This window comes from Pempheris klunzingeri, chromosome 2 (assembly GCF_042242105.1).
Source record: "Pempheris klunzingeri isolate RE-2024b chromosome 2, fPemKlu1.hap1, whole genome shotgun sequence".
NCBI lineage: Eukaryota > Metazoa > Chordata > Actinopteri > Acropomatiformes > Pempheridae > Pempheris > Pempheris klunzingeri.
In genome coordinates, this window is record NC_092013.1 from 16,834,260 (window position 1) to 16,977,040 (window position 142,781).

The 142,781-nt window shown below is 41.1% G+C and overlaps 8 protein-coding genes and 1 long non-coding RNA gene across 11 annotated transcripts in view; 7 read left to right on the forward strand and 2 right to left on the reverse strand.

Annotated features, from left to right (window-relative positions):
* Positions 1-885: 885 nt before the first annotated feature.
* Positions 886-4,191, reverse strand: LOC139209850 (tubulin beta-6 chain). Its single transcript, XM_070839726.1, has 4 exons — positions 4,108-4,191; positions 3,311-3,419; positions 2,995-3,105; positions 886-2,461 (listed from the first exon to the last, which is right to left on the reverse strand). Exons 1-4 carry the CDS (start codon positions 4,162-4,164, stop codon positions 1,317-1,319), a joined length of 1,422 nt encoding a protein of 473 aa, XP_070695827.1. The 5' UTR covers positions 4,165-4,191; the 3' UTR covers positions 886-1,316.
* A 110-nt stretch (positions 4,192-4,301) lies between these two features.
* LOC139219847 (uncharacterized) lies at positions 4,302-8,472 on the forward strand. The gene is made up of 3 exons (XR_011585745.1): positions 4,302-4,343; positions 7,222-7,334; positions 8,000-8,472. It is a non-coding gene; the product is annotated as an uncharacterized lncRNA (long non-coding RNA).
* Positions 8,473-10,431: 1,959 nt separating this feature from the next.
* Positions 10,432-45,965, forward strand: LOC139211865 (guanine nucleotide-binding protein G(s) subunit alpha-like). The gene is made up of 12 exons (XM_070842288.1): positions 10,432-12,076; positions 14,155-14,227; positions 18,724-18,778; positions 19,235-19,354; positions 24,804-24,901; positions 37,869-37,923; positions 38,451-38,524; positions 38,626-38,684; positions 38,925-39,045; positions 40,204-40,334; positions 40,872-40,939; positions 43,390-45,965. Exons 1-12 carry the CDS (start codon positions 11,938-11,940, stop codon positions 43,534-43,536), a joined length of 1,140 nt encoding a protein of 379 aa, XP_070698389.1. The 5' UTR covers positions 10,432-11,937; the 3' UTR covers positions 43,537-45,965.
* Positions 45,966-48,529: 2,564 nt separating this feature from the next.
* ipo9 (importin 9) lies at positions 48,530-63,189 on the forward strand. Its single transcript, XM_070846528.1, has 24 exons — positions 48,530-48,786; positions 51,110-51,171; positions 51,356-51,442; positions 51,597-51,798; positions 52,668-52,756; positions 52,994-53,080; positions 53,337-53,456; positions 53,764-53,864; positions 54,313-54,371; positions 54,518-54,669; positions 54,783-54,881; positions 56,206-56,312; positions 56,494-56,633; positions 57,002-57,164; positions 57,912-58,138; positions 58,356-58,504; positions 58,691-58,819; positions 58,911-59,186; positions 59,349-59,515; positions 60,155-60,288; positions 60,431-60,550; positions 60,892-61,005; positions 61,129-61,205; positions 62,327-63,189. The coding sequence occupies exons 1-24, from the start codon at positions 48,627-48,629 to the stop codon at positions 62,435-62,437; spliced, it is 3,132 nt and encodes a 1,043-aa protein (XP_070702629.1). The 5' UTR covers positions 48,530-48,626; the 3' UTR covers positions 62,438-63,189.
* A 2,863-nt stretch (positions 63,190-66,052) lies between these two features.
* Positions 66,053-74,002, forward strand: shisa4 (shisa family member 4). The gene is made up of 5 exons (XM_070845435.1): positions 66,053-66,276; positions 68,093-68,270; positions 70,184-70,320; positions 70,413-70,604; positions 71,404-74,002. The coding sequence occupies exons 1-5, from the start codon at positions 66,198-66,200 to the stop codon at positions 71,442-71,444; spliced, it is 627 nt and encodes a 208-aa protein (XP_070701536.1). The 5' UTR covers positions 66,053-66,197; the 3' UTR covers positions 71,445-74,002.
* A 1,021-nt stretch (positions 74,003-75,023) lies between these two features.
* On the forward strand, positions 75,024-79,768 carry lmod1b (leiomodin 1b (smooth muscle)). Its single transcript, XM_070845393.1, has 3 exons — positions 75,024-75,589; positions 76,782-78,545; positions 78,621-79,768. Exons 1-3 carry the CDS (start codon positions 75,302-75,304, stop codon positions 78,645-78,647), a joined length of 2,079 nt encoding a protein of 692 aa, XP_070701494.1. The 5' UTR covers positions 75,024-75,301; the 3' UTR covers positions 78,648-79,768.
* A 1,367-nt stretch (positions 79,769-81,135) lies between these two features.
* timm17a (translocase of inner mitochondrial membrane 17 homolog A (yeast)) lies at positions 81,136-86,848 on the forward strand. Its single transcript, XM_070842638.1, has 6 exons — positions 81,136-81,190; positions 82,393-82,492; positions 83,261-83,324; positions 84,420-84,548; positions 85,645-85,755; positions 85,931-86,848. The coding sequence occupies exons 1-6, from the start codon at positions 81,165-81,167 to the stop codon at positions 86,005-86,007; spliced, it is 507 nt and encodes a 168-aa protein (XP_070698739.1). The 5' UTR covers positions 81,136-81,164; the 3' UTR covers positions 86,008-86,848.
* A 1,683-nt stretch (positions 86,849-88,531) lies between these two features.
* On the forward strand, positions 88,532-108,784 carry LOC139209720 (ras-related protein Rap-1A-like). 3 transcript variants are annotated; one of them, XM_070839548.1, is made up of 8 exons: positions 88,532-88,639; positions 94,807-94,895; positions 95,850-95,918; positions 96,229-96,285; positions 96,845-96,985; positions 101,167-101,310; positions 101,723-101,855; positions 107,761-108,784. In XM_070839548.1, exons 2-7 carry the CDS (start codon positions 94,839-94,841, stop codon positions 101,810-101,812), a joined length of 558 nt encoding a protein of 185 aa, XP_070695649.1. In that variant the 5' UTR covers positions 88,532-88,639; positions 94,807-94,838; the 3' UTR covers positions 101,813-101,855; positions 107,761-108,784. The 3 variants fall into 3 exon arrangements, with proteins under 3 accessions (XP_070695649.1, XP_070695658.1, XP_070695667.1); XM_070839557.1 differs by having other exon boundaries at positions 88,546-88,639; positions 94,802-94,895; XM_070839566.1 differs by lacking the exon at positions 88,532-88,639 and adding an exon at positions 91,223-91,323.
* A 33,934-nt stretch (positions 108,785-142,718) lies between these two features.
* inka2 (inka box actin regulator 2) overlaps positions 142,719-142,781 on the reverse strand; it is a 12,137-nt gene continuing 12,074 nt past the window's right edge. Inside the window, exon 2 of the mRNA XM_070851141.1 lies at positions 142,719-142,781. This exon is cut by the window's right edge and continues 1,194 nt beyond it. Within this exon, the coding sequence (XP_070707242.1) occupies positions 142,731-142,781 (51 nt within the window). The 3' untranslated portion in view covers positions 142,719-142,730.

Sequence of the window (142,781 nt, forward strand, 5' to 3'; positions counted from 1 at the left end):
CTGACGCACCAGAATCAGTGGTCTTTAGGCAGAGCTGATCGGTAATGCTATAAAACATATCTGTGGGATATTTAAGTGCAATATTTCACTGGGGTTTTATTTTTACTCCGCAGCTAGTGCCACCCGCTAGAGGAGAGTATTATGCTTAACACACACGTTTGATGAGTTTCAGACTGCAGGACAGATCAGGACCCTTTGAACCTGAGAGGTCTTGAGATGATAACAAGGGAAGGACAGCAGAAAAAACTAATCTAAAGAAAGCTATACTTATTTTCCCAGACTTCCTTTTTGTCCTTGAGAATAAGCTCATTTGTTGTTACTTCTTTTGGGACTCCACAATTTTTTTTTTTAATGAAACATGAGGAAAGCACTCTGGTGGAGTGGTTGAACTTCACAATCAAAAGTCACATGTTGACATTTCTGCATTTTAAGGTTAAGGTTTGGTCCTCTGAAAGCTGATTGTTGAGTGCAGGCTTCTTGACCTCATTACCACCTTTAGACAGCCTGGCCTCAGTGAGGTATTATTGCGTTCGTCACCGTAACCTGTATTCACATGTGGGTTACATGCAGTATTGTGGCCTTTATCCCTGTCAATGTGTCTGGTCGACTTCATTGCAACAGTGCAGGGGCATTTCTGGGTCATGTGTGCTTATCTCAGAGTGCAGACACGCTGGCCAAGTTGAATGTAATCTCTATGTCCCAGACTCGTGACAGTGGGAGGAAACTGTGACAGCCTTGAACGGTATCATTGAGCTGTCAGAGAACTGTCCATCACTGCGGCTGAGTTTACTTAATTTTAGTGCAGTTTAACTTGAAATGGTAAGACTGAATGAAAAGGGAAAGTATTTGTTTTAGTGTAGTAATAATGAATGTACACTCACGCTATTAGAAATCATCACTCTTTAATTTTACTGTATGAGATTACCGTCATAATTTAGATACAAAACACTCAATGCAACATTTACTGTGGGTTTAAAAAAAACAGACAGCGCTAACATCACAATTTAATTTTTAAGGCCGTGGGTTATATAGAACTGGCATAACATAACATCTTTCATATATACATGCAAACATTTTCCTGTTTCAATCCTTAAAAACAAATATACAAGCTTAGAAATAATTTGAATACATGAAAGACATTGAGCATTATTGTTTCAATGTCACAGCACCTTTCATCAAGTAAACGCTATCTAAATCAACCATAAATTAACCAACAAAGTAAGAGTTCCTTTTCAAGCCAACGATCCCACATATGTTTTCCACAACCTTTAAACAAGGTGCCAAACCTACACACCACACTGCATGCCCTCCGTCTTCTACTCATCTACAGTGTCTTTGCTCATTTCAGTCACTGTTTCCAGTTTGACTTCCACCCGAGACTCAACCTTTGTTGTCGCTAGTGACGAGGGTCCCTCCTCTTCTTCATCCTCTACTTCCGAATCTAGATCAGCAGTGGCGTCTTGGTACTGCTGGTACTCTGACACCAGGTCGTTGAGGTTGCTCTCTGCCTCAGTGAACTCCATTTCATCCATACCCTCCCCTGTGTACCAGTGGAGAAAAGCCTTTCGTCTGAACATCAGGGAGAACTGCTCACCCACACGGCGGAATATCTCCTGAATGGCCGTGTTATTGCCGATGAAGGTGGAGGCCATTTTGAGGCCTCGGGGAGGGATGTCGCACACAGCAACCTTGACGTTATGGGGGATCCAGTCCACAAAGTGGTTGCTGTTTTTCTGCTGGATTGCAAGCATCTGTTCGTCCACCTCTTTGGTGGACATCCGCCCACGGAAGATGCCGGCAACAGTGAGGTAGCGCCCTCGCCTTGGGTCGCACGCTGTCATCATGTTGCGGGCGTCAAACATCTGCTGGGTGAGCTCAGGCACCGTGAGGGCTCTATACTGCTGGCTGCCGCGAGCCGTCAGGGGAGCAAAGCCTGGCATGAAGAAGTGGAGTCGAGGGAAAGGCACCATGTTGACGGCCAGCTTCCTGAGGTCTGCGTTGAGCTGTCCGGGGAATCTCAGAGAGGTCGTGACCCCGCTCATGGTCATGCAGACCAAGTGGTTGAGGTCCCCGTAAGTCGGCGTGGTCAGTTTCAGCGTGCGGAAACAGATGTCGTAGAGGGCCTCGTTGTCGATGCAGTAGGTCTCGTCTGTGTTCTCCAGGAGTTGGTGGACTGACAGGGTGGCGTTGTAGGGCTCCACCACCGTGTCAGAGACTTTAGGGGAGGGCATGACGCTGAAGGTGTTCATGATACGGTCAGGGTACTCCTCTCGGATCTTGTTGATGATGAGGGTTCCCATGCCGGACCCGGTGCCGCCCCCCAATGAGTGAACCAGCTGGAAGCCCTGCAGGCAATCACAGCTTTCACTCTCGTTCCTCACTCTGTCAATCACCTGCTCCACCAGCTCCGCTCCCTCTGTGTAATGGCCCTTCGCCCAGTTATTCCCCGCTCCAGAGTTCCCTGTAACACCACAATAAAGGTGCGCAGATTAGTCTAAGTCTACCACCAGTCAATATTATTAATGGAAGGAAACATACAAAATCTATTGCAATAATGAAAACATAAAATATAAACATAGAACACAAAAGTTGTGCCGCTTCTTTATAGATCGAACGCTGCATTGCATTAAGATTGCCAAACCTATGTCGCCACTGAATATGTTTTTCCATTTTTCTGTGGTTTGCAACTCCAATTTAATTCAATAACATGTTCCTCTACCAGTTAAAATTATTCTCCACTGTTTCGGATTTATGAAACACTTTCAATGCCAATGAAAAATGCAAGACTGATTTTCATTATGGAACACGTTGAAATTTTATAAGGATGTAATTTTCACCCAACACTGACATGCTACAATTTAGATGTAGGGTTTATTTATGCAGCAGTTGGCAGGAATTTGTTTCCAAAGCACCAGATATTGGCAGTAAAAACTGCTCTCATGTATGCACATAAACGTTTATTCTCCAGTATGACTGTACTGTTATTTGTCTCACCGTGGATGAAGTTGTCCGGCCTAAAAAGGGCCCCGATGCGACTTCCTCTTACACTGTCCATTGTACCAGGCTCCAGGTCAACCAGTAGGGCCCTGGGGACATATTTACCACCTGCAAACAAAATGTATCACCAATACAGGAATAGGTATTCTGCTCTTAAATATGTCCTCACTTTTTGTCAAAGTTTTAGAACAGTAATATTTAAAAAGAACAATTGGGCACTAAGTAAACAACCATGAGACAAACTGCATTAGAAAGAAAAGTGCAGCTATTAAATGACCAATTATTAATCTCTGTTGAGCAACCTCTTCATTACCATGTGCCTCATTGAAGTAGACATTGACCCGCTCCAGTTGGAGGTCGCTGTCTCCCTCATACAGGCCTTGGGCATCGAGCCCATGTTCTTCACTGATCACTTCCCAAAACTAGAAGGACAAGTCAGACAAGGAAATCGTCACCAAAAGTTTGTTGTTGCCAAAATGCAAAAGTTTAGCTGTTTAAAGAGATGAAAGATCTACCCAGAAAATTAACACTCAGACAATATTTTCATGTTCATGTGTGCACTTCATCTCTGCTTGTAGCTGAAACACGTAGCCTCATGGCACCTTATGATCTTATCTTGTGCAGACCAGAGAAAGATTCCCTGCTCTACGCAAGAAAATGATAAAGATATTTAACAGAATAATAACTGAGGTAACTCTGCTCTTAGACTGCCATGTTCTCTGTTACTTGAGCTGTATTATCTCGTAGTTCCTCTCTCTTGTTTTGTGTTAGCCATGATAAAAATGTCCCGCCCATGCCAGTCTCGCTTTGGTTCTTATCTTTTCCCTGAACGCCTCACAGGGAACACCCTGTGTCACTCTCAACTGTTTGTGGCTACATGCAAAAGAACAGCAGGCCTCATGTCACAATATGCATCATGTAATTATTGCTTTAAGTAAAATAATCAAAGTAAAAAAGTACTAAATCTTACAGATGCCACCTAAATATTTAAGGCAAAACATTTCCTCGTTTTATCCCTATCATGTGTAATGGAGTCTCAACGTTTTCAACAAAACCAGGCCTAATACACATTCTAACTCTAACAGTGGAAACAGGGTTTTATTTTATTACCTTTGAGCCGATCTGGTTGCCACATTGTCCAATTTGCAGATGTACAATTTCACGCATGATGATCGGGCTACAGTACACAGAGCAGCTGGGGGTCTCTGATAGGTGTCAGTCCTCTAACTAGTCCTTTATACGGGACCAGAAATGATGTCATCAGTGATGTCAGGAAGTCACCCCAGACGATATTATTCGAGCGGCCCGTGGTCCACAATGAAAGCCCTTAGCAGACTCATCAACAGGTATGAATTCATTTTTATATGAGGGAGTTTGCCATACTTTTATACTCTTTAGGCAGGCCTACTATGTCCTCCAATATGCTGCTTTATGGTTTGTTGTTTATTCTGTATTAAATGTAAATATTGAAATGAATGATTCAACTCAAAGGAATTCTTAATGGAAAAGGCTTATAGTAATTCCTAGTGTGTAAAACAATGTAAACTTGGTTAACCAGAACTTGTTAACATATCCTTCGTTAATATCATAGATTAATGAATAGCCAAGAGTTGCAGAAGAAAACAGTTTGTGCAGTGATGCACCAAAAGAACAACTTTATCACATTGGTGCTATACGGCTAAAACACATCCGTTAGCTGTACCGCCAACTGAAAAAAGAAAAAAAGGGTGGAAAAGATGAATAAAAGTAATGTGCATCTCTGGCCAGTGTCTGATAAGACCTATTTGCATAACTACGTTAGTATGATTACACACACACACACACACACACCAAGCATGTTGTTCCAATGTCTGACAGGAGGAAATAGTTTTAAATGACAAACTCACAGAAGCATTTGTTTAAAAGATTATATTTATATTGTTTAAAGTATGACAATCTGCTGCCTTTTCACCAGTGGTGTTTTCACGTGTGTGATATTTATTACTGGAGTGAAACGTGCAGCAGTTGTTAGATTATGTCTCAGAGATGCTACCATCTAGAGGGCTGTCACAGGCATAACATCGTATCATTAGAGCAGTTATTACCTTCTAGGTGAGGAAGTTGCTTTAATTTGTACAATTTAGCGTCTTCACACGTCAGGATTTATCAGCAGATTCAGACACAATTTTTTTTCTTCTTCTAAATCCAACATCTTTATTTCCATCATTATTTTTCTACTATTGCTTATTTTTTCTTTTTGCTGCTGTAACGTGAATTTCCCCCAGTGGGGGATCAATAAATTCCATCTCATCTCATCTGGATACAAGGACTGATGGGACCTGTGTGATAATTGCATTAGTGCTTCAGCATGTGGCCCAAACTCTTATGTTTTCAATCAGATAATAAGAGAAAGAATACAACTGAAGCACAATGATTAGATAAATGAGGATTGGGCTCATTCTGTAAGCAGAGTTGTTATTCTTATATCTGATATCTGATTTTTGACAGGACCGGTGTGAATAATGCAATTAATGATGGCTGAATTCCATTTGGCTGCTTCAGTGTCAGGGTCCTGGTGTTGTTTACACTTGGTTATCTTTCTGTTGAAGTCTGTTACCATAACAATGTTGTCACATTATCTGCTGATATCAGAGAAACCTAAATACATAACCCTAATCCTAAAATAATTTTTTAAGAAAAGACTAACAAACGAATGAATACATGCTTTCTGTGTTTCTGTGTGAACTCTCGTAGAATCTGTCACCACTCTGTTTTACCCAACCTGTCTTATCGGTTTTATTATTACTGATATAATTCACATCTTTATTATTGTGCATTTTATTCTTTTACTTTGTGTCTGTTTTGATTCCCCTCATGTCCTGAAATCATTTTAACCATATAAAGCATGTGCTAACTTTGTTTTGGAAAAGTGCTGTATAATTATATGACTGTGTATATTGGATGTATATAATAATAATAAGAAGAAGAAGAGGAAGAATTTACAATATTTTGAGATTTATTATTATTATTGTTGTTGTTATCACATGCTCTTCATCTGTGTGTGTGTGTGTGTGTGTGTGTGTGTGTGTGTGTAATGTAGTTAACCATTTAATATGCAGTTCACAAACTCACCAGTCTAAACCTGACAAAGTGTTACTATACTAAGCAAAGAATGATGATTATGATGAAGGATGAAAACTCTCTATTACACACACATACTTAAATACATCACATTTCTTGCTGTGGTTGATTCTTGTATTTTCCACCACCAACCTCTCCGATAGTTAGGAAGCACATGCACAAAGGTTCAGTGTTCACAGGTACACTGTTGAAATTGTTTTGGGTATTAACAGATTACCAGAAGACTAACTTCCTGATCTAAGTGCACACAGTTTATAAAGTAGAAACACCACAGAGGTTTAAGATGTGGGGTCACAGGACAGGACGACTGTTTGCTGCTCTGAGAAAACTGGATATTGTCTTTAACGTGCTTCAGAGATTTCAGTCTTCTGCAGCTGTCTGCTGGGGTTCATTAGAGAGCCACAGTAGCATTTAGTTGTCATTGATGACCTTTACGTGTTTTGCCCTGAGCTTCTTTCCCTTGCCTTTTGACGTATTTGGTGAGGGAGGTGGTATTGTGCGTGCGTGTGTGTGTGATATGTGATGTACAGTGCATGCATGCATGTGAGAGCTAAAGTGGAAAAAAGCCAGGGAGCCGTTCAAACCCTCAGATCACCATGAGGTGGGAGGAGCAGGCAGGACATCTGGGTTGTATTCTGAGTGCTTCTCAAACTGTATCGATCAGTGTAAATAATGCTGAAAAAGTCCAGTCATGGGGTTTAAAAGGAGTTCATGGAGAGTCTCCACTGTGTCAAACCCCAATTAAAGGAAAAACCATCACATAGCATGAGTTCCTTTGCACTGACTCTCTCACATGGTTGTTGTCGTTGTGTTGTAATCGACTGTGCAGGCCATAGCAAATGATTAGCATCAGCTTAGTGTGCATCAAACCATTTCTCCACAGCATGTTTCCTGTGTCATCTGCGCTTGTTTTGTATCTCTGCTGATGTATTTTAATGTGTTACCTGTCTATCCAAACCACCAGTGTGGCTTTTCCCTTCAAAGTTTATTAAGCCAGATTCCAGCATGACTTCACAACTCAACTATTTTCCTTTGATTTATATCATTTGATATCACTTTTGCCTTTTTCTAAATTTCTTGTTTGTTGTTTTTTTTTTAATCCAGGCACCAGAAGTGAGCCACATGACTTGGACCCAAGTCAAACTTGAGTTTATGAATTGGATTACTCTCAGCCTCGACTTGACAGAATCAACAAAGACTTGCGACTCAGTCTTGAGGTAAACACCAATAACTTCTGGCTTCATCCTCTTGACTTGGAAAGACGTGACAGCCTCCCTGAGATTAAATATCAAAACGAATGTTATAAACAAGTTTCGGTGCTCGCATTTTTAACTTTGTGCTTCTAATCTTCAAAGCTGGAGACAAAATTGATTCAATGAGGGATTCAAAATTAGATTCGGATTTGATGAAATGCTTTCCAACCCCAACCAGAAATAACACACCAAAGCACATGTAATCAATCTGCTTTTAAATATTCTACAAGGCATTTAAAAATAATACACAAAGCATTTAAAACGTTTCATTATTTCTGTAAAAGCATTATAGCCAACTGTTTGAAATAGCGTCAAAGAGTGTGTCATGGTGTTTGGGCTTGAAATGCAAAGTTTAGGAGCTGGGACTTGTTGGTCCTGACGTGGGACTTGGACACTTCAATTGCAAAGACTTGAGACTCATTGTGAGTTGGAGGGAAAATTACTTTGTCCCTCCTCTGCCAGGCCCTCATGTCCTGCATGGAACAACTTGACTGAAGGAGGTTGAGTACAAACAAAGTATCCTTCACTTTTTATTATCATTAGTGGCGTCACTGCTGATGAATGTTGGCTATGTTACTGTTTGTTGGGATCAATGAGGATGTTTGATGTGACTGGTTGGTGCCTTTTAGGTGGAAAGGTGGATAATGATTTTGCTTCAAAGAGGGCGCCTCTCCCCTTCAGTCCCTCTGCTTCATGACGCTCCGGGCAATCATGTGATCTGACCGTGCTTCATTCCAGAAGCGTCAAGCGGAAGCAAGGAGGAAACCGGAAAGAGTTTACTCTGAACTTCAAAGTAAAAGTACAACATTTCACCAGAAAAGATCTGTGAAGATTTGTTGTTTCGTTTGCTTTTGCCTTGAAGTGTGAATAACCGATGTGTTATTGATTCACGGATGTGTAAGTGTACAGAGTGACAGGGACATTATTGAAAAAGATGTTTGCAATGAAAGTAGGCCACAATAATATTTATTTTCTGATTATTGCTTCGTGTCATAACGTGGTCTTGGTTTGCAATGTGTTACTCAGGAGCAGGCAACTCACAGAACAATGTAATCATATGAGTTTGATTATAACGTTTGTGAATATTATAAATATATGTGTAATTCATTATAATTATAATCTGAAATAATAATTACTTAATAGCATCAGCAACAATACATATTTTCAATCAACTTTCATGAATAATTTAGATTTTTATTGTGCAAAATCTATCCTGACATTACTTTTTACTTCAAAACAAATAAAGTTATTTTGGTGGGGAATCCCACCAAATCTCCATCTCCATTACAATTATCAGCACTAGTCATTTTTCAGAACTTATATAAAATAATGAAGCAAAAGATTATAAAAGTCAATATATTGATCAAGGTGAAATCCATGATTCCCAACTTTTTTGGCTTGTGACCTGTTAGGATTAGTCAACAATGATAAAAAACAGTATAATTCAGACACCAAATGTATTGCTTACATTTAAAAAAGTTTTCGCCCCAAAAGAAGAATTAAATAATTAAAACTTCAGTTTAGTCGATGTCTCGTCAGTGTTGCACGACAGGGGAGAACACTGTTGGAACCATTTTTTCTCCCAAATATCCTTTGATTTTGAATTTGTTTTCCAGTCCAGAAGAGTTAAGTAACTCTGGATTATTACTCTAAATATCTCTGCAGCCTGGTTAGACTGAATAGCTTTAAAATCTGATTGGTCAGTCCATTGTATTTTCAGCTGGTACTTCATGATCTAACAAACCCTCTATTAACCTTCAATTTCTATATCAAAGTTTTAAGAATAGCGTTGCCAAAGTGCATTTAAATTGCAGTTTGTTATGGGCATTATTGTGCACTTGACACTGGATGAAGAACGTGTTCCTATTCAAATCTGCACAGATTTTACTGCCATGCTTCCAAGTTCTTTTATCAGTGACTGCTGATTTCTTATTGAACTGTTGCACTGAGGCATCTTCGTGTCTCTTTCTGCCCCATTGTGCAGTGTTTTATTCTCCATGTACAAAACATAACTTTTTTTGCAAACCCTTCATACAAAATTAAATCTATTTGTAAAGAGAATTTTCTACAACCTAAAAGCATGACAGACTATTTAAAAATATAGTGGAGTCCTCTCTGCCACCTGACCGTATCAAATCAAGCTTTTGTTGCAGGCGATACTTTTAGTGTCAGTAAGGATACATTTTTGCTTAGTGTGTAATAATGACACTGTGATACAGTCACAGGAGTCATCTCTTTTCCCGTAGAACCATTTTACTTTTGATACTGTGGGTCCACTTTGCTGAAAATGCTTCTTGGTAATCTAATTTTAAAAGTGAGATCAAAAGTTCATTTGAAATGTTTTGCAATTGAGTCAGTACTAATAGTCGCAAAAGAAACTTCTTCCCAGTCTCTATTCATTGTGGAAAAAGAATATGTTGTAAAATAGGGCTGCAGCTAACCCTTACTTTCAGTATTGATAAATCTGCTGATTACTGCCTCAGTTAATAGTTGTCAGAAAATAGTGAAAAAACTCAAAGATGTTTATTTTATTATCATAAAAAAACAGATGACATTCACATTTGAGAAGTTGGAACCGGTAAATTTTGCACATTTTTGCTCAAATAAACGACTTAAGCCATTTCTTAAATTGTTAATTCCAGTTGCTGCTATTTTATTTTCTGCTAATAGATCAATCAATAAATAATTTCAACAGCAGTTGTCTTAAATTTTCCTCTTTGGTGAGTTCATCCCAAAACACTGCAGCAGTATACAATCACCTCAACAAGACTCAACTTTATCCCTGAATAATCATCCTTGAATAATCCTTCTGTACTTCTATTCGAGTATAATTGTGAATGCAGGACTGCAGAGTTTTACATTCTTATATTAGTTTCCCCTTAAATTAAGTATTCGGCCACTGTCGGCAAGCCCTAAACTTTTATCTGTATTAAAAGTATACTTTTCTTAATAGACACCAGACTCCTTGGCTCCAACCAGTCGGGCTTTTATTGTGAAAGTTCCAACCGGAAGTCGTAGTTGCGGCCGCGCGCAGCTTGACCACCGTCCGTCGTTCCCAGGGTTCCGTGAGAGCCGTTTGCCCCACCCCACCTCTCCAGCGCTATCTATCTCAATGTTCAACCCTCAGAGAGAAAAGGGGGCAAAAATAATTCACAGTATCACCGCAAAGGAGCCGTTCCCACCTCCCCGGACGCTTCTTCGGAGCAGACGAGGCCTCTCGGCGGCGAACAGAGAGGCGTCTCGCCGCTGGACCGGTGACTGAACCCACCGCGGTACGTTCATGTATCATGCACATGTAACCATAATCTACCACACGGATTCAAAGGGAATACAAAAAGCCGAGGGACTTGACAGCGAGCTGTACCTGCGCCAAACGGGAAAATAACGGAGGATTTCCGCGAATATCACCTGGACGTCGCCTTTTATATTCAAGGACACCCAGCCGCCAAAAACCGCCTTTCGCTCCCGCGGAGAGGCTTTCCGATGTGAGGAGAAACACAAATTAACGCTACGGAGAGAGAAAAAGGACGGAGAAGGGGCCTTTTTTTGGGTCTGGTCAACCCCTCCGAAAAAAAAGCAAGCACCAGCATCTGTTGACGGGGAGAGGAAATAATTTTGACATCGGCTAAAAACAGGATATTATCGATAAGGTTGCTAACATCCACGACGACGACCCTGAAAAGACGCGTATAATGTGACGGATTTGAAAGACGGCGGTGGTAGAGAAAGAAGCCCCGGTGTAGCCTGATGATTCACATGCCGTCATTTTAAGAGGAAATATTTATTTTTTATTTTTTTCCCCACCCGCCCTCTGATGTGCTTTGGTTAGGCGGAGAACGGATTGCAAAGAGCCCTTAAAAATACTCACTGAAAATATATATATTTAAAGGGGGGGGGGAAAGGTCGAGAAAAAATAGGGCTTTGGTTGTGAGTGGAAATGAATTGAATGGCAGTGTGAGATATCTGCCGAAGATGGGCTCCGGAGGAGACATTTGCTAAGAAAATCAAACATAATAGCGTGAATATAGATATTTTTGAAAAAGCCAGCGTTTGAATTTAAATCCCCTGTAAGGAAACGGGACCACCGTCGTTCATTCATGTACATTGCAAGGCTGGAAATTCCACATCCACTCTCCTATCAATGTTGATGACTTCATTGCGGATTTACAGTGAAAAACACAAGAATCAAGCGTCTGAGAGGGCGGCATCGTGGCTCTGCTCCCTGCTTTTTGTTTTTTTTTTTTGTTTTTTTTTGAGTGATCACTTGTTGATAAATTGCCAGTAAATAGCCACATCCATCCATCCATCCATCCATACTGTGCCAAAGCCTGGTGGAGCCCACGGTCTGCTACCAGACAGGTTTTACATCTGTTTCATCATCAGCATCTGGCTACATAAATGTCACCCATTTTGAGCCAGGTGTTCCTCTGTTGGGCCAGTCTAGGAATTTAGGATTGATTGATTTTTCTTCTGATCAACACCCTCCCTCCTTCCTCCCTCCCTGCACCCACCCAACCAGCCACCCACCCTGCCTCCCCCCTGAACCTATCACTGGGGTTTTGGGAAGATGGGCTGTCTTGGCAATAGTAAGACCGAAGACCAGCGAAATGAGGAGAAGGCACAGAGGGAGGCCAACAAAAAGATAGAGAAGCAGCTCCAAAAAGACAAACAGATATACCGGGCGACTCACCGGCTACTACTATTAGGTAGGTTTGGGAGAATTTATCATTTGTGTGTGTGTGTGTGTGTTTGTGTGTGTGTGCGCGCTCAGTTTAGGCCTGAAGGTCCATTTTGTACTGAATAGTCGCACCCTCAAAAACAATACAAGTGTATTTTCACCTGTTTGTAGAAATGTAATAGCCGTTGTTTCAGCCTTAAAGCGTGAAGCATCAACAAATGATGCAATGACATGATGTCACTACACCAGCGGCTCTCCGGCGTCTTGACACAGGACAGTTGAATAGCAGGCCTGTCTCCTGCATTCATGGGTTATTATGGAGCATGATCGCAGAACATGTGAGAGACGCTGGACTGACTGACAGGCAGGCAGACAGACAGACAGACACACAGACACCATTTGTGTGAAGACGGCATGCGGAGGCTGGGCCACCAATAGGCGTTTTGCATGCCTGTGTCTTGTCACCACACACAACGAACGGGACAACACACAATTTGTGATGTGCTCTGTGTGTGTGTGTGTGTGTGTGGATCCCTGGTGCCTTCACCTTGGGTTATTTAGACCTGCAGACTCCACGCTCACCTGATCGTGCTAATCCTCTCCACACCAGCCTCTCTGGAAATGGATATTCTCTAATCGCTCGTTAAAAATGGTACTATTTTTAATTTGATAAAGCTATCTCTGGCTTCATCATCTAGGCCTCCATGTCATGATACAGTCTGAACCTCAAGGCCACGGCTAGTATCCCGCTAAGCCTCTTGGAGTACGGAGAGCAAATTAGGATTACTATTAGGATTACTAGCTTCCCTTGAATGACTGTCTTGTTCATTCTAATCTGAAATTGATCCCAGATTTGTACACTTACGCTCTAAACAGCAGGCCTGTAGCATAACCTCCCAGTGTCCAGGTTAGGAGACGTTGCGGCTTATTTTTATTCATTTTCAGGGTGCTACAGCACATGTAGGACAAACATCTCTTGTCCCTCTTGAACTTTGGAGAATGACATTTTCTTAATTTTTAGTATGCCATAAATAAAGTACGGCCTAACAAAAAAACACTCAACACAACACACCTAAATTAAAGTGCAGACACACATCAGTAAGATGTACTTAAAGTATTGAAAGCAAAAGTACTGTTACTGGAGAAAAGAATTGTACAGTTTTATATTGTTTATACTAACACAACAATGCGCAAGTAGCATTTTACTGTTGTGGCTGGACGAGATGGAGCTACTTTTCATTTTTGCCATTTTATTTGTTTTTTTAAAATACGGGATAATTTTAACTCAAGTTATTTAATGAAACTGTCTTAACTGTTTTAGAAGTTTAGCGGGGAAGCACATTTTTGGTGGAACTGCTGACAAGTCACAGACATATTAAATGTGAAGAGGGAACCCAACTAGACAATGTCGCTGTTTTTATGTCGGCTGAAAAGGTTGGGAATTAACTGCTTTAATCTTTAACAATGCTTTGTATCTTGTAAGATTACGAGGTGAAATCGTAATCTGAAAAGTAACTAATAGCTGCAGCAGGAACAATATCAAACTCTGAAATGTTGTGTAGGAGAACTACTGAAGTAGCACAATATGGAAGCACTCAGGTGAAGCTCAAGAACCTCAGAACTAAACTTAAATGACAGTACTTCAGTACCTAAGGCTACTTGGCTACCTTCCTGCACTAATAAGAACAGGCTAGATGGTTTCAGCCTCACCTGACCCCTTCGTCGGCTAGTTTGAGGTCTCGTCGGCACGCTCGTGGTTTTGCCTTTGTTTAACGGACAGCACAATGAAGAAATGAAGAGAATAGCTACTGCACAAGTAGTTAAGGCAGTGCAGAGAAACAAATCCCTGAAGTTGAAATAATTTATGGATAAAATCTCTAGCATTAAGTTTGTAGGTCTTTCACTTTGTCTTCAACAGGCCCGATCATCCACCAAGACACCGAATACCTTCCTGGATCCAGTGTCCAATGACAAGCGTTAGACCATCATCCACTAGTTTCAGATGGAGCTGCATTCTGGGTGTTTTGGCCCTTGCCTTTTTGGGAGTTTTGTACAACTCAAAGAAACACTTTCTGACTTCTTTCCCTTTTCTCTTTCTGCTTTCAGGGGCCGGTGAATCTGGGAAAAGCACGATAGTCAAACAGATGCGAATATTGCACGTTAATGGCTTCAACGCAGAGTAAGTGTTGGTTTCCTTCATGTTTTATTCTTTATTTCCGGTCTTTATCACACTCGCCTACTGCACATTTCACCCCTAAAGCACCACAGACGGTTTTGGTGGTTTTATCAATAGAAAATACATGGGGGGGGGGGGACCGAATGGTTAGGATTGAGTGATACTGACAGGATCAATTATGAAAGCATTTGTTGACCAAATACCTTGATAATGTGATGATGTTTTGGGAATGGCTATTGGTGCGTTCACAAAGGATAAGCAGTAATACTAATGCAGGCAAGACTAAGCTTGTGAAAGACAAATTCTACTGATGTGCATAAATCATTATTTAAGCTACATCACACCAGAGCTAGAACAATTACTTACAACTGCTTTGATGATTAATATATAATTTGTATCATTTCATAAGAAAAAGGTCTCTGCTTCTCTAATGTGAGAAATTTGCTTTGTTTGTTTTTATTGTGCTTATATATCATATTTGTTCGGTTGATATTACAGCCTTTTGTCTATTTTCCATCATTTTATTGACTAAATGATTAATCGATAAATCTAGAAAATAATCAGCAGATTGATCAATAATGGAAGTAATCCTTATTGTCATCACCTAGGACAGTTTGGTCTGTGCAATATAAACTAGCAACTGTCCTCCTCAGACAAAAAGAAGGGAAAAGTAGCTTTTTCCTCTTATTTTGTAGCGAGACACTGATTTATATATATAATTGTACTTTTTATTAGAAGGAAAATGGAGGAACTTCTGGACATGAAGGGATCATACTCAGTTGAGAGTGACTGCCTGCCCAGTATAGAAATACTGTGCTTATTTTTCCCATTTACACTGGAAATGAGGAATACGCGCTTGTCAAAAACAAAAAACAGTCCAATATGGTCTAATGAAGAAGATGAAGTCAAATGTTTTGGGCAGATTTTTGTAATGTTTTGGAGTAAATATTCAAAGTTTATGTGACACAAGAAGAATGCTTTATCTGTTTAAAGTTTTCATGGAAACATTGCCCTGGGTGTTTTCAAGCCACCCTGTCTTGTGAATTTCCTAAAACTCAATCCCATATTGATGCAATGGAAACAAAAGTCACATTTTTCTATTCTTAATCATCTGTTTCCTAGAAAAGGGTTTTGGGGTAGGAGCATCATCATGTGCTTATTTTTGGGTCATGTCGAACAGATGCTCCGCACAGACCCAGACACTCTGGTGTAATGACAAATCCAGTCGGACGTCACTCCCGAGTCGCGCTGAGCTCCCTGAGTTTGTTGATCTCTTTGGGCCGGAGGGTTTCACCTTGTCGGGTTTCCCCTGCGGGCGCAGGGTAGTGCCAGCCAGCACAAGGTGCTGCTTCGAGGATGTGGACAGGAGGAGATGAAGGGGAGTGACACAGTAATGCAGGAGGGGGGTAAGAGGGGCAGTGTAGCGGCGTAGAGAAGAGATTGGTGTGGTAGTCCATTTCAAAGAGGGTCTTCTCTTTTTTTTTGTTTTGTGGACGTTCAAACATCTATGTCCTTTGAGGAAATAATTAGATTGATGATGTTTCTGAGCATTGTTGTTTGGTAATCAAATTTTTAAAGTGGTATCACAAGCTTGTCTGAGTTTGAGATGTTCTGCAGTTGAGTCAGTACTAATAACCTCTATTGTCTTGGAGCATCTCTATTTAGTGTGGGAAAAATATATGTTGTAAAATAGGGCTGCAGCTAACACTTACTTTTAGTATTAATAAATCTGCTGATTATTGCCTCAGTTAATATTTTGGGTTGTAAAATGTCAGAAAATAGTGGAAAAAACCCAAAGATGTTCTCCTTGTTATCATAAAAAACAGATGATATTCACATTTGAGAGGTTGGAACCAGTGAATCTTGCACATTAAACCATTAATTAAATAGTTAATTCCAGTTGTTGCTATTTTATTTTCTGTCGAGTCCACTAATAGATCAATCAATAAATCATTTCAGGAGCAGTTGTTTTAAAATTTTCCTTTCTAGAGAGTTTATCCCAAAACACTGTATAATCAGTGCAACAAGTGTATTCCTTTATCCCTGGATAATCATCCTTGAATAATCCCGTGTCATAATTTTTTCCAACTCAGTTTTGGTGTTAATCTCCATGTTAGCTGACTGAACTTGATGTGGTAAAAACAGGGTCGTAATCACCTATTTAACATCGGGGGGAGCATTTTCAATATACGCTCTCTGCAACCCAGCCCTCCTCAGAGGTCTGGGTGGGATTCCTCCATCAGTTTGTAAGTTTTTAGTAACATGACTGCTAAACTGACCATTTCAAAACATTTTAAAACAAAAATCTTAAAGTTATGTCACATGAAAAGTTAATCTGTTATCACATATAGACTGATCAATGTGTAATGTGCTTCTCTGAGCTGTGAACACAACATTATATGTGGTTAACGATGGCCAACATTAGCTGCACAGCTGTACAGTGCGTACTGTACATCATACCATACATCAGTCAGCATGTGATTATTTGGTAAGCTCTTGCATTCTTTTCATATTTGTTTATATTTTAACGGCCTGTTTCTACGTGATTACATGACGGACAGCTGTAGATGAATGTAGGCGTTAAGTTGATCCTCTCCTTTTGTAACTTCATGCCTTCTCTGCTGATATTCTCTCGCTCCTTTCTCCTTTTCTTTTGCCTGATTACAACAAAGTCAACATGCCATAGGAGGAACAGCATTTTGTTGATATATATATATATATATATATATATATATATATATGTATATATATATATAAAAAACTTCAATAGAAATGCAGCTTTTGGTTTTCCAAAGAAAAACCTAATGTCACTGTTCCTTTTCCTGGTTATTGCTGTGACGTCAAACACGTGGTTGTGGCTAGAGAGGATACCACGGCTGGAGCGTTGTCCTCTATGTATTGCGGTTCGACAAAAACTGCGATTAGACATTATGATTTATTACTTCTATTAACAGAGTGTAGACCCTGCTCATCCCAGCATCACTTCACTATTTACCTTTAAAATATTACAAAAATAATTGTCCTGCCGGCAAAAGTCTGATTGTATGAATCGCTTTATTTCAACCTGGAAGACGGCTGTCAATTAGCACAACACCAGAAGTTTTTGAATCCCTGAAAAAAAAATCTGAGATGTGGGTTTATTCAGGCTTATTTTCTACGCATATGTAATTATGTTTTACTTAGTTTTTACTAAGTTTTAGTCATCATATCCTCTCTGTAAATATCTTCTGAAAGCACCAAGAGCCATCCTGGAAACATTGTTACATGGTTGATATGAGGGTATGATGTTATAAATATTGTGATATTCCCAATGTGTCAGTGTCACCCAATAATAGTAATAGACAATTTAAAATGTTCACTAATACAAAGAGAATTATCCAAAACAAATATAGACACCAATTCATGGCTGAAACTTTGTTTTCCACCTCAACATCCTCAGTCAGAGTTTCGATTACAGCAGCATGTAGTGACGCTGGTGGTGCTACTTTTTCTCCAAAGTCACTAAAACAGAGAACATTCATTACCAAAAAACATCCATCCGTGCTTTTCCCTCTGCTCAACATGAGTATTACAGGCTTGATTCAGTGGTCTTTGACGGGACCCTCTGCTGCTCTAAAGTCGACAAAATATACTGCACACTGCGCTCGAATGTGACACACATGGTTACTTGCTTCGTATCGCTCTGATATACCGAGATATTTCACCATGGGTCATTCGCAAGAAATCACACCATGCAGGTACCCGGTTGTGCAAGCAGCCCAAAGATTGTTTCATTTGGGGAATTTCAGTATCAAATCTGACTTTCAATTGTCAAACATTGGAAAGAATTGAACACTGACACTGGCAGCCCAGGTTTCTGAAAGACTTTTGTGACGTTAGACCTTTACTACTGGTATCAGCGAAGCTCACAGATTGCATAAACCCAGTGCTGTGCTGTGATGCTGAAACCCTGTTATTGTCTTTACAACAATAAATGGACAAAATATGGAGCATACCATTGCATTTGCTAATACTTTGGATTCTGCTTTGTGCTTGTGGAAGGTTCTAGTTGAAATTGGCCTCAAAATCAGTACAATAACAGTTTGTGTTGTCCTCCACAGCCGCACCCCCACTCTGCTGTTGTCTACTTAATAAATGTCATTGCCAAAATTAAGACAAGTTCTGCTGTTCTCATTTGGTATCAGCAAGTACACAAAATTCACGAGTGGCACTTGGTCAGCAGAAATGAAGGTATCAGTGCATGAGGAGCAGCAGTAATACGGATGTCTGATGTAATTTACCTCCAGACTGACAAAGAGATCCTGAACAAGTTTATGTTACACAGCAAAGTCCTACCAAAACCCACTGAAACTAACACAGCGGAAACTAAACATTACATACACCATTATTTTGGAAATAATCAACTTTTGTTTTATGACTCAAGTTGATCATTCTTAATTCTTGCAATGTATGCTTTTGTGTAAAGGAAATAAACTTTAGCCCTTCTTTGTCCTTCACAGGGAGAAAAAGCAGAAAATTCACGATATTAAAAACAACATTAAAGAAGCTATAGAGGTAAGAATTTGACCCTTTTTGAATGATACAATGTGAAGTCTGGGATCCATGAACAATTTGTAGCACTTTTCTTACCGTATTATTGGGAGCAGTGATGAGAGACTTACTAATGTTTTAGGACTTGACACGAAATAGACAAAACCAGTCTGTTTGCCTGTGAAAGTGTGTGTGTCCTGTCAAAATTACTCTATAAAATATCTGAGCATAAAAGTCATTACTGGCCTTGTTTAACAGCTTACAACATTTTCTGAGTGCTTAAAAAATATTATGTAATGAACTTGAGGCAACACTTTTCCTTCAAAATGAACGTCGTACATTAAAATGAATTTAAAGGAGCTTCAACACAACGTTAACTAAAAAGTTTGTTTTTTTTTAACTCTGTTGTACTGTCAGTGTTGGTATGTTTATCTAACGAATTATTGTATTAAGTTTTCCTCCTCTGTTCTCTCCACCCAGACGATCGTGTCCGCCATGACTACCCTCACACCGCCATGCAAGTTAGCCTGTCCTGCAAACCAATGCCGAATCGACTATGTCCTGCACCAAGTTAACCAGAAGGATTTTGAGTTTCCTTCGGTAAGTTTTTGTTTCCTTCATTCAACTGCAAGTCCCATTTTATACCTTTAAACTTTTATTCTGATGCCATCTGGAGGTCCATGATAGTGTTATTATCATCACAGTATTACAGCTTACTTCCCCTGGCACTTCATAATGCATCTACCCACTGTATACAGTATATACAGTTGCCACAATTTGTGCACAATTGAATCTAAAAATCGAACGGTGGGATGGCAAAATCTGCAGCGAACCTTTCTTTTCATTTAGCTTAATTAGAGCTTAAACAATTAGTTGATTGCTGACAGAAAAGTGTTCCGCAACAGGTTTGATAATCAACTAATTATTTCAGTAATATTTTTAAGACAAAAATGCCAAAATGTCCCTGGTTACAGCTTCTTAAGTGTGAATATATGCTATATACTTATTATTACTCAATACTTACTGTATGTACTTGATATTTACGTCTTGGTTTTGGACTTCTGTTCAGACAAAACAAGACCTGTAAATATGTAAACTTGGACTCACAACTTTTAGACATTCAAGTTTTTTTAAAATCAAGACTTAAAACGGCTGCAAATCTTAATATTTACTTACTGCTTTGTTGTGAAATTGATTTCAAACTAGCGTATTAAATCTGGCTTGCTGAATCCAGCAGGTCCCCTGACTAGGTGAGCTGTAGGTGAGTTAGGTACTTCACACGGCAGCCTGGCGTGTTTGCGCAGCGAGTCAGTAATTAGCAGGTGTGCTTCCGCTCGGGACGCTGTCAATTGAATGAGCCTCTCACCTGAGAGATCCACACCGCCTATTAACGCTGATTGTCTGTAATAGTCCTAAATGTGTCCAGAGGGACCCGTCCTCCAGAAACACAGGCACTCAGAGGGATTTCCCCCTGAGCCGTCGGCTGCTCCCAGCGGCCGGTCAGAGACTCACTGCAGGTCTCCTGACTGGACCACTTTATTCATTTATTTATGTCTTCTTTGTCTGTTTTTCGTGTTTAAAACTGATGTTGCATATTAGCTTATCAAAGAAAGTTCATTGTGTCTTTGACTGTTTTCATGAGAGACTAGTCTGGATTCTGACGTGGCCCGTCTCTGTAGCGGAGTGAAAATATATTAGTCACTACTCAAGGAGGTCCAGTATACTAAAGAGTAAAGTATCGCCGTAAATGATAAACCAGTTAATAGAGAAAAGAATCTGCAGATGAATTGATCATTAGTTGCAGCTCTATTTTTCAAATCTAAAACATTTTCAGTGTATCAATAAAACATAATGCATTTGATTTATTGCTTAATCAAAGGCTACGCTGATATTTTTAATCTCTTGAACCCCACATATCCATTGTCTTTTAAACTCAAACATCTTTAGATGTAAATTAACTCAATAGTTTGATTTATGTTCACAAAGACATATTGTTTGATTTACTGGAAAATTTGTATAAAATCATGCAAAGTGCGTGTGGGTTTTTTTTTTGGTAGAATATTACGGTGTGACATATGGCTTTAATCAATCAGGGGAACAAACATGTAGCAATAAACTGTGAAAAATCATGAATCTAACTTTGAAGTTACGATGTCATATTCAGTTTGCTGAAAGAGCATTTCAGCTGTTTTCTAATGTGGGAAAGGTTGCGTATAGAGGAAGAAGAACAGCGCGTCTCCCCTGGTTTTTTCCATCAGGACAGCCTTATTGTTTAACTGGCCGTTTCCACAGCATAGATTTGTACACAGCAGCTGAATTTCCAGTGAAGAGTGTGTGTATTTGTGTGTAAGCAAAAGGAAGTCTCCTGATATTGTCTCTGTTACTTCATGGCATATTTATGATGCGGGCCTGTCTTGAGCTGACCCTTCCCTCGGGCTGTCAGTCAGTCACAAGACTTCCACTGAAGACCTGCAGGGTCTCAATGGAGGGAGAGACCAGCACTCACGCTTTGCTCTGATACTGGCTTTAGTCTTCATCTGGGGTGTGGAGGGTTAGAGCATGAACGTGGTGTTAATGCTGTTGGAGTTGTCGAAGTCCAGTTATTTTAAGTAGTGATTCCAGCACAATGATCGCTGGTTACCTAAAGCAACGTTTAATTCAAGCATCAGTAGCCGGAAACAAAAAGTTTGGCTGATTCTGCCTGTTGAAGTGAATGGGTGATTGTTCAGCAAAAAGAATACAGTAGAAAACTATCTGCCTCTCCTCCAACTACTCGACCGCCTCCACCTCCTCCTCCTCCTCAGCCCGCTCCCCCTCGCTTGCCCTTAGGGCCTACTGGAAACCAGTTGGACTGGTTGACGCTGCCTTTAGCAGAGGAGGAAGAGAGAGAAAATAAGCACAAGGCCTGGACTGAATCTCCATAGTCTTGCCTTGATTTCCTTTCAAGCTTTGTTTCCAATCAATAATCCTCGCAGTTATTATTCACAAAAAAATATTTTTTCTCTCACAGACTTACTAATAAAATGGACCACGCCTTTATGCAAGATAAATAGATTGTTACTGAGGTTATTTACTCAGGCCTTTTTAATTCCTTGCAGACCGATTGCTGCCATGCCCACCCGCCCAGAGCCTCCTTGCTCCCAGCGAAGCACAGTAAAGTGACAAGTCATCGTAGTCAAGTTAGTCAAGTCAATTTTATTTACTGTAAATAGCTCGAAATCACAAGTGACAAATTTGCCTCACAGGGCCTTACAGTTCTTCTACCATAGGACACCCACTGGTCTAAAAAGTCTCAGTTTGGATGTGGGGAAGCAAAGGAGGGATCCCTCCTTCAGACTGACTGACTTGAAGTAGATGTTTGTCTTAACGGAGAAATCTCACGTCATACTTCTGTTTTAAAGTATCAGACATCGCTTTCAGTTGATTGTGGAAGATTTGCAGAACATTTCTAAATGCATTTCCTAGGTCTGAAAGAGTTGACAAGAGGTGAGATTTGCCCCCCAAATGTTTGAAATCTGAGAAAAATATCTAAATATTTTAAATTTCCATATGTTCCCTACACACAATATAAGTAATATCATACCTGTAATATGTCTGTAGGGTATTCCGAATACATTTTCCTGAGCTTGATTTCAATAAATGCAGTTTAATTCAAAGCAATTCCTGTAATTTTGCAGCATTTCTTGGGAGCGCGCTCTGTTTTCACACATGATTTTAAAGTAGGTCTGTGCTCGGGTCATTCCTATTCTTAAAACTCTTCACTGAGCTGCACAACCGCTGTAAGAGGCATCATGAAATTGCTTTTTTCTTCTTCTTTTTCTGTGAAATTAACATAAAGCCACGAATGAACTTTATGATGGAAAAACACTTCTTTGTAAATTGAGGGGGTCACAAAGAGAGATGGAAAAGCCTGAAGTTGACCTCTGCTACTTCAATATTCACCAGCGACTGTGTGAAAAAGAAAATCTCAAGCGTGTCTACGGTCACTCGCTAGTTTTAAAAATTACAGATTTAAAGCCCGTCACTTACTGGCCGTTGTAATTTGTTTGCTGTGGTTTTGAGAACATCTTTGTTCTCGATTCTTATTTTATATTTTGTTGACATGTCTTGAACAAAAAAAAGCTGCACATGAAGCATTCACAGCTCATTTAGCCTCACAGAACTATTATTATTATTATTTTCTTTGGCGGTAAACTGATGTGAGCTGATTTAAATTAGTTGTAATTTTTTTTTTTTTTTTGACAAATCCATTAACTGTGTAAAATGCGGGCGCACAGGGTGGCCCAAGCAACTTTCATCGCTTTTAGCTTCTCACTGGTGTTGATTCGATACTTTTCTGTGTCTTAAGGAATTTTAACCTGAAACCTGAATTTTTTCAGGGCTTTTGTTTATTCGTCAGACAAAGGAAGCATTTTGAAGATGGCACCTTGGGCTTAAGGAAACTATGATGAACGTTTTTCATTATCTTCTGGCATCTTCTTTTGTTTGATTAAACTCTGAATTGATCAGTTGGAAAAAAAATTGATAAAAATAATTGTCAATTGCAGCCTAAATATAATAGTTCTCACAGACTTAAGTCTTTTTCTCATTTAGTGCTAATCTTTTTGTCTTTTTGTCTATAGTTCTGTTCGTCTTTACAGTATAAAGACAAATCTGTAAACCAAACTGTGTTCCCATAAGTATTTGTAAGGGTATACTGTATAACTCTATGGCTCATAATGGCTTATTTGTGCTTGTATGTGACCAACTAAAGATTGTAGTGAAGAGATAGGCCCCTGTGTAGCGACAGCCAAGTCTTGTGTCAGTACAAAGCTCTCCATTTCTTCATGAACTCAGTGAACTGCTCTGCTTCCTGCCTCTGTCAGAGCCCGCTCATCTGCTGCCTTAAACTACAAACTAAGCTAGGGAGTATCACTGCCTCCCTCCATCTGTCCGTAAAGGTTTTCACCCTCCGCGACTCAGACGAGAAATACGGTCTAAAGCGAGGAACACAAATATCATCCAACGATACCAACTTTTTCTCATATTAACATCTTATGCTCATTAAAAACTTTTTTAACTCCTCCTCTCAGGGGCTGCAGTTAATGATTTTCTCTATCAATAAATCTGCTGATTGTTTTCTTGATTGATCTCTTGGTAAACTATCAGGAAATAGTGACCACAGCTCAAGGTGATGTCTTCAAATGTCTGGTTTTGACCAACTAACAGTACAAAAGCCAAAAATATTGGAACCAGAAAATGTTTGGCATTTTTACTTAAAAATTACTAAAAGGATTGTTCCATCATCCAGATAGTTGCTGAGTCATTTTCTGTTGATTGATTAAACCCGCTGGAAGATTTGCCTCCGTCCCCTCTTGCTGGTCGCTGTGTGAACAAGCTAGAAAGTAGCTTGCTTAATTAGCAAACATGGTGTAAATAAGCAACCTGCACTTTTTCCGACAATTGACGTGACACTGTGCCAAGCAGTGCTTCGTTTTTGTTTGCATCTGTAATCTTGGAGACCTGGGACATAAGTGATATGTAGTGATCCCAGAAAGTACCATAATGGTCTTCTCTTCCGTTGACATGTATCCATAGCAGATGAAGACTGAACTTCACCGCATTGTGTTTTTGTTGTTATTTTTTCTATAAAATGCTGCATAGCCACCAGGTTAATTTCCCCCTCATTTAGATAAAGTGGGGATTTTTAAAAAACTTTTGGCCCCTTTTGGCCCCCCTACAGTAGTCCTGTCCTATAGAAAATGAATGAACTTTGTCTCAGGTTTAGTAGGTCATCACTATAACAGCTCTACTAGTCTTATAAAATAAGAACAGTGAAATATGTAAATAATGAGAATTACATTGTTTTTTGGATGTCATGCTTGGATTCTCATCTGCTATTTCTTATAAAGAAATTGTCGGTTCTTTTACTCACACACACACACGCTTTTCTTTTAGCCCTTTTTGTGATATCATATCTTTATTTTAGGGATCCTAAAACAAGAGCCTGACATGCGGTTATTTCTAGTTGTGGTATGTTGTTGATCCAGGCCCGTCTTTCTCTTTCCAGGAGTATTATGACCATGCAAAGATCCTCTGGCAGGATGAGGGTGTCCGGGCCTGCTGGGAAAGGTCTAACGAATATCAACTCATCGACTGTGCACAGTAGTAAGTCTCTTTTCTGTTTTTGGTCAACTTTCCTTTTTCCTTCAGCTACATACCAGGGATTCAGACTCACTGTTTTCACCACCGTCCTAGAAGCGCCCCCACCCTCAAAAAATGTAACCGTCCCAAAGTGAATGTAAACCGTTCCAAAATCCAAATGTTGTTTCTTTGCTTTATTATCATCTATAGTTATTGGTGTAGCATGATAAATGAAAATATTAAAACATTGATATTAAAGTAGGGGCAGCATGGTGGTACTGTGGTTAGCACTGTTGCCTCACAGCAAGAAGGTCCCAGGTTCAAATCCCGGTTTGAACCCAGGGTCTCTCTGTGTGGAGTTTGCATGTTCTCCCCATGCTGTTCTCTCCGGGTACTCCGGCTTCCTTCCACAATCCAAAGACATGCACATTAGGTTAGAGACATTAGGTCTGTCTCTGTATGTGGCCCTGCGATTGGCTGGCGACCAGTCCAGGGTGTACCCCGCCTCTTGCCCAATGTCAGCTGGGATAGGCTCCAGCTCCCCCGCAACCCTGACGGATAAGCGGTATAGAAAATGAGATGAGATGAGATATTAAAGTACAAGTATCTCAGCAGCAACATACTACAGTATAGAACTGGAATAATTGTATCTGGTTACCTGACAGAAGTTTGGCAAAATATAAACACTTAATGTGTCTAACTCCAATCTCAAAGTACTTTCACCTCTGAACTGTACTCGGCTGAAGAACTTCAGTACATTTATTTACTGTAAACTTGTTATGTTGTCACATGAAACTCTACCAAACAGAAACTCTGCTGTGTGCTTAGCTCCGTTAGCTCTATTAGCTCCATTAGCTGTTAGCGCTGTTAGCTCCATTAAATGTCAGCTCTTTCAGCTCCCTTAGCTGTTAGCTCTGTTAGCCCTATTAGCTGTATCAGCTCCATTTTCTGTTAGCAGCGTTAGCTCCTTTAACTTTTCTAAGGGATCTTGCGAGTGCAGCCAGACACATAGACAAGCCTCCCTTTTCTCTGGCTCTGTAGTTCGCACGTATGCTCATCAAAACATTCAGCTTGCACACCATGGGGTGTTTCGTTGTTTTGCCATGTGGTAAGTGTAAGTTCAAATTGGCAGGGTTCATGAGGTGACAATTAATATTGTTTATAGCTTTGTTATCGTTTCAAAAAGGCTAAATGATAAAACAGCTTGCCAGTGTATCTTTTAGCAAACTTTACTCAAACATCACTAGATATCGCAGGTTTAGTGCGTAGTGAGTATTTACAGCAGCAGGATGGTGAAGTGGGTTTTACTAAGACTAGAATAGTGTCCATGTTCGTGGTAAAGCAGAAACATGTAACACAGTGCAACAATGTGGCTCTTTGATGTGTTTTTAATGTGTTGTAACAGATCTTTAGATGAAATTTCGTACAGACGTCAGGTTGAATCCTAATGGCTCACATTTTTGACTTTGACTAAAATGTCTCAACAATTATGTGGATTTCCATTATATTTGGTACATAGGTTCAAGTTTTCATCAGGATGAATTGTAATAACTTTGGTCATCCACTGAATCTTCATTAGATCACATGTCAGAATTGTATAATACTTTGGATTACTTTGGTTAATCAGCTATACTCTGTGTTTAGAGCTAATCTTAGCATGCTAACACACTAAACTAAGATGGTGACAATGATAAACATTGAACTTGAAGTATGTTAACATTGTCACTGTAAGCATGTTATCATGCCGAAATTAGCATTTGGCCAAACGCACCACTGTGCTCAAGACCAGTGTCATGGAGCTGTTTCACTGGCAGGCTGTAGACTCCTCGTCGTGTTGGTCAACAATGAAGGTCTATGACACAGAGAAAACCATATCAGGCTTTGGCTACACAGGTGATACTTGTTAGTAGAATCAACATATCTGTGCCATTATCTGTGTTGGATACAGATAATCACCAGACTTGTCCTTTAAGATTTTGTGGTGCTTGATTGCAGATTGTCCTGCTGTGTATGGAGCATTTGCAAAATTACACTATTTCACTTTTTTATTTTCCACAAATGCTGAGACATGGTATTTTTTTGCCCCCCAAAATACTCAGCTTGCTGTGCCTCCCTCGGACCGGCTCTCTCTCCTCTGTTTCAAACTCTTCCCCTCTCTCTCTCTCTTTCATTCTTTTCTGGCATTTTTTTCCTTATCCGCCTTTCAATCTCGGTCAGGCCTGCCTCTGTTACAAGGCATGCAGTGGTCACATGAAGCCAGAGCTCTTTGAGGGCGGAGGCTTGACGACTCTCTACCATGTCTACGTGTGTGTATGTGTGTGGTTGTGTGTGATGGTGCATCGACATGCATGTGTGAGGTAGGTTGTTTTTTCTTGTACATGTAACTTCATGCAGTAGTTAAAGAAATGCTGCGATCCATTACAAGTAAAAGTTATAGCCTAAAACTCCTACCTTATGAAAATTCATAAATATTAATGGCAACATTTACATAGAACTAAAACTAGTAAAACCACTCATTCTGCAGAAAAATGCACCCCGTGACTGACATATTATCACGTTATGAAATTCTAATACTGATCTATCAATTTCTAAGTAACATTACACTATTATAGGTGGTTGAGGTAGAGCTAGTTTTAACTACAGTACTTGATATAAAGTAATGAGGTTTAGTCCAGTTGTTCTCAAACTAGAGGTGAGAACCATTTAAAGGGTCACAAAATAAACCTGAGGGCTGTGAGATGATTGATGAGAGTTGGAAAAAAAGAACTAAGTTCAGTTGGCTCAGTTTTCATGTTTTGCACATTTGTGGTATTTGTTTTTTTGTGAAATATTGGCCATGACCTCTTTGAGCCTTGAACAATAATTTAAATGAGGTCTCAAGTTAAAAAGATTGTGGACCACTTTAACGTATAACAATATATTGCATTTTATAATCGTATAGTATTTTCTTTTAACGTAAAACAATTCATCTGAAAAGTAGCTAGTAACTACAGCTTTGAAATGATTGGAAATAAATGCTGGATATTACCCTCGAAAATGTAGTGGAGTTATAGTGTAAACAAGCAAAACATAGAATTAGTGAGTACCTGAAATTGTAACTTGAGTTAAAGCACTCAGTTACTTCACACCACTGTCTTATGTGTGTGTGCGTGTCATTGTGGGTTAGTCGGTGTGTCACTTAAACTGCATGGCCACAGGTGCTCGTGTGTGTGTGTGGGGCTGTATGTTGCTTTGTGGGGAGACGGTGTGTCAGTAGCGGAAAGATGATCATGGCACACCTTCCTTGTAAGAAATGTGACTGTAGACAGGGAAAGGTGCAAGTTAATGGAGAGACAGAATGACTGGAAAAAAAGAAGAAAGGATTGAAGAGACAGGTTGAAACGGAGAAAGAGAGGGCTTCCCTGCATTGCGGGATCTCTCCTCTCCTCGCCTCTCCTCTCCTCTCCTCGCCTCTCCTCTCCCCCACACCCAGCAGCCCCAGTGTTATGGATCAGATGCTGGGCTGGGTGGCCAGACCGGAAGTGCTCCCCTCCCCCCTCTGTGTGCTTATGTAAACGGAGAAGCAGAGAAAGAGAGAGGAGAGAGCTATTTTTAACCCAGGCAGGCTGCAGAAGGAGAAAGAATGAGCGAGTGTGTTAGGAGAGAGACAACTTCAGCATTATTGATGAGGGTTGTTCGCATTAAATGAAAATGTCAACCCTGGATCAGCGCGGGAAAAGTCAGGCCCACCCCAACACACCTCCGCCTCTATCTTTCAAAAAAAGCAAAGAATCATATCATCCAATTCATGTCATGATAGAAATAAAAAAAGGGAAGAAGAAGTTGATGGGGTGGTGATGCCTTTTTGTTTGACGAGAAGGAAGTCACCGAAGCTTCCCTTACTGTGTTTTTGCTCTGTCATGCTGCTCCTTGGTGTGCTTTTGTTGTTTTATATCAACACTTCCTGACTCATTATATGGTCACATGCTTTGCTTGCAAGAATGCTGTTGTCTTTGATTATATGTGGATGTGTTGTGTTCACTTGCCGTTGTTAAGGTTTTTGTAATTGGAGGCAGCTCACCTACAAAGTCCAAACTATGGGACTGTGTGCCCTGACAGGACCAAGGCGCAGGGTTTGTTTTGTCTCGGAAGATGAGGCCTTTGTGTCACGTTTCTAGTGTTTCATCCATACAGTGATCATAAAGTTGTAAACTTCATCCTGAAATATTCTTTCCCCTGATTCTAAATCACAGAGGAAGTGGTGTCTTTTTAAGAAATGATTGAGAAAATGATTTTGAAAACATTTACATTGAAGTAAATTGAAGTCTTATTAACTTTTCTTTTTGTGATTTTAGTGTGTTTTAGATATTTGATTAAATGTCATTAAATGCACAACTAAACTATAAAAGTGCATGAAGCACACCTAACCCCAAAGGAGGAGAGCACTGTTACGGGAAACACTATCTGATGGGGAACAGACAAAAACTGTTAACACTGGCTCCCTTATGATCAAGATTGTGGTGAAGACAACAGAAAGTTGGATTTATTCGTGTTGTGTCGTGTGTAACTTGAATGGATCATAACATATCGGGTATGGAATTAATCTGCAGATGCTGCGGTTCAAAAGGATACCAAACTTTTCTATGGATGTCAGTGTTTGAGCCATGACAAAAGGTCAAAAATATGGTCTGCAGCATACTAGCTAAGGCCTGTTTGTAGCCTAGCTGGATGCCTTTTTTCACTGTGATGTCGATCTGAAGCCATTGATCACTTGGCACCTGCCGGCTGTATAAAACAGTCAATAAAAATAGCTTTTTCATGAATTGTGAATCAACCACAAGAGGTTGTTCAGCAAAAAGACATAATGTGCACAAAAAATATCAGGCTGATGGGTCCAGTAGTTGGAGAGATTAGCCGCGGACAGACTTACACATGAATGCACACACACATGATTCCCTCCAGGTTTACGTCTGTAGAAGATAACAGCTGTTTTCAGTAATTGGGATAACAAAGATTTCTAAAATTGCAAAAAAAAAAAAGAATTGGTTATTGCATATTTAACATGAAAACACTGATGGCTCTGGTACTGCTGTGGAGTGATGTAAAAGATTCTGACCTTTTTGACATGATTTTATATAATTTTCAATAATTTGTTGACATGCAATTAAAAGCCCTATTAACTAAAATTAATAAATGAAATAAAAATATATATTAGCTTTTATAAAGCTTTTATGATAAATTGTAGAGCTAAAATGTATTGATGGGGGGAAAAAAAAGAACTGGCAACTATTTCGATGATCGCTTAACGTCCTTGAGTCTTGTTGTCATTGTGAGGTTGCCTGGCAACCAGCAGAGACATCAGGAAGTTACAGCTCTCAGGCACAAGCTAGCCTCCCGTAAAACCATAACTTTTCTTTTTTACACTTTGGATTTTGTAAGAATTAAACAAACAACATATAATGTGTCAACTCGTTGGCTTTAGAGGTACTGGTGGGTAGATATTGTTATCTTTGGGCAAAGCCGTGCTAGCTGTTTCCCACAGTTTTCAGTCTTTATGCTAAGCGAAGCTAAGTGCTGCCTATAGCTTCATATTTACCATACAGACATGAGAGTGGCATAGATCATCACGTCTACAACTCTGCAAGGAAGCTAACAAATGCATTTCCCCAAATGCCAAACCATTCTTTAAATGAGAGGAGGGAAGACAGTTGTGGCTGGACTGTGGCATAAACAAAGAAAGTAAATGCAAACACTCATGAGACATAGCTGACCAGTTGCAGACGATTGTTTATTTTTAGAAGTGAACAAATCGGTATGAAAGGAGCCTGTTCACAAAGCTGTGATAGAAACAAATGCAATGTTGAACTTTCTGTCGCGTGGCGTGCTTTTGAAAATGCAGTTAACAGTTACACATACTATGTCAAGTATACATATAACATTTAAGGTCAGAGCAGTTTATTGTTTCATTTGATTATATGATAAAAGACCTGTCATGAGTTGGTAGTGCCACTAGCATGTTTTATGGCTTTGTAACAAGTGCCATGTTTAATAATTTTATGTTAACAGTGGATGTAATGTAAAATGTTAATGCTGTGCTGAAATGTTTAGAAATTTGACCGCTTTGAGGTGAGAGTCACAGAAAAGAAATCCTCCATCATGGTATAGGCTTTGTAATGTCAGTCTCAATATGTAGTAAAGTTTCTTGAAAATCTATTGAGTGAACTGTAAGTGGTTAAAAAAAACAACAACTGAGAAGACGATGTATTTTTTTGGCTAATGCAGTAAGCACTGTAGTTAACACATCAAGGTGCTTCATCACTGTGATGCCAAAATCATATAAAATCATATAAAAGTTCTGGTCATAGATGTGTAACACTGCATACACTAGTCTAGTATACCCCAAAAAAAGGAACGACAGCACAAATAAGTGATTTATATCTCATGTTATATATTTATATACTCTATCGCCTAAATCTACAGTTGATAAATCACAAAAGTCATTTATCAAGCCAAAATGCCAAACATTCATCTTTTCTCTGTTTTGTTTGGATCCCAAACCCAAATACACACTGTTGGTTTTGTTGTTTGGACAAAATAAGTTGTTTAAAGACCGTGTTAAGATCACCCAGGGCTCTAGAAAATTGTTTTGGACATTTTACATTATATTGTGATCTTTGATAGAGTACATCATTAGTCAGTTAATTGAAAAAAATAAATGATCATTTACAAATAACCAATAATTGTTACTAGTAGTTATTTGTCTTCTTTGGAAACGAGCTGTGATTGCAGGCCTTACACCAACTTTTTAAACGGAAACGGCGTGGACGTGCGAGGAGGAATGTGACTGAACATCTCCATACGTCCAGTATCTGTGTCTGTTTGCGTTCTGTGTCGCCTGGCTGTGATACCAGCCGAGCGTTACCGCCGCGTTTATTATCTGTCCATTCTCTGAAATCTTGTCCCAGCGATAATGTGCCGTCATGTGTCGGAGTCCCCCTGATTTACTTCCCCGGCATCGTCCCCTGAGCCTCTCCTGTCTCCCCCCCTCTCCTTCCTCCCCCTTTCTTTCCCTCTCTGTGTGTGATGTGTAGTGGTGTTTCTGCAGGGACAGAAAATGGCTCAGATTGAGCCTCTGACTCATCGCGAGGAGAGAGGGAGCGAGAGGGGGAGAGAGAGAGAGAGGGGGGAGAACGAGGGACGGGCAAACACAAACAGATTTTTTTTGGGGGGTGGGTGTTGTGGTGTCAGTACTTTGTGTGTGGCGTGATTCTGAATCGAATGTTTAGATGTGTTTAACAGAAATGTGCAGGCTGTGCTGATGTGTAGCATGAGTCAAGTGTAAAGACGAGCTCACTGGGAGACTGCTGCTGCAGTCTGACTGTATTGTGACTTAGTGAATGCTGTGTGTATTCAGTGATTGTGCTGCTGTTGTACAGCCCAGTGGTCCCAGTACAAGGTTTACTCTCTTCTCTCTTTCTTTGCTTTTCTGTTCTGTTTCCTTATTTGTCTCTTTTTCTGTCAATATTTGCCATTTTTTCATTCCTGTCTTTATTTCATAACTTCTACCCTTTATTTTTTTGGTCTTGTGGTCTCTTTTTTGTTCTTTCATTCTTAATCTGAGTGTTTTTTTTTTTTTTATTTCTCTTCTGTTTTATGGTTTTATCTTCTTCCTGTTTTGTCTTTCTGTCTCTTTATTGCTTTTAGTTCATTTTTTCTTTCTCTTGGTCTTGTCATCTTTGGTCTTTTGGTAATTTGAAAGTTCTTAATTAGCCACTTTTTGTTTCTTCTCTTTCTTTTTTCCAAATTTGCTCTTGGCCTTCAATTCTTTAATTCTTGACTTTTTTTTAATCTGTTCCTTCTTTCTTGTTTCTTTTCTGTTTGGTGTTGTGTCCTTTCTTCCTTTCTTTCTGAGTTTTCTTTTAAGTCTTTCATTTTCACTTTGTTTGTTTTTGTATTCCCCTTTCTTTTCCTGTCATGTTCTGTCCTGTTATGTCCTAACTTCTTTAATTTCTTTGTTCTTTTTTCCCCTTCTTTCTTGCACTTCTTCCTCCGCTCTCTCTCTAACCCACTCCATTCCCTGCATTTCTGTCTCTCTGTATCTCTTTGTTGCTCGCTCTGTTCTCTCCTCCTCCTCCACCATTCTTTCTTCCTTTCCTCTTCTATCTGTCATTTCTCTCTCCCTCTTTTCCTTTCTTTTTCTTCTCTCTCCCCGTCTGTCTCTCCCTCTTTCTGGCCTCACTCCAGTCGCACAAGATTTGGAGCCGATTGTCTATTTATAGCGCCTGTGGTTCTGTCGCCATGACAACCAAGCTGGAGGCCAGGGCGCCAGGGAGCTATTTTTGGAGCAGCGCTGTAATGTCAGACACAGCCTTCTCTCTCTTTTCTTTCCTCCTCTTTCTCTCTCTCTCTCTCTCTCTCTCTCTGGATGTGGTGTGTGTGTCTGTGTGTGTGTTTGATTAAGGATCGGCTGGTGAAGCCTTTGGTTTGGTCGGCCTGCAATGTGAAGCGTTAGTGTACAAAGAAGCAGTAAGCCCCTCGAACCGTTCCGCTTGGCGGGCCGTGCACGATCTTTTCCCCCCTTGAGGAAGTGCCAAAGACCATTTTCTGACTTTAGTTGTTGTTTTGGAGGCTTGTGAAGCTTCACTTTTCTCTTGTGCGGTTTCTCTTCTGTTTCTTGTTCAGACTGATTTCAGTGTCCTGAAATGACAAATTCAAGTTTTTTAGAAGTCAGTGTTTGCTCTCAGTTTTGCTTTGAATTTCCAAATTGTGCAATTTAGCTTGAATACTTCACAATAGTGGCACCATTTAACTGTGAATTGTGGGAAAGACTGAGTGAAAGCGGCTCTTTTTACTGCATTTTGTTGCTTTTTTCTTCAATATGTATGTTTTGTTAGTTATAGTCCTAACAAGGGTAAGGGTTATATTAAATATTTGTATAGTGTGCCTACATTTTAATTCCATATTAAGTATCCTTCTTTAAGGAATACTAGTAAGATTAATAGTAAACTATTTTTAGTTTAATAGTGACTCATAGCATCATATCTAAGAATATTCTTTCTCTATATTTGAACCCTCCTACCTGTTGCTGAGATTTGTTTATGTAACACAAACAATTTCACTTTTTAATGTGGAGCTTTTTAGTCAATTTTACTGGTTTGTCACTTTGACAGAAATATCAAATTAGTTTTTGTCTATGAACGAGTCTTTGTTCAAGATGATTTTAGTTTTCCTTTGAAAGGAGATGATGTGAACATGAAAATAAATTGCTGAGTAAACTCTTGAAAATCTGTGAGACTTAAATGGATTTTGGCAGATATGGAAAGAGGCATTTTTTAGGGACGTGTTCCTGCCGACCTGCTTGTGTGTGTGTGTGTCACACAGCCGATCAGCCGAATTGCTCAGATGCAGGACAAAGGTCCCCAGATGTTGTGTGAATGTATCACATATACACAATAGCCATAAACCATAAACCCTGTCAAGAAACATACTTAAAGTAAATGTTGTTTCATTTGTTATTCCAGTTAATTTCTTGTTAAATGATTTTTTTTAAAGAGGACAAACATTGCCAAACTCTTTTAATATGAAGTGAATTTTAAATGATCACAGTTTAAAAATTTTACCACAAATGTTAATTTGGTCATTTTAATTCTGTAACTTTAAACTTAAAACCCGCTCATGTCGTCTTATTTATAAAAATTATGTTTTTTCCCCAAGTAAATGAAGCAAACAATTCAGCATATTTTCCAGCTGTACGTGTGCAGGCCAGACAAGTCAACAGCTCAGAGTAGCCTAGTCCCGTACAGAGTTGAATATTTACTGTATACTAGCTCATAATCTGGGTAATCCGTTGTCCTAATACTACCACTTTAACAAGATGAATGCGTTATGGGAGCGTTATCAGTGTTGTTGGGCCAGTACACTGCCGTTCATGCTGTTGCCTCTCATGTCCCTCCAGCACGGGAAGATCTCAGTTTGATTGTACATATTTTGCAGTGTTTTTGTTGAGATGCAGACTACTTGTTTCACGACAAAAAATCCTCTTTTAAATTTGATTTTGAGAGTGCAAAATGGATATAGTTTAAACATGTTGCTGCCTGTAGAAATATTTCACACTATTCTAAGAAGAACATTTTTTATATATTTCAATAAAAAGGAATGTGAAGAAGAAAATTACAAAAGTACATTTTTGCATTTATATTTTTAGAAATCTGAATTTTGACTTAAGATTAATTTAAACACATTTTCTTAAAGTTTAAACTGGTGTATTTGGTTTTTTTTTACAAAAATGCTATTGAAAAGTGTAAAGGCTTGTGTTATGTTTACATAGCAATAAAATAAATGTAATTATGTTACAGAAAAAATAAGTACAAAAATAATAAGAATAATAATAATAATTATAACCTTTGATTATCCTACAATAAATCTCAATTGTTGTATCTGCAAACCCAGCAAAAGTGACACCAAAGTAGAAAAGTGCAGTAAGGAGTTAAAAATGTGCTTTATCTTTTCTTGTAAATACTGAGTTATTTTCAATCACCAGACAAGTGTCCTGTGTGTATTTCCAGAGTTTAAGTCAGCCTGTCTGCCACCCCAGAATAACCCTGACAGGTTATACATAAGACCGCAGACCTCTCTGTTACTGGGGCAGCCACTATTATTTAGTTCAACTTACTAGGCACAGTTATTATTGGCACTTCTCCTATTAATAGGCAGAACTGCTAAAAATTGAGCCTTGTGTTTGTCCAGGGCGTGTCGACACCTCAGACCAGAGCTGTAGATACACAAGAGTTTGGCCTCGGCAGATGTCGGTGGCAGCCATGCTAACTCTGTCATCATTAGAGCTGCAGCTTTTAGATTCTCTCACATCCAGGTTATTTATGTGTTTGGGAGATCAGCTTGGGGCCGTTACGGCAGGGTGGAGTTAGACGCTCGCCGGGCCAGAGCTGTGGATACGGGGCAGGAACAGGCAGCTTGGCTGAACAGTTGTCCACTGAGGGCTCTGGGTGTGCTGGCACAGCAGAGGCGCTGTGGTGTGGGAACAGCTGAGCCACTCGGCTCCTGCAGAGAGCCGATGGTACCAGACTGGTTGGCTGCTTAATTGCCTCTGTGTGTGTTTTTATATGAATATGTGTGTCCGTGTGCATTTGTGCACAGATATGCACATGAGCGTCTCTTTGTTCCCCAAACTGTTTGTCCTTTTCTGTTTCTCTCTTTTCGTACTGACTCTCTCCTCTCCCCGGCTCACTGTCTCTTCCCTCTCTGTCTGTCCGTCCAGTCCTGTAGCTTCCGCAGACCCAGCCCCCTGTTCCTCGCAGTGTGTTACCTGCAGCCCTCCTGTCACATTTCACCCCTGCCTGCCACATTCCTAGTTATCTCAGAGGGGGTTACATACCTTTGGCCGGAGAGACAGCTACTAGCAAACGTCTTGTCTCTGTAGTAGTAAGAACGGCGGGCTGATGATCAGTCAAAACAGGCAGCCGTGCAGGAATCAAACAGAGAGGGGGGGGGGGGATTAATACGTTTGTCTATGTTAGCAGCCACTTTAGCAGGTAACCATCCGTCACTCTGGAACAGTGGTTCCAGACCTTTTTAGTTTGTAAACCTTTAACAGCATTTACCCAGGAAATAAATTATTAGTGGAGCTGGTATCAGCTGTCCTGGTGCATCTTGTGTTGTTTAGGTAGTGGTTCACCACATAAAATTTCTTTTCTTTCAATAAATACATGTCTACATGCCTGTTAGCACCTCTGCTTGGTTTCCATGAGGCCAAACATTAAAATCTTACACTTAATAATAAGTATAATTAATAACTATAGTGTGAGATTAATAAATAAAGGTAGCTGATCCACCATGGCCTCCCAGTCTCCACCTTACTGATGTCTACTGTAGTTTATTTTCACTGTGGACGTGTGGTTACTTCACATTTAAGAGGCATTGTTGTGGGAAAACGTGCAGTACTTGTGTCTGATGTATGCAGGCTAGTGGGACACTTTAGGACGCTGTAGCTTAAAGATAATCATTAAATTCCTCCCAGTGTAGCCGCATTGAGTTCAACCCACTCCTCTTTCTACTGTCGGAGCGGAGCAGCTCCTGCTCTCCTTCCTACATACTGTTTCTTCTAGTCGTCTAAAAGTACTGTCAGGGTGTCAGGGATGTTAAAAACTCTCCTTCTTGCTTGTTTTTATCTGTTAGTCAGTTTATTTTCTGTTTGACACAGACTCTTCTTCGGCCTGAGTAATGTGAGAGACGGTTCATCTTGTTTCCTTGACAGATGCTCATGTAAAAGTATCAGAAGTCTTTCTTTTGGCCCGTTTGGAGTCCTGACTCGTCGCAGCAGGTGACCCTGATACAGTCAACATGAAAACATCAGGGCCGCTCACACACCTCGAAAGGCAGCAGTAATGTAGGCCAGTTCATCGGAACAATTAACATGCATATGGGTAGGCGCTCTGCAAATCTGAAATCACCATAGGCCTGCATACCCGCCCACGCACACTGCCACGGCTCACAGATGTGCACACACACACACACACACACACACACACACACACACACCTCTCCTCCTGTGCAAGTACTACTACAGCAGCTCCATTGACAAGGCTTCTCTGGTCTGACAGAGCAAAGGGCTGCTGGTGACTCAGACCGACTCTGATCTCGCTGTGAATTAAAACAAACGCCCCCTGGTGGCCGTTCCGGGACCACCGTCCTCCATCTTTCTCTTGCTCCCACTAATGTACTGGGATGTACTGGAGTGTGTGAGCGTTTGCTGGCATACTGTGCAGCACTGAAGGATTTTTTTTTAAATAGTCCAGTTTTGCATTGTCAACTGATAAATGCATTGCAAAGTTGCATTTATTTTGATGATTGCTGAAAGTGTCCCGGGGAAATGTTGACATGTTTTACTCGTGTTATTGTATATATGTGATATATTATTGCTTTATAGTGTTTTTACATTGTTATTATATTATGTTATCAAGATCTAACCGGCAGCATTTTTCTGTTCTTTTTGCAGCTTCTTAGACAGGATTGAGGTGGTCAGGCAGAATGACTACACACCCACTGATCAGGTGAGAGGTCCAACACACAAACTCTATTACATTGAAGCACTTTGTCTGCATTTGTGCTGTGTAGCACTAAAACAGGCAGTCAACTGTGTAGTTGACAGACAGAAAAGGATATGTGAAAAATGTTTAACGTATTTAATGAGAAAAAATACCAAACATAGGTCTTTTTAATAGAGGACATTTTGGCATTAAATGTAAATAATCAAGATAATGATGGGTGAAGTCCATTTAGCTGTTTCATCTTCAAGGTTCTGGTGTTGTGCCTCATTAATTGTGTCTGCGTTGTTCTTGCTGTCCATGAGTTTGTTTCCTCCATATTCTTCCTCTCCTCCTCTGTAACAAACCCTCCTTTAATACCTTGTTATCCTTTTATCCTCCTCTTTTGACACTTTCATTTCCATCTTCCTGATACCACACAGCACACTCTCCTCTAAATCTTCTGTATCGATATTGAAATATACATCTATATTTCAGTGTATTTTCTTAAATGGTTTCTTAAAACACCCTCCTGCTCCTTCTCTGTTTTTTAGGACCTGTTGAGATGCAGAGTACTGACATCCGGGATCTTCGAAACAAGATTTCAAATAGACAAAGTCAATTTCCAGTGAGTTATTGCACAGTCGGGTGATAAAGAAGCTGCAAAAAGACTGAATTTTTCCCTCATATTTCCAGTAATCTCGAACTTTTAATGTCCTTTTTTCACAGTATGTTCGATGTCGGCGGTCAGAGGGATGAGCGTCGAAAATGGATCCAGTGTTTTAATGGTAGGATGTTCGTTGCTCGACTGCTTTATTGTATTTATGAAGTGCTGAAAAATAACCAGCGACAAGCAGTCATATTTATTTGTGTCCAGACATTTGCTTTCTATTTTTGCCCGATGCATGTCTGTGTGTTTATTTAAATCTCAAGGTAAGCAAGGGTGCCCGAGTGTTTGATGGTTTTCTCCATCTCTGGTGTGTTAATCTTGGCGTGTGTGTGCGTGCGTGTCTGTGTGTGTGAGACAGATGTGACAGCCATCATCTTTGTGGTGGCGAGCAGCAGCTACAACATGGTGATCAGAGAAGACAATCAGACCAACAGACTACAGGAAGCCCTCAACCTTTTCAAGAACATCTGGAACAACAGGTCAGCATCGACAGTTCATTCAATTCAGTTTTTCTCTCTGGATCTAATAATGAAAGCACGAGACTAGTACTCACTTTCTTCTTTTTCGTGACTGGTTTCAATACACATATCTCAAGGTGGGGTGATGAAAAGGGAGAAATTGAAGGCATACAGAAAATATTTATGGCATAAAAGAGAGCCTGTAGTACAGACACTCTTATCAGTACACAAGCAAATGTGCATGTTGTGCCCTGAAGTTTAACTGGATGAAACAAAATATTCTTTTAATTTTCAACACCAATACAATTCCACTGTGTCCATATAACCAAATGGCTGCAAAAGAACATAAAGATCAAGCAGGTTATAAAAATGATGTAACAGGGTCTCCTGCTAGTAAATCAAAGATAAAACTCGAGAGTAATTGATGTTTTTTTGGTGTTTATAAAGCTCATGATGATATACATACACATAAACCCTTACACATACAGTACATTCACAACTACATGCGTGTTTGGTTATTTAATTTACAGGAAGGTTTTCAGCGTCTGCCACAGACACTAAACCAGAGGATGTTTGTACCGATGGTTCAATCTGTTGCAAAAACAGGAAACTGGTTCAGTGTTAAAGACAGAATTACTGTCAGTTTGCTTTTGATGATTTGGATGGTTTGTTTTATTATTTTATTTTTGCCTCGGTCTTCGTATGTTTAATACAGACGGTGAGGAGGAATAACACCGCAACATTCCCGCCTTAAAAAGGTAGCAGAAAAATGGCGGCTGTTTATGACAGACCCAAGTGGGTTTTCTGATTTTGACAGGAAGACAAATGTGTGGCAGCATGTGATTGGCACAGCTAAAGTCTTCATACCACTGCCACCGTTAAAACCAGATATACAAACTCCTTACCAACACTGTGCTCAGACTGGTTGCAGATGCAGAGTCCTTCCTTGACTCTCCCTGTGGGAGCATATGAACAGTTTATGGCAGGAGCTCTAAGACAATTTCAGCCCAGAACACCAGAGAGTAAATGACTCCTCGGCTCTCCAGCCAAACCCAATTAAAATATAATGCCACTTGAAAAGTGCGGACACTCCAGCAACAGACCTGTAACATGTTTTTGGCCATAAACAAAAGCCCAAAGAGGTCTGGCTCTTAACTGGTTCTTCATTTCCCTCCACAGGTGGCTACGGACCATTTCAGTTATCCTCTTCCTGAACAAACAGGACCTGCTTGCTGAGAAGGTCCTGGCAGGGAAATCTAAAATAGAGGAGTACTTCCCGGAGTTTGCACGCTACACTACACCTGATGATGGTAAGAGCTTGACACTGATAATCTGTGGGTGTCCAATATGTAACACACACGTCCATTTTTCTGTGGTTGACGCATACAAATAGTTGAAAGTGTAGATGATGAACCCTGCTGAGTCAGAATACAACAATCTAGATAAAAATAGGCTGAGGATTAAACAACATTTAGCTTTTTCTTAACCAAAAGACTCGGAAAACTCACACTTATACAGTAGTTTTAAAGGATAATTCTGGTATATTACAACTAAACATCTGTCAGTTTAATTTTGACCCACTGTAATTGCTGTAGCTGTGCAACATAGTTTTCCTTTGCAATGAGGAGTTATTACTGACTTTTGTGTGCACCTACAAATGAATTGTTTTAGATATTCTGCTTAAACTTCTGCCTTGTTTACAACATGTGTGATCGTCAAACAGTTTTGGTCTAATTGTCATCCTTGCTGGGTTTACCATGTGTAGCTCCTCAGGTTGTGGCCTGTTCAGCAGCAGGACACAGGTCAGAAATGACCTCATTGTGACTGGATTTATTTTTCTCCAACAGCAATACCAGAGCCAGGTGAAGATCCCCGTGTCACAAGGGCGAAGTACTTCATTCGGGATGAGTTTCTGGTAAGATCCTGTTTTACCTGTTTGAATTTGATCATTTACCATGTAAGTTTTATATGTTTTTATATCTTTTTTAATCTTTTGATTGTTATTTTTCCATTATACATAACCTGTTTATCTTCTATCCACCACAGAGCAATCTTACACAAATCGTAGATAAAAATATGTTACATTCTCATGTAAATAGCTTTTACATATTGCCACCTGTATCACTTGTTGTTAATACTGCATAACTCAGTGAAGTGGATGTAGTTTGACATTTTTTTTATGTTAACTACTCTTAAAATCTGATGTACACTCCCCTCCATAAGTATTGGAACAGTGAGGCCAGTTCCTTTATTTTTGCTGTAGACTGAAAACATTTGGGTTTGACATCAAAAGATGAATATGAGACAAGAGATCAACATTTCAGCTTTTATTTCCAGGTATTTACATCTGGATCTGATACACAACTTAGAAGTTAGCACCTTTTGTTTGAACCCACCCATTTTTCATGTGAGCAAAAGTATTGGAACATGTGACTGACAGGTGTGTTTTGTTGCCCTGGTGTGTCCTGTTACATTAATTATTCAAACAATAAATCGCGCTGAATGTCTACGTTCAGTTTCAGATTTAGGTTTTGCCTGTGCAGACTGCATTTATAGTTAGAGGCGTAACCAACAAGAAAACCAGAGAGCTGTCCATGGGTGAAAAACAAGCAATTGTGAAGCTGAGAGAAGATGGAAAATCAATCAGAGTCATTGCACAAACATTGGCCATAGCCAGTACAACCATTTGGAATGTCCTGAAGAAGAAAGAAACCACTGGTGTACTAAGTAACAGACGTCGAACAGGTAGACCAAGGAAAACAGCAGCAGGTGATGACAGAAACATTGTGAGAGCTGTAAAGAAAGACCCTAAAACAACTGTTAGTGACATAAGTATCAACCTCCAGAGAGCAGGAGAGAAGGTGTCACAGTCTACTGTTCGCAGAAGACTTCATGAACAAAAGTACAGAGGCCACACCAGAAGATGCAAACCACTCATTAGCAAGAAGAATAGGAAGGCCAGGCTGGAATTTGCCAAAAACTCCAGAGACAAGCCTAAAAATTCTGGGACAAAGTTTTATGGACTGATGAGACAAAGATGAACCTTTACCAAAGTGATGGAAAGGCTAAAGTTTGGAGGAAGAGAGGATCTGCTCATGATCCCAAACATACAAGCTCATCTGTGAAACACAGTGGAGGTAATGTCATGGCTTCTTCTGGGATGGGCTCATTCATCTTCATTGATGATGTAACACATGATGGCAGCAGCAAAATGAACTCAGAAGTCTACAGAAACATTTTGTCTGCCTATTTAAAGAAAGATGCAACCAAACTGATTGGGAGATCCTTCGTGGTGCAGCAAGATAATGATTCAAAACACACTGCCAGGAGTTCATCAGGGGCAAGAAGTGGGAGGTTTTAGACTGGCCAAGTCAATCTCCAGACTTCAACCCTATAGAGCATGCATTTTACCTGCTAAAGAGCAGACTGAAGGGAGAAACCCCCCAAAACAAACCACAACTGAAAGAGGCTGCGGTGAAAGCCTGGAAAAGCATCACAAAAGCAGAATGCAAAGGTTTGGTGATGTCAATGGGTCACAGGCTTAATGCAGTTATTACAAGTAAAGGATTTGCAACTAAATATTAAGTCTTTTCACGTTAATCTATTTTAAGTCTATCTGTTCCAATACTTTTGCTCGCCTAAAAATGTAGTGTTCCGTCACAAATAATGCTATCTTCTAAGTTGTGTATCAGATCCAGATGTAAATACCTGGAAATAAAAGCTGAAATGTTGATCTCTTGTCTCATATTCATCTTTTGATGTCAAACCCAAATGTTTTCAGTCTACAGCAAAAATAAAGGAACTGGCCTCACTGTTCCAATACTTTTGGAGGGGAGTGTAGATGAAGAAGACGTTTACATCCAGAAGCAGCAACAGCAGTGAACAGAAAATCCAAAGTAAAAGACATCACAGTTTCAACCAAACTGTGTGATTGGCAAATGTTTTTCTTGGACGCACCGCTTAACACCAAAGATGTCACAAAAATCTTGCAAAACACAAAATCTTGCAGATGGCCACTTTAATGTTGCACCAAGTTACTGTGTGCAGAGGATATTTTCCTACAAGACATTCTCAGTAGATTTCAGCTGTAGTTGTCGTCTCAGCATGTCCTGTAATAATGACTCCCAACAATGGAGTACGTATATATTCCTCAGGGGATACTAATGGATAAATAGTTGAAATATTTAGCCAAAATAAAATGGGTGAAATGTCCAGCACTGACACTTGAAGGGGAATGACGGTGACTTAGAGTAAAATATTCTTACAATATCGATTAGGGGGGGTACATGAGTTCATCATACAACAACAGGCTGGGAACCACTAATCTACGACGCTAACTTGTCTGTACTGTTGTGTCTTCTGCAGAGGATCAGCACAGCCAGCGGGGACGGACGACATTACTGCTACCCCCACTTCACCTGCGCCGTCGACACAGAAAACATCCGCCGCGTCTTCAATGACTGTCGCGACATCATACAGAGGATGCACCTACGGCAGTACGAGCTCTTGTGATGGGCAGCGGCGTCCGGCCTACTTATCTACCTACCAACCTACCTATCTACCCCCCACGACCAGTTAGCCAAACACCCCCTACACTTCCACCAACTTCACCAAACGAACGAACGAGCGAGCGACTGACTGCCGGCCCTCCCCGCCATCCCAAAACAACTCCTACTTCTCCCAGTAACACGATTTCAGAAAAACAGAACAGTGGAAAGGCTTTTTTTTTTTTTTTTAAGTAAAGAAACACAATTACAGATACACCAACAACAGTTTGATCAGCTATTAGCCAGGACTGACTGCTGTACTCAGCTACACTTTGACCCAGGAAAGAGGGTCAGGACTGGAATCCCTCAGTGCAGGCTACCCCTCCTTTTAGCTCTCTTTCTCTCTCTCAGATATATGAACACACACACACACACATAGGTACACACCCCCCACAGCATAAGAGATTCAGAACCCTTAGATAGGTTTTAATGTCTCATATCGCAGTCACACACACACACACAGACCCTTTGAAAACCAAGTCCTCCTGCTTTTAACAGTTGGCAGAGGCTGAATTGAATAATGCATTCTGAGAGAGAGGAGTTTATTCACCGCGTGCTGAAGACGGCGACGGAGGAGGAGACGAGAACGATGGACACGGAGGGTGGCAAACTGATACTGAGGAGGGCTGTGAGCCTTTTGTGCCCGAACAGACGGACTAATTGATTAACGGCTGCCTGTGGACGTGAGCGTGACTTGAACATGAGACCGCACGGCTCACATGACCTGCTCTTCAAGAAACCAGTCGAGGAGGGATGGCAGAAAACAACAAAAAAAGGAAAAAAAAAAACAAGAAAAATACCATACAGTGCATAAATTCATGCATACCAGTGAACTTCATGCAGTGCAAAAAATCCAAGCTATATATATATATAGATATTTATATATGTGTGTATATAAATATGTATATATATAAATATAAATATTATATATTCCTGTAATAACACAATTCAACTTTTAAGTTTTTGTTAGTTTTTACCCCATGTTGTGTGTTGGTGTACACTGTGTGTGTGATCTGCCTTTGTGCACCATTTAAACCCCCTCCACACACACACACACACACACACACACACACACACATATACATACATACAAATATATATATATATGCACACATGTACACACACATGTACATCCTTGCCCGCCTGCCCCTGCTGCTATTTGACAACTATTCAACATATGGAAATAAAGGAGAGGTTTTTATCTAAAAAGGAAAAAAAACGCAAAAGGAAAGCATGAAGTAAAAGAAAATGACTTAAGAAGACTGAACGCGACATTTTTACCCGGGAACACACACGCACACACACACACACACACACACACACACACTAATACATACACAGACACACGCTCCAGTCCTCATCGGTCCCCTCCCTCTCCACACAACGTCCTCCCCCCACCTTTCGTCTTATTCTCTCACCTGTCCCAGTCCCACTTCCTCCCCCCTTCTGGCTTTAAGTACGTCTGTCTTTATTTTACTGCTGGACTATTATTCTTGTACAGACTGTAAAATGTATTATTTTGTACAACTTTATTGAAGAAAAAAAATAACTTGTAGAAGATCCCTGTGCCTTGATCACGACTGTACGTGTAAAAATGAGCTAATATGTAAGTTATGTTTCACTGCGCTGTACAGCTGGACGGGTCTGTCCCACCTCGTCCGTGCTAGCTCACCCCTCCGCTGGAGGCCGGGGGCAGGGGCGTCGGATCGGGGCGGAGGCCTTTTGTCTGTTGCTTAGTTTCCATTTTTTCCCACGTTTGTTTGATCGCTGATTCATTTGTTTTGCTTTGACTCTCCTCTGGTTTATATAATAGGATTTGAGAAAAAAAAAAGGTAATCGGACACACCACCTTAATGCTGTGTAGTGAAAGATACTGAACCCTAACACAATTTAATATATATAAAATATATTTCAGATTTTATATTTTATATATATGTACTGTACACTTATATCTATCTCCCTTGTGAGCTGTCCCCAGGTTTCCTTTGCTTTCTGTCAGTAACATCTGCATACATTGTTTTCAGAAAGTGGCGATTCTGGGTGCAGTGGGATGGGAATTCATTTCTTTCTTTTTTTAAATTTTTTTTTTATTTTAGCTTTAACTCTTGAAGGAGAGGGAAATATCCAGTTGCAAAACATTGCTTGTTTCTACATAAACCAAATTCTTTTTGCTTAAACAAGGAGAAAAGGTTGTATTAGTGTTTGGTTCATTCACAGGCTGAGTCCACATTCCATGCACTCTGTGACCAGTTTATTAGGTACGCCACGGTGTCTAAAGTGCATCCAAATGCAACCGCTGCAATAACCCCTCACTCCATGAAGGTCTTAATGTTCTATGGTGGAGAGGTTTCTTATATTTTTCTGTTTCGGTTCATGTCAGTGAGGGTACACAGAATACTAGACACCTCTCAGTAAAATGATACAATTTATAATAAAGTTTATTTATATAGCATCTGTCAAACCCCTTACCCAGTGTCAGAAGTGATCTAAAATACAGTACTGATTCTTCAGATCTGAATTGAATCTACGCCTCTCTCTAAAGCAGTTTCAACAAAAACTGAACATCATAACCTTCATGAAAGTAGGATGTATTGCAGGACTATTAGACTGCATTAGTCTTAGCCAGGTGTGCCCATAAACTGGCATCCGAGTGTAAGATCTTCCCTTGAGAGTCGCATCTTACACAACACACATTTCACGAAACATGGGATGTATTGTTTTTGGAGTGTACAGAAGCAGTTGGGGCAGAGATGTGCACAGTTATCCATCCTGCTCTCTGAACTGAAAATACTTTTATTAAGGAATTTTTTTTTTGTCAAAGCTACAAATACAGTCTCCACCATGGCCTTGTACAGAGGACATCAGGGCCTTATTTTTCAAGTCTGTCAAAGTTGGATCATTTAGGATTATACACTCATTAGTCATTACTAGTCAGAGACAAAACTAAGTTCACGTATTGTAGTTCTTGATACACCAAAGACACCAGCCAGAGAGAGGGGTCATAATCAAAAGAATTGCATCCAAAAAAGTAGGATTTCAGACAAGTGGATACACAAGGTTATAGACCATGAACATGCTATCATTGCAATATTCAAGTATATAATTATTTGACTTCTTTACAGAGGGATTTGAGTCCCCACGTTTACTCCTCCGGCTTAATCCTTCAGATCTGCAGCAGCGATAACGTGAGAGAAGAGATTACATTCGCTGTTTATTTTTATGTCAACACCTCTTCACCTGTGTTCTCCTTAATGCCACACAGGCTGCAGCAATAGGCGAGTTTAATTTTAGCTCCGATAGAAGATATCCCATCTGGATTTTTTTCTGTTTTAGCAGAAAATCTTTTCAGTATTTTAAGATAAGATCAACTTTATTAATCCCGAAGGAAATTATTTGCTTATTTTATGCTTTTCCATGTGTATAAAGTTTCTTAAATTTGAGCATGGACAAGGAAAAACAACACAGGCACATGCATATCAGGACATATGTTTTTAGGTACAGTTGAATCTATAATTGCTGCAGTCATGTTGCTCATTGGTGTGTTTAAGATATCAAACAAAAGTCTCAATGCAGCCAGGGCTGTACATGCCAGACTTACTGCTGATGGCAAGCAGTGAATTGCAAAAGGAGAAACATGATGTAAAACGTTTCCCAAAAGCCATCCAAACTATACCATGGTCCACAGATCGGCTCGAGACAGGCTCCTGAATGGAGAAATGTAGCACCTGAGAAGACTGGAGCTCATCCTCGCAACATTAAAATGCGAGGAATTGAGCTACTTGCAGCAGACAGGACAGACTGTGTCCATCCAGAGAAGGCCTAATCATGGAGGATCAAGAGGAGACAAATGGCGTGTCACATGCTCATCTCACACTCATGGAAATCTCACTGATACCCCATCTGTTTCCTTGTTGGAGCAACAGGATTATGAGGTGAAGCTGGTAATTTTTCCTTCAGTAACAAGATCTACAGGCACATCCAGAGTTGCACAGAACAGACTGTCTGTCGGGCCTCATAAAGAACTGCCCTGTTGTTTCACTCCACAGTGGCTTAATGTTACTTCTATCTATGTATAGAATGGAGAAGTGAGAAGTCTGTAGAGCTCAGGTGAGACTACACCTGTTAACAGAGGATGCAGGCAAGTTTCACAGACGGGGCCTGTTTCCACTAGTTATCTGCATAGTATTACACCGCCCACTGTGTCCAGTAGTTACTGGGTAGACTCTTCCAGTTTAAACCATTTAAGTGCTGTTAAATGGTAAACCAGTGTCACTGCACTGTTTTCTGCTGATCGAAGCTTTCAAATGCATTACATGGCCAAAAATATGAGGACAGCTGAACAAAATCATAGCAGCCTCCACTTGTCTGGGAATTAGCTTTGGTCTGCTGATGCTCGACACGTCTCTACATTTTGCGGTGAAATGCTTTCTTGCCCCATCCAGTACTGTTCTTTAAGTATTAAATATTAAATACAACACATATGACACAAAATATATACAACAAAGGTGGGAATTATTATATTAGATAGATAGATAGAAAGTTAGTGATAAAGCTGAGCTGAGGTTTGGGCTCTGTGCAGACTAGACTAGAGTGTCCACACCAAATTGGGAAAAGCATTTCTACACTTAAGCACATTTCTCCTGTGCTTTGTCCACACAATAAAAATTAGCCCAAAATTACACCAAAGTATGTGAACAGGGATGTCAGTTACGTGGTTTAGTTTGAATAACATTAATTTGAATTTATATTAAAGTTAAGTTCAAAAATGGGATCAAATGATGTGCTCTCCCAGTGATCCACTGACCAGTGGCAGCAGTGGAGGACACCTTTCCCCCGCTCCACAAGAGGGAGCCAGAGGTTAAAAACAAAAACAGACCTTAAGAAACACACGTGGGCCGAACCGGACGACAAAGTGCGCTTCCTCCCGCTAAACCCCGCCTCCACGCTTCCATGCATTGGCGCGCTTCGCGTCTGCGGCCGCGGCTCTCTGCTCCTCCCCGGGTGGTGGTGGACTGACTGACTCTGTAGCGGGCTGCGGGTGAAAACAAGGCAGGCATGAGTGCGGCGGGTAGTGCTCGGTCTGGTTCGGCCGCCGGCCCGGTCCAGCAGGGACTGAAAGAGGCTCTGATAGAGACGCTGACGGCCATCCTGTCCCCGGTCCAAGAAGTACGCGCCGCCGCGGAGGAGCAGATCAAAGTGCTGGAAGTGACAGAGGGTGAGTGGTAGCCGGCTTTCAAACGTGAGTTTGAGGGAGGAAACGATGGCTAGCGACCCGGTGCTCTCACTCATTAACGGCGTGGGCCTCTGCAGACATGAGCCCCATGCGGACAGCTGTCTGCTGCTGGTACCAGAGCTAACTATGTGCTGGGGACGCAGCTAACAGCCTCACGTTTGTCGGCTGCTGACTGACTGGGCTCCCTGTAGCTAACGTTAGGCCACATTTCCAGAAGTTACATGAAGACGTGTTATTCTTACCTCTGCTCGTGGGGTAGATTGTCTTACCTTGCTCAACCCGGAGTGACCAGACGAGCCACGGCTAACCATGCCAGAAGTAGCGTTATAATTATTAACGCTAGCTAGTAAGTAAGTTATATTAAGCACATGGGGGAGTGTGTGGACCCCTGCCTCAGTAGCACAGCAACAGGGTGGACAATGGTTCATCCTCTGCCTCAGTAAAAACGTCCATTTAGCGATAAGTTGCGTTTTTCTTGTCCATTAAGTGCGACAAGCTAGCTAAAATAAATCTGAAGCTATGGCAACACACGCATGCACACTTTTCCGGTCTCGAGCGCACTGGAATCAAATAACGTCACTTGGAAACGAGGGGACGACAGCAACGGATCCAGAAACGTCCACAGCTTTTAGCCTCACGAGCCCGCTGTTGTTGAAGCGTCTATATCTCTGAGGAGCGAAATAATTTCTAAAGAGTCAGCCCAGCTCCTGTGGTGACTGAAGTAACGTTACACCTTAAATTAATTTATTACTCATTCTCGGTCGCTATGGTAACCACCGAAAGCCCGGTGACGGACTTTCCCGCGAAGATGTCCCCCCCCAGAGGCATCTCACCGAGGCTGCCAGCTTCCTGTATCATCAGTACCACCAGGACATGAGGGAGGGACACACAGAGAGGGCTAGCAGTCCAAAGGTTTTCTTTGTTGTCACTGGAGAGCAAAGAAAAAAGTAACCACAGATTTTGAGACATGATGCAGATCATCTGTCCATGCACATACATAAAGTACTTATTACTGAATGGGAAGCATTCTTACATTAATGTACATGTATGCCACTGCAGTAACCACTTCTTGCTCTTAAAGTTAATGTTTCCATCTTTATGGATAATGCATAAAATGTTACGTGAAAGGACACCAGCATAGTGGGATCTTGTCTCTCGGGTTTATGATTATTTTAAAGCAGTTAGTGTTGAGAAGCTGTCTGAAAGCCCTGAAAACATCTTCAGGCTTGCTTTTCCTGATTTATTAGCACTCTTTTTGGCTTCAAAATTAGCCAAATGAAGTACTGTATCCTCTAGTTGGAAAGTAAACAGTTGAACAAGCAGTTTTGATGTTCTGTTTTTATAATTGCATTGACAGAATCTGTCTAAAATACTCACTAAAAGTATCAAACTATAGGCTAATTGATGGAATTTAAAAGGTGACATAAACTCGCCAATTTACATTGTGCTAACAACTGGAGACAGTTTACGAATTGGCTAATTGGCTGATACCCAGAACAAACCATTGTATTTTGTTATGATAAAGAACTCAAATGGGACAGACAGATACAGTACCCAATGGCTGTAGCTTATAATTCACTAGACTTTCCATTGTCTGTTTTGCAATTGTCGTGCCCCTGGTGAAAGGCTAATTGTGCTCACTGTCTGTCGGCTGTACGGCAGCGTCGCAGCGAGGCCGACCCTTTCCGCTGGCCCCCCTCTAAGGCAGCCACTTTGTAGGATTGTCAGCACTAACATTGTCTTCTGGCGCCTGATGTCACTCTTAGTAAAACCCAGTGAGAGAGAGCGGGTTCAGAGCAGAGGTTGATGCTGATCCTGAACTGTGTGTTAATCTCTCAACACTCTGCATGGCCTGTCAGGGCAGGTTCACACCAGTGTGCTCTGTTGGCTTCATAGCTCATGGGATGTTGCAATGATTTCATCCCTGGAACGAAATTATCTCAGTATTTTGTACTGCACATTTGTCATATTTAGCTATGTCATGGCTTTCTTGTATCTTTTTGTTTTTTTTTCTCATCGCATCACATGTTGCAGCAGCCATTTCAGCTCCCCAGTTGAATCCCTGGACAAAAGATAGTTTCAAGTAGGCAGCTTTGAGTTTGTGTGCAAGCTTTGCATATCATGATGCATACAAAAGCCTTTTATCAGTCATTTTTTTAAATTCCTGCTCTCATCACTTGATATGATTCCCCCAAATAGCTTACTGCCATAGGCGACGCTCTGAGCCTGCTCTTACTGTATTGTGTATGTTTAGAGCTCTAATTTGTCTATTTTATTTGTCCTTGCTGACATGTTCATGTTGTAGAGTTTGGTGTCCACTTGGCAGAACTCACAGTTGATCCTCAGGGAGCGCTCGCAATCCGTCAGGTGAGATTAAAATAAGAATGTCCAGCCCACATACATGCATATCAAATTAAAGACTCAGCTATTCTCACATAATGGCTCATGATCTACTTATATAATGTCCTGATTGTGACTCGCTGTATCACTTGTTCAGCTCTACAAATATCATGCTCATTCCTCGTGGATGTCCTGTTGTCTGTGTTTGCAGTTAGCGTCAGTCATCCTGAAGCAGTATGTGGAGACTCACTGGTGTTCCCAGTCAGAGAAATTCAGGCCTCCTGAAACTACAGATCAGGTTAGCCATTTTTCATTCTTCTTAAATACATTTCCTTTGTCTGCTCCTGGCAGAAGTTGTAGCTTTCAAAAGTATTCTTGCGCACAATTTTAATTTGACCTCAAAGGGCTTTTTTTTAGCCTAATGTTGCCAAACTCCTGTTGTCCCCCTCCAGGCTAAAGCCGCCATCAGGGAGCTGCTGCCAAGCGGTCTGCGGGAGGCGATCAGTAAAGTCCGCTCCAGTGTAGCGTATGCTGTGTCGGCCATCGCCCACTGGGACTGGCCCGAGGCTTGGCCGCAGCTGTTCACCCTGCTGATGGAGATGCTGGTCAGTGGAGACGTCAATGCTGTGCACGGGGCCATGAGGGTCCTCACAGGTATGTAATGAGACACACAAAAGCTTTACATGTACGTCCTTTTCGAACATGATGCCAAACCCCTAAAACAAAATGGCCTAAATAAGCTTTAGCTAAGATCACAATTAAAACTTTTAAAACGGCTGTATTAGTGGAGCTTCCATGAGAATGTAAGTTAACATTAGTTGCATCCATTTTTTTTCTTAATATCTCTTCCTGTCTGCTGTAATGTTGTAAATGTCCACACCGTGGAACTAATAAAGGAATATCTTATCTTATCCATTTTATACTGGCATTGTTACAGTTTCAGAGCTCTAACTCTATTACACAAACACAAGACTCCAGTCTTAATGGTGATTTGAATTTATCTTTTAAACTGTTTTTCCCTGTATTACCTGATCTTATCTGGTGCTAAATTGTTATAAAAGTGTAACAACAGAATTTTTAAAAACTTTGCACAGCCTAAAACCAATGTTGGTAAATTTACATTACAGTTACAGTGAAGCGACCTGTAACTAATGATCCCAATCAGTTTGACAGTCAGGGAGTTTAAACTGAAAGGTAAATGGTGTTGGATCAGTAGTGAGCATCAACCAATACCCTGAGTTAAGGTATCGGTGGAGAAAGCACGGGATCAGTGCATCTATTATTCAGCGCGCTGAGTTTGACAAATACACGTGTCACTACTGGATGTAACTTTAGAGAAGAAACACCAAACTGTCATGTTTTCTGCCGTGATATTGCTTTTTCAAACCCGTCCTATGTGTTTTTGAATCTCTTATGAAGTGAACACTTGAGGTACTCCCTTGGAAATAATGACTTGAAAGAAAACATGCATATTTTAAGTGTGTTTTTTGTTTATTTAACGACTTGTTGTCTGTTACATGCAGAGTTTACCCGGGAGGTGACAGATACACAGATGCCGCTGGTGGCTCCAGTCATCTTACCTGAAATGTACAAAATTTTCACCATGGCAGAGGTACTGCTTCAACTCTTGATCTCTACTGGTCAACATTCATTTAGTTACAATGCAGTGTTTCACTGTTTTAAAAAAATGCATCCTTTTGTATGTTCCCTGCCTAAAAATGAATACATTATATTTTCTGAATTTTATGTTTTTTCTAGATGCACAGGTTTTGACAACAGCCAGTAGCGTAATTGTTCTGCGCTGTGTTTGACACATATCTACCTTTTTAATGCTCCTGAACTGTTGCAGGTGTACAGTATCCGTACCCGATCCAGGGCAGTGGAGATTTTCACCACCTGTGCCAACCTCATCTGTGCTATTGAAGAGCTTGAGAAGGTGAGGCGGTCACAGCATTGATCATGTTCTGTCTGATATTATATGAATGATTATATAACAGATTTAGCTTGAATTAATTATGATAGAACATGCTTACCTTTGATTACACTTCTTTCTCCATGGAAAAAGTTTGATCTTATTCACTTACAGCTGATAATTGAATTTTTTTTAAAGTGGATGAATAACACAAGACAATAATACTGTAATGTACTCTGTATATGTGTGTGTGTGTGTGTGTGTGTGTGTGTGTTTGTAGGGTGCAGCCAAAGCGTTGATCTTCCCTGTGGTGCAGCAGTTTACAGAAGCGTTTGTGCAGGCTCTGCAGATGCCTGATGGACCCTCGTCTGATAGCGGTCTCAAGATGGAAGTCCTCAAGGTGAGACAGACATTTATGGACCAGAGTCATCAACTGGTTGCGTAGCGTGACCTGCGGACTCTTTAAATCATGTATGTGTTCAGCTGTGGAGGACGGGACTAGACAAACTGTAGTTACAAATAGTAGTATTTGTACTTTTTTTTTGTTTGGAACCGTATGGTAATTTTGGCATGTAGCAGTTCTTAGTCATATTTATTTACTCAAGAAACAAGACAACAGAAGTGATTCGATATTTATTTGAAAAACTGAACTTGTATATAACAGCTAAGGGTTTAATTCTTCATTCTTCTTTTTTGTTCTCTTCCAGGCAGTCACAGCGTTGGTGAAGAACTTCCCCAAACCCATGGTGTCCTCCATGCAGCAGATATTACCCATCGTATGGAATACACTGACTGAAAGTGCAGCTTTATATCCTTTACAAATCAAACTGCGATTTGGCTCATTTCCTGCTGGGATAACTGCTGTGCTGTGTCGTCTGTGCTTATTAAAGCATTTTTTAGACCAGTGAGTAAAATTAGCTTTCATTTGAGGTGAGAAAAAAATAACATGATATAGCCAGAGGTTTTACTTCCTTTTGTGCATTTATGTCAAGCACTTGCGAGGTTGGAGCTTGTGGCCTTGTGGTTGCAGAACATCCTCCCTAAACCACTAATGTACTTTACTGTAGAGGCTCATTCTGTTACATGGCAGTCAACTGTTTACTCGGCAAGAGAAAATGGCTGGAAAATGTTGACTTTTATGTAGACTTAATTAGTTTTGTCTGACTGAATGAACTGAATAATTGATATTTTTAGCAATAAAATTACATTTCTTAGTCAAATGTTTTTATTCAAGTGTTCCTTAACCAAATGTTCACTTATGTGAGAACAGAAGTCAACTACACAGAGGAAGTGGATGACCCCATAGACTCAGATGGTGAGCAGAATTCACATCATCCTAACAGCGGCTTTTCTTTCCCTCTTCTTCTTCTGCTTTCACTGCTATGTGACACTTGGGTTTCATCGTTTTTATTGCTAGAAACACCATCTAAATTTTCTGGTATTACTGGGTCATTTTTGCAGGAGAGGTTTTAGGTTTCGAGAATCTAGTGTTCAGCATCTTCGAGTTTGTCCACACGCTGCTGGAGAACAACAAGTTCAAGAGCACAGTGAAGAAAGCCCTGCCCGAACTCATCTACTACATCATCCTGTACATGCAGATCACTGAGGACCAGGTGAGAAATTACCTTAAGACAAATCACCTGTTGATGGAGGGGGGGGAAATAGAAAAAGTACAGTATATATGTTTTTAGTGATTCACTGATCGTTTGCCCTCCTGTTTCTTCAGATCAAAGTGTGGACGGCTAACCCCCAGCAGTTCGTAGAGGATGAGGATGATGACACCTTCTCCTACTCTGTCAGGATCTCTGCTCAGGACCTGCTGCTGGTGAGACAAAAACTCACTACTCTTAAAAATATTCCCAACAAATCTGTGTGAAATGGAATGGGGGGGGGGGAAATAGGACATTTTTAAAACTCAAATTCAAATGACACCATTATTACAACTCGTCCTCTTCATTTTGTTATGAAATCCCCTCTTGTGTAACTGAGATTTTTTTTTTTTTTTTTTTTTTACACCAAACCTGTTTGGTTCGATTCAGTTGAGCTCTGGTGTGTTTGCCTGTTTATTTTTGCTGGTGTGAACACTGTCAATCAAAAGAGGGGGGCCTCTGCCTGCTCCCAGACTCGCTCCCAGTAACGACTATGGGACAGTAAGATGTTAGAACTGTGATTTATTAACATGAATTAGAAATAGAAAGACAGAATAATGTTGAACTTGTGTCCTCCATGTATTGAGACTGTTCTGTAATAAGAATGGAAGGAAACAAGGTAAATGTCACACCACACAGGTCCTCCTCTGTAATATTAGGGTACCAAATGCCTCTTTGTCTGTTTCAGTTTTTTTTTTTTCCACTGTTTATGATAAACAAGGTTCAGTTACAAGCAGTAATGGCCATAATCCGTTATGTCTTTGTGACACCAGAGAATCCACAGTAACGTGCTACATGACTGCCGTCGGTCACCGATGCTGCAGTCGCTAAAACTGTCCATTGGATTCTGTGTCATTCAATAAGACTTCACACTCACACCTCTTGGTCTCTTTGTTAACAGAAATGAAGTCAGAACTAAAAGGCAGCGTTGCGTCATTTCATGCCTTCATTCACAAGCACACTCGATCTCAGCCCGTCAAAGCTGGAGTATCTTTACGTCTCATATCCATAATCGCGTCTCACATAGTTTATATCATATTATCATGAGATCAACTGAATTGATCATTTTTGAGGAACTTGGTAAAATGTAAAATCTTTATAGTTCACATCTGCAGATGATGGGAGGACATTCATGTCCGCTAGTCAACTGTTTCCACATGATGTCCTGGAGAAACACGCCTTCCTGCTCTCCTGCTTTTTTCTTCTCCTACACACACATGCTTCGCAAACACCGGAGGCATCTGTTAAACCATGTTGCCCTAGTCCTTGAAAAGGACTGGAAGTGGTTGTTTACTTATCAACAGTGTTTTTTTTTTTTTTTTTTTCTTCTTTCTGTGCAGTGTTGAATCATGCTGAGCAGTGCAGTCTCGTGTAAAAGGGGTCAGAAATGTCCAGCATTTACAAGTTTGCAGTGGTTTCCTAGCAGCTCTTTGCTCATCAGCTCAGTGGTCCGCCCCAAGAGTGTGTATAATGATGGTAACCTTTGACCTCTGCTTGCAGGCTGTTGCTGCAGAGTTTCAGAATGAGAGCGCAGCAGCACTGGCGGCGGCAGCAACCAGACACCTCCAGGAGGCAGAGCAGGCCAAAAACAGTGGCAATGAGCACTGGTGAGGAGAGACTGGACAGTAACACTTCCCTCTGACTCTATGTGACTTCACCACAGTGTCTGGTCTTAGAGCTTTGTTGAACTTCCCACATTCCTGCTGTAATTGAGGACAAAACCAAGTCTTACCATGTTTGTCAGGACCTGTGCTTTAAAGTCAGGAAACTTCCTTTTTTTTTTACCAGGTGGAAGATCCACGAGGCCTGTATGTTGGCCCTCGGCTCGGTCAAAACCATCATCACAGAGAACGTGAAGAACGGTCGGATCCAGTTTGACATGCACGGTTTCCTGGCCAGTGTTATCCTCGCTGATCTCAACCTGGCAGGTGAGTCCTGAGCTGACCCATGGAGTTTTATAGAAGTGATCAACAACACATCTAGAAAGGCCTCTAAACCCAGAAGCACTGCCTCTCTGAAGTGTGTGTTTATCCGTTCCCATCAATATACAATGCCATTTTCTGAGGCACTTACAGTGTTATTAAGTATTTCTACAATAATAAGTTATATAATATATAATAATAATTACTCCTAAGTGCCATAAGTCCTCCGTAAACATCACATTGCTCCGAATAATTCAAACAAATGTAATTATTGAATTAAAATGGCACAAAATGAAATTGTTGTGCAAACTAAACGCTTCATTTCTGATTTTTACTTGTCTTCTCATGCCTTGTTTTTGTTTTGTCCTGACCAGCGGCGTCTCCGTTCCTCCTCGGCCGAGCTCTGTGGGCGGCCAGTCGCTTCACCGCAGCCATGTCTCCTGAGCTCATCCAGCAGTTCCTCCAGGCCACCGTCAGCGGCCTCCACGACAGCCAGCCGCCCTCCGTCCGCATCTCCGCGGTCAGGGCCATCTGGGGGTGAGCAAACAGTGTTTTGTAGCTCTTTTGTTGTTATGTTATTTTTGTGATCTAACGTAGCAAACGTGAACAACTTCATCTCAAAGCCAGAAACCACAGTGCAGGCAGTAGTCAGGCCCAGTCTGTATTAGACCATCAGCACACTGATTACTGATTATTTTCATTCATATTTTCATTCATCGTTCGTTTAAAATCTTAAGCTGTAGCCAATTAGCTTAGCACAAAGGCTGGAAACAGTCAGACTGGCTCTGTCCAAATGTAACAAAATATGCCGGCACTTTTAAAACTCATTAATTATCACATCCAATCTTATTCATATTTCTTGGCCTCGCACATTGACTTTCTGGTGTCTTGTTGTCACTATGAGGTTGCCAGGCAACCTTTTACAACTCTAGGAAGTCACTGTACTCGCGTAATAAATAGTCCGGCACAAAACTCCAGACTTTATGCTATGCTAAGCTAACGGCTGTATTTCCCAAAATGTCTGACTATTGCTTAAAATGGGCAGTGTAGATGTGTTTATATTTTCTTTGGTTTTTTTTTTTTCATCTAGAGGGGGAGTTTGATATTTTTTTCTGTTAACCTCAGGCTTAGTTCATGGAAACATTTTTAGGTCTCAAATAACATCACAGATTCAAAAGATTCTTAACTCCCAGTACGGAGTTTAAGAGTCTCTAAATGATCATAAAGATATAAAAATGTAGGGTGGATGCTGCATGTTCATTGACGCCTGCTATCCATCTCCAGGTATTGTGATCAGTTGAAGCTGTCAGAGAGCACCCACGTCCTTCAGCCCTTCCTGCCCAGTATCCTGGAGGGACTGGTCCAACTGGCCGCCCAGTTCAGTTCAGAGGTCCTCACCCTCGTCATGGAGACCCTGTGCATCGTCTGCACCGTCGACCCAGCCTTCACCACCAGTGCCGAGAACAAGATCTGCCCCCTCACCATTGCTATTTTCCTTAAATATAACAATGGTACTGCTATAGTGCTGATGACCACATCCCCTGTTAGACTGTAATTCTACACTCATACCGTATTTCTTAGCTTGTCCCGATGACTTTGACATGGATAAGCTGGAATGAGTGAAGAAAACACAAATTTCTCTTAGCAAAGTCCAACAACAATCACAGAAGACGTTGACATGATAAGTTAAGAGAGACAGATTTGATTTGCCTCCTCTCTTCTCCTCAGACCCTGTGGTGGCATCCCTGGCTCAGGACATCTTTAAGGAACTGGCACAGATCGAAGGCTGCCAGGGCCCCATGCAGATGCGTTTGATCCCCACGCTGGTCAGCATCATGCAGGCTCCCCCCGACAAGATCCCCACTGGACTCTGTGCTGTAAGTAGATAATGGCTCAAAAAAGACAAAGATGTGTAAGACGTCGCACCTTTCAGAAGGAGCAGATGTCGACGTTTGTTGCCCCACTAGATTGTGTCTGAAAATGTTACAGGACAAAACAGATAATTTTTTTCTAGTATTACATAAACAAATCTGAGCACTTTGCTTGCCCTCTTTGTACCGCAGACGTCGATAGACATCCTGACCACAGTTGTCCGAAACACCAAATCCCCTCTCTCAGAGATGCTGGTGTGCCAGGCCTTCCCTGTGGTTGCACAGTGCACCTTACGCACTGATGACAACACGATAATGCAGGTAAAATTCAACTTTTTGGCACGTCATCCAAGCACATTTCATTCCTCTTCCACCACTCTCCTTTTACTTTATCCTTTCCCCCGCTCTCCAGAATGGTGGTGAGTGTCTCCGAGCGTACGTCTCCGTCGCCCTGGAGCAGATCGCTCAGTGGAGGGACGAGCAGGGGAACAGTGGCCTCTGGTACGTCATGCAGGTGGTCAACCAGCTGCTGGACCCACGGACGTCTGAGTTCACGGCTGCCTTCGTGGGCAGGTTGGTGTCCACTCTGATCTCCCGGGCAGGAACTCAGCTCGGGGAGCAGCTGGATCAGATCCTGCGAGCAATTCTGAGCAAGATGCAGCAAGCGGAGACTTTGAGTGTCATGCAGGTAGAGGGACATAAAGTTAGAAATAAAGTAGATGTTTGGCTGAGCTATCAAACCTGTTCCTGATGTGTTTGATAACCTGGTCTTTATTTGTCGATGGTGCAGTTACTGTCCCTATCTGATAATTTTCTCTCTACCTCTTTTCCCTCCTTCCTCTGTGTGTAGTCTCTGATCATGGTGTTTGCCCACCTGGTTCACTCCCAGCTGGAGCCTCTGTTGGAGTTTCTGTGCAGTCTGCCCGGCCCAACGGGGAAACCTGCCCTGGAGTTCGTCATGACTGAGTGGATGAGCAGGCAGCACCTCTTCTACGGACAGTACGAGGGTAAAGTCAGGTCAGACAAAATAATAATTTTACAAAATTTTAAAATGTGAAACCAGAGCAGGTGTCACAATTTGCAGTCATTTTTTTTTCCCCCGTTGCCTGTAGATGGCAACATCAACATGTCTTTGTCTGCTACTGATATTTGGGACAGTTTAGGCTGCATGCAAAGTGCTTTCCTATACAGTATAAAAGAGGTCTGTGTCATCATTCATGATCATCATTCATCATTCTTTTTTTTCTTTCTTTTTTTTAGCTCTCCAAAACTGAACTTGTCTCTCTGACTCCCTTTTCATTTGTTAAACAACTATTTCCATCACTTGTGTTATGAAGAAACAAACACAAACCTTCTAGGAGACACTGTCTGACAATGTGCACCTCCATCCCCAAATTTGAATAATCATCTCGTCTCCCCGTCTTAATCGCAGACGGTTTTTCAGTGCAGATTTTAGGAACAGCTGTAAACACTTTTTCTTCCTGACGTGGTCGGACAAACCATCACACAAACTAGTTCCTTTTGAGCATAACTCAGCCCTTAGACTGAAGCTGCTGACAGCAGTTTTGTTTTTGATTAGTTTCATCCTCCACAGGCATTCTCCACCCTCGTCACATATCTCAAATTTTTGTCATCTTTCTTAATTTCTTCCTGCAGCACGGTTGCTCTCTGTAAGCTGCTGCAGCACGGTCTCAACACTGACGACAAGCGTCTCCAGGACATCGTGGTGAAGGGAGAGGAGATCTACAGCCCTGAAGACGGCATCCGCACACGTTCCAAAGCTGCCAAGAGTGAGGCACTACATCACCTTCAGATACTTGAATCTGCAAACTATAAATACCTATTAAATACATATTTTTAACAAGGCTGCTCAAGTTGCAACACTGTCACTGTGACTAATGCTGTTAACACTGAGGTCTATGTCCTCCACAGACCCAGAGCGGTGGACCAACATTCCTTTGCTAGTGAAGATCTTTAAATTGATCATCAACGAGCTGTCGACGGTAGTGGAGGCAAACGCCAGCAGAGCAAACGCAGCAGACTGGAGCCAAGGTGAATCAAAATAATGCACATGCTTCTCTTCAGCTTGTGAACACTACTGACGAGATCCAACTTGTCCACCTAGTGGAACCTCTGATTGTTCGTTGTAGTGGATTAGTGAAAAAGTCAAGTCTGAAAGCCCTCATTTATTTTTGGCAGTGCATTCTCAAGGTTTGGTGTCACTCTCACCCAAATATAACGTGGTGATTAGCAATTTGCTTGTCAGCTTGGTGCAACTATCAACCAGCGATTTTTATCATCACGGGCTCAGAGTTCTCACGGTGAGCAGCATTAACTGCTGTTTATTGAAAGCAGGCTAGAGCAGACATCTCACCAGCTGCTGTTTGTCCCAGATTCCAGTGGCATGTGGGAGGACCATGAGCAGGAAGAGGCGGAGGATGATGAGGAGGAAGATGAAGGGCTCGCAGGGCAGCTGCTTTCCGATCTCATTGCTTCCAACAAATATGGTACTAGTATCTCCCCGGTGCCTCAGCTATTCCTGGAGTTTCTCTTCAGTCCCACGGGCCTCTTGCTTAAAATGCTACTGCAGACCTTTGTTTCAGGGCACTAAGTCTGCTCCTGCCTTACAGATGACGATTATTACGAGGATGATGAGGAGGACGATCCAGATGCCTTGAAAGACCCCATATATCAGATTGATCTGCAGGTACACTAAACGTTTATTCCCACACAACATTACAAAAATGTTTCCATCAGTGAGGTAGCAGTGGGGGGGGGGGTTAATGAGTCGGGGGACCATCCTGCAGCTGGAAGAGCCTAGCTGACATATTTATTGTGCTAGCAGGAGTAGGTGTTCATGTTGAAAAATCATAGATCAAAAATGCACCATGAAATAGTCAATATCCTAGACAGTCAATTCAGAAACTAAAAAATGGAAATAAAGTAACTACATATGAATGTCTGTGGCTAATCCTGCTAATACCTGATAAATCAAGGCACTTAATCACTTTAAACTAGAACTCCAGTGCTGCCATAAAGGAGTCCTGCTGAAAGTACTTGCAGTGTTGCCCACTGAGGCCTTATACACCCAGAGATATTAAAGCTATAAGCACCATGGTGATAAACCTTAAACCTTGGCAAAATCTCTGAATGTAGAAAAATGTTAATATTGTCATATTGCAAGAATGTAAAGCCTTTTGGCCTGTTGTGTTCATACAAATGCATGTTAATCTCTATCTATAAATATAGTAAATAGCAGGGATGTCAAATGAAATGTGTCCTATACGGCTCTTATGTTACTGTGAGATAAATGCTTTCCGGGAAGAGCCGGCCCTCCAGAATGGCCGCGGCCACCCCTGCAAGATGCAACCTTCGTCGCCAGTGTAAGAGAGTGCTTTCTGTGTCACATCGGATCAGGAGATGCTCCAGTTATAGAGAGGCCTCACAGTGAAACAGGGCCGGCTTTGTTGGATTAGTCTTTAAGGATGAAGCGCGCAATTTTCAACAAAAGGCAAAACTGCGTGTATCCAGCTCAGCAAACTTGAGTGCAAAAACCACGATTCAGTAACCCACAGGAGAGGGAATGGGAAGGGCTGTTTGTGCGTCCTGACACGACATCAGGCTGATGTCTGCAGACGGCTGCTAGCGAGCGTCAGCGACCCGGCAGGTAGAGGCAGACTGCGGAAACACGCTGATCAGTCAACTCTTCCCTGGCTTCAAACAAACAACAAGCATTCGTCTCGCTGTTCCTCCTACATGTGACAGGTGAGATCAGGTCGTCGCTTTGTGACGGCGATATCATTAAAATCAACTTGGTTCTTTTCCCAGGCTTACCTGACAGACTTCCTGACACAGTTCGCCCAGCAGCCGTGTTACAGCATGTTCTCAGGCCACCTCAACAACACCGAGAGACAAACCCTGCAGTCCATCGGCCTCTAGCCCCGCCGTGTGCCCGTTCCGACATACCTTCTTCCATCTACAGCGCCCGAAAACTCTCCTCTGTCGCCCCATCACTTACGCACTTACAACACAGCGAAGAAAAAGGAGGAAAGAACTTGGGAAGATGGTTCTGGCGGAGGAAGGGAACAGGGTTAAAAGACAAGCACTTACCCATAACTGGGATGAAGGACATTTGCAGATGTTAAACTGAGGAAGATGAGGAGGTGAGCCTGCTCAGGTCTGTTCCAGACGAGGTCGGAGGACTCACCATTTTAAGAGTAATTACAGAGCGGACGAGAGGGTTGAATAAAGAGGTCGAGGCTTCACGGTGGGACAGGTGAACCATGAAATATAAACGGACTATTTTGCCATGTCCTATTTGTAACCTAGCCCCTTATTTTTGTGTTTCTGTATAAACAGAGTAAAATGCAACATGGAAAACACTTCCAAGAGACTTTACATTGATTAAAACAAAGTTTAAAAAAAAAACAAACAAAAAAAAGACACCATCCCGATCTTTGGAGAGGGACAGAAACATTTGGCGGCCTTATATTCCAGAAAACGTCGACTGTTTCTGACAGGAAATGAAAAGCTCTTCGACCAGCTGTCGTGTCTCGGGGTACGGTGGGTATTTGGGAATTCACACTGTTGCCATGGTGATCCACAGCCCTGTCATTTCCTTGTACCCATTGAAATTTGGGATGGAAACATTTCTAAATAAAAGTCCTGACAGGACAACATTTCCAGATTGATTTCCAGATTCCTCTCTTGTCTCCCCGAGCTGGGAATTGTATACGAACTTCATCCCATTCAACCACATTTTTATGAAATCCAAATCTGAAAAGTACTTACTGTCTCCACTCTTCATGCTGCGTCAGACTGGCATCTCTTACTGAGCCGCAGACATTTTTTAGCCTATTTATGGAAAATTAAAACAAAATGTGTTGGTTTACAGATTTGTGCTCACTATAAATTCACTGTACAATGGAAGTGGTTGAAGTTTTGACATTTTTATCAGTAATCTAGAATATTTTCACAGGATTAAAATGATGTGGATCAAAAATAAATTCATTCTGAAAAAGTAATGATCAATATGTTCAACATAGAGACGGAAATGACCAGTTTGGTGTGTAAAACAACATGAACATAAATTCATTCCAACATGTGGGCAACATCTTACTTCATTTCTCCCACTTAGTATTTATAAACGTTGTAAAAGAATATTAGTTTTTATTATTGTACAGTAATTGTTCGTAAGTATAACCACTATTAAGGCATTTTATTTTCCGACGGTACTTTAATAGATTGTCACTTAGATGTTTGTACAGCAGCCTCCACCTCTGGTGCCCACAGCAGGAGTTTGTCCTTGGAACAGATAATCACACACGATAAAAGTATTTATCTCGGGGTTGAATGATAAAACTGATAAAAATGATCCCTCAGAGTAGAATATGTTGCAGTTTTTTCTATTTTATGCTACCTTAGTGTCTAAATCTGCTTTAACCCTTAACATAATGCTAGATTTGGTCAGGCTGGAGATATAAATCTTTGATATGAATTGCTGTAGAGTAACAGGAACCATCTGAGTTTTCCAGTGCGAGGGTATGAACGACTATTAATATCCCTTAATGTTTAAGTGGTCAAAATGCAAAAACAAAATTACGTGATACACTGAATAATGCAATTTTCACAAATATATCCAAAATAAAAACAGTCTACAGCCAAACCTCATCAGTTTTTACATAATAGAGTTTACCATCCATCTAACACTTACTGATTATAACGGCCTATTGACCCACAGTGTGTCTGGATTAAGAAAACCAAAGCAGATTTAAGCTCCTGAACACCCACTCAGGTGTTTTAGAGCTGTGTCTGAAAACAGGCTTATGATAACTCCATGACAACAACTCTGCAACAGGTGCAGCACAACCACAGTCTGCACATGCGCATGTACAGCAGATCTCCACCAGGGGGCGCTGTCAGCAGGGATTTTTGCTCTCATTAATCGTGAACACAGATGGACTGATCTCTGCACCAGCCTCACATGGACTTAAAGCCAGCTGGACCTGTTTGTGTATGTTGTATATTTCTTACAGTCCAAACAGTAAAAGCTGTATAAAGCCCATGATGACTAAATGTACAGTGTATTTACATCTTACACAAATAATGTCTCCTCCTTATGATCCTTAACATCTAGTAAGTATTAAGAGCCAAAACTACCTACAGTATTAAAATATAAGCACTAATGTAGAATCGCCCTTCTTTCAGTGTTGTGTGTGTTTTAGGATTATTATCACTGATGCATGAACATGTAAGCATCCTTTTAGCTGTAGTTGGTCGAAATGATTTTAAATACTCGATTAAGGCGTCTTTATAACTGGTTTCTATTTATCTACAAGTCTCTTTTAAGGAAAACACCGCAATACCTCCCCAACCTTTTGCACCTTTCGCTTAATAACTATCACCTGAGGTCCAGCGATCTCATTACTTTATCTGACCCAAAAGCTCGTACTGTCTCCGGCCACAGTTCCTTTGGTTTTGCTGCAGCTAATGACTGGAGCTCCCTTCAAAACTCCTTCAAACTCTCAGTTCTCCCTTCAATCCATATGTTTAAACAGAAATTACAGTATTGCATAGTTGACTGTTGCACTTGTTGAATCCCCTTTGCTCTTTAGTCTCCTCATCATTGGTTGTGAGTCTTGGATTCTTTTGCTACTGTTTCCTTTTATCTGCTCTTGCTTTGCTTTGTTTTTGTTTTTCCGCTGGGGCCTCTCGCCAGGTCATCATTGTAAATGAGAAGCTGTTCTCAACTGATTTTACCTGGTAAAATAAAGGTTAAATAAAATAAAATAAATAAAATTAAGTGAAATCTGCAAAAACACCCAAACTTGTAAAGTCTGTTTTTAACTAAATATTTAAACCTGTTTTTTTTTTCAAATGTTTAAAAATGTTCAAGAAACGAGAACTAAACAGCATAAAATGAGGCAGGTCGAAGCACTATGATTATTAAATTATTTATTAATTATGTGTTGTTGTTTTTTAATGGTTGATTTGCATTGAAGTGTTACTACTGGATCTTTTTAAATTTGTATAAGGAAATAAGATTTACATCCCACATTAAAATGACTTGAAAAGAGGGTAATCTCATTTATATTAGCTGCACATGTTTTGTGTGAAAAAGTCTAAAATATGCAAAACATCCAGCTGTTAGGGAAATGTTATGGTATAAAAAGTACGATGTTTATCACTGAAATGTTGTGGAGTCGAAATACAAAGGAGCAAAGCATGAATCCTCAGAACTGTACTCAAACGCAGCACATAAGGAAAATATAAGGGTGCTCAGTGACAGCGCAGCACAATGTGTCACTTTAATACAAACGCAGCGGCACTAAAGTATCGCTATAACAGTGATACTATTACTGCACTATTACTACACTAAAGAATCACTATAATAGTGATCTGTGGTGAAACAGTCTGATTCTTGGCGTCCTCGTCGACACGTAACACGGTGGAGTGTTGTTATTTTTTCCGACGTTTGAGGCGTGTACGTGAAGGCGCCGTCCCGCTACTTGAGCTCCGTCACAGCAGCGATGTGTCATTCATGACCGACCGTCTCACCGTCCCGTCTCTTCTGCAGCCGCCGGAGCCACGATAATGTCTGACAGCGCCCGGTAGTTGGACCTTTCTCCTTCATTTAGCACCGACCGAAAAACGGCCCCTCTTCAGAATAATCGTCTTCTCGGTCTAAACTGGCTTGAGGATGATCTCCCCGGCGGACAGCGTGTCCCTCTCCGCGCTGACTGCGGCGCTGCTCACCGTCGTCCTCTGCTCCTCTCCCGGTAAGATAACGGCTCCAGGCCGCTAGCGCAGCGCTAGCTGGCTAGCGGCCGACCGTCTTTATTCAGCCTCTTATTCTGCTTGTTTACATGTGTTTGTTGTTTATCTCAGTCCTGGATATCTGTAAGTAAACCGCAGGCAGCAGACATTTGTCCGGGCTCCTGTGGACCAGTCTCACCGGCTTCAGTGTGTTCGTTCAAATTATTTGTTTTTGTTTCATGTCAACGGCAACAATGGGAAGCTAATGCTAGCTAACTAAGGCTGTGGACGTTAGCATGGCTGCAGCTGTCTGGTCAGGAGTCTTATTTTTTATTTTTGTTTTCAAGAATTAAAGATTAACGTCACAAAATAGGTTGTTATTTTCCAACACAGGAGCCAGCGTGTCTCAGCAGCCCATCTTATATAATTCAAGCCTCAAATATCAGCCAATCAAGCTTTATGTGCATAGATGGGTAGATGGATGGATGGATAGATAGATGGATGGATAGATAGATAGATAGACAGTTTGAAGATTAATGCACACCAAAATAAAAATGATGTTAGTAGTATGAGGCATGTGTCTTAGAGCTCTGTGCTTTAATGTATATTTTAGCACCAGTTTAGCTAAAAACTCATCTTATTAAGCCAATATGTGCACTTAAAATCCTCAGTTCAACAAGGAAGAGCAGCTCTGAGTGGTTTAGTTTACATGCAGTATTTGGTCACGTTGTATTGTCAGATGTACTGTTTGTGGCTCCCAGACTTGAGGAAACTCCTGTTAGATGTGCGGGTCAGTGTGACTTTGAGCGGCCTGCACACGTGTGGCTGCTGTGACCAGGCTGTAATTTAGTGTGCCTTTAATTCTATGCTGCCTTAAACATAATCACACCAGCTGCCTGCAACTCACTTTAGGGGTTAGTGTTAATTCCTATGTTCATTCTTATGCGTGTGTCTCAGTCACTACGTGAACTCCTTCTCCAGAGAGAGCGCAGAACCAGAACATCACACATCACAGTGTTATTCTCCACTTTTGCTCCATTTCTGGGTTTTGAAAAAGGATGATCATATGATGCAAATGTGGATTAAATTGGCGAATGAGTGAGAGCTGCAACAATTAGTCAATTAATCCATCATAATCTACACTTATTTTGATTTGATTGTTTAGGCCATTTTTTTTCAAGCAAAAATGGGAACCTCTGATGGGTTCAGGTCTTCAAATGTGACAATTCTGCATCATAGTAAATTGAATATTTGGGGTTTTTGGATAAAAATAGGCAACATTTTGGGTTGTGGGAAATTGTGAAGGACATTTTTTAACTGTTTTCTGGCGTTTTATATTGTAGAACAAATGATAAGTCGAATATTACAAACAGAAATTGACAGATTAATTGATGATGGAAATAATCATTAGATGCAGCCCTAGAAATAATAAATAGACTTTTTTTAAATTTCAGACATACAATTCCTTTAAATCTCCTGGGTACCTTACTTGAGCCCTTATCAGTTTTCAACCTCTGCCACAGGGATTCGTTGAATAATACATTATGACTGTGCTTGGCCTGGAATAAGAAAGCTGTGAAGAAAGAAGAGCCAGTGCAGGTTGGAAATAAATATTTATTTTCTCCCGAAGGCAGAACAAAGCAGCGTCTGTAAGTGAACAATCAAGAATCAAACATAAAACAGAAGTGACAGCGTGTCGGTAAAACTGAGAGAAAATAAATTCTTTTGAGAATGAACTGAAACTGTCTGACCTGCTGCTTCCTTCTTTTCTTGACACGTTTTGATCGTCTTCCTTCTTGCTGCCCCCCTCTCACTCGTTGCGTTGCATTTGTCTTGCAGTCAGTGGGAACGAGGACTGTCTCTGGTACGTGGATAAAAATGGCACCTGGCACAATGGCTTCGACTGCCCTCTCATCACGTTCTGCTGTGGGAACTGCAACCGGCGCTACTGCTGCCTGGACGCCTTCAAGATGATCACAGAGAGGGAGCAGAAACGCTGCATGCTCTTCCAGTTCAGGTGGGAGCAGCGGCAGGGTTTTTAATTTGATTACTTATCTATTCATTTACTCGACACCAAGAGTCAGCGTTTGTGTTCACGATTCAATACTATCACTGCAGGATCACATTTCCTTCATTTCCAGATTCTGTAACATCCTGTTAGAGGACATTTGTCGTCACGGTCTGCACAGAAAAACACACCTCCCCTTGCTGCAAGATGCGTCCTCAAACATCTGGAAACGTAAATCCATCCCAACAAAGTGCACTGACAAATTATGAAGTGAAAACAATGCCAAAAATGAAAAAGAATGAAATTGAATTTATTAACCTTTTCTTAATATATGGATGGTCTTCATGTGCATCAGGGACATTGTCACACAATTAGTCAATTAATCTATAGGTGATTTACAGACAATTAATCTGTAATTTAACAAATTTTAATTGAATTCTTTATGAAGTCCATAATCAGACAAAACTGCTGACTCGACTATGAGTATTTGCTGCTTTTCTTTTTGTATATCATTGTAAATTTTCTTTTACAAATCTTTTGGGTTTTAGACTGTTGGTCAGATAAAAATGAATAGTAATACAGAGTGTGCTGAGACATAAATATTTACAAACAATGTGAGGGCATGTGGAAGTTATACAAAAATTACACTTACAATACTGGACTTTGGTGCTCGTTCAAAGTGTTTTGTGTGTGCAGACAGCACTGCCAGCAGCAGTAATATTAAAGTATTACTGTGTCTGAGATCTCTGTTCTCTTTGGCGACGAGCAGTAAATACGCGTGTTTTTGGACGTCACTTCCAAAACCGCGTCGCTTGTGTCACGTCAGTCAGTTGGCAGCTGGTTTACTCGCATCGCCTGCAGAGACGGGAAGCAAAAACAGTACGCAGCTTCACGCACAAGTGAGCTGAAGACATGGATATAGTATTGGAGCGAGTCTGTTGCGTTTGCTCTGCCTACCACCACTGGGGGAGCGACCACTGCTGAGTGATGTCACTAACTCTGCGCTGCTTGGGATTTTTTTTTCTTTCCCGGGAATATCGTCCACACCCAGTTCTAATCTCCTAGTAACACTGCAAGTGCAAATGTCTTCATCAGTGGGCCATAGGCTCAGTCAACATTATGTTACTTCAGACAGAGGGGGACTCAACAGATATAGATTTAAAAGAAAAACGTTGAGATTTTCACTTCGACATTAAACAGTTGCATCACTTCATGGCATTTGGATTATGGGGTGATAGAGTTACATGTACAAGAGGATTTAAGTGGGAATGCATTCTGCCAGCAATTTCTGCTAAAAGCCTGAAGTCAAGACGCTCTTAAACTGGCCTGTTCCTGTGTCCCATGGGCTGCATTTGACTTAATGGCCCTGCTTTGGTCCCTACAGTGTAATATGTTCTCATTAGTGGTTCTATCTCATCAGCTATCTGTGCTTTCAGCGGTGTTTAATGCCAGAGTCCCCTGTGAGGAGTAGTGGTGATGCTGATCTAAGCAAGGTATTACCTGGGACTTGCAACATGGGAGTTTTCCCCTGCAGCACTTGAAACCATCCATCACTTTCCAGTGGCAAGCAGACAACCTGCATCTTATTAATCCCTGTGGGAGATCAGATCAGTGGGCGGTGGAGGCTGAGCTGTGATGGAGGGTCTCTTTGCTTCTCTGAGACGATGAGGTGATGGAATCTGGTGGAGAGACGGCGAGATGCGGCATTCAAGTCGTTAACTCGGATGTGATTTCAGGGTCAGTCTGTGGTGAACAGCGTGCCTGAATCAAAAGCCTCCCATCACAGCCATCTCTGCTTTAATCCTCCCTAAAGTGACTCATAATTAGCAGAGACAGAGGGGGAGGAACAATGTGAGGCCAGATGATCAAAGCAAGTAGGAAAAGACTCTGTAACTCAAGTCCTCCGCTTTCTCTCCTCCCAGCCCCACCACTCTAGCTGGCATCGCCTCCTCCATCCTGCTGTTTGTGGCGATCATTGCGACCATGGTGTGCTGCTTCATGTGCTCCTGCTGTTACCTCTACCAGAGAAGGCAGCAGAGGGGCAGGACACCCTATGATGGTGAGACCTCTACTCTTCACGTCCATGCTTGTGCAGACAACCAGAAGGCTGTAGCTTTCCCTCACTGCAGTCTGCACTTTTTCCACCCGCAGCCCAGCAGATCCCCATGGCCAGCTACCCAGTGGAGCCCATGTACGACGCTTATGGAAAACCACTGGGATCCTCTGACTACCCACACGTAGGTTATCCAATGGCACCCCAGTACCCTGGCATGCCCCCACAGTACCCGATGATGCATCCTGGACCCTATCCACCAAACCTGATGGATCCTGCATACAGCCAGGGTAAGAGCAGCTTTAGATATTACGTCCACATTTTGTCCATCATTAGTATAAATTGCTGTTTTGTTCTGACAACAAAAGACAAGTCTAGTAAAACCCCTAAAAGTAATTTTGCGGACAAATCAATGCAAACAAATGATGTGCCACTATACTGTATATAATACAAGCTGCTTTAGTTACTTTTGGAGAAGGGAAGTGGCTCCATACCTCTAATATTACCCGGTGACTATGACACCACCCCTGCTGGAGGCAGGATGAATACACAGGAAAGACGAGAAGTGCTTCTTGTAAAATTATTTCCATGAAATCTATTGAGCATGTTCACGATCCTCAGGATGTTTGGGTGACCCCCTGATTTTTTTTTTTTTTTTTTTTTCCTGTTGCATCAGCATTACGTCAAAATCTCCACAAGAAGTATAAAAAAAAAAAACTGTGCCATGAAATTCACTGACACTCATGCTCCCCAGAGGGCAGGTGCTATTTTGGACACTGTCCTCTAGCGCCACCACCAGTTTGATGCAGGATATCTACTGATTTAGAGGGCAGATTGCCATAAAATTAGGTGAAATTTGCACACTGTACATTTCATGCCACCAAGGGCATTTTAAGTCCACTGACTCTGTTATCTCTCCACGAGTGCCATCTCAAGGACAAATTTTACGTTTTTAGCCGCTCTATGGCAGTGCTGGTTGGTTATCAACTACTGTTTGTGAAACGAATCCAACTGAATTTGATGATTTTTACTGTAATCGTAGAACAAGAGGAAGATCTGACTTTATTCTTGTTTCCACTTATTTTTCAGCCCCTCCACCTTACTCTCCACCTCAGTATCCTGGTCATTGATGGGCTCGTCCACACACTGACAGAGCGGGGAAACGACTGCAACTGAGAGAAATGACTGTTTCAGAAGGAGAAGGCAGCGCCACTCTCTCACACACTCAGACAGACACACACACACTCAAATAAACACAACAGCTTGACTAGCAGTGGTTTGCCTGTGAACGAGAACAGGAGGCACTTTGTTATTTTTTTGTTTGTTTGTTTGTTTATTTACAACATTGTCCTACTTTTCCGGAGCATTTACGTAAGTCAAATTGTGTCCTGCAACCTGACGCCTGATGGCTGCGGGCGGGTGTCACGGAGGCCGACACCATTCCCAAAGTGGCTGGCGGCTCGACCGTGTGTGCTGCCACGTCCGCTCTGACACACTCGCCTCAATGACAGGGTGTCACCTAAAGACAGGGCTCATTACCCTACAGAGGAGGAGTCAGAAGGGATTTACAAAAATGATAATGCACTCCCTCTTTGTTTATTCAAGGGAAAAATGTTTTTCTTCCTCACTTTTGTTAAATTTTAATGAATTGAAACTGCCTAAGGCTACATTCCAGGTCATCCATGATCCACATTCTCCAAATATGATGACATGATGTCTTTATCTCTGTTTATTTGATGTTTTTTTTGTTTTGTTTTATGTGGTAGAGGCTGAAGTGAAAAACAAATTGCGTGTTTGTTTTAAAAGGTGACATGTACGGCTCGAAGGCAGTGCAATACTGACTTAAATTTGCTCAGATGGTCTAAGGATTTTATGGCACTCGTAATTCTGTGTAAGAAACCTTTAGTCACCTGTTAGGTTCACCTCTTTCTTCTCTTTTTTTGTATCTGACTCGACTAATTTACTTCATGATAGTATAGTAGCTGCACCACTGTAATGCAACATCTCGACATCAGCATGCTACCCCAGTCAAAGTTATCGGTCCCGTGATGCTTCTTTTCTGGTTTTAAATGAATTAGAATTGAGTTTTTAGATTAATCCAAAAATGCCAGGTAGGATGTTTTCCAGTGAAATTCATGTTAAATGTTTATTTCTTGTAACATATCAGGTCAGGGGAGTTGCAGGTCATGCTGCTTAACTAAAACAAATTATCCCGCCTTACAATAATTAACCACGAAGAGGGAAAAAAAAAAAAGATTAACTATTTAAATACATATTTTGTAAATCTGTTCTTCAGCTGAATATTTTATGATATTGTAACAAGTTATTTTAAACATAATGTATCGTTATTGTAACATAAGATATGATGTTTTAGCATTTTGGCATCTTTCCATTAGGTATTTATTATTGTTGAAATTACCTTTTACTGTGAATGGGTTCTTCTTACCTTCTGGACAAGCTACAAAGCCAAAAAATAGATTTTGTTGACCACCTCTTTTTAAAATTATAGTTCTACATTTTTGAAAGGAGTTAGATAAAAAGATTAATACCAATTTCACGTCTGAATGGTAAATATGTAGCTAGCTAGCTGTTAGCCAAAGGCAGCAGTACGTTAGCTTAGCTTAGCAACCGCCTATGACTGAGTGGAAATAAAACACGACTGCCAGACCCATTAAAGCTCACTAATTAACATTATATCATGTTTATCCATGTAAAAACTTGAGTGCATCAGTTTGCTGTTGTATGGGAAGCTATGTGGCAGAATAGGGTATTTCTATTCAGGCACCCGGCACAGACTCGTTAGAGACGAGTTAGTCCGGCACGTGGCCCCCTGTAAAATGTTGAATTTTCGTTTTTACATCAGTGTACATCATATGCGTTAATTACTGAGCTTGGGGTGTATTTTATCACCTTTGGACATCTGCCGTTAATGCTAGCTTGTTGGCTAGCTGTTTGCGTTAACACGACCAAAATGCAGATAGCTGTAGCTGTTTCCCAAAATGTGGAAGTGTTCCTTTAAATCTACTCTTACAGAGTTGGGCTCCAGTGAGGTCAGGGCCCGAGACTTGTAATCAATCTGTAATGTGTCCCTTGTGAAATGTGTTAGCTGGAAAACATGACGTCTCAAGCATGCTGACATTTAGCTGTCTGACTACTAATACATTTTGCCTGGATTATTATTCATTCCAGTGCAATTCATCTCAAATTTAAAGTCAGAAGAGGCCCATTAAAAACTCTTGTCATGCTGATCAGAGAAGCCTGAAGTTTACAGAAGCCTGTAAACTTCTCTTTGAGACTCACTGCTGTATCTTGTCTCACTGCTAAACCACGCAGCAATGAATCAGACGAGAGCTATTACCACTAGTTTACAGCGTAAGTTGTTTTCTCCGCTGGCTACGTCCATATGTACAGATTTGTTGAGCCTTTGTAAAGCACAAAGAGAACACCGGACTTTTTCTTTGTAAGACGCTTTCATATGTAATTTGACATAACGTTTGCTCAATGATGTTTCTGTTTATTTGTGCTTCTAAACCAACTCCATGAGTGTGTTTAATGAAACTGACATCAGTTGGCTAAATAACTTATCTAGGTGGCTTTTTGTCTGTTGCCATATGGATGGTATGACATTGTAATATAAGGTGAGTGGAAAGTTTTTATTTATAACATAAAATTTAACTTTGGAATGTAATATACACCTGTCTGCTGTGTCTTTTTGCTTCCAAGAAATCAAATTATGAGACCTTTGAAAAGTGTGTGTTTACATCACTTTGACCACTAGATGTCCATATTAACTTTCATCAATATGAACTATTTTCAGATGTTTGACAAAAATGTATATTTCACCATCATCACAACATATAAGCAACATATAACATAAGCAACATATAACCCAAATGTCCCTAAACAATACACTAAACAATACCACAGCCCACCTACATACCAGGGCAATATACATTTAGCATTTCAACACATATTCATATATATAATCTACTTATTTGGGTAATTCACATTTTGACACTCTTATTAAAATGTCAATGTTAAAATGTTTCTTATTTTATTGAATTCTTTTAAATATATGTTCATTCCAACAGAATATTGTTCTCATATATCAACTTCCACTCATTTTAAACAACTTTTGGACACTTTGGGTCAGGTGGTAATAATAATACATGATCTGTGCCGCTATAAAAATCTAGCAAGTCTCTGAATTTTAGTGCCTTCCTTTATAATAAACAGCAGGATATTGTTGTTTATTGTGCCTCAAGAACATGTCACCCTGCGTTTTGCTACATATATTTATTGCTCTTGTTAATCTAACGCATAACTTATCAGTTTCCCCCTAAAATCATCACCCTGCTGGTGTTACATTCAGCTCCTGTAAAAACAAAACTTTTATTTTCTCGCAGTGTTTTTCCCAAAATGTTACGAGGAAATATGAAAAGCTCCTGGAAGAAACACTGAGGCAGAAAATCTAAAGTGAAATTTTCAGCTGTTAAAATTGGAGTCATTACTAAACAAACGAGTCTGAATATAAACATGAATTGTGTAATAGGAAGTCTGTGTAACTCTGCTCTGGCATCTCTGTAAACTTCAGCCCTTCCCATTACCTTTAAAGGAGTGTGTACCCTGAACTAAATATGGACATGCACTTTCAGAGGATTTCAAAGAATGTCCCAGCCTCTCAGTCCACTTTGATGATGTGAGGCTCTTGCAGTTCATCACTGGTACCCCCTCACTGCAGGACCGTGAGTCCAGCCTCTTTGCACCAGGATTGATGCCTCTGGTGGCTTTTTGGTGAGCTTTTTGGGACGGGACAGCAGGACACCAGCGTTGGCATATGGGAATACTCAACTTCTCGCCATAGGAGAGAAATTACACAATAATCAGATTTTAAATAAAGGGATTTACTGTATCCACACCATCCAAAGAAACCAAATTTCCTTGTTCTTTGCGGGTGTAGCCTTTTATCCAGATTTTTTTGGCCACCATGTCCAGGAGAAAGGTTAGAGGCCTGACCCGTACGGGCCGTCAGGTCAGCGAGGACCCCGACCTGGACAACCTGCTGTCCACGCTCTCCCCTGAGGAGATGGAGGAGCTGGAGAAGGACATGATGAAAGTGCCAGACCTCAACCCAGAGGATGGGAAGGTCGTCGAACCAGCGGAGAGCCAATCCACACAGCCACCTACGAGCAACAATGTCCGGGACGCTAAACTGGACAGCAGACGGGAGAATGATCCTAAAGGGAGGCTCAGTCAGAGGGAACAGTCATTTGAGGTTTGTTGATCGTTAACTTGATTCCTTATCTGGTAAAGTGCCACGTTGTTTTGGAAGTGACTTAAAAGAATATCCATGAGTGTTTAAGTATCATCTGCATATTTTTAAGACCCATTCCTCTCCTAAGATGTTTGTATATAAGCAGTCTTTAATAAGAATGAGAACTTATAAAATCAAACAACAATGTATGCACTCACAACTGATGAATTACAGCATTATGTAACATCCACAGTCCCAGGGTTATTCTAATGATAGCCTTCAAGTGCTGTTCTGCTTGAAGCAAACCGCCAACTGGACCCCATGCACCCCGAGCCCATCAGCTCATAAATAGTGCAGAGTTGGCTTCTGCGCCAGGAAAAATATTGTTTTCCCCTCTGAGACTCGCTTACATCCATTTCACATTCTTAACAGTCTTCTCACAAACAGAGAGGCAGCCTCAGAAACAAACACACTGCACAGACCATTTCTTTTATTCCTGTGGCATGTTACAAAAGTTTTTTGAGCCCCCCTTGGTCGAGTTTCAGAGAAGAGTTCTTGCAGTTTGTGTGTTTAAAGGAGAGGCACTTCAGTCGATGGAGCGGCGGCCCTGTGGAGCTTCTTAATCCCGGCCTGATGGAATTCCTTGGTTGATTGCTCCTACGCTCACTGCCTTTTAAGGATACATCTGCCAGGGCCACGGCCTCACACAGCAAAACAGATGGAGGCTCACAAATCAAACACTTTGCAAGCTACTCGCTGCAAATGTAACCCTGCGCTGTAAAAAAAAAAATGGTTCCTTGTCCCTTTGCTGACTGTAAACACGCATGCCATATTGTGTCAGGGAGAGCGTGTGTTTACAGTGAGCAGATGGATGAGGAGCTGTTTGAGACAGTAAAGGAACACGGGATTTGCATGGGTATTTGTGCGATTAGGTGTTATTTCATACTGTACATGTTGTGCATTATACACTGGATTGCTGTAAGAACAAACTCTGTACTGTATAGCCAATACATTAATCAAATCATCTTCACATTTTGCAAAATGGCATCCTCTTTCAGTATCTGCTGTGATTCATTTTGGTTTTGACACACTTCTGCAGTATTAAACCCAGTATTTGTTTGGTTTTGGTATTGGTGTACATTTAGCTGCTCTACTTTTCTGGCATAACTGTAATATTTTCCACATCATACTCCTCATATTCGTCCTCCTGCAGGGTGAGTCAAAGAAGGAGAGCCGGAAGCAGGAGTATCTGAGGAAGATGGGCCTGAGCCAGGAGGGGAACGACGACATGAAAGTAGGATTACGAAGACAAGCTAGTGTGTCCAGTGAAAGAGATATTAAGGTGGACGACAGATACAGCAAAGGTCCCGACAGTTCGAAAGCAGAGCGAGGTCCGCTTTCCAGTAGGTACAGGAAGCAGGAAAGCAGAGAGAGTGACGTGAAAGAGGACACCAAAGAGAAACATGAGGACAATAAGGTGAGAGACAGAAGAGACAACAGAGAGAGCACGGGTAGCAAAACAAAGGACATGATCTCCAAGTTACAGGAAAAAAAGGACGACAGCAGGGAGAAGGAGAGGAAAGAAGACTGCAGGAGAAAAGATGACAGCAAAACCAAAGACATTATCTCAAAGCTGAGAGAAAAACAGGAAAAGGATGTGGGCAAAGAAAAGGAGAGAAGATCTGAGGGTTTCAGGACACAAGGACTTGTCTCCAAAATGTTGGAGAAGCAGAGCAAGGCACAAGAAAGCCAGGGTCCAGAGAGTAAACCCGAGGAGAAGAAGCCTAAAGCAGAGGAAAAAAAAGCTGAGGATAAAAGCAAGCCTGATGTCAAACTTGAGCGACAACCTTCTCAGAGGGGTGAGGTGCAGGTGAAACAGGACAAGGCCGAAAAAAGAACAGATAGAGAAGAGCTGGTGAACCACAGCGACCACGTGAAAGAGAAGGAGAAGAAGATTGGCACAGAGAGGAAAGCGGAAGAGAAAAATGAAAAGGAGGACAGCAAAGGTAAAGTAAAAAAAGCTGAGGGAACTGAGAAAGTTGGTAACTGTTTGGCAAAAAACAGCCCAAACAGCAAGGCGAAACAGGAAGAGGAGGAGGACGAAGACTCCAGCATGTTTGATGAGCTGATGGAGCAGGTTCGAAGCAACGACCCCTCCCTCACTGAGCTCAATGTCAACAACTCAGAGGTCATCAAGACGAAAACGCTCATCGAGTTCGCAGAGGCTTTGCACAACAACACCCACATTAAGACGTTTGCTTTGGCTAACTGCCGTGCCGATGACCACGTGGCTTACGCCATCGCAGGCACGCTACGCAGCAACAAGACCATCACCAGCATCAATCTCGACTCCAACCACCTCACTGGCAAGGGCATCCTGTCCCTTATCCAGGCGCTGCAACACAACGCCACACTGACCGAGCTCCGCTTCCAAAACCAGCGTCACATCTGTGGTGGGAAGACCGAGATGGAGATGACCAAGATCCTGAAAGAGAACACCACCCTGCTCAAACTGGGCTACCATTTTGAGTTAGCCGGACCCAGAATGACCACGACAAACATACTGAGTCGCAACATGGACCGACAGCGACAGAAGCGCCTGCAGGAGCAGAAGCAGGCCCAGGCCAACGGGGAGAAGAAGGGGACACTGGAGGTACCCAAGGCGGGCGGTGGAGGATCTCTGAGAAGCTCGCCCAAAGCGTCGCCCAAACCCTCTCCCATACCTTCGCCAATGCCATCCCCAAAACTGAACCCCAGAAGAGGAGCTGGAGGTCCGGCTCCGCCACCTCCTCCACCTCCTCCTGGGGGTGGGCCTCCACCTCCTCCGCCACCTATGCTGGATGTGGACTCCCTGAGGAACTCTCTGACCCCGGTGTCTCAGAGGAAGCTGGATGGAAAAAGCCCAAGTGGTAGTAAGAACTCAAGGGACCAACTGCTTGCCTCAATCAGAGGAAGCAACATGACACAACTCAAGAAGGTACGTGAGGTGGGTTTCTGGCTATGTTTGCTCTTGATGTACTCTCATGTACTCACATTTTATGTTTCCCCAAAGGTGCCGGTGCCAAAGTGGCTGCAGTAATGTTTCCTGTTGGGATATAAAGTGAGAAAGAAGAGAGAGGGAGAACAGACATCTCACCACAGGTTTTTCGTGAGATAAACTCAACATTCCCCCGGGATGCAGTCGAAGAACTGAGCTGCGGGACGGATGGAGAAAGTGAGACAGGAGATGCCCCCCGGTTGGATGACTAGCCCTCACTATGAGTTCTCCCCTCAAACACTGGACCAAAAGGACTCTGTGGAGAATGAGTGACGCAGGGCTCTCTATTAGCCGACTGCAGAGAGTGCCATGAGTTTTGTGGTTGTTTGTCTTCAGTTCATATTGATGCTTTGCTGATTATTTGCACTAGATAATATGAAGCTGATCATATAACATGTTGGCTTGTGTATGCATCTGAATGTGAGCGTGGTGGGAGTGTGCGATGAGCTTAATAAGAAGTTCAAATAACATAAATATAAAATTCTATTATACAAAAAGGTTTATCAGCTATATAGTGGACATTAATTTGACCATTTATTTATTTGTGGAGAGGGAATCCACCTTATTCTTGTAAGTTGTAAATCTGTTCAAACTGGGAATTCTGAAATGGCGGAAATATCAGGGAATTAACAAACATGGCGGCCTGACTTAAAATCTGGGTAAGAGAAAAAAAAAGGTCAAGGTGGTCTTTGATTGTGTCTCATTGCCAAATCTCAAGACATCTCAGGCAGGGTTTAGTGGATTGGACAGCAGCCCAGGAGAATCCTGGTGCATGACGAAAGCGTCTTAGCAAGGAAATAATTACATAATGCATTTTTATCAGGAAGTGCAAAAGCTGCCCTTCACTATCTGATGTTATATTTTGTACAGAATCATTCTAGCCTGGGTGTTTGAATACCTTACATAAATTGTAATGTAATACATCAACATGTCTTAACCTTAGGGGGAGTTGGAAAACCATTACTGGCTTATATCAACCCTCCTGCTGATTTATGACATACTTTAAACTGAATGTCATTTCTAAAAGGAATTCAATGTGATAAACAAACATCAGAGTGGCACTCACATGCGTACCGTGTACTGAGGGATTCTCTGTCGTATCTGATTACACGTGTCTTTCTTACAGAGCCTGTATGTCTTCAATAAAAGATTCTGGTATGTTTGCAATGGTGAGTGTGATGTTTTGCCTGGTTGATGCCATTAAGGACCATACATACAGTAAATGTACAAAGAAAGACAACTGACTTTTGCAGTATTTTTCACTGTATACTTTCTACTTCATACCTTGCTGTTGCTAAGATATGCACAACATCTGCAGAGCCATATATAGATATGTATCCACAGCCAACAACCAACCTGCAGCATAAATAACTACATTTAAAAGGACTTCAAGGAGTTCAATATGGCCGTTCATCTGCAACCAGATATCCAACTTGAACCACACTATAGGATCAGCCACACTTCTGTCACTCTTTATATTACATGTTTAAAGTTGTAGGGTCGTCTAGTGTCTAGCCACCATCACCCTGTGTGTTCAGAGGAGAAAAGGAGAACGGCAGCAGGACAGTTTATGTCTCCATCGCCCAGCCTCAGCCTCAGCCTCAGCCTCTGCATCCATGAAATGCCTATATTTGGGCATTTCTCAATGAAAGCTTGCTCTGCAATTCATTCCTTTCTCGTTCCTAATAATGGGCTGCAGGCCAGTGCTCTGTCTCTCGGCTGTAGCTGCTCCCCTGACCAGCAGCACAGATCTCAGATGAAGGAAAAAAGGGGAAAGAATGAAAATATTGAGATTATGGGTTGTTACAGCGCCAACCAAAAGGATCTAAGAAGAACTCATAAAATAACTCCACATTTCTTTTTTGGGGGTTTATATCAGACATGCAGTATACTGTAGTTTAGTTTGATCTAGTTAGCTATACATTTAGCTTCCTTCCTGTCTATAGCATGCGTGGAACTAATGCACTAAGAGGCCCCTACTGGCCCCTCTTTCCTGGAACAAATGAAACCAGGTTTGCTGCAATCTGATTCAAAATGAAGTATGAGAGGAATATGCAACATGTAAGCACTGTATCAGCCATTGTAAGTGCAAATGTCATCATCACAACAGCTGGTATCGTGCTTTTCCAAACAGAGTTACCATTGAACACACTTCCACTAACCAAAACAGTCGCAAAGTGGAAGGTCCCATTTGTTTATTGGCCCCTGGTAAACAGTCAGTAGACAACATGGACTGTAAACCACAGATGTACTGACAGCCACTGATGATGGTAAATAAACTACTACTGAGATGTATGGAGTCTCTGAGCTGCCCAAAAATGTTTTGACTCACATGACACCATAAAAAGCTATAATGTTGTACAATACTTGGGTAGATCTAATTACAGTAATCATTTTCCTACCACACTAGAACATTTCACTACCTCAAACTGACCTATTTTTCATGCAAGTGGCGAGCGCTTGAATTTACATGAAATGCTCCTTTAAGACACCACGTTGTGATGTTACGTCAGTTGTCGTTGCTGGGTGTTACGTCAGAGGGAACAGCGAAAGAACAAAATGGAGGAATATGCCAGAGAACCATGGTGAGTCTTAAAACCAAATAAAATACCCTTTTCAGCCTGTGTTTTACCAGTTCACCTCTATGCCTCTCTTTGACGTAACTACCACGTTAAGTGTGTATGATTATTTTTATTGTACGACATGTGGCTTAAACACAAAACATCTGAAATCTGGCTCTAGGTGTCTCGCGTTAGCAGAAATGCTAACTTTACATAGACCTGTACTGGCAGTGTGTACTTAGCTGTTGCTAAATCACGTTGCTAGTGACCTTGTCAGTTTACTCACCCACATGGCTTTAAATGTACTTCAACCAGTCCAGTCACTCAATCTGTACACGGTGATATGTGCCCCACGGTGAATGTCAACCGCTGCTGTGACCATTGCAGCTCTTCAGTAGGATTCAGGGCAGTTAAGGATGTTGCTTTAGCATATTGGAGAGCTAGCTCAGTTAGCCACCTGTGTGCTAACGTGATCTGTTGGGGGCAGCTTGAGGGATTGCACAAGAGCCGGCGAAGGTTAGACTGGTCAAATTTATTGGGAAAACGTGGTAACTGAAATGAATAGTGTCGATGTGTAGTTAAAATAATTTATTGAACCAATGTGCAGTTAGTGACATGTTTAGATTCATGGTATCATGCAGTGTGTCGGTCCAAGACCAGGTGTAGCTAACACCAGACGAAGAGGTACATGATGTTACAATCGGGCATTAAAAAGTAATTTCTGCACCGTTTTATGCAGCTAGCATGATATCTGTAACAAGTAGCTTTTCAAATTATGAAAGTGATTCAAATAATTTATAAAGGTAATGTGAGGATAACTACGTTTAGATTTCCAAGTCCCTGTTCAGTGGAGATGCCCCTAAAGTAAACAGTGAGGTCCGATATCTTTGATTTCATTTCACATATTTTGGGGTTGATAAAGATATACAGTAGATGTATATGATCTGACGATGATCGCATGCAATTGTAATGTTGACCAAAATGAACAATACGAGTAAAATGTAGTTTTCCTGTTCTGAAGGATTTATAATCATATTAACAATAAATAGACAGGTTTGTTCCTCTACACGCTTGCACCCTCGGCTTCCAATCCATACCCAGAGGGTCTGTCAAGACTGAAATTTGCAATCAGATCTCAGAGATCATGATATTTGCATGTGGAAATGTAACTTATGCATCTAATGTATATTTTGTTGACCTTCGCTAATGGCTGCCTATGTTTTTAGCCCCTGGAGGATCGTGGACGACTGTGGGGGAGCCTTCACCATGGGGGCTATTGGAGGAGGCATATTCCAGGCAGTAAAAGGGTTCAGAAATGCACCTTCAGTAAGTTTTGTCCTGTAGCTTAACACTGTTCGTTGCTGTATTGCCTCAGTCAAATACTACAATTATGACTTCCTTATGCAAATCATATAGAAACATGGTTTGACTCCAGCTTAGAGCTGCATTGTACTATGTGTTGTTAGATGATTAAAGGCACAGTCAGGTCTCCCTAAAAATGGATTGTCAGCAGTATTGATATGATCACATTTACATGATTTTAACAGTGCACTAAATAATCAATGGCCTTTATCAACCTCTGTTGTCATCCAAAGCAGAGACAATATGAAGCACACTACTGTGCTTAATGTTAAAAAAGACAACGGCACTAGGAGCATCTAACCATTTTTGCTTTGTCAAAGATGAGGGTCTAATCAAGTATCTCAATTAAGAATATATGTACAATTTGGACAGTAGGTTAAGGTGCACAGCATAGTTTTGTATACCAAACTAAAGAAAAAATGACTTCTACAAGAGATTTCAATACATTTCGTGCTTGCTGTGGTTGTTACAATCTCAACTGCAGATGTGTCACGATCCAGCACAGCCACGCACATGGATATCATCATGTTACAGCAGTCAATGTTTGGCTTAAGCAATGTTTGGCTTTTAAACTAATGTAAGTGGAATATACAGCACAAAACTGTAATAGTGTGGCATCTTCTCAGTAATTTCTGTAACACTACAAGGAAACTTGATTGTTCCATGTCTTAAATTGTCATAATGTGCAATTTGGGCATTTTGACTCCATCATGTACCTTTGCTTTCTTGTAGGGGATGAGCCACAGAATGAAAGGTAGCTTGACTGCCATAAAGACCAGAGCCCCACAGCTTGGAGGTAAGAATAACTGAATATACATATTATCTGCCTTTAAGTGATACTTTAACTTTGGTATAAAATACTTTGTCTCTGTTGACTGCAAAGGTCATTATTTTCTCATTTGCAAAGAATAGGGGCTGTGGTCAGCTTGGTACCGTGCTAACATTACCAACAATGTTTACAATTCAAATTTTTAGTAAGTTAAGACAGGAAAAAAGTATGAAAATATCTATAGAAACATCTTACACCACTGCTGCAGGCTTTTCTGTTCTTCCACTGTCTCTCTATACCACTAAATATACTGCTTTGTAGCTGCTCTTTAACCTCAGACATGAGCTATAAGGACATTCTGCTGTGAAAACTAGAGATGTCTTGAATTAATGTTAAGGATCAGTATCGGGGCAGGCAAGGCATATTTTAATATGGACAATAGTTAGGGGAACCTAAAGCCGATCAATATCCTCTCCTTTGTTTATCATCCTCTGTGTTTTGTTCACCTCAGCCTGCTCATGGTGCAGCGTTGCTCTCCGTTACCACAGGCGGCTCTAAAGTGTGAACATTTCTCTGCATATTCAAGAGAAAACTGTAGTGTGTCAATGTGAAAGCACAGAGTTTTCCTTCAGTTACAACAACTCCAGCAGAGTGATACCTCTTCTCTCTGGCCGTCTCATTTTCTCATGATTATTCATTCATGTGTCAAAAATGTAAGCTTGATATATTTGAACCAGGTCTTCCAGTATTCAAATCAAGTAGTAAAAATGTCACTATATTTCAGTATGTCAGAAACATATCTAGTCAACATTGAAGTAAATCGAAGTATTGGATATTGTATCGGCAGATACCCAACGTTAATGTGCTCAGTCTGGATCCTTATTGAAAAACCAATGGAAACCCACTGTGATCAGCATAGTAGACACGAATGCTAGCTGACTATTCTTCATGTAGGAGGAAACAACACATACGGCCCCTGTTCAAGCCTACAGTTTGAGTATTTGATACTAAAGAAATACATTGTGGGTCAGATACAACTTAAAGTGATGTGTGCCAAGTATATCTTAACTGTTTTGTGTTGAACTTGAACCTGAACCTGAATTTTTTTTTTTGTGGCTGCAGGAAGTTTTGCAGTATGGGGAGGCCTCTTCTCCATGATCGACTGTGGTTTAGTAAAAGTACGAGGGAAGGAGGATCCCTGGAACTCAATTACAAGCGGGGCCATGACAGGAGCAATCCTCGCTGCAAGAAGTGAGTGTGCTGAAAGGAAGCAGGGTGTTAATGCATAGTTATTATTTGTGCCTCATACAAAAGGCAAACATGACTTTTAGACTTTAGACTTCTTTATTTTATCCCCCATAGGGGGAAATTTTCTTGTTACAGCAGCAACAATATAAACAGGGACAGTGAAAGAAAACAAAGCAATAGAAAAGACAAAAAATAGCAAATATAAATATAAATATAGATATAAATATATGGATTGTGATGAAATGAAATAAATATTTACACCATAGGATATTTACACTGTAGACAGGAATGGAATGACATGGATACATGTCGTTATTGTACACTGAACTTTTTTCAGAATCACTGTGACTGGTCACAACCCTTCAGCATCACTAGACGTGTCCTTAGATTTTCTTATGGGCTACATGGCTGCAGTTTAGTTTGTCAGCCTGTAGTCTCTGTGATCTCTCTGTGAAAACATACCTTTTTTTCTGTAGACACCAGTGAAGGTGTCCTAACTAGACGTGGTCCTGACTGGCAACACTGACTAAAGAATTAATGAAATTGTTTGAGTTTGGCTTGTGCCATATATTTACACTGGAAACGAGTAGGATAACCTCCCCGAATTAGAGGAGCTGTAGTTGTTGAGCCTGTGCTGCATGTGAGGTCACACGTCCACATTTATTCATTTGAACTCATTTATAATTAGACCTGCACACCTATTGTCCACCCACACAGGTGCTTTCACTTGTTTGCCCGATTAGACCTCTTCTCTGCTGTACAGATCAGGCTCGACTCACATCTGTTTCACTGTCCTGTTCATTTCGTTGCATTTACCATGGTGGGAAAGCATACACCATACTAGTGCATGGGCTACAGAGACATCGGGTAATTCCCAGCAAGGCTCCACCTATAACTTAAACCCAAACTCAGGTTTAACTAGGCAGAATAAGTGAAAACACTAAGTTGTGTTAACGTCATAAATTTCCTTAAGTTTTTACATTTAAAAACGAGGTGATGAAAATTGAACGTTCGCCTGTTTAATCTATTTCTAATGTGAAATGTGGAGACTAATGTACTGTGTGCATGTAATTTGTTAACATGCCCTGTTCCTCTGTAGATGGACCAGTAGCCATGGTGGGCTCTGCAGCGATGGGAGGTATCCTGCTGGCGTTGATAGAGGGCGCTGGCATTTTGCTTACTAGGTTTGCCTCTTCACAGTTCCCAACTGGTGAGTAATACTTCTGATACTGAGTGTTTGTGCCTTTGAATGAGATGTAAAGGATATTGCATGAACACTTTGTTGATTTCTTATGTTATAAATCTTCGTTCTTTACACCAGCTGCTGTTATCTCAGTCTGAAGTTTTTACCTTTTCTCCCTCCCTCCCTCCCTCCCTCCCTCCAGGGCCCCAGTTTGCAGAGGAACCTGCGCCTGCTCCCATGCCCACTCCTTCCTTTGGAGACTACAGGCAATACCAGTGAGAGGACTCCCCACTTCATATCCACTAGGCCTTTTTGAATTCCTTGCTGAAGTTACAAAGAAGAAATGGAGATGTAAAATACCACACGTCAAAACAGTAGCGCCCCACTTTATGGACCGTTTCAGAGGAGTCAAGGACAAAACACATCTTCATTTTCCTTCTTTCAAGAGCCATGTACAGATCTGCCTTTTGCCATTCTCAGCCTTGTCATGTGCATCTGTTTCCCCTAACATTGGTTAAATACAGACATGTGGTGAGTCTTGTTTGACGTTTGCGTTTTGTGGGGGACGAGGTGTGTTTCTTCTGTTTTGTTCATGTACAGTATGTACCGCATGTAGTCAAACAAGTGGGAGGTCAAGACTTACGAACTCTGGATAGTGTTGAATTTAGCACAAACACCTCACAGATGGAACGTCATGAGTTATATATAAGTATGTGTATATACAGTAAAGGCTTTCTGCTTGTATTCACTTCCATTAGTCTTCATTTGCCTTAAAAAATCTCCTGCTTGTGCTGGCCACCGACATTTGGCTGGCCTTTTTTATTTGATTTTGTTCAGTGTTATGAAGGCAAACACCTATCAAATACAATGCTATTCCTGGGATATTAGTTTGTTTTAAAGTGATTTATTTATTTTAGATTGTAAAGAGTTGTACCAGATTGTTCTATTTTATGTGACAGTGCTTTTACATTCAACACAAAGGTGTGGGAAAGACTGCTGGTGACAGAGGATGGCATGGGCAGGAAAAATTAATGGAGAAACTCAAGCAAGGGATTGATGCATTCTGTATTAAATCTGTATGACAGATTGTACTATGGTACAATAAAGAAATAAGTTGTCACGTGTGTCTGTTGGAGTCTTATGGATAGATTATGCCTGTGGAATATGTAGACTATAACTAAAAATAACTATATATGGATGGATGGATGGATAGATTTATACATATATGTTTTATTTTTGTTAATGTACAACTACCACTGACCCTACTCTATGCTGCCCTGGGCAGGGTTGCCCGTTCCCCACTAGAGGGTAGTCCTCGCAAACATTTCCAGATCACTGTTGCTCTTTTTTTCTGCCTTGCCAAATTTGTCTATCAGACTCTTTTAGGATGTGTTTATAAAAGAAACACAAGGGAGCGCTTTCCTCTCTCACATTCTTCCATGTTTGTGTCACACACCCGTTATCTGTTTGAAGCCTGCGCTCCGTAGTTTCAGGTGAAGGACACTGAATGAGAATATGGGAAAGGCACCCAGAGGCAACTTCGGCGTCACCTGTTTGATATGTGGAGTCGGGGATCTGTCACTTCATGGCAGAGCTGAAACTTGAGATGAGCATAAGTCACATAAATAAAAAAAAAGAATAAAAACCTGACTTCTTAAGGACTTGAAAGCAAAGTCTTTAAGTCTAAAGGTGAAACCTAAAGAAAAATCCAGAGCAATAAAAAAACAATATAAAAGACCTTCACACCTTGGATAGTTGTTTATTAGCCAGACTTAAACGATTCATCTGGTTATTATGTTACTGTTTCATCAGTATCAGTCATCGTTTGATCAACCAGAATACTGAAATAGTTGAAGCGCTATTTCTGTCCAACCAACACCCCTAAAAAACAAATAATTCAGTATACACACACAGAAGACTTAGAGGACCAACAAATATTCACATTTGAGAAAAATAAAACCCATTCAGTTATAGCATTTTTACTTAATTGTTGCCGTTTAATCTTTTATTGATTAATGGACCACTTTTTGCATTTCTAATTAGGTCAATACATTGAACTTGGTCCTTTGGTATATACTAAACATTAGTGACACTTGATTTAAGAGCTGTCTTCAGTGACTTCAGGCTTTATTTGTTCTCGCCCTAAATGATTTAACTGTGGCAATTTCCCAGACCCCAATTTAACATGTAAATAACTAATTGTGTTGAACCCACACCCCCAAAAACACCCAAATATTAAGCACGCTTCACAGAAGACAAACAAAAAAGCAAATATCCACACCTGAGAAGAACATGTTTTGCCACTTCTGTCTATTTGAGAAACAGACTGATCGCTTATGCTTCAATTAGGCCAAAAAACAAGAGCAACATTAACAGCTTCTTAAGGAAAAATGCTGAAGTGGTGTGTGTTAGTGAAACCTCATGACTTGTGACTATACTTGGATTTACCCCCAAGGACTTGAGACTTGATTTAGACCTGCACAAAAACACACACACACACACACACACACAAAAGCTCTTACTCAATAAGATAGTAATCCTAGATATCTCATATTATATCCTGGTTATTACCTCAACTTCAAACACAAAAATAATACCCCCCCCCCACCCTCATCATTTGTGCACTCCAGTGCTCATCCCTTAGAAATGTGCAGTGCTTAAACACAAGTTCCTGGAAGTGGCTGATTAATAAATATATCACTAACTATGAATAAACCCGGGCTGTGTGTGTATCTCTACTGACACATCAGAAGCTGTGCAGCCCGTTATCATGCAAATGATGCGGACCAGTGTCCGCTGTGTCATGCCCTTTTAAGAAAAATGAGAAATAGTCGGAGTGACGTCTGCTGCGCACACAGGCCGGAGGCAAACTGACACTTGCGGAGCGGCGAGAGACAGCGAGCGAGAAACGGTGAGTGGAAACGCCAAACTTTAGTGGCTGCTAAACGCGGTCAAATGAGCCATTTGCGTGGGAGCCCGTCGCCTCGACACTTGCGGGATTTTAAGCAGAAACGGCAGAGAGCGCGGCTGGTGTTACACTCGTCGGATAAATGAGGAGAATAGTCCGCGAGTACAACACCGAGTGTGCACTCCCATTTTAGTCAAGGCCAGGCGGAAGGGCAGGTAACGTTAGCAATCCGCTGGTGTCTTTCCCCGAGAAAATACACCCTACTGCGGGCTGATTTCAAACCTGTCAAGCCCGGTTCACGTTTGCGCTACGAAAAGAGCCCAATTGCAGCGTGTTTCTGACAACCTAGCTGTGTTTTGATGATACGCCGAGGGAAGGAATGTGTCGGCTAGCTAGCTTGCATGCTAACGAGCTGTAGCTAGCGGTTGTGAAGTGTCGGCGGCCCGTCGCAGGCAGTTAAAGCTAGCTAGTTAGCGGCATTTTGCTAACAAGCCTGATAGCGGGACTTAGTGTTGTTGCTGGTATGAAACTGGACTGTTTATGGGCAGATGCTGGTCTCATTTGCCTGGATTAAAGATTATGGTGTTTTAAGGATTTATCTGTAAGCGGGTTTATGATTTGAGCAGAATTTGATTAATGTTATGGATGCTAAGGTTGTGTTAATCATGCATCGACGGAGTGTTAGTTACTGCTCTGTGGTACATAGTCGCAGCCACAGATTGCAGGGACTTAGCATGACCTGGAGTGATAAGCATATGCTACTGCCGTAAGCAAATTAGGTAGATTCACAACCCAAGAGCTCAAACGATTTTGTCTTGTCTGGATCCAAGCTTTATACCAGCCTGTTGCAGGTCATTTGTGCTGCAGGGAGAGTGGCGTGAAACAGGAAAGGTGTGTACTCCATCCTCAAACTATAAACGCACAGCAGGTCTACTTTATTAATGATGCATTATGACTGTTTCAAAGTGAAGTAGACGTTTCTGCAAGGGTGCTATCTGCCTCAAACTGAAATGATACATCCTGTGCTCTGCATCTCTTTGTAGCCCCGGGTTGATGGTGAGATACGGACTGTAAAACCCACTTCCTCACCCTCTTTTAGAAAGCCTGCTGTCTGGACTCCTGAACAGGAACAGAGACTGGAAGAGACTATTTTAGTAGGCTGCTACTCCTTTTCCATCCTATCAGCATGAAGCCTTCTTGCGCTCTGGAAAGAGGATGTGGTTACAGGTCAAGGCCCCAGCAACACAGATGAATTCGGCTGGTGGTGTTTGTCAGTTACAGATCTTTGTCATAATCAAGTCACAGCAAGTTTTGTGTGTCGGGCAGCAGTTTTGCTCTGAGTCAAAGGGGGAGTTTAGGGATGTAGTGAATTTGTAGAGATGTAAGAACTATGAAACTAGAGAATGGCGGCTTTTGGCTCTATTAAGTCAGTTTGTTCTCTTTAGGTACTGTACATCAGAAACATCCTCATTAATCATAAGTCTTGATTTCCCGAATGAAGTTAATTTGGTGTTATCGATCACACGAGAAGCTCTCAAAAGTTAACGGTAGTTGCTGCTTTTAAAACATTTCAAGTTTTTTTTTTTTTTTAAATCATGAGGGAACAATTTATTTTACAAGCTCATAAATTCTTAATTTACTACAAAGTTTCCTAGTAAGAATTATGTAATTTTGCACTAATTATAGGTTGAATGAGAGACAGGATACAGCTGGTTATACTTCCAATTAGGTGCTAAGATAGCACATCTTTTAGTAGGGCACAGCAGGTCTGCTGAACATGCAAAAATGTTCAATTTGACCACAAGCAGTCACACAGTTTAACATATACGAAGAACAACATTTCCAATAACAAAATAATTTGAATATTATGAGTGAAAAGTAAAAAACATTTAAACATTTAAAATTTTGCTGGGTTTCAACAGTTGTTTTTAAACTCAACAGCTCAGAACTTCTTACCGTATAGTTCGTACCAGATAATATGGTTCTTCCCAGGAAAATGTAAAGATATTATTAGGATATTAGTAGGAAATAAGTTAGCTGTAAAATAAATTCTTGCTGCTCTGTCTTCTTCACTTAAGCTGTTGCCTTGACAGGCTTTTCTTTGGGTTATTCCACTGAAGTTAGTGGGTTTTTAATGCTAATCTCAGTGTGAGCAAGTGTTGTGAACTGTGGTTTTGGTGGAGGTAATGAGTAACCAAGAGCTTATCAGCATTAAAAACACTACACCAGAATAACTATTATCGCACCCTGTTTTTTTTTTTTCTACCTCTAAACCTCAAGTGGAATTTTTTTCTTATCAGCGCAGCTCCTGTAATTGTCATGTGGGTTAACAAGCAAGCAAATAAGAGGATGGCACATGAGTTTGTGTCATCCTGCTAGCTTAACGAGCGGATGTGTGCATTTTCGGCATCCGCACTGGGTGGAAGATACAGAGGGCAGCTGTCAATCACACCACCCTGCTGAGTCAGGCGCTGTGACAGCTTCATTGCTGTCGGATTAGCCTCACTAGACCAGGAACACGTGGATCCTGAATGCTGTAGTTTAGCTGTGAAGCCTCCTGCTCTCCTATTTCAGTTTCCTTTTGTTTAAGACGCAGTTTATCCAGACACATTCGCCGCATATTCTCTGCTAGCAGCACCTCGTCCAATTTCCAGCCTTAGATGGATACATACCTTTGGCTGTAGAGGGTGAGTGATGCAGTGATGTCATGGTGGAGCATGTTTTCTGTGGCATGTGGCTTTCCCTCGCTCCTTATTTGCTGGGGTTACTACGAGAGCAGAGTAACGGCAGTGGTGTGTTTGTTTTGTTGGGAATGACAGTGTGTAGTTGAGGCCAGTGGAAAAGGGGAGATGTCCTTAAATGGCCTTGTGTGTGCGTGTGTTTGTGTGCGTCGTGAGTGTGTAGGCAGGCGGTTGAGAGAGTGCAGCGTTGTATGTAGTTTTCCTGGTATGAAAGTCTTGTAGATAAGGTGTCAGAGCGAGAGCATCCTTTACAGTCATGTCCCTCGTTTTGTTTGGCCTTTTGCAGAAAAGGCTGCTGCTATGGGTGAAAAGCTCAGTAACAATGGCGCTCAAAGGAGGCAGGTGTTATTCACTAATTGAATATTAAGCAGAATTTCTTTTAGCCTTGATCAGTAAGGTCACTTGAGTCGGGGAGGGTGGTATTTGTGTCTTGGCAGGCATCAAGCACAACCACTTTGCCGTTCTCGAGAACATGAATTAACACACTTGAGCTGAGAAATTTGTCCTTCACTCCTACTCGAGCTCAGACGGACTTAAAATCTTGCCTTTTTAAAGTGGTTCAATGCTTTATGCTATATTTTAACTTCATTGTTCTCATTTATAAGCAAAAATTGAGCTTCATCAACTTACCAGCACATTACCTGCTAATCGTTATACAGTTTTAAAATAACAGCTATAAAATAAGTAAATCAACGCTGCCAGCTTTTGTCATTTAAACTCAAATGTAGCTGCTCATTTCCCAAATGAGTATTGCCCTGAATTAGTGAGTATCTGGTGAATAGAATATCAGTTCAGGTTATAAATGTGCCTGCTACTTGGTTGGCTGTTGCTCATATTTGTTTCACGTTGCCTTTTTTTTGCTGTGGTAAGCACCTACAATTACATTTTGAAAAAAAAAAAACCCCTACTAGTTCTCTTTTTGTGGTTACAAAACTCGTGGGAATATCAGTCATTTAACTACTCATAAAATCATAAAGGCCATAAAATGTACGCATGCTTTCTTTTATGGATTGAAAATTGCATGTAAGTGTATGATTGTTTTATTATAACAATAATGATAATGTAAAAATCCATGACTAAATCTCTACAGGAGGACTCTATCTACTATTTATTGATTTTCAGCTTAGGCGAACAACATATCCTTGTAGCAGGAAGCAACCTCTGTTTGATGTGTGGAAAACAGACTTTCCTTTCACATTTTATAGGGAGGCACCCCACCTATCCTGAAATAAAGGGCGCCTCCTCTACATCACAAGAAAATATTACTTTGCTAACTAATTTCCGGTTAAATGTAGGCGAATGGGTTCAAACTTATCCAGTCTTTTTTTGAATTAAAAAAATCGAAAGCCGTCAGACCTAGACACACACTTGCTAAAAGGCCTCACGCACAGATTTGTTAGGTTTGACGTACGTCAGTGTTGCTTATCCTTTTTCAGGATTGTTAATCATGGGGGGGCATTTAAGATTTGACTGTACACATTTCGGAGGAGCAGACATCCTCCATAACGACCTCTGGAGCTGTCACATGGTAACTGTCACAGAGTGGGTTCCTGACTTCATCTGTCTTAGCAGGGGTAAGTCCACAGCTTCCACACAAGAAGTGTGACGTGTAGATAGCTGACAAGTGAAGCGTAGCCTAAGTCTAAGTGTGACATTGCCTCCATGACATCGTATATGTGACACTGTGCATGCACTTGACTCTGTACTTGAATGTTTACATGAGAGTGCAGCGGAGACTGTTTGCACTCAGTTCTTTTTTTCTTTTTCTCCCCGTGGCTCCTCCCTAACCGTGCAAGGAGAACTTCTCTTTGTGTGCAGAGGATTAGCGGGTATGAATTATTCACAGTCTGGGCTTCATATCCCACATGGTCACTGATTGGGATTGAAGTTGGAGGTCCTTAGTCCTTTGTCCACCCCCTCTGAGTATTTCGACGGAGTGTGCCGTAAAAAGAACAGTGTAGGAGTGGGATCATCTGCTTCCCAGAATGGTTGGCGATTCAGCTTTTGAAGGATGCAAAAAGGGTTTCATTATTGAGTGAGGCTATTCAGTCTACCTTGAGACCTCAGTTTAACATGAGCCATGTTCTCAACGCAGCCTTGATACAAACATGCTGCACTATCCCACGGCGGAGAGGTTGAATCCTTTGGTTTGGGTCCTCTGAGTGAAGTCAATGAAACCTTGTGTTACACTGTTGTGCTTTTTTCCCTCAGAGGGTTTGGGCACAGCTCCATCTTTTATCAGTAATCGGGTGAATGTGATACAGTTGGGCAGAAGGTCGCTGCTCGCCATAGAGCGTAGCAGAAATACATGACACCTCGTCTGTGAAAACCATGTATTTCCTTATTTGATGATAGAGAACATTTCACATAAGCTGATTATTTTCATTATACCGTCGATTAGACTAATAATTATTTTCTCGATTAATCGTTTCCAAAAAATTACTTCCACAACTTTCGGGAGCCCAGTGTAACCTGTAAAAGTCTTAAAGTCAACGATATTCAGTTCACACAGTCATAGAGAACTAAGGAGACCAGATAATATTCACGTTTGAGAAGAAGGAATCAGATTTTGTCATGACAAATTCAAGGCTCTTTTTCTTTGCCCTTGAAAAGTGGCCGTATCAGCGATGCATGCTTTTCACACGACAGCGTTGTTTTGTCATTTGAATGGTGGACATCAACTTTTTAAACTATATGTCATTTGGTTTGAATCAAAAAGTAGACAAAGAATCTGATATCCCCCACTTCACCCATCCACATCTAAACCTCAGTGTAGCAGTCTCTACGTCTCTGTAGCCCAACTTGTAGTGACCCAGTTGGCCAACCCAACTGACTTTACGCCGCCGTGTGTGCCAATGATTTGAAGCCTGTTCGTCCCTTAAAGGGATATTCCAGTGATTTCACAATTTCCTCCCCATCGCAGTTTCCACTTCCCTCAGCTGTTTTCTATCATTAGCCGAAAAGACTGACACTATATTGCTGTTCTACAATACCAAGAATGAATGAGTGAGTGACTAAAAAATCTGACAGCAGGGTGTGTTTTTGTGTGTGAAGGCCAGATGATTGTGTCATTATGAGGAATATCTGCCAGATTCATGTATCATCTCCCCTTCAGTTCCCCCCTACACTCATACACACCACAGCTGGTTTGTGTTAGAGAGGGGTCACATACTCTTCACCTCCTCCACCCTGAAGCAGCTCCACTTATGGGTGTTCCCTCCATTGTTGTGCTGCTTCTTGTCCATAACCTCCAGGAATGACTAGAATCCTTCCTCTCTGGAGTGGAAAAACTCAGACTGAGAAAATTCCTCTGTTTTGCTTGAAAAGAAAATTAGATCTTGTACTTTTGTTTTTCTTAAATCTTCTCTGTTTTTGCACCTTTCTCATTTGGTCTGTCCCACTTTGTTTTTCCCCGTTTGTCCAGTGCAGATTGTTGGGCTGTCCAGTGAATCAATCCCGCCATGCGTGAATACAAGCTAGTGGTGTTAGGCTCTGGAGGTGTGGGCAAGTCCGCTCTGGTGAGTATTCCCTCCTGATTCACTTCCTGCCCCCCTACCTCTAACACCTCTACAGTGTGTTTCCTTATGGTTTTATAAGACTGTCTGGAGAAAACTATGTTGTAAAAGACGTTAAGGCATAGGGAGAGTCACAAGAGCACAAATGAAACTTTCTTTTTTTTCCTTTAACTTGTATTTTCTGATAAGTGTTCAGGTCTGCTGTCTTTTCTTGTTGTTATGCAGTATAGTTCTTTAAAAAATTAGCTGTGTGTACTGCAGGCTTCTTTGTCAATTCTTGAAAGCTGGATAGGAACTACAGACTGCTCAGCCAAATCTAGGCTTGCTTTTTGTTCTAGATCTGCCAATCGCCTGTTTGCAGTAAAATAAACTCAAATCCCACTGGACAGGTTAAATGCTTAAACCCATATAAACCATTTTTTCAGTGGTTTGATGAAGAACAGGCACAAAATCCTGGACTTTTTGTTGTATATTGTTGTCATAACGAGGCTGTCAGGACGCCATGAATTGTCTGGTAAATGTTCTATGCCCTGCTTCTCTAACTTCGACCAGGTGTCGAAGTCGGGTTAATCCTTCAAACTAGCAGGCTGACATGTTCAGACCTTAAGATATTATTAGGTGAACTCGGTCTACCCCTTGTGTAAAGCTACGGTTAAGCACAGTGCTTGATGTAGCACAGTCCTTACCTGTATGTCGTGTCTATAAAATTAATCGGATGTACCGGGCTTTAGTTGAACCCGTTCTGCATCCTGGCTGGTCCGACTGACAACATCATGAACATCCTCTTCGTCAATGTCCTATCCAGTTGTTGTGATAACTGTTGCAGACACGCTGCCGCTCCAAGCACAGCAAGGAGACATGGCACTTCAGCCAAATTTGCCACTCCGGATGTTTTGCTCTTGCGGCTGGGAGGTCACATTGATCTGACGTTGTCTTGCCCTGTGTCTTCTCTTACAGACAGTTCAGTTTGTACAGGGAATCTTTGTGGAAAAATATGACCCTACAATAGAAGACTCGTACAGAAAGGTGAGTGTCCCTTGAGGGGGGAGAGGGAGAGGCTGGATTGGAATGAGCTGATTGTTAGCAGCTGCTCTGCAGGTTCACGTCATGATATTGTGCTTTTGTTGTTTCTCATTGGACTCTCTCTCTCTCTCTGACTCTCTCTCTCTCTCTCTCTCTCTCTCTCTTTTCCTCCACCTCCTCCTCCTCTGTGTTAGATGTCTCTCTTGGTATTCATTGTATGTAGAATTTTAAATATGGAATATGATGTGCCCATTGACCTGAAATTAAGCTCTATATTATCTGAGTCTGTTGCCTTTTTTTCTTTGTCTTACAGCAAGTGGAGGTAGATGGACAGCAATGTATGCTTGAAATTCTCGACACAGCAGGCACAGTAAGTGAACTGCATACCACTGAAACCTCTGTCAACACCCTGTACTGCAGTGTAGAAGTAAACCTGAGTCACTGCATTGACCACTTGACATTCATCGTCTCCAGAAGATAAATACTACTGATGTAGTTGATCCTATGATTTTTTTTCTCAAGCATCATCAGGAGACTAACATTTGTGGTTTTGAGTGAAACGTCTAGAATCGGTCGATTGCCATTGTATTTGGTGCAGACTCTCCTGTTCTATTATACCTGCTAAACCTAAGCATGTTACATTGTCATTATAAGCACAATAGCATGCTAACATTACCATTTAGTTCAAAGCAAGATGCATGTTCTTGCTAGTTTCTAGTAGGAAAGTCAAAGGGTGCTGATGGTGTACCCACAGTGCACAATGGTGTGAGGAAAAACTTGACAGATCCTACTATTCCCCTGCATTGTATTACATCCACTATTTGTACTGAATTTCAGAACGGGTCACTTCAGCATGATTACCTGTGCAATGGAATTATGACGGAGCTCATGGCCTAAATCTAACCCTCTTTGTTCATCCTGCTGTGTAGGAGCAGTTCACAGCGATGAGGGACTTGTACATGAAGAACGGCCAAGGCTTCGCCCTGGTATACTCCATCACAGCACAGTCCACCTTCAATGACCTCCAGGACCTGAGAGAACAGATTCTACGAGTAAAGGACACAGAGGATGTAAGTATATAGTCACCACATTTAGTCTCACAAGCATGTTTACATCAGCTCATCCACACTTTCAGAGAACTTTTTCTCATTTGGTTCATTTTATTTGTATTTTGTGTAATGGCTGAATGAGATGCAGAAACACAAATAGTAGAAAATATTACAGATGGGTCATAAGCACCGCACTTCCATGTTCTCAGCCGCCTACATTGTTCAGAGCCAGATTACACTGTTGCTATGGATACCATTCAGCATTGTAATCACTGCATCTTGTTCCAGTAATTACCTCAACATTATACAGGTAAAGTCAGGGTGTTATTTGTATTGCCTGTAGAGTGAAAACAATGAGAAAGCACTTAGTGAAACTTGTGTACTGTGCGTAGCCTAGCATCAGCAAATACTAGTGCCATGCAAGTCCCTGCAGTTTGCCACTTACTTCATCTGTGTTTGACATGGTCCCAGCCACAAGAGTCCAGTAAACAGTAGGGGAATGTCTTTGTGTCACTTGTGGATGTTCAAACCTTAGTTGTGCTTTTTGTACATGCATTGTGGTTTTCCCTCCAAGTCCGGCCCCCTGCCTGGATCTGCAACAGTGCAAATGAAAAGAGGATGTGCCACCTCATTATTTTCCCGGTTTGGTGTTTTAGCGCGTTTTAATTTTTCTGTTTCTGTTTCTCTGGTAAATTGTGAGGCTGTTGAGTGAGTAAGCCCTCCATCCCATCTCTGGTGGGGCAGATAGTGCGTCAGCAGGATCTAAGATGCCCTTTTTTGGTGATCTCTGGAGGGAATGAATCTTACCATAACCATCTCTCTCACTATTTCCTTCTCTCTCTCTCTCCCCCTCTCTTTCCTTCTCTCTCTCTCACTCTCTCTGTACCCCCCCACCTCTCGGTTAACTATCTGAGAAGCCCCTCTGCAGCCTGGTGTAGAACTGTTAGACCTCTCTTTTCTGTCCACCTTCCTATTAGTCCTTCTCTTGTTCCCCTTTTTCTATATCTGTGCCAGTATACCCCTGCGCTTTTTGTTTTGACTGGCCTTTTCAATGCCTGTCGCCCTGTGCTGCTCCTCTCTCCTCTATGGCCTGCCTTGTGGTCTTACAGTGGTCTGGCACTCTGTGTGGGTGATTGGACTGTCAGGGATGATGTGCAAGGAAAGCCTCAGCTCATCAAAAACACACTGGATTGTGAGTCTGTGGTACTTCATTAGAGCCTCTGTGGTTGGGGAACTGAGGTTAGCCTCAGGCTAACAGATGGATTGCAGGATCAGTGGCTCCTCAATGTGCAAGAGAACAGTTGACGTCCCTTTCTTCTCAAACTGTGTTCCCTCTGAAAATATCCCCCGTCTTAACATTTGTGCTTATCTGGGTATTGCCCTCTGTCAGCTATCGGTCCACTGGTGATTTAAGCTTTTACTGTGATGGCTGTGACATCTGTTTATCTTTCTTAGCCCCTTGCAGGAATGCACGACCAAAGGAAATGCTTAACATGTTTTCTTTTTTCTTCCGTGAGGACAGATTTCTTATTTGGAGAAAGCTTTAAAGCCGTTGCAGCTACAGCTGTTCTCATTCTCAGCTCTTCCACACACCATTTACTCCAAAGCTGGCAAAATGCACAGAGGCACTTAATATCGCCAAGCTCAATTAAGAAGCCCTTTAATGACTGTACATTGAGCACAGTAGGGCCACATTCCATCTCCTTAAAAAAAGGTTGTTAGAAGTGAAGAATAAAGTAACTGAGCAGTCACCAGTGTATTAAAAGCTCACTTCCCTTACTTCCTTCAACAGTTCTTATGTAAGAGAGGTCTTATGACTTTTCCGGGCCATCTCAGTCTCTGCCTGTGTGACTCCAGTGGTACTAATGCCTGACTCCATGCTTGTGACTCACCGCTCCATTTGGAACGACTGCCTCAATTCATTTAGGATACTCTATACTCCCCTGTTCTATGTTACCCACAATCCAATCTCTAGCATGCCTTGTGGGCGGGACAGGGCCTGTCTGTAGCATGTTAACAGCGTCTGAACAGATTCTCTGTGGGCTGCGTGGATTCTTCAGTAGGCTAATGCTGCCTTGTGTGCTGCTGACACTGAACATTTTTTCCTTCCCTGCATACCTTCATCCTACCATGCCCCTCTCCATCCTTTTCATCCGTCATGGCTCAGAGTTTGTGTAAGGAGGGCATACCACTGGTTCTCCCAGGACCTCTTGGGAGAAATGTCGTTCAGCAGTCCAGTGTGAGGGCTTGTTTGGATATCAAACATCAAGCAGCAACCTCAATGGGGTTAATCTAAACATTGCAGTTTCCTGTCGTCTGCCCCACGGCCTGGAGAGAGGGAAAAGAAAAAAGGACTCTGGAATATTCATCCTATGCCTTCAAAATTTTTATTTTTATTTTTTGAGCAATGTGGCCCATACCACTGTCAAAAACGACAGTAGATTTGTGGTTGGGAAAAGGAAGTTTGAGCAAGTTGGCGCATGTCAGGGTACTACCATAATGCTCACAAATATCCAGTTTTTCCAGATCCACAAAACACGTCTGGTGGCTCTTTCTGAACCAGGAGATGGCAGCGAAGGCAGGATTTCCCATGCATGGGTTTATTTGTTGCAGGCCCACCACAAATAGATTTCCCCTGCTGATATATTATTGGCGCCTTGTTGTGCTGCATGCAGAATTTTCCACTAGTTGATTATGTATCTTGCTTGCTAAGCTGCACCACAAACAAATATTCTGTGAACCCCTGGAAACACTGAACTCTTCCACAAACTTGAGTCTTGGCCCTTTTTCTGTTTTGCCCTGGGTTGTGGAGAAACGCAGCTTGAAATGCAAAAAGACACTGCAGACTGAATGAATGCGAAGACACACACACACAAACAGACAAACAGACAGACTCGCACTATCATGTAATTCCAGAGAGCAGCTGGAGCATGGAATCCAGCTGAAATGTTCGAAAACATTCAGGAAGGAAAGCGATGTTATCCCGGCTGGGCGGGGCTGCCATGACTTCCTCTCGAGCCAGCATGCTCCCTAGATAGCTGGTCAGGAAACAGCAGGCAGGATGAGACGCATCCCGACACCCTGGCTGCCCACGGCTTTGCCCACTGTGACAGTTAGGGCTGAAGTTTTGCCCAGAAAATTCTCTCTTCCTCAGAGAGTTTTTGTTTTTTTGACCTTGGTGGTTAAAACATTTGACTCAGGGCACAGAAGAAGAAGTGTTGGCTGTTTGGGAGATTCCAAAACCAGCTGCACTTCATGTCAATGGTTGTGTTCTCAGTGGTTGAAAAGGATTTACTTTCTAAAGAAATGAAACTGCATTCATTGCTTGTTCATATTGATTCTTTTAATCTTTTTTGTCACTGTTGTATAACCTCAATGATTTCCTCTTGCCCTCCCACAGGGATGGATTGATTTTCTTGATTGTCTTTGTCCAGGCTTCAGACTGAAATGAACAAAATTCTAAGCTCTTAATAGTCTGTTACTGTGTGTACTCTTGTACTCTTAGGATGCAGATGAGTTCAGCATTGGTTAAAAATAATAATAAAGTCCTCCTATTACTCTCATGGCCTTCAGTGCCAGTGTCCACCCACGGCACTGGACCCTCACAGATTTAATGAAGTTAATGTGCTCAGCAAAAATGTGTGTGTGAGGCTGAGTCTGTTGGGTTACATGTGTTTTACTTTTAGAGTGAAGCTGGGGTGTTGTATTGACACCAGCATCAAAAAAGTGTCTAATGCAACCTTGCCGTAACTCACGCTGTCCCACTAACATTGAATTCCATCTCCCATTTCACTTTCACCTTCTGCTCTAAACCCACCAGTTTTCTTTGTTCTCCTCTCTATCGCGTAACTCGCTTGTCCTCTTTTACCAAATGTTCTTCTCTACTCGCCCACTCTTCCATCTTTTATTTATTTATTTATTATTTTTATGGGCTTACTTATGAACCTATGTGCTTACCACTAAATATCAGATACCCCTGGGTTTGATAAGCATTTTTCCTTGCTTCAAATCTATTGTGCTTCCTCTGACTGTGCTGACAATTTTCTATGTATTGATGTTATATAAATTGAACATTGTAAAGGAAAGAATGGTATATTTTTATTGCATGTATGAAGTTAAGTCTTTTTTACGTTCATAACACAAAATCACGAATTGGCCTCAAAGGGACTCATGCTTACTTCCTGTCTTTTGCTTGTCCTCAGGTGCCGATGATCCTGGTGGGGAACAAGTGTGACTTGGAGGATGAGCGTGTGGTGGGGAAGGAGCAGGGCCAGAACCTGGCCAGACAGTGGAACCACTGTGCCTTTTTAGAGTCCTCTGCTAAGTCAAAGATCAACGTCCTCGATGTGAGTACACACAGAAACAAACCACTGGTCACCCTGCCCATGTTGTAAACAAGTAGTCCTCAGAAGACTAGCCACAATATTGCATTTATCTCTCAGGGAATTGTTTACTTGATGGTCTAGAGTTCTCAGTATAAGAGTAAACTTATCAGAGTTTTATTTTGTGTTAACGCAGACCTCTATGGTTTATCTGAGGTGCAGGTTATAATGAGCTCAGTTGGATTAAACCTGCTACTCAGTGCTACACCCTTGTTAAACCCACTGTGTGCAAACCATGACATCAATCCATTTAGTAATAAGGCTTCAAGTGATTGCTTAAAGGTGCCACATTGTGTTTAGACCCGCCTCGTATGAAAGGGGAGAGTTGGTATTAACTCCGAGAGGTTTTGTTGTCTCTTTGTTGCGTCTTTCTCAGATCTTCTATGACCTGGTCAGACAGATAAATAGGAAAACGCCAGTGGAAAAGAAGAAGGCGAAAAAGAAATCCAACTGTGTCCTGCTTTAAAGACCCCCCCCCCCCCCAAGCCCCTGCAGCAGCTCTGAGCCAGGTGTGTATGACTAACACTATGCGTTATGAAATTTTAGACACAAAGGACCAGCAGCTGAGGTCAAGGTGCATAGGCAGGCTTTAAGGTTGATTAGCGTTACATAATATCTTTCTGTGTCATCCTAGATGATACTGCTTACATCAGTTGTAGTTTATCATTCATCGTTACCAGTTTGTTTGCCTGCAGTGAAGTCAAGTCACATTTATCTGTATAGCCTGATATTACAGTGTGTCAACTGTGGTCACTGTGCCTTCTTGAGCTCTCTGAGAAGAACCTGAGCACATAAAGGAAATGGGAGACAGACACATGGGAGTGATAGTACAACTGGGAACATTTTTAAAAAATTTAGTTTCTGTGGACACTTCAATTAACTCCAACAGGGTCAGTTTATTCCAATTGAACTGAACTCTTATTAGCATCTGTCCTGATGTGGATTCACCTAACTGGGCACATTACAGCCTACCTTTCAAGTTTTTTTTTTTTTGTGTGTGTAATTATTCCAATGCAACTTATTGGTGGTGATGGCGGAGTAACTTTGGGTTAAAATGTAGTTCTTGTTCAAAGAGGAACTATTCCACGTGACAGCAGATCAGACGGACATCTTTTTCATAAGCTGCACGTGTCCTGTCACTAATCGTTTCTCTGATGCAGATTAGTTACAGATCCAGTGAATATTTCTGGACAGGCCAATATCCTCTGAGTCAGCCTTCAAAAGTGTGAAGTGCTTTCGCTAGCATCTTCTTTTTCATCTTCATTTCTTTTTTTCATTGCTGTTGAATGAATGAGTCACTGTGTGATGGCTGGATTTATATGTGAACATCAGCAGACTGCAGCAGCTGGTTATGTCTAAGGAAATCCTGATCTGTCATCAGGTTGTTTATCAGGAAAATCAGAATCGCTTCTTCTTTTTTTCTATACTTTTTTCACAGTTATTTTCCATTTTGGCCGGATACTGGTAACGAGGAAGTCTGAAAACAGACACGCTCCATAAATCAGGCTGCTTATTTACTGTCAATGTTTCTAAACAGAGAAGCTAGTCTTTTTAAAATCAGCCTTCATATTTACTGCATGTGATGCAATAATTAATCGTCATTCATATTCTGTGTTGGATTGCAGCTTCACAGTAAATTGGACCTACTGTCCTTGCAGCCGTTTTTTGTAAACATTTTGGCATTGGCACTTTTTTCTTTCTGCTGGAATTTAAGGACAATTTATTTATTTTTTTTTACAGTTGCCTATTATGTATGTTATTTTAGCTGGAGGTTAGCAATGTGATTAAGATCTTCTTGCCACATTACGTCTACTTTTATTTTTGGTAATTGTCTGGTTATACATTTACATATATTGTTTTCTCATCTGAATTTTCCAGACAGCATATGTATCTCTGTATTTTTGATAATTTAGTGACTTGAATACCTGACATATTGTGATACTACATCACATTGGTGCAAGGTTCCTCTAATGCAAAAATGGTAACCGTCACGTACCATAGAGCAGTCTGTAATGGTAAAGATAGAGCTACATTGGTGTAAGTGGTATAGCCAAATCTCTGCATGGAGACTAATTTCTCAGTATTAATCAGTATCATCATATTGCCCACCTCTAATTTTAGGTGCTGGTCTCATTGACCAAAAACCCACCACAGGTTGTAGGTCACCATGAGTCCCTGCTCAAATTTAACCCCAGTTAACCCCCATCGACAACTTAGAAAGTCGCAGCAAGAATGTTTCCACCCTGATGTGGAAAGTTTCCTTTGAAAGATGAGTGTAGATTCAGTCATTTGAGCAAATCTTGTGAGATCTCATGATGTGTATCTAGCCTCATGAAGATTAGGAAGTTCGGTCTCAGTGTTTCCAAACATTGAAGGAATGAACCTGGAGAGTTCACTATGCTCAGAAAAAAACAAGTTGTACAATGTGCTGCCAGGCCACATCTAACGGCCAGCCCGTGTCACCGTTACAAACCTTCACTGTGTTGCACTCAGTTGTCCACACTAAAAGTGAAAGAAAAGACAAAAAGAGCTTGACATAGAAATACAGGCCCTAGGTAAACAGCTGCATAAAGCTTTGTGATTATTGGTTTTTGAAAACTTACAAACCTTGTAACTAAAGTCTAAAGACTTTTTTTTTTTTTTTTTTGCATTAGTTGGCCTGTGTTTGCTGATGAGAGAGGAGCCTCTGCAAAGCAGAATAAATACGTAGGTGCAAGGCTATCAGTAGGCAACGTCAATGAAAAAGAGATAATGTGTTCAACAGCACTAGACAGCCATGTTTCAAAACATCAAAGCTGCATCTTCAATATACTGACATGATATCAGATACATACACTCACCATCTCATCTATTGTTATACGAGATGATGTATGTACATGATATTATGTCTGTATATTGAAGATAGAAGTTTGATGTTTTGAGGCATAGCTTTCTGGTGTTGTTTCACTTCACTTGATTTTATGCTCCTCCTTGAATTGCCATTAATTACAAGGACGATTATCAGTCTGGCTGTGTAAGATGGGTAACCACAGCTGCCATCATAGAGCTTGTCAGCCCATTGGTCTAATGTTGCATAAATATGGAAGCGGTTTCCATCTTTTAAGCATGTCGACCAGATGAAGGTCCAAGTAGGATCGAAATGTTGTCAGTAATGAGATAATAATGCATGGAGCGAGTGTGCAGGCCTTTTTCACAGTACCTTCTTTGCACAAAGCTGCGGACTGAATGTTTAGAAGCTCTCTGTTTGACTCCCACTGAGTTTGGACAGTGAGACTAATGGGCAGAAGAGTGGTGAAATGAGTAGGGACACTTTGTCCTTAAACTAGAGGACTTCAGTCCAAAGTTGTCATTTCTGTGGTGTTAGCCATGCTGAAGCATCCTGGAGCAGGACGTGGACTCTCTACCATATTTAGGTGCTGGTCTGTGGACAGATAATTTCTTTACAAGGATCTTAGTACCAGTTTGGTATCAAATTGTTATAATTACATAATCATAAAAACTATGTTCTCTAAATTTAACATTTCCATGTAGGGAGCTGACAGTATCCAAACATGAACCGCCTCTTCTGGATCTCCTGTGTCGTCTCTGGGTCACTACTCAGTAACTGCTGCAGCAGAGACACTAATGCCTTTGGTGTGTCATCCTCTAAAATCAGGCATCAGCGCCTATATTAATAAACAGATGAATGATAAATTCTTTACTAGACTGTGTGCAAGTGAAGCACAAACATTTTAATATCAGTGAGAGTTGGTGCCCTGGAATGTGGAAAGTACACAGATGTAAATGTAACCACTAGAAATGTACAGATGTAACATAAAAAGTGTACGTCTGGCGTCTGCAGTAGGGTCCCTTTGTTGTTTAGAAATTAAAATGGGTGTAGCTGGACAACCCACAGTTTACAAGAGTTTTTCAACCATTGTGGTCAGAGTGCAGGCCCTCAGAAGGTCTACACTCACTGTTAACACATTTTTGGCAGTGTTGTAAGAACAAAACTTCAGTGTTGCCAAACCAGCGAAGCACATTCAACAGCAGATTTTACATCTAACTTCTTCAGTCACGTCTAACTTGCAGGGCACGGGGAAATAAAACTGTGATATTACCGATAACACCGGATTAGTGAAACAGACAGTACCATTGTGCCGAGCCCAGACATCAGGGGCGCTAAACCACCCACTGCGTTCCTCGTCTGAATCCATCTGTGTTGGTCAGTTAGTGGTCCAATGTGTGTGAGAGTGGGGCCTCTGTCAGCATGCCCCAGGGCGGTGTCTGCCCCCTGCCCCCCTCCCCCTCCCCGTTCACACACTGGCCAGCCCAATGAACCAACACTAATGGGATTACAGCCCCACTGTTCCACTGCTCACAACACACCAGCTCATACACTGCGAGAGAGAAAGAGAGAGAGAGAGGGGTAACGGTGCCAGCCTCGGACAGGACAGAGAGAGAGAGTTAATGAGACATTTCACTTTGTACAACATGGCCATTTTCCAGTTTGCTGACTTCATGGGCTGTTGGGACTGGGATGAAAAGTGGTGGAGAGCTGATACCTGATATGATGTTGGTATATTGATTATCATGGTGCAGACTATCTGTTTGTACATTGTAGGACATACTGTATATAGGGAGTTGTGAGTAAGGCGGTGTGTCTTCGAAGATTTAACTGTAACGATGCATTTCAGAAAAACCTGGATAGACCTTACAGGCGTGTTCATAGATTGCACTGCAGCAGGTGGCTTTTTTTTTTTTTCCAGTGTTTAACTGTGCACAGTGTTGAGTCAAATGTGCCCACATGTTGTTTTATCACTGCAATGCACAACTTCAATGTTAGAGTTAATAGATGGTAACTGAGCTTTGGGTTGTCCTTTAAACTTTCAAATCTTTAAGTTAATTTGGACAGTACTCCCGCTGGGTGCAACTCTCTAACAGACTTCACGATCGGCCTTTTCAAGCAGACATTTTGTCTCATCACAGCAGTAAAAGCACAGTTGTGCAGTGAAATACCCTCACTGTCCATGCAAATTTAATTGATTATAGTGTTAGGTTTTGATATGTGATTTTAATTGTGAATGTGAATTGTGCAAGTCGTTAAAAGGGGAATCTTGCCATTCTCTTACCATCCATCCCATATGAGGTAAACGCAGCACAAGTGCCGAATAAGCCACAGAGCAGGAAGTCACAACCGGGAGATCTACCTGACCAAAACAAAGCAGTGTTCACTCAGAGGTTCCTTAAATTTCTTTAAGTTCCAGTACTTTTGCTCCAAAGATGTGTCAGGGGAGAGGGGACAGGGCCTCTGCCTTGGTCTTGGCTCCTGCATCCACTACTGGCCTCACTTCCTGCTCTCAAACTGGACGTCAAAAAGCAGTAGGTGATGGTTAACCTCTGTGGTTGTTATATTCAATAAATGGCCTCTAGATTGGCCCCAAATTTTGACTTGAGTCAGAAAACCCTTTAGTTGGACATAGAGCTTGGTATAAAAATGGCAATCTTTTATCAAAGTTTAAAATGCTGACTGTGGTGGTTAACAGAGTTATGCGTCAGTGGTTCACACCAGTCATCGCAGCCTCGTTCACTTCCTGTGAAACTTTCTTTCTTCCACATACTGAAACACACGAGACAAAAGTTTGCAGAAGATCTCCTTGCAGTTAAGTTGACAATATTAAGATGTGCTATTTGGAATATTAGTAAAAAAAAAAAGCGTAATGTTGGAGAACAATATAGTGAAACTAATATTTGGAGGTATCATGAAATATGTGATTGTGAATTTTGACCACATGTTTAGTCGATTATGTTTTTCCCAAATGAAGGAACGAAAGGAGCTCGACCTACGAATAAAACATTTATGTACAAACTTTACAGGGAAGTTTATGCATTTAGAATTGACAATCTTTCTGATTTTTGTTATTTATTGTCTTTCTGGTAAAACGATTTGTATCCACTCTAAGTGAGACAGAAGTAGTTGTGTGTGAACATAAGAAGTGCAGAATCACACTAAAGTGCATACAGGCTGAATCCATCATGTCATGATCTTTATTTACATTGTGTAGCTACTGTGGGTATTAGGAGAGACTTTATTATAGACTATTTTATTACAACATATGAAGGGTGTGTAGCTGCCGCCTTAATTGGCTCAGCAGACCCCTGCTGAGACCAAGTCTTGACACTTGGGAATATTCATGTACGGCATTTAATTCTTAATTCTAAGAATAAAAGCAAAAAGGCTGCACTTCAGACCAAAATTTCCCTCTGAGTGTTTTATGCAATAGCCCTGATTTCTGTTTTCTCCTCCCACGTTTCCCTCCTACTCACGCAATGTCACCGGTTGGCCACTAGAGGGCGCTGACAGCCTGTAGACGGTCTTTTGGAGACAGTAGTCGGGATGTGAAACGAGGGCTTAACCACTGTGCTGTCTTGCAGAAATGCTGTAATGAAGAACTGTTGCCCTGATTGGAACGTGCCAGCTTTCCAACAGCCCCACCCCCCCCCTCCCTCCATCAGCCATAAACGGTGAATCAGCTGACTGAACTGCTCCTATCGAAGATGAGGATGATCTACTAGAGAGAGAAAGAGAGAAAGAAAGACAGTAAGAAAGAGAGAGAGGGAAGACTCTGGTCTCTCGCCTCCGAGGACCTTCCTCAGTGTCTCAGTTTCAGTGTTGACCCTGAACGGACAGTCTCCACACCTGCACCAACAAACACCACAAACTTATGATGATGATGAGAAAAAGCCTCTGAAAGTATAAAAAAAGTGTCCATGAGCCGCAAACATGGCCAGAGAGCAGCCCCCTTATTTTCATTTTTTGACAGTTTAACAAAAAGAAAATAACAGCGTTGAAGAAGGAAAACAAAGTTAGAACTTGGATTCAGTATTTTTCACCTTTTTCAATATCAATATCGTATTTGAAAGACATGGAAGTTGACCTTTTTAGTTGTATGATTATAAATATTCTTCAAAAACGAGCATGAAAAAAATGCATCAGTTATTAAGTGTAGATGTTTTCAAGTGAAATCAAGTGGAAAAGTGAGAAATTTTTTATAGCCATACACCTATTTCTCCATGCCTGTCATGTCAGTGATGATAGATCAAGGTCTATAATATGTATTATTATTTTTATTATATTTTTTTCTTTGTTCGCCCTGTTGTTCATGGACTTCTCTTCTGCAAATATCTCTCTCTGATGTGACTTAATTTTATACTCAGTCACTGGGATTTCATAGCTCCCATAATATATTCTAATGCCATTTTTTGCATAATAATGCTTCAGAAAAAATGGGTCTTTTATAGAAGAAATATGGGGGAAAATAAGGATTGATTTCTATGTCTCTTGAAGCTGAAATATATTATACTAAACCAACTCTAATAATGCTTCTTGTGTTTTTCTGTCAATGATGTTCCAGCTTTTATGGATTATTAAAGTACATTTTAGTACATTTTCATTATATTGGTCAATGTATTTTTGTGAATTAAACTTTTATCCAAAGTGGATTTGACTTATTTGGGAAAAGTGAGATTAAAATGTGTCTTTAAAGGGTTTAAAACTGTTTGTGGAACAAAAATAGGACTTAAATGGGGGGTTGTAGTTAAAGTATTGATTCTATAGAGTGAAACCAGTCTATTTGGTGATCAATAGATGACCTAGAGAGGACAGTTGTATCACAGTATGTGCGCTGTGCACCCAGCAGTTAAGTGTATGGTGCCCTATATTACATGTGATGATTTGTGTTGCCTTCAATGACCACAAGATGTCAGTATATGAACAGAAGTGATTCACGCGTTTAGTGAAGCGCTGCCAAAGTAAACTGGACACCCCGGCAGTAAATTACATAATGTGGCTTAATGGGACAATCAATCACAATGAAATGAGTGCATCTTTTTCATGACAAAAAAAACCCTTTGGGTACTGTTAATAAGGAAGGATTGTTTAACGGCACCTTTAATGGCTGTCTGTCTTCTGGCACCTCGTAGACTGAGCCCATGTAGCCTGGATTAATTTTAGTTTCTCACCTGAAAGGCTGGATTTTCTGTAATCTTCTCTCACTTATTTCCAATGCGAAGTGCAAAGGAAAGCAGGGGGGGGGGATTTAAAAATCAGAATAGATGAAAGCTTGAAGACTTAATTTGAGTAAATTCAACATGATTTTTCTTTGGTGAAGTAGCAGAATAGTTTTTCTTGAATATCACCTCAGCAAATGCTCCTACCACTTACACAGCTGTGGCCAGGGCTTAGTTTGAATTCAACTCAAATTGCTTGTTTAAAATTCACCTTATTACATAATTACTTACAAACCTAAGCTTGTGTTTTCATACCAGGCGATACAAATGTTACTACAGTTAGACTTAAAGTCAGAGTGTGTAACTTTTGAAAGAAGACAGACTTCATTCTTCTGAGTTCATAAATGGCAAAACATCCTTAAATTCATGTCTATATAATCTAGCTGCGACAGCCTTCCTTGATCTGGTGTGACGCTCAATCACACTCCTTTAGTATATAACTTTAGCTTTAAATAGTTACTGTTATCAAAGTTTACATAATCTCTCTTTAAAGGTCCTTAATTATTGATTCGTTGCCTGCCTGTGGACGAGATGGAGAAAATCCTCTATCATAATGTGTATTCATAGTAGAATTTTAAATCACTATTTCCTTGATTTATCGTTTGGTCTGTAATTGAACATATAACAAAGAAAAGCAGCAAATCCTCACAGGTGTTGGCGTTCTGACTGAAATGCTTAGTTTTTTTTAATCAAAATGGTCAATAAATCAGCTAAAAGTTTCAGATGAATTAATTGAGAAACGTTATGGATACAAACAGCTCACACTGCAAAAATAAAAAAAAGTTGCCATAAAGACCATAAAGACCAAATTCAACACAATATGCCACTTTTAGTGACATATAATTAGTGTATCATTAGGTGCATCAGGTGTGCTTGAGGATAGAACACATCAAATACCTGGACTGGCTAGAGGTTTGTTCACAGTGACTTTTGGTTGCATGTTAGAAGTAAATGTTCAAAAAGTTAAGAGAGGAGATCATTGCCTTTCACAAACAGGCAAACGGTACAAAAAGACAGCAAAGTGGAGAGATGCTAGATACTAGAGATGCTGTTGGAAGCATAATTAGCGAGTTCAAAGCTAAAGGAACCCTGGCTATCACTACCTGGACGTGGCAGAAAGAGGAAGCTATCAACGGCTGCCTCCAGATTTCTGAGGAGGTCAAAAACCCTCGAGTGACGGCAAAAGACCTTCTGCAAGACTTGGTGGCAGCAGGCTCTGAGGCTTCAGTTTCAGCAGTAAGGCTCATACTGAAGGCCTTTATTCAGTGTACAACACTACTGACCCAAAAGCACAAGACAAGTCGGCTCCAATATGCTCGAAACCATATAAATAAGCCACAGAAGTTTTTGGATTCTTTTCTGTGGAGCAATTAAACTAAATGGGAACTTCTCGGGTCTATGAATCATGCATGAAGCAGTATGTCTGGAGGAGGAAGAATGAGGCATACACAGAAAAGAACAGCCTGCCTACGTGAAGCATGGCGGTGGCTTGGTAATGCTCTGGGGCTGCTTTGCTTCTTCTGGTACTGAAAACCTGCAGCATTTGGAGGGAAAGATGGATTCAATCAAGTATGGAGGAACTCCTTGCAGAAAACAGGCCGTGTGTGAGGAGGCTGAAGCTTGGGCGTCGTTGGACCTTCCAACAGGACAAAGATCCCAAGCGTACCAAGTCCACCAAGGTTTGACTTGACAGAAAAAGCCCTGGATGATACTAAAGCGGCCGTCACAGTCTTCTGACTTGAAGCCCACAGAAAATCTCTGGTGGGATTTTATCATGGCAGTTGCAGCGAGCAAACCAAAGAATATTAGAGAGCTGGAGGCTGTTGTTCGTGAGGAACGAGCTAAGATTCCTCAGGAATGCTGTCAGATCCTGGTGTCTGGCTGTGCATCACATTTGCAGCAGGTCATGACAGCAAAAGGCTGCTCTGCTAAGCACTAAAGATACTTGTCAAGAAGGGGTTGACTGCTGTAGTCATTAAAAGTGGCATATTGTTGCTTGAGTTGAGCTATTTCAATTGTTCTTGTTTGACGTGTTCATTTAATGCAGCTGAAAGAAATTTTTCCAGTGCACCTAATTTGCACTGGCGGTTGAATAGTTTTGAGTGCAACTGTACCTCAGTATAAATCGTATGGCAACTTTATTATTTTGTATTGTAACATCAGCCCTACTGCATGTTATATTCTGTGAGTGGAAACCTCAACCACAAGTGTCTGCTGTGTTTTGGCAGAAGTCAAAATAACCAGGCAGGCCATGACTGCAAGCACTTCTTCAAGTTTAAAAAAAAAAAATCAAGGAGAAAAAAAATGTGCTGCATCATCTAAGCGCCTTATGTCTCCGAGGGGGACGTGTCAAGCAGAGGAGGATGCTAAATGTCTGCTGGTGAGAACGGTGGAGAAGGGATTAGAGCGTGTGACTCACTTCTTGTTTTTGACTCTTATCACCTACACTGCAGCCTTGATCGGGCCCTTAATCCCTTTAGTGGCTGAGAAGCGGAGTAATACCAAAACACTTTTGCATTCATTATCCTCTCTGTGAAATAATGCCTGCTGTCATCCTCCAGACTCCCCCGGCCTGAGGTTTCTTCAGCTTCTCCGGGTCCCCTCGGAAAAAGTGGGAGGACTGTTTGGTACCAGGTGGGCTTGAGTCAAATCAAAGCGCTCTCTTTCTGGGTCTTACAAATTGTGATCCTCACTGGTTTCAAACATAGAACAATAAGATTAATATTTTGCCCTTGACATGGGCAAAGGCTGCAGTTTTTTCATGATTTGGGCTTCCCTTGGTCCACTTTGGGAAATCTTAATGCTACAGCGTGATGATAGCTTGCTTCCAAACTTTGTAGAAACAATTTTGGGAACACCAAACCAATTTCAACATGACAGCACCCAGATGTACAAAGAGAGGTCCACAAAGACATGGTTTTAGTTTGGAAGGACTACACTCCAAATCATATTAAATCATAAAATATCATACAAGTATATAGTAGTGATGCCCCACTGTGATTTATGGGGATTCTTTTTTTAAGTGGAAAATTTTAATTTTCTGGGTAGTACAATTTGTCAAGGCTTTTATCCCCTGAATTACATCGTCAAAACAGCCTGAGATCTTTATTGCACACAAACGGCATAAAAAGGCTCTCAACAATAAACTATGATCGATGAATTCTTAAAGAGGGACCTCCAAACAACGGCAAGCTTTCATCCACTCAAGGTCCCTGAACCCATTATAAGAGATTATGTATTTCTTCAGTAATGTCATTCCTCCTCTCCTTCCCAGATCAATTAACAGATTAGTGGTTGTGTGGGATAGATTGAAGGCCCGGGCTCAGGATATCATCTGTGTCTAATGCATTTTCTGGAGAGGGAGTGAACATGAGCTTCACTGTCAGGGGGATATTGACAGTTTGGAGTGCAAGGTTACGTTTGCCCTCAGGGGATTCATCATCTGCTATTTCCTGTGCGTAATTTATTTATTTTTGATGATGTACACTGATGTGCACAGTGTTGATGCACACATTTTTATAACAGGTATCCCATTTGCAAGCAGATATGTCCTCCTCATATTCTGTAGATGTTTCACAGTGATGAGCATGTAAAAGGCCACACAGTATGTTGCTTTAATTCCTGTTTGTTCATTTTGTTGCATGTTTACATGACGACAATATTACTGTTTGTTGTAAGTTTACTTTTCCTCAATCAAATTAATGTATATCCCATGTATGCTTTTGTTATGTTAACACAAACTTCACTTTTCTATTAATTACCTGCCCATGATTGGGATCAAACAGTTTTGTAATTAAAATGAGGGGCTTTACTCCTCGTGAGCAGAGGCACCTAATTGAAAATGGATGATGTTTTCTCTCTGGTATTCCTTTATGTTTACATAAGGAATAAGAGGCAATTTGCCCAAAACAAATTCCACCTGTATTTACACAGGCAGCCATGCAGCACAGTCTGTCTTTGTTTACATTCACATATTTAGCTGCACAGGCTTGTGGCTTGACTGTTTGGACAGCAGTGTGACTCTTTATGACAGCCGGTGCACTTTTGGTCCAGAGTAGAAAATTGGAGGCACTTAACCTGTTCTACTTTTACACAGTAATGGCTTATAAGAGCTGCAATGTCAGTAATTGGTGATAGTGCCTCCTCCCCAGTAAAATCCAGGTTTCATGCTGCTCTCTTTATTGACCATTTGATATCACTCATCATTAAATTCTTCCCAACACACTACAGCATGTAGCTCTAGGTGGTGTTGCACTGTTGTGGCTGATGGTCAATAAAGGCGTGCCACAGGGGTCTATTCTTGGTCCATTCTTATTGATGTTATACATAAATAATTTTAATCCTCCTAGTGAGTACTTCAGAGTCAATTTTTTATGCAGATGATAGAATTTTCTGTTTCTCTGACTCCACTCCAGCCCACTCTGACTAATCTCCAGTCTGCCATCAATGCTTTCCAGATATTCCCTCTTACTCAAAGACTCAGTCTGCCAATAAGTGTATGGTGTTCTCCACATCTACTTGTCACACTAATGACTATACTTCTATTAAAACTTTATTTGATACCCATATAACTCTTACTGAGTCATACAAGTACTAGGCTTGAAATCAGACTCACATTCAGCATTTGAGCCAAACATTAAAAATCAAACAAGCATTTCTATATAAGAATTAAAGGCTGTCTGTCTTTTCTAAACTGTAAAACTATTGCCAAGTCAATTTTTTTGGCTGTACTTGATTTTGGAGATATTCTGCACTGTTATGCTGTCCCATCATTACTTGATTATGCCTTATCACTAATGACCACATTTCAAACTCATTATTGCTCTCTTCCAAGAAGAAATAATCATTTTATGATATTCATGTATAAAGCTCTCCTTTTATAGTGTCCAACTACCTCACACCTCTTTCCTCATATGAGTCTTCTAACTACAATTCATGATCAAAACCTTAGATATTTCATGGGCACTAACCTTTGAGTAACTGGTTTCAGGGCCTTAAATAACCTGATTCCACTTGGAGATTTTGAAGCCTTACTATGATGTTTTTATGATCAGTATTTATTCTAATTCTCTTTTGTCGCTTAATGTTGGGTGTCTGGCTTTGTTGTTCTAATATGTTGGTTGTGTTATTTAGTGATTATGAATGTTTCTTGTTCTCAGGTCCTTCTTGAACAAGAGCTCTTGATCTCAGCGAGACTTCCTGATTAAATAAAACTTACTATAATTACTTTTGTTAACATAATAGATAATGCTGCACACTTTAATGAGCCTTTTATACCTATGAAACAAAGTCATTCACCTGTCTTTGTCCGGCACAGGGTGCATTATCCAGCATGACTTCTTGATTCATGGCCTGTACAGTTTGTGATGACGAGACAACACAAAGAATCAATGGTAATGTGTTTAAGAACCAAAGTGGCAGCCGCCGTTCAGGGACCCTCCCGTGTTTGCTGGCTTGAGTTCCAGTCAATTACTCTGAGCGAGACGTCTCACCGACACTTTGTGTCTGTCTAGAGACAGAGCTGATGCATCGCAACATCTGACAGTGAATGAAAAATGGCTCCCATCATCCCACCTTCACAAAGTGGTTTCAGCACCTTCATCGGACAAATTGGTGCAGCTATTGTTTAGGGGACAGCCACTTTAAAAAGGGTGTGCATGCTTAGATGATCCCCCTGAAACTGTTGATAAAAGTAGTCAAAGGAAGAGTCAGGTGTCACAAAAGTCAGTAGGGTTCATCACCTGAGGACCATGAATGTCATTTCATTTTCAATGAATCATCAATGTCATTTCATGGTAGTCCATCCTTTAATTGTTAGGATCAGGGTCTTAAATTAGCACACGCTACTCACCAAATGTGGGTAGATTGTTGGCGTTGGTGGGTTAAATTGCCAGGCCATCGTTTTCAGGGAAAACACACAACAGAAATGTTTGCAAAGCCGACCCTGGCTTCTCACAAAACGACACTAACTGTCATAATAGTTACAGGAAAATGTTTTACTCTTCATCATTAAATCAGAGACCTGATGAGTGTTCAAATGCACACAAATGGCCCTTGTGGGAATTCTTGATTCTGTGCAGTTATTTTTGATGTTTCTTACATGTTTGGGATTCTTTGGGAATCAAATCATATCTTGAACATCTTAATGTCATGTAATCAACCCTCTCCCCCTCTGCCATGCATGATCTAATTATTGATTCATCCAGCATTGACTTGAAACCTGATCTTAGGCTTTTGTCTTCCACTGTGATCTTTTTAATTTCTCATCTCCGTCAGTTCTCTGTATTGTTCCCACATCTTTTGTCAGGTTAAATCTAATCAGGTTTTTTTTTCTGCTGTATTTTACAAGCCAGTGTTTGGAGCATCTTTTTAGCTTTAAATGCAAATCATTCTCTTTTTTTAGGCAAATGAGAGAGCGATGTTTTTCAATATAACAGCTAAGCCTGCCTCCTCTAAGTCATCCTCTGAAAATGTCAATACCTCATTAGAAAAGGCTCTGCTCCCATGTTGGGCTTTTTTCATCATTACCTCATGCTCCCTCCTGGCCTCCCACATGTCTGTCCAACACCACAGTGAGTGTGTGCGTGTTTGAGTGTTGATGTATGTGTGTGTGCCTGTGTCTATGTGCCTGGTCATTCGAGAGGAGCCGATGGCTGCATTGGTGTTAGTGATGTTTCAATATCAATCCACTCCAAGGCCTGACTCTCTGCTGCTCCTCTTCTTTGCTAATCTAACCTCGTCCTCGCCCCCTATGATAAAGTAGCAGGTCACTGGCCTGCATAGTTATTCATGGTGGCTGTGGTGGTGAGGAGACTTAATGTACATCCTCTGTCACTACATTTATTCAGGGATTTAATCAGTAGCCTTTTTTCCATCCCTTTTGTGTAAGCTCCTTTATTGTTTATTCTTTAATATTCTTTATCATTTTGAGATATTTTGAGGGTTGTCAGTGATGGCTGAGTAAGGTTTTAGGGCCACACAATATATGTTGATATGCAATTATACTATGTCCTCTTGCTGCATCTGCACAGTGTGCATGTTTAAATGATGTTAGAAAAAAGGAAAAAAGGATTTAATCAGTAGCTGATATAGATTTGTGCGAAGGTACCAAAACAGTAAAAGCCATTTAGGGATAAAAAATGGATTGTGTGGGTGAGATTTAAGAAAAATCAAATGATTTTATTGAGACATCTCTCCAAAATGAAATAACAACTAAAATTAGATTGTATCAATGAAGAAAGAAAGAACCCCAATAAAATAGGCTAGTTATGAAACACATTTGCACAACAGAGAGAAATAGAAAAATAATTAAAAGTCCACGCTCGTTGATTTGGTCTTCTTGCTTCCGATGGTCCGTGCATTTATTGTTTTTTTGTCTTGCTGGACACGCGTGTATAACCAGTCATGTGAGCTTTGACCCTGATGTGATCCTCAAAGACAGAAACACAGTCTTCATGTAGCAGCTGCTGACATCTGGCCGTATGCAGACAGAGAGATTGAACACTGACTCTGCCTGCCAGTACAAATTTTACATGCCTCCCCCCTATTAGTCATACTGTCATATACAGAGAGCTCAGTCATTAAACCTTTACGGTACCTGAACAAAACAGGATGAAAATTGAAGGGACACATGCTAGAAGGACATTGGAACAATGTGTGTTGCAGGAAAATAGGTAAAGAGTGGACTGTGCAGAATCTCTGAGCCATTATCCACCTTGACCTGAAATGAGCGCTGCAGTGCTCTCTGCCATTGATTTAAACCCCTGACAAAGGAGCAGAGGGGAGCTCGTATTATCATTACATGGCTTCATATTATAGAGATACAGGAGCATTTTTCCTCATGGATGCGACCATATTATGGGCACACACACTCTGGCAAGGTGATGAAATCCTATCCCTCTGCTCTTGGCTGCTCATGGATGAGATGTTCACCTTCTTGAGTGCGATGGCCACTTTCTGCATGCAGTCACATTTGTTGGCCGACAACGAGGGGGAAAACGGCAGGGACAATGGAAAAACAAGGGTGGGGGTTGGGGTGGATGGGTTTCCGCGGCCGGGGGAAACACGGCTTGGAGCATGAAACCAGAGTCGCAGGAGATGGCTGCTCTCTCATTGAATTCTGCTCTCCTGTTCTGCTGACTGGGACGTTTGTGGCTGTAATGAATATCTTGCCTGGGATTGTGGAGGCTTCCCTGTGCTGCTCTGTATTCAGCTGCATCTCAGCATACGGTAGACTCTATGACTCTACGGAAGGATGGTTGATCTTTTTTTTCTGTTCTCCTGCTCCACCCCTTGATGATATTCATTGCCTGTGTAAGAGAGGTTTTATTTTGCGCTGGCTGGGTTTCATAATCTGCTCTCAGTGCACAGTGGAGATAAATTGCCCCCAGAAAATCATTTTGAGGTATAATTGCTTACACATCCAGTCCTCACCTGGGGTTTTCCCTTTAGTTACACTGCGGAATAAGGTGGAATAAGAACAAAAACACCAGCAAATGTGTACTGCAATGAAGAATATCTATTTATGTTATGGGAAAATTGATTCAACAGTGTCTGCCCTTCAGAACGTACAGTAGGCTTTCAAAAAAAATTTGTTTTTTAAATATTCCTCAGTATAAGTAACTCTTTCATTACTAACACTCATTATTTTCAAATTATTTTCAGCTTTTGCTTTTGCTGCCAAGATCCATCACATATTCCTTTTTAATCAGGCAGTGTAATTAAAATGTCTAATTGACTCAGACTCAGAAGCGACGTCCACTTTTTATGTACAGTCTATGCTGTCAAGGCCAAGTAGCATTTCTCATTTCCTTATTTTGTGAGGGGTTGCAGATTAAGTTAAAGGTCCCTCCTTGACAGCGCATCCACTCTGTAGCATTTCTACTCTGCGTGGAAGCTAATACTGGATGTTACTACTGTATCTGTGAAATGAAGGTAATACCGACCTCAGGCAAACTTGTTATCTGAGATACGTTACGTTACGTTCATCACAAATATTTCAAAACAAAAATCGATGCAAACCAAAGGAAACACTGAATGTCACAACAAATTAAACTGCCAATAAAACAAAGAAACACAGACGACTTTTTATGTTTCTTTCTTTTTTTCTTCTTTTTCTTTCCAAATCAGACCCAAAATCAATCCACCACTGGACTGTGTCAGAGGGCGGGAGGAAGAGGAGGGTTTCGCCCAACTCTCATCACAGAGCTTCATCATCACTCCTCCTCCACCCACACCCACACCCACACACACACACACACACACGCACACAATAACAAGAATATCATCTCCTCGTCCCCATGTGGTTCTTTACTACACAACCAGGGATGAACTGAACTGAATACTGAGCTGCTTATTGGAGCATGATTACACACCAAAGGACCCACAGCTAAATATCACCCAGATGAGCAGCCATTTCCCCACAACAATACCTAATTGAACACAGTAGCCTGCCTCTCAATGGCTGTGCTGGGGCCTATTGAAATGTTGCAGGTTGATATTTCTTTCAAAAGGGACTCTCAAGAACTGAGTATCCACAGCTGCTGTCTGCGTTAAGTGGCCCGAGTGGCCCTAATTTCCTGCAGCGTAACAAAGACTGGATAAAATGCTGCTGGATAGTCACTTAGGAGCCGTGAAGAGGGTGTGATTTTGACAGATGATCCTGCAGAGTCACATCACAAGGACATACAATAATGCATGTGCAAAGCACCTACATAGTTTAACAGCAGTGAATGATCCTGTTTCATTGCTGTGCTGCGTCAAAATCGTGTCCAAAAAGATGATATTAGGGACGCATTTGTTTGAGTGAATAAACACATAATGATATGAGTATGTATGAGCAACTTACTGTTTGGATACCAAAAATAAAATGTTTAAATGTGGACTGAAAGGCATTTTTTGACCTTTTTGCAGTAGTAAGTATTAAGCAAGTATTAAGCTGTATATGAGATTGCCACATAAGAGAATTTACAACCTTAATTTGCAACACTTGTCTCGAGACACTCTTTTAAACGTACATATATACTGCAATAAATTGCGTATAAAATGATATTAAACATGAACAATGAATAGAAACTACATATGGTAGATGAAATCCTAAACTCACCTGGTGACCCATGACTACATACTGTTGGACTTGAAATAAAATGATCCCAAATACCATCATTTTGAGTTTTTTGGGTTAAAATTTCCAAATGTAAACCTGTGAACAACGATATAAGATATGACCTTTTACAATTCTGCACACGTGCACCCTTAGCAACTGAGCCGGAAACTGAATGGTTTCACCAAATCAGTGAGTGATTTAGGACCGTACCTATTATGTACAGTAGACATGGTTAAATTAGGCACTGACAGATTTACTGACCTCATTAAAATGTGAAATCCCCTGATGCCTAGAAGAGGAGAAAAGATCTGATGGGCTTTTGTGATGACCCTCCTGCAGGAGTGTATCACTACACTACAGTTAGGCTACACTAATGCATTTAGTCCCATCCATCCTGTTGGTTTGTTGTTGATGTTTTTTTTGCTAATTTGCTGCATTTTCTCTTTTAATGGGGTAAACATGCAGACAGCTTTCCATCTTAAGCCATCGTGGAGCTGCCTGTGACCAAGATATTGCACTTTAATCTGTCATTCGTTCATAGAGTAGACCTGTGTTTTTTTTGAGTGGCTGAACCGGAATAAAACATTCACTTACTGTAGGAAAAAGAAAGTTGAGGGTATGATTTCTAAAACAGTGTGGGCTGGAAATGAATTTCTTGCTGGAAATCTGACCACCTGGCAAAGCAATCACTGGTCTGACTCACTGGATTGTGGAATATAATATTTTCTAATACAACAAGACCACAAAATCACTGCCTTTGCGATCACCACAGAGAACAATCAAATCCTCTCTGACACGACCAATATTCTCCACGATAAGCCTTACAGTTGAAATACTTGTTGCAGGGTTGTTGCACTGGATTGCGTAACACCGGTGCTGCTGTTGTTGTGTCCCGCTGTCCTGATGCAGCTCACAGTTACTAATGGAGGCCCAGCTTTTGATACCAGAACGCAGCATGTTGTCTGAATGTTTGGACACATTGCATTGAGGTGTAGCAAATCTGCTTCCTTTGGAGCCAACCTGCCAACGTCAGGCCCCCCTCTCTGCGTGTGTAATAACTATGGAGATCCCTGCTGTGTAGTGTGCGCATGTATATGTATGTGTCTGTGTGAGTGTGTGTGTGTGTGTGAGAGACAGGGAGGCAGTGAGGTGTTAAGCGCCACTGAAACGTACAGCGTGCATGTGTGTATGTGTCTGTATAACAGCGTAAATGCTTGCAGTCTGCACTCATGCATACTGATGAATGTGATGTGTGCGTGTGTTGAATGAATAAACTGCTGAACCTACTAATAACATATAGAACAGCCATGAATAAGTGACATCTGACTCTTGTGAAAAAATGCAGATAGATAGATAGATAGATAGATAGATAGATAGATAGATAGATAGATAGATAGATAGATAGATAGATAGATAGATAGATAGATAGATGTGTGTGTGTGTTCAGGTGAGCTGCTCCTCTTGGGTGGCTTGAAGGTCGATAGAGGCTGGTTTGAGCCTCCAGGGCTTCCTGTCAATCTGTCTACTCCTATCACGTCTTTATCTTTATAATGATGAGATACGGGCTGAGATACGGGCCCAAGGTACTCTAATGAATTCACTCACTCTGCCAGGCAGGCATTGACTTGTGCCTATACACACATGCACGCACCTCTATACCCATACGGAGGCAGGTGCATGTGGTGTTTTGACTGTGCTGTCTCAGTGACTTCTTGTATTGATGCTCATGGCAGGCTGGATCATTTTTGCAAAGCTTTATTTGGTTGAGCTCGGAGATTCATTGCTGACCTTGGGGAACGCATATCTGTGTTAGACACAATGTCCACATACGTAGCTATCTCTGGTGCTTTTGACCACAGCTGCATGATGCTGTTGAAAACCCTGACAATAGCTCCATGGTAGTAACTGGAGTTTATATTCAAATAAGAGTTTTCAACAAGCACATTTACATACACATATGTATCCCAATTCTGAATCATATCCTGATTTGTACTCAGGATTTGATGAACCTGGTTATTCATATTCCTGTATGTCTTTCACTCTTCTACATCCAGAAAAATATATATATTTTTTTCTTCTTTTTAAAAGTCTGTGTAGTCTCGACAGTTAACGATGTATACACTTTGGTTTCTGGCAATGTGAAATCTCCCTTTTTCACTCTGATACATTTAATTTCCATTTAATCTTTAGTAATGGAAGATGAGAGCAACAATTCAATTTGTCCTCTACACTACCAGTCTCAGATTGAAGCTTTTTTCAGCATGCAGACCATTATGACCACAGACCACAGTGTTTACTTAAATATCCAGGCTTCTTTCAGAGAGCTCCAGCTAGCAAAAGGTTGATTAGCTGTCTTTAGCTACAATGAACTCTATCCCCCAGATACAACTCGTGGAACAGTTGGCGATATTCACCATACTGTTTCCCTTTTCTCAGGAAGTAGTAAACCCATGGGCTTTTTTCCCCTCTCCTCATCTAGTAGCACAGCAACGGCGAGACCTCAGCGCCTGCTTGAATCCATTTTCACATGTGATCGCCAGCTTGTGCACACAGCTCTGCTCCACAGGCACATCAGTTGTTTTTGAGGTGGCTGCGTTTCTCAATGTGCATTTCTGTCTGATTGGCCCCGTAGAGTAGCATGTTAGCATGCTAGCATTTGCTAATTAGCAGTAAACACAAAGTAGAGCTGAGGCTGATGGGAAAGTCATTAGTTTTGCAGGTAAACCATCCAAGACAAAAATTTTGCAATTCATCCTCTGAGGAACATGAATGCTTTGGGACTCAATTCAATTCTTAAGACAGTTCCCTCAAATCCACAGATGTCAGCCTAATGACATTTAGTAGAGGAAAAGACAGGGGGACACCAGGCCATTAGGATTAATCCTCTGGAGATCTGCGAGAATAATCATGGCAATCCATCCGATAGTTGTTGAGATATTTTAGTCCGTCATCAATGCGGCGGACTGACTGACTGATTGTGATCCTCTGTGCCACCAGCGGGGCTAAAAAAACAGGTCATAACAAGACACTGAATTTCTTTTAGAACCATTCATTTTCAGAATACTAATGAATCAACCCCAGAGCTGCTCATTCATAACTTCTGTCTTATTTTGGATGAACTTTCTGTAACAAATTGTATTTCAGTCTATGAAACCGTGAACACATTTTCCCTTAAGATGCACTTAATGCATCATTAATGCATTATGTAAAATGTAGAGTTCATGTTTGTTGGTGGGATTTCGCGAGCGCAGTGGACATGCTGAGGGTGATTTTAAGGGGGAACGGAAGTTATCTAGTTCAGTTATTTCAGTTGTAAGCAAAGCTCATTAGGATGTTAAAGCACAAAGCAGCTCTGGCTCTGCTGGGGGAAATCCTCGATTAGTGTCTCTGTCCCTGGTTTCATGAGATGCAAATTGGCTATGATGACCATAAAGGAGGAAACTTAATTTCTTTCCCTTTTTTTGGCTTTAGTGGCCCACATAAGCATATGAATGCCTCTCTGCCTTTCAGTGTGTGCACGTGTGTCTCTGCTGAAGATGCACTGATGTTTAAAAAACTGTGTCATCTGGTGAAATCATCAGAGCACAGGGAAACGCCGCAGGGACCATCACTAACCACAAAGTCACCGCTTGAAAAAAGCAATGCACCAGCTCCTCCAAAAAAAAAGAATCTTGAATTACCACCTTTGTTTGGTATTTCCCTCGTTAAAGACGAATACATGTGAACTTGAAAGCGGTTTGGATGAAAAACAAAGAGGTGCACAGACCTCTCGTCATTTTCTCTGGGCCTCTGGGCTTCGAGTTTATGGCTTGAGTTCCTGCTTTGTAAATAAACAGCAAACAGCCGCTGCTCTGCTTTTACTTCACCAAAGGGAATATTTCAGTGTGTGTATTTAATGAATGCGAATCTGTGCTCGTGCATCTGCATGCGAGTGGAGTCTGGGACTTTTTGTGGGTCTAATTAATGTTTTAGTTGATGTATGTGTCTATTAGTGAGTTTGTGTGCATGTAAGCAGTTTGAGGTTGCTTTGTGTGAGTGTGTGTGTGTGTGTGTGTGTGTGTGTGTGTGTGTGGTTTCCTTGCAAAATAATGGAAGTCATTTCAGACAGGCACCAAAATAGGTTCAGTGTATGCCATCATTTTTAAAGAAGACTTGTCATGTTTAACAAATCCTGCGCCTCCCTTTCAAAACAAGAAATGTTAAGAGCAACAATTAAATCTGTCACCGTGCTGTTATTATTAACATGCATGCTAATTGGTTTTGGACTAAAAATGACAAAATGCCACAACATCTTTGCAAGAGTGCCTGCACAACAGGGAGCACCCAGGGTGAGGAACAATGTGTGTGTCCGTCACTCATTTTACAGTGTTACAGCTCAGCTACAGCTGCGAGGAAGAAGACAGGCTCCATTTAATTCAGACAGAGAGGCTGAAGGAGCTTGGAGGGGGGAAGGGAGCAGCCACAGGGTTTTTTTTTTACACACTGTCGCCTGTCCTCCCCGCACCTTGTGCTGCAATCGCCTTTCTTTCCTCCAGTGCTGCGCAGAGACATCTGCCACCACATCCAAGTGTGATGCACAAATCGCATCAGACAGCTTTATCAATGAAGAATTGGGTATTTAAATGGGAGGAAGAATGACAAACAAAAGCATCAACAATCATAGATCAGGACGGCTTTGTTTCTAGCACTCAAGTGTCTCATTTAGTAGAGTGGAGAGTACTGAGATCCTTCACTAGAGTAAAAGCAAAAACATCGCAAAATATTCCTCATTTCAGAAATGAGGAATATTAATTGCACTCGAGTAAATGTTACTGTCCACCATGAATACATTCCAGTGTTGACTCTGGGGACGGATGATTTGAGGTGGTGAGACCCATGAGAGTCAGACATTAGCAGCACTGTGACGCTCTGTCTACTGAAAACAAGCAGAACTGTGTTTTCATGTCACCCCGAGGGGCAACCGGTTAATAAAACCAGTAGGACAGTCTGTAACACCATGAGCCCCGTGGGGACAGGCTGACTCCACAGACACACACGTACGCACGGACACGGGCATGTAGTGAACACACACACACACACACACACAAAGAGTGACCACATGGTTGTGTACTTGCACAGGACACAGCCACAGGCATGCAGGCCAGCGAGTGGGTAAACCTCCCTCACCCTCACCCTCTCTCTCTCTCTCTCTCTCTCTCTCACACACACACACACACACACACACAGCAGCCTGAAGCATCTCAGGCCAGGTGAAGCTTAAAAATGTCTATTTTTGCAGACAAAACCTGTCTTAAATGTATAGGGATCACTGTGAGGGATTTTATCTTGGTATTTGACTTCTCTTAGATTCCCTCAAGCTCCTGAGAAAGAAAAATGCCCGTGAGGCGTTTTTATCAGATAATACTTCCGTAGCCTAATGTTGCTATTTTAGAAGGGCACAAAATTTCCTCCTAAAATTATATATAAATAAAAATAAGGAATACCATAGCATTGTTAAATACACCACAATCAAATTAATCCTATTGAAGCTCGTGCGCTGAGGCTCATGGGAAATTTCATTATTTTTGCAGGTATTTGGCCATAAACCAAAGCACTGGATAACTGAAAAGCCTGAGCTGATAATGGCACTTGATGTAAAGTGAAGAGATCACTGGAGTTATTAGTTACATTTTAAATTTCATTTATTTACGGTGCTGAGCACTGAGCGTCCTGTTATGTGGCTCTCTACTGATGGCAGCCACACATACAGCTCTGTACATTTCACAGATTTAATTAAATTCAGCTAACAAACCAGAACACACACTTCCTGACTCATGTCTAGTGCAAATAGGGCAACATGAGCCTACAGGTTAGAAAACAGGCCTGTGACTAACATTAATATACTAACTGGCAAAAACTGGGGGAATGTGTAATGTGCTCCCATAGGGAATACTACTGTGGTGCCTTTGAGCAAGTGACACAACAGTAAAACACTAGGATGTTACTGGGCAGCTCCCTTTGTGAAGGTTTGTAACTGACCTTAATTTGTCCTCTGTTTCATTTGATTTGTGTGTCATTGCAGTTTTTTTAACATCTATGGCAGAATGAAGCTGATTTAACTCCCCTGATAGCGTGTGGCTGATGGATTAACTAATTATTTGGTCTGTTTGAGGCGCCATCAGTCCATATATTGACTTCAAGACTCTTTAGAACTGCATATATATATATATATATATATTGACTAAGCTTTTCACACTATTCAGTAAGCTATAGCCTTTTCACTGTCTGGGTGTCAGAGGTCAGAAATATAAATCACTGCAGTGTACTCCAGCATCGCTAGCTGTGTGGCTCTAGGAACAGCAGAGTCAGTGGATCTGTCCACTGCTTGGCTGAGACTGAAACATCTGAACAACAATTAGTCTTTGGTACAGATGTTCCCACATGATGTATGATGTATGATGTATTTTTCTTTATAGTAGTTTTATTATAATTGTTCTTTCTGGGTGATTTACATGATTTATGATGTATATTTGACTCTGATTTCTACGGACCTGTTTAATATTGATCTTGATGATTCTAGTTGTCTCTCATAGAGGCAGGGTTTGAGTTATGTGGGAGCTGAGCTCACGTGAAAGCATTAGAATCATAAATCTGTGGGGGTCATTATCTTATTCACAAATAATGCATATTTCAATGTAATGAGTATTACTTACTATAATGAGATGAATGGGCTAAAATAAACATGCTTTCCAAAAGAACTACGCACCATATTCTCGCATGAATGACAGTATGGCTGCACTTCACCACCAGGGATAGCCAGCGGTAATTGCAAGTTGCGGGCTCTTGTGTGTGTGTGTGAAAGTGTGGGACCACATAATGAGCAGTGACATCTCTCTCTCTCTCTCTCTCTCTCTCTCTCTCTCTCTCTCCCTCTCTCTCAGGGAAGTGAAGTGCACCCACTCTCCACCCCTAATGTTGGTTGTTTTACAGACACCCATTAAACTCAGATTATAAATTGAACCCTGCACAGAGGCATGCTCTGTCCCCCATGTGGGAGTGTCAGACAGTGTAGTTCAGGTCCGCTCTGATTGGTGCAGCTTGGGAGCAATATTGACCCGCAATCATGCAGATCACAATCACCTGAGATGAATGACAATGCCTGTTAATGATCTTTGTGAGATCGAAGCATTGTTGAGGCAGAATTAAAATTGCTGGGCAAAGTGCAGTGTGTGGGTCCTTTGTTTGATTCTTTCCCACATGATGTATCCTCATGACTAGCCCTCATGATCTCCTGACTTTTCTTCTAGCCCCATTATGAGGTTGATATTTATGGTTTTCAGTGAAATATGGATGAATTGCAGTGATATTTGGAACAAACATTCATGTTCCTCTTTGGATCAATTGTCATAACTTTGGTGATTTCTTAATTTTTCATTTATTGTTATTCAAATTCTAATTTGCCCTGTACATTTCATGACCAAAACCCTGCAAAACAAATTATCTTCCCATTAGCCTCGGTTATACTTTGTGTTAAGAGTCAAATAGCAAATGTTTGTATGTTTTCATGCTAAACTAAGACTGTAAACATGCTACACATGACCTGCTAACCATCTGCATGTTGACATTGTCATTTTGAGCATTTTAGCATGTTGATGTTAGCATTTAGCTCCAATCACCACTGTACTGCCTTGCAGAGCTGCTAGCACGGCGGTTGACTTCAGCTTGTCACGTGCTTACTGCCCTACCAGCCAATGTGGATTAACTATTTATCTAAATGGTTTTATGCTTGTAGGCTAAAATGAGGCTACATTAAGTTTAAAAGTGAAATATTGTCGTGACGTCTTTATCTGAAACCACAGTATGTCTTGTGAGATCAAGCCACAGCATTAATGTAAAGGAAAAAGACATGTAGCGTTCAGTGGGTCATTGCTACTTCACCTACTTAGAGGAAATGCTGGGGAAATCCTGTCACTGTTGCTGAGTGTTGAACTTGTGCAGTGACAGAAATATTTCTAGATCCAAGTCGAGAGATTCACCCATCTGGGGACCACCACATGCAGCCCAGCTGTGATGACACAGAAAGGGAAGCCGTGACACAGAAAAAAAGCCAGCAGAGATTGTAGCCTAATGGGTTAGTGTTCCAGTAGTGTGCCATTCTGCACCAGGAGATGATGTGATGTAAGGCTACACAACAGCGGCTTTCAGCCAGCGGTGTAATCGTGCCCTGGTCTGCCTTCATATCCCTCATGCGCTGACAGAGTCTCCTTGCATTCAGTATTCATGTGCTGAAGGAAAAGGATTTTGTTGCTCCCAGTAACTAGTAAAAGTCAGCCCTTAAATGTTTAATGGCCGCTGCTGTGCTGAACTTTCAGGATGAAGGGTGATGAGATGAAGGGGTGGACGAAGGGCAGAATGAAAGAAGCTGAAGAAGACGCATGCTGGAAGATTCTCCAGGGAAAACAAATGATCTCTGTGTCTTTCCTTAAATTGTTTTGTTGCCTAGATTGCAAACGTCACTGAGACAAAATTGCGATACTGTGAGATACGCACTGTATTACGCATCTCATTCAGAACTGTTATGTTCACTCAAGAAGAGGTTTTTTGACTGTATTTGTCAGTTAAACAGCCTTTCTACCACAACACAAACGGCACAAACTAGACCCTCCTTGTAGAGATGCAGCTCCTCTCGACAGGGTGAATCAACACGACTGCACAGAGGTATTCTGGGGGTCATCGTCAGCTCTGCCCTCCTCTTACTTTAGTCTCAGCCTCACCGCACTGGGTTTGTTCTGGTTCAAATGGAAGTGCCCTCTAATCGCCAAGCCGCAACAGCTGCACCAGCTCAGGGCAGGGCAGGGCCGTACCGTGCCGAGCTGAGTTGTTCCATGGGGGTTAAAGTTTAAACCCACATCTTTAATTTGGGATATATCTGGTGTAGTTAATAACAGAGCTGAGGGACGTTGAGGTAAACACAGGGCCATTCATTACCCTGCTCTCTGCACACACACGCACACACGTGTGTGTGCATGTATATATATACAGTACAGATATCCTACATTTTGCACACGTGTGTAGGTGCTAAAGTTTGTGGAAAATCACGTGTGTGCACATTTCAAATTCTAAATGTTTTATTTAGACTGAATCATTTCATTAGTTTACAATAGAGTAACACAAGCAGACACACACAAGCAGACACACGCCCACACACACACACACACACACACACACACACACACACACACACACAGTATTGTACAGTTCTGCTGTTCCTCCTGAGTAGAAGTGGTTGTGAATGTCTCATCTCCTCCTCCTCCTCGGCCTAAAATAAAGGGCAAAGGTGCTTCTCTCCTTTTCCTCCCACTTGTTTTTCACCTTTGCTTCGGCTTATACTCACTGATGAAATCCACAGCAGGCTGAAGGAGGTGGTCAGAAAGCAAAAAGCCAGGTGTGTCACAAAATGTGGCTGTATTTCATATAGTCATGTCAAGTTCATGACATAATTGCAAATGGTTTCTCACCTTCTGAACTGATGCAACACACGGCTTTTGTTTGCAATATGTCTGTCATACCCAGATGTTGGAATTAGGCCATTCTTTGCTCCCAAACTCACACTGGGTTAGAGTGTTGTGGGTTAATGATGCTTTTTTCAACGATGCTATTTTGAGGTGTGTCAGCAATTTCAAAACACATGATGCTATTTCATAGGCAGATTCTACTAGTTTTGGACGTCATATAGATAGATAGATAGAAATACTTTATTGATCCCCGGGGGGAAATTCATATATTTAAATGTGAAGTAAATGTGAAGTAAATTTTAAGTGAAGTAGTCATTACTGTCATTACTCAATTACTGACTCTGTCCCTCTCTTACCTGAGACTTCTCCACATTTTTTCGTGCACTTTTTCTAGCCTCATTTCCTCTCTCCTCTCCCCTGCAGCTGTCCCTCAGACCCGCAGGCTGTCAGCTCCACTGCAGCTATTTCCAAAAGTCCTCTTTTTCCACCTCCTGCAGTGAATTAATTCAGACTCAAGCAAATATTTAAGTGGTTCAGTGGTTTTCACTGAACATCTATTTATCAGTTTTACACAAATAACCCTGGCTGCCAGCTCTTTAGCTGATCCTTGCTGTTACATAGTTTAAAGGATAATTCTGGTATTTTTAAACCTGGGCCCTATGTTTACATATTTTGGTTTCAAAATGAATGGTAAGGAGCCTACAATAAGTTTTGGTATTGGTACAGCAGATTGCCTCAGCCACTAATGGGCTGCTACGTCCACTAAAAGTGCTTGTTTTTGCCACTGACAGGCTCAGACTGTTATTAAAAGTGTCTAACAACATTACCGAAAGCATCCATACATACGGTTCAAAGCCACCGGACCTCACTGACAAAAACATTTTTTTTTTAGTTTGGATCCAAACTAATTGGATCCACAGCAACTATACCAGTAAGTTATCCTTTAATAATGGCATGAACAGCAAAAAACAGACAAATAAACAAAAGAAAATTACATACATGACAGGTGTCAGGTTATATGGTTAACTAAAATTTAATCCACACCTTTATATGGGGGTCATACTACTATACTTTAAATCAGCATTTTAAGATCATCTTTTAGGTTCTGTAGGTTCTGTAAACACAGGTTTAAGTTGGATTCAGCCCCCTCAGACATATTGGGACATGGGACCGCACAGAGCCTCCAGGCCAAAAATATTTGTCCAAGTGGTGAGTTAAAACACAAACTTCAAAAAGAAAAAACAGAAAAGTACAAAAATCTAGATGTTGTTCCTTTATCAGTATATTTATAGGCTTATAGCTGCTCCCCTGGCAGACAACATGAGGGACTTTCTATTTTAATTTCACAAATGTGAATTCATCACCATTTGCAGGCTGAGGTGTTATATTCTTGGGAATAAAAAGTACATTTTTATCAAACTCTGCAGCTTTTACTAAGCCGTTCTAATTTTGTACATCATAATTTGCATGAAAATACTTGGATGTAATAGACTCAGAACTTCACACGGCGATGCACAGCGGAGGGTTGATACTCTAAGCTCAATTTTATTTTCTATTCAGTGTCGAGTGTGGAGGAATAGATGTGCTGAGAGTTAGCAGCAGACTACCCATGACATTTCAGCTGTGACTATCAGTGTTCATCAGACTGAAGCCGAGACATTTTCTGTGTTTTGTTCTGACTCGAGGCGACTGCGTTACCAAGTACAATGGGCTGTCACTGAGATGAAGAAAGCAGGAGATGGAGAGGGAAAGATGGAAAAGAGAAACAGAAAGGAGCAGCAGACAGGAGGGAGTAACTGTAGGAGGAAACTGAAGTGGGTGGAGAAGGATGAGTCAAAAGAGGGAGGCAAGAGAAAGTGCAAGATGGATGGTGAAGGAAATGGGGTGATGCATATTGTAGGGGTTTCAGCTGCAGGGCTTAAAAGCAGGAAAAGGTGAATAAAGGTAAAGAAGAGTAGAATATTTTGTCTTGGGGTGCTTTTAAAATTGGGCCACCCGTTCATTATTTAGCCAGGTAAGACTTGAAACTTTAAAACTCTGATTCAGTTTTCCACCTCTATGAATAATTAAGCCTACTTTTGGCCCCTGAACGAGAGGGCAAAGAGAATAAATAAACCTGATTCAAACATTTAGGATCTGGGTCACTGGGAGTCAAACTGCTGAGTCACAATGTTGATGAGAAATACAGATTTAGAAGAATAATTATTGAGCAAATATCTAGTTAGAAAACAAAAAAGTTCATTATGCTTTAGCACTTTGGATATCTTGGCTTTAGCTTCTATTTATGTATAATAAGCACTGTATTTGCCCAGACACCTTATTCCGATACCAGAGATCACCAAGAGAGCCTTCTCTCCTCCCTCTTCCTCCATTACTTTCTCTTCCTCCTCCTCTCTCTCTCTCTCTCTCAGGAGACTCAGTGATGCAGAACTAATGTTCTAGCACGTACGATGAGGAAGGACTTTGCATTTTGTGGTCCACACATCCCAGGGAATAGGGTGCGGTTGTGATACCGTGCAGAAACACATGCTGGGCGAGGAGAGGAAATAACAAAGTAATAAGAAGAATGCTGTTTTCCTTGTTCAGCTCTGTTGGACACAAATTATGTTCATATGCAACTAATCTGTGTTAGACAATTAAAATGTCCAGTCAGAATTTACAGTGGTGCAGTGTGACATTAGAGGATGGAGGGTAGACATGTGGATCGATGTAACCTGCAGCTAAAAGAAAGTTGTAATAAACAAAAAGCCCATCAATAGATTCAGATTCCTTTTGTTGTTGTTGATCTAGTAAAGTACCAACACTACAGTGTAAAAATGCTTTGTTACAAGTAAAAGTCATGCATTTAAAATGTTACGCAGGAAGAAAAGAGCACAAAAGTACTTGTATCAAAATATATTTTAAACATATTTATTATGTAGACTATCCCATTTCAGACAAATACATCTTATAATATCAGATTCTGGTGCATTAATGTGTACATTGTATTTAATGTTACAGCTGGCAAAAGTGGAGCTACTTCTTTTTGCCTTATTTCACCTTAATTTTAACCTACAATAATATATCATATTCTATTTGTTGATTATATTCTGTATTATTCATCTGAATCTGAAGTAATTAAAGTTAACAAATGTATGAAATTGCATGAAAATAAAAATACTCAAAGTACAATTACCTCAAATTTGTACTTTGTAAATGTACTTTGACCACACACACGACACTCCTTACCTGCTGCTACAGCTACTTGAGAGCTGGATCTCTCCTTCACTGTGGTGCTCCCGGAGGTTTCTCTTTTCCCACTGGGTTTTTTGAGTTTTTCCTTCCCGAAGAAGGAGGGTCATAAAGGGCAGGTGATGCCTCGGACTGATCCACCGGACCGATCCATTGGCCTCATCGACTGCTGGACTCTTTATTAGATTGTTTGTTCGCTTACACTTGTTTATTTCAGTGAACTTTGTAAAGCACTGTGAGACACTCTGTTGTGATATTGGGCTTACAAATAAAATTGAATTGAATTGAATTGAATTGAACTGTAACATAAACCTAACACACTCGCGGGCTGTTTTAACACGTGTTAGCCTTCTGCTGCTGATGTAGCTCGGTTAAAAAGAAGGTAAAAGGCTAAGGTTTAATAATGCACCATCAGCACCCTGGGATAATTGTTGTTTGCTGGATCACTGCTGCTGCTGCAGCTGTGTCGCTACCTGTTTGCATATCAACTTGTTCCCATTTCAGTCCGGAAGAGGCGTTTTCCTGCCAACTGTGGATCACACCTCAGATGTAAGAACTAGCTGCTTGTGCTAACATGCTCGATGATGCTGTCAAGGAGCTACTGTTTGGTGGTTTTCTCTTGGCTGCTAATTTCTGCACTGCCGTTGTCGTTGTCTCTTAGCTGTGGAGCTGCACGCTGCCCGGTGGTAAAATCAGAGGTGGCCTTTAGAGTGTTGCTCTGACTGAGTGAAGCGTTAATTGTCCCATCAGTATTTCGTTTATGTTGCACTAAAGGAGCACAATTTAATTCCCCTGTATAATGAGTGCAGCAGTGGAAGGTAAACAAGATCACCTCTGACATATCTGTCACATATCTGGCCGCTGATATAAGTGACTGAAGTTTTCCTTTTTATATAGTTTAGATCAAAACTTATCAAAAAACAAATCTTCTATAGATAACAGATAACGTAAAACCTGGCTTGTGTAAACCTCAATAAACACGAACTTGCGACAACATTTGTCTAATAGACAAGTGAAATTAATGGTGTGCTGATAAAAATTTATCTTTATCAATCAACTCATCATCCAGCTCTGCTGATGAAAACCCATTCATTTGAATCAGGTGTGTTGGAGCACTGAAACATTTAAACATGCAGACCAGTGGGACTCCAGGGCCAGGACTGGGTAACACTGCACTGTGCTAATGGAAAAATGACATCTTCCCATATATACAACAAAATAAATAAAATTACACCATGCTTGAAAAACTATCTTTATCCCCGCCATTGACCAAAGCTTAAAAGAAGCGTCTCACAGTGCTGTACTATATACTCTGTGTATCTGAACTGTTGTAATGTACTGTGTACGGGGGGGAATGACCTCTACCTTGTCCTTTAAAGTTAATTGTCAGCTGTGTAGCTTAAAGTCTCTCAGGTAGAGTCCTGTGTCTCAGTCCGTCGGCCCATTATCAAAAGGCTCCTGTGAAAAGTTAACTCCAACCCCACAGTCTAGTATAGAATCCATGGAGCAGATTGTCGTTATTGATACATCCAAAGAGACGGTGCCTCCCCTTCCTCTTGAAGCACTCTGCTTCATCCTAGAAATGCATTAACTTGAAGAGCACTCTCCCACACTACATATTCCTCTCTAAAAAAAATCTCATCTGGCACTGAGACAGGCGTGGAGGAAAATGTGGGGAGACAGCAGGGACAGTCTGGTTAGTTGGGTTTGGAGAGACTGCTTCAAATGTCATATAGCGGAGGTCCACTAATAAACAAAATGGGTGAAAAGGACAGACTTTGAAAACAGTGTTTTTTAAAAAGACATTCCAATAACAAGCGTCAATGATGACTTATGTTGAGTAACAGGATGCAGCATTAAATAACTGTCTGTGGGTGTGAGTCAGAACTGGAGATTTGTGTTTAATCTGGATTAATGATGACGAAGAGTCCCCATTGGCCTGCAGTTTATGATTTAATGAAAGCAGGGAAGAGGCGGACCCCCTGGGGCAGTGTGTGTGTGTGTGTGTGTGTTATCTATGTGTGAGTGTGCAGGAATGACAGAAATGGAGGGAGAGGAAGAAATTAATAGAGCAAAGGGTGGAAGAAGGAGGGAGTGGGTACGTGTGTGTGAGTGTGTGTGTAGCCAATCCATTGGTTTTTAAGAGTGTGAGTGCAAACAGCCACTTCATGAGAGCAACACCCTGCAGAGATAAGACCGACTAAGTACAAGGCTCAATTATTTACTGTTTGAAGGGTTTAAGAGAATTGGAGGGGATTGGAGGGGCTTCATGAAAATGGATGCTTTTGTCGTTGAGGGGGCGGTGAAGTTTAAACGATGGTCGCTGAGCCATTAGCCGGGGCCACCTCTAATCTGAGTGTATGTTGGTCATGTTGTTGGGTCTGCCACGACTGGCGGGAGCAACCCAGCTCCTGTTTAATGACGATGAACGATCAGAAGTGAGGGGAAAAAAAAAAAAAGCTCCATGCTGCGGCTCTGCAGGCACTGAAGCTGCTGCGATGAGATGATCTCCTAAATTATCGCTGGGAATCAGTGAAAGGGAGCAGCACTTAATGATATGTTGTGATTTTGTCAGTGTGGGAAGCAGCAGGCTGCGGGCTGCTTGTGTTGACGGAAATTGAATTAACCGAAACAAATTAGTCGATTTCTTTTTCCCACATGTTAGATCTTATAGGGCTGCATCTAAAGATAATTTTTTATTGTTAATTACCTGATGATTATTTTCTGGGTTAATCATTTGGTTTATAAAATGCCAGAAGGGCGAACAGTGTCTACGTTTACATGCACACAATATTCCGGTTTTAGATCTTAGTCTTAAAAAGACAGCATTCCTACTATGCTGTTTCCATGGCTAATGAAAATAAATACTCTACTAATATTCCTGTTCGCATGCAGCTGTGTACACTCTGATTGCAGTAAAGGATTTTTTCAGTCTCACTCATTTGGGACTCATTCAAGGGTCTCCCTCATTCATCCACCTCCTTGAAAAGTTCAATGCTGCAGTATTTGCTCATATCTAAAAATCTTTTATCCAATCTGATATCCAAAGCTTTCAAAAGTAAGTGTTTTTCTCCTACCGACCAGAAATGCGGACTCTTCTTTTCGGTATGCGTCTCTACCCAAGCACTGCAAACTCTTTGATTACAGCACACAGAACTGACTGTGAACAGGCAAGAGGGTCTGTGTCCCAAACTGAAAACCCCAAATGAGACGATTATACATGTCCAAAGAATGCTCCTAAAACCTGAATAGTATTTGTATGTCCCACATGTCTTAATTGGAAAATGCTATATTATTAAAAATATCATCTATACAATGTCAGAAAATAGTGATATAAAGCTGCCATGATGGTGATGTCCAAAACTCATAGCTATTCAGTTTACAATGATATAAAACAGAGAAAAGCAGCACATCTTCTCATTTGAGGGGCAGAAACTAGAGAAATACTTTGGCTTTAACCAACTCATTCATCAAAATAGTTACTTTTTCTGTCGCCTGAAGATTAATTGACAGAATAGTTTCAGCGCTACTCTACATTGTTTAAAATTCCATTTTTGGTTTTGATGGGAACAAAATGCTGTAACATTATACACATTGCCTGTTGCCATTTGTAATTGTGATACGATTGTCCATGTGTTGTGGTCATTAAAGTGGAACAGGTTGGATCAACAGTCCACAGTACAAAATTGTGCAATGACATGGAACAGCCATTGTTTCTTATTAAATGATTATCAAATGGTTAGTAAATCATCTAAATTGCTGTCAGTTAATTTCCACTAAAAAATTAATCGACTACCAAACTCTTTTGGCTCTAGAATGAATCCCAACTGCAAACTCAGCACCAAACCGCTTCTGATTTCACCTCCCAAGAAGATTACATGTGCTGGACTCAGCAGGAGTCAGAGAGCTGAAGGCCCTGAAACAACAGCACAAACAGCACTTCTGCTAGTCTGTGGTAGACTTAGAGCAATGTCAGACTGCATTTGTACAAATACACGGTGAATTCCTCAGATTCACAAAAGACTGGCAGACAGGAAGGAGATCAAAGCGTGGAAACATTCCTGTGTATTAGGTTCACCTGTCAGAGCACCTTAAGACATCAATCACGGCTTCTGAGGAGGGTGGTCTGCAGGGAGCTTCATGTTGCAGTCTGACGGGTTGAAATATGCAGCGCTTCTGGGATTCATCTTTAAACACAACTCACTCTCAATTTTTCCCTCTCGTGAAGAACAGTAGAGAACAGTCTTGGTGCATTTTTATCATATTACGTTAGGGTCAGCGTGGGCATTGTGTTCACAAATGGCAGTCCAGCAAGATGTACTGTAGGTCTACTGTAGAAGGCTACTGACATTACTGCCCATCTAATGTGCTCGCTTAAATGGAAAAAATTATGCTTCTGCACATTATGATAAATAACGTAATAAATAATAGACATTATCTGGGTCTTTCAACAGAAACCTGTGTTCACAATTTGAAATTAATAGCAAAATTTGTTAATTAGGTTGTAATTAAGTTAAACTGGGCTCGAACCAACAGCTATTTCCACTATCAATTAATCAACTTATGGGTTTATCTAAAAAGTGTACTGACTTTCCACAGCCTTAAGTGATGTATTCATATCATTGTTTATTCAACCAACAATATAAACCCAAAGAAGTCACACTGGCCACACTTTATATACTTTATAAAGAGAAGCATCAAATTCACACACGAGATCAGATGTTTGACACCGTTGTTGTTGATGTAATGATAAATACACATTTTATTGCATTGGACAACAGTTAATTATTTGATTTTTTATACAATTTTTGCATACATTTGTATATTTGCATCAGTCTACCATATATTGATCTCAGAAACAATAGTCTTCTTATTAATGTGATATTGATTTCACTCATCTAGCTCTAATCTCTATGTTTCAGTGGTATGAAAAAGACTTACCGTAACATCAGGAGAACAAGCTCTAGTCTGTTTGTTTCAAGCATAGTTATGTTTCCTTATTTACAGTAATATGTGCCATTAACACCTCAGCTGGTTTATTTAGCGTATTTAGCAAGAGCACATTCAACATCAACATCTGTATTTCTATTTTGTGCTGTACAATAAAACGCATGTCCTTGTTAATCTACAAACTCACATACATTTATTTATGTCATGCATTTACTACACCCTCATGTCTTAAAGGTCTTAAATTTTCCAGATGCACTCCTGGAACAAGTTTAACTCCACACGCAAAAAAAAATAAAATAAATAAGAGCATGCAGTATGTTCACGCTGTGAACATACTTATTAATGCATATTTTTGTCTAAAGCCCCTTTCACCTCATTACAAGCACGGGTTAATAATGTTTAATGCAACATTGTTTCATGTCTGTGAAGTTCCACTTTGCATGCATTAGCAGAACAAGAGTGTGAGACTTATCTTGTATGATAAGCATTGCACTGCAAAGCGGCCAGATGTTAAATCCCAAATAATTCGCCCTAGATTTAACTCCTGCATTTATCTCTGTGCCAAATCTGGCTTCTGCTTTGTGGCTTTAAGATGTAGTCTTTCATTTCTAAAAGCTGGGGCGGTTATGTGCTACTACACATGACCTATGGTTTTGCCAGCTTTAGCATGTGCGAGTGTGCATGTGAAGAGGTCTCATGTTTCTTGTGGGAACACCTCGCAGAAAGCCGCACTGTGTGACGATTCTGGACTTTTACTTGCTGACGATTATAAAAAGTGAAACGTGAGCGCATTCCTGAGGGCCAAGGTAGAGCTGTGTGGCTACACAGCTGAGGGCTTATTGAAAGATGAGAGCTTAGCAGGACATTAGCCAACAGTGGGGTCACAGGGACATACATGCACACACATAAATGTGTACTCATATAGTGCATTCCCTATTCACCGTCCCCCACTGATGCTAATCCCTTTTTTATATGATCATCACACACATCCCATCATTACATTCAGGCAATAAGTCACAGTTGACTGGTGAATTGTAACGCAACCCGGCCTTTGTGTTCAGTCCTCGTACTAGTCTGGAGACTTTTACTCTGCAGACTCTCTGACTTCTAAAATCGTACAACTGTGCTGCACTCAGGCATTGCGTGCCCCAGATTTGGGGTGGGAGTGGTATTGTGAGGCTATGAGAGAGCGACAGCTGACTAGCTGGGACCAGAGAGGAGGGGGAGGAGGAGTGGGGGTGGGTGCTGGTCAGACAGTCAGCGTCCACTGCTGGGGTCCCGGGGGAAACTGAGCCAGAAGACAAGGGACTACAGTTGCAGCTGTTGTTGCTCACACACACACACACACACACACACACACACACACACACACAGATTATTCTTAGCCCATCTCTAAATGAACACGCCGTCTTTCATAATCGAGAATGCTCACTGGCCTGTTCGCTCAGTGTTATGTAAACTTATAATGTGCTCCTGTGAGATGGTGTTAAGGCTTAGAGAATATCGATCAGAACACATTTGGCAGCAGATAAATGGTATTTAACTGGGGGGAAAATGTTAGTCTTCACTTTTATTGGCTTCTTGAATATCACATAAGAATTTGGACTAGGTTCAACATCCATCCCCTTAATTTCAAGTTCAGATTCATTCATTTATGCATCTCTCCAATTGAGATGAGTATCTCAAATGACTTCTCACTTCTTATGTCTAACTAACAATCACATATTAAATCAATTTTATTTGATATGAAACAACAGAAACTAGTCTAAGGCTGCAACTATTGATTATTTTCATGGCAGAATACTTTGCAGATCTTCATTAGCTGACAAATGAATAATTCTAAAAATGAGCTATTTCAACACTAAAGAGCTGACAAGCTTTACAAAAGCCCAGAACTCTGCAGTAGGTAATATTTGCCTCTCTTGAACAAAGTGCTCGAGGACTGAAAGATGAACTGATTTATGTGGTTTGATGTGTATCTCATAAAAAGCATCTCAGGGACTGAGTGTCATGGAGAGTCTGAGATGAAGTGCAGGACTGCAGAGTTCATGACGCTTTTGTTTATTTATTGAAGATGCTGATGGAGTTGTTGTACAGATTTAGAATCAGTTTAGTGCACTGTTGATGCACAGGCAGTGAGTGACTCGCTGGCTTTGCCCTCAGTGACCCTGTTAGTCATTCAGCAGCACTTTACTGTAGTGAGGACGCAGAGCAGCGTGCAGACAAATCAGACTGAGAGCTACGGCTGAAAGTGAAAGGTTGAGCCTGCCAGAGTCTTGGGGAGGGGGGGGGTGTATTTTTCTTTATTTTCTTGGGAAATGTTTTACTTAATTTTGTATGCTAGATTAGAAATATACTTTTTAAAGATGATAATGTGTTGCATAAGTCTTGTCATGAATGTAAAAGCTACTGTATGTATATAAAGAGTGCTGACTTTACAACCATTTTGATAATAAATATCATGCTATAATATCCTGCTACCAAAAGCTTTAAAAGAAATAGTTAAACATTTTGGGAATGCGCATGTTAACTTTCTAACTCCTCTCTAATGTCTGTACAGTGAATATGAAGCTACCACCTGCAGCCAGTTAGTTCAGCACAAAGACTAGAGGTACATTTGGAAACTGCTAGCCTGGTTCTATCCAACGGTAACAAAATCTGCATTGCGGCTAAGCTCACAAATTAACACATATCTGGTGTTTAAAAGTGTGGTTTTACAGGTAGTTATGTGCCAGATTTCCTGGCACACCAGGTTTCCAATGGGAACTCCAAGAAGTTATTAATATCTAATTGAACAGTCTTGCAATAAATCCTCCTGTTCTGAATGTTATAATTTCAATAAATTGTTGAGACTGTTTTAGAGGCATTGATTCTGCTGTAGTGTCATTTTAGAGGTGCTGTTGAACTGTATCAATCAATCAATCATCAATCAATTCACCTTTATTGATCCCCCAAGGGGGGAAATTCCATTTTTACAGTGGTGGGGAAAGTGGGGGGAGAAAACAAGAGGAGAGAGAGGGGAGGAGAAAAAAAACATGCGACACCAGACTGTACTCATGTGGAGTGCAGTGTGGGACCGTATTGTATTGACTGTATTGTGTTATACTGACAGGTACTTCTCTTTGTTTTGTCCACTCCATCTATATCAATGAAAATCAATTAGCTTTAGGCTAAATAATAGAAACAACTGAGTGTAAATGAGTCTGATAAAAACTAACAATATGAGTTGTTAGCATTTTTGTTTTCAGTTGTGTCCAAATGTAATGGACAATAAAACAGGGTTTATTGCATTAAAATCTATTTGTATCTGATTTTATATAATATATATATGTATCACAATATGCTTAAGCATCAAGAAAATAATATTGTGATATTGATTTCGACCATGTTTATCAGGATGCCGTTTGCTACACATTAGAAAAACTAGCAGCAACAACTGTTCAACATATCAACAACAAGGACCAGATTAAACCTTTGATACACAAAACTAAATTCAAGACACAGAGTGACATTTCTTTCTGAAAACAGGTTTAATTTACAAAGAGTCAGTGACAGTTTTACAGTGCACATGACACAGAATCACTACTGAAGGTTCGCAGAACCCTGATGAAAAATATCAACCACAGTGCTGAAAATTACACTTTGACAACTGTAAATAGGAAGAAATAAATGTTACATTTACATACACATACTGTGTGATATGACATCTCAAACTGTGCCTAATGGCGCAGCCCTTTCAGAAGAAACGGTCTGTGTGTGTTGGACCCACTGAATGTGCGGTATATATTGACCTGAATACTGAGACAACGCCATATGGATCGACTGGCCAAGACACTCAAAAGACCTAAGGCCTAATCCCTGCTGGCTAAGTTGATTGGTCTGGGATCCCTTTTAAAACTGAGTGAAGTTAACTGTTTTTTTTCACATAACAATAAGAAGTTAAGAGTATCAGATTGTCCTTGCATAACGGTGGTCCTCTATAAAGACAAAGCATTTTGGGTCAGAGTGGACAGTGTCGTCTGTAATCCTGAGGGAATCCTGATATTTATGTGAATTTGTGAAGGAAGCTGTAGTGTGTTTTTTAACTTTTATGATGCTGCTTGGAATGACAAACACTGAAACAGTTCATTATGATACAACAGAGTAGATACTGCAGGTCAAAGATTAACTCATCAGTTTTTCATTTAAATACAAGAGAGCAGTTGTTGCTTACGTGTTATGATAAGAACTGTAATATTACTTTGACATATTTATCTGTGCAGAATAATGAAAACCATGCGATGGGATATTACACTAAAAGTTCATTATTGCTGTTGTTTGGTTGATGACAAATATGTACAATGTTCTGTACATGAAATCCTGTCTGATAGAAATTATGGGTCTTAACCTCCAATCTCATTTGTCTCGTCACTGTTACAGCCCTGTAATGTGTTGACCTGTGTGTGTATATACAGTATGTAACGCCATAGTCATAATTCAGTTCATCCACAAAGATCTGGGATCAAAAAAAGCACGTTTTGTATCTTCTTTTTGAGCCTATAGTGAATGAGCTTTACATAACGATCGGGTACCAGATGGCAGTCACTCAGTCAGTACTTGTTGTTGGCTATGCCATCTTTGCCCCCCCCCCTCGCGTCATAACAACCCAGGAGGACTGACAGTTGACTCAACATGTGCCATGTCTACACGGCAGAGAAGAAAAATGAGTATTTCTAACATGACAGCAAGCATTGCTGTTTACGAGAGATAGGTTTAATGTGCAATCTTTGAAGTAGTCATGCACCGTATTGCTGTTATGTCTTTATAGGCAAGATGAGATGAAACAAGACTTCTCTAAACTGTATTTGAAACCCATTTAAATGCCGCAGTGTCTCATAGTTTACTCCTTTGTAACATTCATTCCCTGAGCAATGTGAATGAGACCAACGGGTTCAATTAAACCTGAGTTTCCAAGGCGTCAAGGCCTGTTGGAAACAAAAGGGAGATTAAGACTGTGTTCAGTGGCAGTGCGTTCAGTAACAGCTGTTTGTAGCATCAATTATAAAAACAGTAACCATGCAATCCAACAGTTGGTGTTTCTATTCATAGATGCAAAGAATCAAAGAGTCTGTGGATGTTTTTTGTAAAGATCTGTGAAGGTGGTGACATTCTGAGAAAGGTGTCCATTTCAAAGTACCGTCTTTTGAGACATCCAGAGAACCCAGTCGTACATGCACACACACACAAGAGGAAATCTGAATAATACAAAACTTGCAGCATAAGTTCACATCAAATGTTTCTCTCTATCTGTCTCAGACACTCTCCAGCAAACACCCACACATCAAGAGACGCACACAGCAAACAAGGTTTAGGTTTTAGGATTGTCTGTCAAAATGTTGCCCTGATAATCTCATTGTGGGTGTGAAGTTCAGCGGTTCATTTTTGGAAGATAACTGTATCCAAGCCTCTCATTCTGTCATCCATTCATTCATTCACTCCCCTCCTGCACAGCCAAAATCCCCCTGCACCTGTCACTCACTCAATTTGGCATCAGTGGCAGTCTGTTGGCCTCACTGTCAGACCCACACAGCTGTGTTGTAGTCAAACAACGGCTGCATTTTTTCCAG

What these genes read in the sequence shown, in the direction of transcription:
- LOC139209850 (XM_070839726.1), bottom strand. Translation starts at nt 4,164, where the DNA reads ATGCGTGAAATTGTACATCTGCAAATTGGACAATGTGGCAACCAGATC. An exon ending in CTACTTCAATGAGGCACATG is followed by an intron (nt 3,106 to 3,310) that starts GTAATGAAGAGG and finishes TTTTGTTTGCAG; the next exon opens with GTGGTAAATATGTCCCCAGG. An exon ending in GCCGGACAACTTCATCCACG is followed by an intron (nt 2,462 to 2,994) that starts GTGAGACAAATA and finishes GTGGTGTTACAG; the next exon opens with GGAACTCTGGAGCGGGGAAT.
- LOC139211865 (XM_070842288.1), top strand. Translation starts at nt 11,938, where the DNA reads ATGGGCTGTCTTGGCAATAGTAAGACCGAAGACCAGCGAAATGAGGAG. An exon ending in GTTAATGGCTTCAACGCAGA is followed by an intron (nt 14,228 to 18,723) that starts GTAAGTGTTGGT and finishes TGTCCTTCACAG; the next exon opens with GGAGAAAAAGCAGAAAATTC. An exon ending in CTACACTACACCTGATGATG is followed by an intron (nt 40,335 to 40,871) that starts GTAAGAGCTTGA and finishes TTTCTCCAACAG; the next exon opens with CAATACCAGAGCCAGGTGAA.
- ipo9 (XM_070846528.1), top strand. Translation starts at nt 48,627, where the DNA reads ATGAGTGCGGCGGGTAGTGCTCGGTCTGGTTCGGCCGCCGGCCCGGTC. An exon ending in CTGACTGAAAGTGCAGCTTT is followed by an intron (nt 53,865 to 54,312) that starts ATATCCTTTACA and finishes CCAAATGTTCAC; the next exon opens with TTATGTGAGAACAGAAGTCA. An exon ending in TGCAGATCACTGAGGACCAG is followed by an intron (nt 54,670 to 54,782) that starts GTGAGAAATTAC and finishes CTGTTTCTTCAG; the next exon opens with ATCAAAGTGTGGACGGCTAA.
- shisa4 (XM_070845435.1), top strand. Translation starts at nt 66,198, where the DNA reads ATGATCTCCCCGGCGGACAGCGTGTCCCTCTCCGCGCTGACTGCGGCG. An exon ending in TGCATGCTCTTCCAGTTCAG is followed by an intron (nt 68,271 to 70,183) that starts GTGGGAGCAGCG and finishes CTCTCCTCCCAG; the next exon opens with CCCCACCACTCTAGCTGGCA. An exon ending in GGGCAGGACACCCTATGATG is followed by an intron (nt 70,321 to 70,412) that starts GTGAGACCTCTA and finishes TTCCACCCGCAG; the next exon opens with CCCAGCAGATCCCCATGGCC.
- lmod1b (XM_070845393.1), top strand. Translation starts at nt 75,302, where the DNA reads ATGTCCAGGAGAAAGGTTAGAGGCCTGACCCGTACGGGCCGTCAGGTC. An exon ending in AGAGGGAACAGTCATTTGAG is followed by an intron (nt 75,590 to 76,781) that starts GTTTGTTGATCG and finishes GTCCTCCTGCAG; the next exon opens with GGTGAGTCAAAGAAGGAGAG. An exon ending in ACATGACACAACTCAAGAAG is followed by an intron (nt 78,546 to 78,620) that starts GTACGTGAGGTG and finishes GTTTCCCCAAAG; the next exon opens with GTGCCGGTGCCAAAGTGGCT.
- timm17a (XM_070842638.1), top strand. Translation starts at nt 81,165, where the DNA reads ATGGAGGAATATGCCAGAGAACCATG. An exon ending in GAATATGCCAGAGAACCATG is followed by an intron (nt 81,191 to 82,392) that starts GTGAGTCTTAAA and finishes CTATGTTTTTAG; the next exon opens with CCCCTGGAGGATCGTGGACG. An exon ending in GGTTCAGAAATGCACCTTCA is followed by an intron (nt 82,493 to 83,260) that starts GTAAGTTTTGTC and finishes GCTTTCTTGTAG; the next exon opens with GGGATGAGCCACAGAATGAA.
- LOC139209720 (XM_070839548.1), top strand. Translation starts at nt 94,839, where the DNA reads ATGCGTGAATACAAGCTAGTGGTGTTAGGCTCTGGAGGTGTGGGCAAG. An exon ending in TTCTCGACACAGCAGGCACA is followed by an intron (nt 96,286 to 96,844) that starts GTAAGTGAACTG and finishes CCTGCTGTGTAG; the next exon opens with GAGCAGTTCACAGCGATGAG. An exon ending in GAGTAAAGGACACAGAGGAT is followed by an intron (nt 96,986 to 101,166) that starts GTAAGTATATAG and finishes GCTTGTCCTCAG; the next exon opens with GTGCCGATGATCCTGGTGGG.